At 39.3% G+C, this 125,070-nt stretch overlaps 8 protein-coding genes across 14 annotated transcripts; 3 read left to right on the plus strand and 5 right to left on the minus strand.

The window, feature by feature from the left end:
- Positions 1 to 12,309: 12,309 nt before the first annotated feature.
- Positions 12,310 to 25,755, minus strand: gata2a (GATA binding protein 2a). Of its 3 annotated transcripts, XM_079482700.1 has the most exons (7): positions 21,387 to 21,589; positions 20,706 to 21,165; positions 19,732 to 19,785; positions 19,023 to 19,595; positions 16,895 to 17,040; positions 14,285 to 14,410; positions 12,310 to 13,375 (listed from the first exon to the last, which is right to left on the minus strand). In XM_079482700.1, exons 2-7 carry the CDS (start codon positions 20,929 to 20,931, stop codon positions 13,070 to 13,072), a joined length of 1,431 nt encoding a protein of 476 aa, XP_079338826.1. In that variant the 5' UTR covers positions 20,932 to 21,165; positions 21,387 to 21,589; the 3' UTR covers positions 12,310 to 13,069. The 3 variants fall into 3 exon arrangements, with proteins under 3 accessions (XP_079338826.1, XP_079338827.1, XP_079338828.1); XM_079482701.1 differs by lacking the exons at positions 19,732 to 19,785; positions 21,387 to 21,589 and adding an exon at positions 25,326 to 25,755; XM_079482702.1 differs by lacking the exon at positions 19,732 to 19,785 and having other exon boundaries at positions 21,387 to 21,592.
- A 13,501-nt stretch (positions 25,756 to 39,256) lies between these two features.
- Positions 39,257 to 46,134, minus strand: rpn1 (ribophorin I). Its single transcript, XM_079482910.1, has 10 exons — positions 45,732 to 46,134; positions 44,757 to 44,821; positions 43,699 to 44,005; positions 43,410 to 43,619; positions 43,105 to 43,297; positions 42,917 to 43,016; positions 42,658 to 42,796; positions 40,674 to 40,793; positions 40,249 to 40,494; positions 39,257 to 40,165 (listed from the first exon to the last, which is right to left on the minus strand). Exons 1-10 carry the CDS (start codon positions 45,963 to 45,965, stop codon positions 39,983 to 39,985), a joined length of 1,797 nt encoding a protein of 598 aa, XP_079339036.1. The 5' UTR covers positions 45,966 to 46,134; the 3' UTR covers positions 39,257 to 39,982.
- Positions 46,135 to 49,296: 3,162 nt separating this feature from the next.
- Positions 49,297 to 64,120, minus strand: pbrm1 (polybromo 1). 2 transcript variants are annotated; one of them, XM_079483632.1, is made up of 30 exons: positions 64,009 to 64,120; positions 62,454 to 62,600; positions 62,277 to 62,374; positions 61,988 to 62,135; positions 61,621 to 61,770; positions 61,423 to 61,533; positions 61,063 to 61,131; positions 60,880 to 60,978; positions 60,707 to 60,792; positions 59,817 to 59,908; positions 59,499 to 59,715; positions 59,165 to 59,306; positions 58,775 to 58,869; positions 58,312 to 58,591; positions 57,879 to 57,984; positions 56,921 to 57,560; positions 56,597 to 56,808; positions 56,255 to 56,440; positions 55,136 to 55,293; positions 54,798 to 55,052; positions 54,568 to 54,713; positions 54,318 to 54,475; positions 52,762 to 52,945; positions 52,476 to 52,677; positions 52,008 to 52,209; positions 51,750 to 51,899; positions 51,190 to 51,315; positions 50,827 to 50,876; positions 50,015 to 50,222; positions 49,299 to 49,894 (listed from the first exon to the last, which is right to left on the minus strand). In XM_079483632.1, the coding sequence occupies exons 2-30, from the start codon at positions 62,589 to 62,591 to the stop codon at positions 49,731 to 49,733; spliced, it is 4,872 nt and encodes a 1,623-aa protein (XP_079339758.1). In that variant the 5' UTR covers positions 62,592 to 62,600; positions 64,009 to 64,120; the 3' UTR covers positions 49,299 to 49,730. The 2 variants fall into 2 exon arrangements, with proteins under 2 accessions (XP_079339759.1, XP_079339758.1); XM_079483633.1 differs by lacking the exon at positions 51,190 to 51,315 and having other exon boundaries at positions 49,297 to 49,894; positions 51,834 to 51,899.
- Positions 63,896 to 68,987, plus strand: gnl3 (G protein nucleolar 3). The gene is made up of 15 exons (XM_079483636.1): positions 63,896 to 64,215; positions 64,353 to 64,411; positions 64,733 to 64,873; positions 64,974 to 65,084; positions 65,164 to 65,244; positions 65,336 to 65,471; positions 65,557 to 65,660; positions 66,668 to 66,806; positions 66,962 to 67,049; positions 67,207 to 67,384; positions 67,561 to 67,703; positions 67,787 to 67,923; positions 68,090 to 68,241; positions 68,553 to 68,619; positions 68,704 to 68,987. The coding sequence occupies exons 1-15, from the start codon at positions 64,203 to 64,205 to the stop codon at positions 68,811 to 68,813; spliced, it is 1,659 nt and encodes a 552-aa protein (XP_079339762.1). The 5' UTR covers positions 63,896 to 64,202; the 3' UTR covers positions 68,814 to 68,987.
- glt8d1 (glycosyltransferase 8 domain containing 1) lies at positions 68,816 to 72,111 on the minus strand. Its single transcript, XM_079483637.1, has 10 exons — positions 71,902 to 72,111; positions 71,696 to 71,732; positions 71,517 to 71,615; positions 71,232 to 71,442; positions 70,729 to 70,837; positions 70,544 to 70,628; positions 70,289 to 70,401; positions 70,014 to 70,180; positions 69,753 to 69,865; positions 68,816 to 69,665 (listed from the first exon to the last, which is right to left on the minus strand). The coding sequence occupies exons 2-10, from the start codon at positions 71,709 to 71,711 to the stop codon at positions 69,484 to 69,486; spliced, it is 1,095 nt and encodes a 364-aa protein (XP_079339763.1). The 5' UTR covers positions 71,712 to 71,732; positions 71,902 to 72,111; the 3' UTR covers positions 68,816 to 69,483.
- Positions 71,296 to 73,569, plus strand: spcs1 (signal peptidase complex subunit 1). The gene is made up of 4 exons (XM_079483638.1): positions 71,296 to 72,455; positions 72,729 to 72,788; positions 72,874 to 72,960; positions 73,041 to 73,569. The coding sequence occupies exons 1-4, from the start codon at positions 72,420 to 72,422 to the stop codon at positions 73,164 to 73,166; spliced, it is 309 nt and encodes a 102-aa protein (XP_079339764.1). The 5' UTR covers positions 71,296 to 72,419; the 3' UTR covers positions 73,167 to 73,569.
- On the minus strand, positions 73,365 to 80,805 carry nek4 (NIMA-related kinase 4). 2 transcript variants are annotated; one of them, XM_079483635.1, is made up of 16 exons: positions 80,531 to 80,805; positions 79,245 to 79,511; positions 78,912 to 79,109; positions 78,033 to 78,140; positions 77,588 to 77,742; positions 77,340 to 77,478; positions 76,677 to 77,255; positions 76,236 to 76,289; positions 76,020 to 76,151; positions 75,608 to 75,742; positions 75,409 to 75,475; positions 74,943 to 75,034; positions 74,742 to 74,833; positions 74,399 to 74,616; positions 73,994 to 74,127; positions 73,365 to 73,819 (listed from the first exon to the last, which is right to left on the minus strand). In XM_079483635.1, exons 1-16 carry the CDS (start codon positions 80,615 to 80,617, stop codon positions 73,721 to 73,723), a joined length of 2,556 nt encoding a protein of 851 aa, XP_079339761.1. In that variant the 5' UTR covers positions 80,618 to 80,805; the 3' UTR covers positions 73,365 to 73,720. The 2 variants fall into 2 exon arrangements, with proteins under 2 accessions (XP_079339761.1, XP_079339760.1); XM_079483634.1 differs by having other exon boundaries at positions 73,682 to 73,819; positions 74,943 to 75,037.
- Positions 80,806 to 82,812: 2,007 nt separating this feature from the next.
- camk1b (calcium/calmodulin-dependent protein kinase Ib) lies at positions 82,813 to 119,303 on the plus strand. Of its 3 annotated transcripts, XR_013788077.1 has the most exons (13): positions 82,813 to 82,926; positions 89,268 to 89,378; positions 102,160 to 102,291; positions 105,645 to 105,719; positions 108,741 to 108,879; positions 109,742 to 109,868; positions 110,924 to 110,999; positions 111,242 to 111,354; positions 111,773 to 111,851; positions 113,745 to 113,832; positions 115,168 to 115,309; positions 115,451 to 116,744; positions 116,937 to 119,303. XR_013788077.1 is itself a non-coding variant. In XM_079482830.1 (12 exons), exons 2-12 carry the CDS (start codon positions 89,293 to 89,295, stop codon positions 115,558 to 115,560), a joined length of 1,167 nt encoding a protein of 388 aa, XP_079338956.1. In that variant the 5' UTR covers positions 82,813 to 82,926; positions 89,268 to 89,292; the 3' UTR covers positions 115,561 to 119,303. The 3 variants fall into 3 exon arrangements, 2 of the variants coding, with proteins under 2 accessions (XP_079338956.1, XP_079338955.1); XM_079482830.1 differs by having other exon boundaries at positions 115,451 to 119,303; XM_079482829.1 differs by lacking the exon at positions 82,813 to 82,926 and adding an exon at positions 85,191 to 85,331 and having other exon boundaries at positions 115,451 to 119,303.
- The last annotated feature ends 5,767 nt before the right edge of the window (positions 119,304 to 125,070 follow it).

The raw sequence follows: 125,070 nt of genomic DNA on the forward strand, positions 1-125,070 counted from the left end.
GAATGATGAATTTTCTACTTGATCTGGCACATACCTCGTGGGGATAGTGCAGACACTGAGACACAACAATGAGCAGAAGTGTGTAAAAACTTAGTTCAGTGTCGTCTGGAGAGCTTTTCACCTGTGTTGCCACACTCTTCTGCATGCCTGTAAGGGAAGAAAGTTTTGTAAATAAAGCCTTTTCTAAGCTTCATTGCTTCATAATGAAACCCAGTTGGTCAGTTCTCCACACACTTAGTCAAATTAGATCAACTTCTTCTTCTTTCTTCATGTCCACAGTGTACTTTCGGAGGTCTCCAACTTTTGCTCTTTAGGGTTGATCCCTGGCCCCCCTAAAACTCTCTGGGGGACCAACACCGGGACCTGTACCCTCCAACCCCCAGCATTGGCCGTGTGCCAGCCTGCCCTAGATTTACCCTCTCCTGTTACCTGACGGTGAAAGCACATGGGGTGCTGATGGGGATGGGCCGTCCAGACTTACGCTCCCCTGAGCCCTTTCTGGCATTAGCACTTGCCCTCGTTGCTCTGTCAATGGGGGTCTGGATGAATGTACCTGTTTGTGCACAGACAGTGGGGATGAATTTGTCAGACTTGGAAAAGAACAGGAAGGCCTGAATGTTGTCTGTCCCACGAGGATGCAGTGAATGCGACAGTGTCTCAGGTGAGACGTATGAATAGTGCTAAAGCTGATAGAAGTTACCTCTCACAGGTGAGAGTGGCCCAGATGCTAGCCTTACTTTTGGCTCTTTCAGGAGAAATGCAAATGCCTGCTAGCTTTGCTGCATCACGGTGCTTTCTTATGTAAGCATTAAAGCGGAGGTAACATGCTATTTCGTGCATTCTGACTTCTTTACACTGATAAACATGCTGCCTTCTCAAGCTTAACATGGTAAACTTGTTTGAAAAAGAGTTGAACTGAACAAGTTCTCACTGTTTGACGTAGTATTACTGTGGACAATTTATTCTGACAGGGTTCCTACAGGTTCCAACATGGATTCACGTTTTCGAAACAAGGGTTCTAAGTCTACTCGACTGATAGAAGTTGAGGTGTGTTTGTTTGCTCAGTGCATTTAAGTGATGGATGTTATATAAACGGAGGATATAACGCTGGATTTGGAGATCGTTTGAAACTGATACATGGCGCGGTCCCAGGTCTTATAGATGCGGGACATGAACCGCACTTCGTGAGTCAAACTAAGTACTACGTCTGTGTTTTGTTGGCAATCGGCGTGTATGTATATAATGTTAACAACACAAACTTATAGTGAATCAATGCAATGATGTATTGTGTACTCGTGCTGTAGTTCCATCCTCCCTGCCTGCCTCCAGCAGCATGTCTTTTTCTGGAATTAATCGTACAGCTGGATCTGACTTTTATAAATTTGATCTAATTAAATACTCTTCAAAGATACGACCTTGGCAATACTAGGGTATAGGTACTCAAAACTAATATGAGATTGGCAGAAACTGCATGTGTTCCCTCATCTTTAATAATTGGGACACTAACGCAAGTTACCTAACAAATGCAATGTATGAGTACTTTAATGTTAGCCCTCGTAAAAAAGGCTGGAAATATGGACATATCCCAGATGCGACGCCATTCAAAGCATAATCTGACTGGAATTCGTGACAGTTTTACGTGGCGGCTAATTTGCATAAATTAGCATGTTGTCATTGGTTCAACAACAACAAAATATAAAAAAATTATGAAAAGTGAAGCCCCACCCCTAAATCTAACAACACTTGTGTTAAAGCAGATCAAACGGAAATGCACAAATAAGATTGTTGAAATTTGCACGAATTGGCTACCTCAGACTTAGCATACTTTTGTATGCTACAAAAGTAGCATAGCATTTTTTTACTAAGAGAGGTAACATCTCTCTCAAAAACAATAATCATGCTTTAAATTAAGAAGCATTCATTTAGTTACAACAAATTAACAATGATCTCATTAGTGGAACTTTAGTTTAACCACATTTGTTGTAAAGCTAATGCACAATATAAACAAACTGTGTTATATATGGTTGTGCTATTAACTTTAATCAAACGTGAAAACAAATAATTATGGAAACTTTATATATTTCTCGCATGTTATCTTGAAAACACTTATTCTAACTCAATAGCAAACAAGTCCTTGAAACTTATATACGTTCCAAAACAAACATCAGTGTTGACTTTTGTTTGACAGTGAGTTTAAGTGAATTTAAAGACATAAATGTAACATGACAAACCAACAATCATGAGGTTTACAGTATATCCATAACATCCAAGAATCTGCAAAGCTGACAACATTGTGAGTGTACAGTGTGTAACAAAGATGTTTATGCAGCATCTCCAGAGGAGCATCTCAGTGTTCAGTCTCTGGCACATACAGTATACTCCAGTTGTCTAAATTTGTTTGCTTGATTTTGCTTACTGGTTTACCAAAATAGTGAGCTTTGTGATCTCTATATAGGCAGCTGTTTTTTGAACAAGAAAAAACTAAGTATATGATATTAAATATGATGTTCATGAGTCATCTGGTCAGGCTTGCTCTCTTACAGCTTCTGCATTGGCTTGCATGAGAGATTTTAATTCAGGCTTGAGTACAAGAGGATACAATACTCATGTCCCAGGTGAGAAGAACGACCCATTTTCTCATAAAGCACGACCACCACACCCTCCCGCTTTAGACTTTAGAAATGATTGTATTTTAGTTTTTCTGTTTTGTTCTGTTGAACACAAAATTAGATATTTTGAAGAATGTAGAAAAGCAAATAGTTCTAGGGCACCATTGACTACCGTTACATATTCCTACTAATCAATAAGGTTGGGAATCACTTCCAATGCGGAATTGGAATAAAAAGGTTAGCAATCAGAACGGACTCAAAAATAATAGCTATCCGATACATGAAATAAAAAAAATGAATCCTTCTTATTAAACCCCTTGGGCATATTTTCAGAAATATGCATGTCCTACCTTATGATCTGCTGATATCTCAATAAAAACCTTCATGAAAATTATCCATATTTTTACAATAGTAAGCTCAGTTTACCTATAGAATTTGCAGAAAAGCACAGGAACCACAAATAGAATCGGAATCGAATCGGAATCACTAAAATTAAAATGACACCCAACCCTAGTAGTCAATGATGTTCGGGAACAGAAAATTGCAAATATTTTTACAAATATCTTCCTTCGGGTCCAGTAGAACAAAGTCATTTTTACGTGTGTGGAGCAACTTGAATAAACAATAATAAATAAATTATAAATAATGACAGAATTTTCATTTTAGGAGAACTATCCCTTAAACTAAAGAGTTGTACCTTTGCTGTGGTATGTAACGTGAGAGATTTGTATCAAAGATGTACAAACCATGCCCTAAAGAAAACATCTGTCAGGACTCAAACCTGTTCTACCAACATCACTGAGTTTATCTAGGTTACCTAAAGCACTTTCAAAAATAGACAAGGACAAAATTGGTAAAATGCTGAAGGGAAGGACAATGACATCAGAATTATCACATTTGCCACTCGATCCTGCTAGATAGTGGACATTTCAATGCAGTCAGTATGAAATATTTTTCTTGACATTTTTCATCAATAATGATAATAGGATTGTAATTCATACTGACATGTATCATGGGAAATGTTACTTTAGCTGGCTTTCCGAAACATTCAAGAACTCTACACAGTACTCAAAAGGGCAACGTATTCCACTTAATTCAACCCACTATAAAAACCACAAGAAGCAATAAATGTGCCCCAAAACACGACTTTTCATGCGAAACATGCTTTCTCTATTCCTTATTATTGTTTTCAGTTCTCTATATACAACAGGTTTCTCTTTCTCACCCTCTCACTCTCCGTACAGTAAATTACAGTACATCTGTACTTCAAAAAAGCAGCCATGCACAGTGACGTGTAACAAGCAGTCATCTCTGGAACATCGAAAACAATATTCTTCTCTGCTTTTTAAACCATTTCAACAGATTTTGGGTTGTCTCTCAGACTTAATAATACAATACGAAGATTTCCAGCTAAAAGTTTTCACTTCCTGTTTTGTGTTTTCTGTGTGCACGTGTGTATGGTGTCCTAAGGTCAGCGGTACGGTGAGCTGGGGTTTTCTCGGTAGTGTGTTTTTTTGGTGAAAGCAAACTGTTCTTACAGTATAAATCGATGAGAGAAAAGTGAAAACTAAGATACACTATAAGGTGAGAGGTCAAACCTGCATCTGGTTTGATCCTGGAAAATGCTTCCTAGAAGCAATCACACTTTGACTGACCTAGACAGATGATCTTTGCTTCGGGGATTTTTGTTTCATAAATGAATCATCTACTGCCAATTTTAGTGACGCTTGCTAGATTCGCTATTACTGTTGCGTCATTTGTAATTTTAGGGGGTTGTTTAAAAAAGGTGTGGTATTTCCTTTAAAAGTGATCAGATTTTCATATAGCCACGGTTAAACTGGTGAATAAATCCCATTCCTGTACAGTGAAGTAGAAACACATAAGAACATCACAAATTTATGACCACCTTCTAGTTTCTTTAAGTTTGTATTTTTTACAGATTACATATATAATTAAATCTTAAAAGTATTAGGTTAACATTTTGATTCGGTTATACATTTTCTGTTGGTTGTATTTTGTTTTAACGTTCAAGTAGTGCTAAACTGAAAGTTATTCTGGACCAACATTGAACCAGCGTTGTCTACATTTTCCAAAGTGGTCTATAGACCGCTTCATTGGATGCACGTGTTGGCCCGAAGTTCCCCTCTGGTCTGTGTTTGGATATAGTATAAAAACTTGTTGCAGCTGAAACGATCTATAAAACTCTATCAATACCCTAGCAACCACCAAGAATACCCTAACAACCACATAGCACCACCCTGGTTCAACTCACATCTTCAAAATGTTCAAACTATTGTGCTCTCTGCCCTTTTCTTTTCTCCTTTTAAACAATGGCATTAAACATATGCAGGAAACTAGAATGAAATAACAGTAAATGGTAAAATGAGTGGCACAACAGTTTTCCCATAGCTTTCTCTGGCCCCAGTTTGAGGCACCAACTTCCTTTAGTTTGCAAATCAAGAGGCAGATATAGAAAGCGAGTGCATGAACTCATATGTGCGCGTATGCGCTCATGTGTATGAATGTGTTTCTTTCGGGTCTGAGACAATGGCAGAACGCATGCTGTAACTCCTGTACCCTCCTACTTACTTTTCTCAGGGTTTTTGACCGTGGTTACCGTTACCCCACCCCTTGCTTGACATTTCATTACCAGGGGACCATATTTCTATGAATTTGTGTCAGAGCCGAAAGAGGAAGTTTAGCTAATAATACCTAACAAATGCAATGTATGATTTGTGCATGTGTGTCTGCCTTGGGATGCCCCGAAAAGTCTGTGTGACTGTTTTAATGGCTCTTTTGCACTTGTTTGTCTATCTCCAGCATTCATAGCATTGAGTCTACAGACTCAACAAATGCAACGGAATCCAGGGTCATTACAATAATGTATATTTTGGTTGAAATTGGTTAAATCGAAATATATGCTTGCTGCTGTCACACAAGTGGATTCCACATCAAGGATGGGGATTATAAAAATTGACAGCCGTGTCAAAAGCAATTTTAAAACACAGACGCTCAAAACCACATGATCGCATTTTGATAAATATACACCAAAACAGAGGCAATGGATATCACATTTATATAAACTTAGCAAAACAAAGAAATTACTTGACATTTAAAGTGGCTAGACGAAGATTCCTTACCTCACCTAAGGATATGACTCGTGATTTCCTTGGAGGAGGAAAGAAACTGCGACAAATAAAAGAGGCCAAGAAAATGAGCAAGAACAAAAGGGAAAAGGGAGGGCATGGAGCATTTAGCTGCATGTTTGGACGAGGTTAAACGTCTGACCCCGCGCATTTCTAGAGACCCGCGGTTGAACTGCTCTCCTCGTTCCTCCAGGCTTTCATCTTTAGCTCCATAACTCGAGTCTGTGTGCGTTCGGCCCCCGCCACCTTTTGATTCCTTTAATTCAATTTAATACATAAACAAATACATGAAGGGAGTGAGGGAGGTCAGGAGAGGGAAGGATGAGAGGATGAAAAGAAGATGAGACTCGTCTCGATTGTAGCTCATAAAGCTCTCACGGCTAGGAGACGGGAGGCCACCGTGCTGTTTCTAAAGCCGTAGTCATAAGTCTTTCATTCGGCCAAACTATATTATCGTACGGATTGAAGATCCACTGGCTTTTTAGTCATAATTTAGCCACCTTTAATTTAGAAGTTAAATATTGTTATTATTCAAGAATACTTTTTGTGGATGTACATCTTACCTTGCCTCCATGTGTCACGTTTATCTTATTGGTATGTCGTCCCATGATGCTTTGCAGCCATATGTTTTCAAAGACAGTCTGTGTTTGAATTAGCACGCTAACATACTACTTTATTTCTTCAGTATGTGCTGTGCATGCTGTGGACAGTGTGGAGATGTTCTATTTGTGTGGAAAAAACAGATGACTTACTGTAGCTGCCAAAAATGTGATGGATACTTTGGGGAAGAACTGTGTGGAATATGGTATCCCACAATGCACTGCACTGGATTTGACCTTTCATTTCCATTTTGATGAATCAAGAAATCTTTTAAAGACATTTTTACACATCCTTTAATCGATCTTTTAAAATAATGACTGGACGGCATCTTGTGACAACAATGTAGATCTGTTCTCTGAAACATTTTGCATTGCATAATGCATACTGTCTCGCTTAGTATAACGTGTTCTCGGCAGCATGTCAATACACAAATCCAGTCGTTGGGTTACATTAACTGAGAAAATGTTTATATGTGACCTAACAATGGCTTAAAACAACCCAGTATTTTGGGTTAAAATAACCAAACATGGGTTGGGTTCTTCCCTTTATAATGCAAATATGGAAAATAACACACCTACACAAACACATATTATAATTTACATTATAAAAAAGGGGCTTGTATTGATATGCTCACTTCACAATTTGATAAAATACATGAGACAATATTATACATTTTTAACAAAACATAAAAGTGATTACACTCAACACAAAATGAATTTTTTTTAATATAATTTGTAACGATCAAGAATTGACAACATTTTAGTCTACACCAAGGGTTAATTGAACGTTATGTAAATTATACAAAATGGAATATATCCCTCATTGAAAAACAACATTAAAATTTGGAAAGTAAAGAAAACTAAATACCGAGAGAGAACTTCTTAAAGGTCCAGTGTATGAAATTTAGCGACATCTAGCGATGAATTGCAACCAACGGCTCACTCCAAACCAGTAAAAAAAACATTACGTCATTATATATGTCACATGTTTGCAGCTCAACCAATAGATTTCAACAGACATCATACATTTTTTTGCCATAGCACAATAAAATTAATACCTTTTGTAACACAATATATTGTTCAACAATACATAATTTCATCCCTGACAAAACCCCATGTAGGAACAGTGAGGACAGGGACACATATGGAACTACGCGAGAATGTCACGGTTCCTCAGCCTTCACGGCGAATAAAGCCACTCTTTTTCCCTCTCTTGTCTCTGTCGCGGACCGGTCCCATTATTATTTTGGGGAAGACAGTTAGTTCCCTCAGGAGGGCCCTGTTTGAGTGCGTTGGATGTTTCATGCTCTGGGAGCCCAGCCAAAGAGAACAACACACACACATACTCACACAAATACCTCCACACACAAACAGAAAAGCCCAGTGGCATCTGTAACTGGCAAACACACAGCAGGAATGCAGTCGAACAGTTACAGTCATGGACTATTGCTACAAACATGAGAAACATTTCATCTGTGAGGCTCTCTGTGTCGAATATTATAAATTTTGACCTAATTAGAGGTTTTTGATTATCTTTTCCTAAAAGGTTATGGTCAGGTTTCTGGGTGGCCAACATTTCAAACTTTGTATCACTTTTATTGAAAGTATATTAAAAGAATAAAAAATTAAATTATTGTTATTGTTATTGACCATCATGTTGTTCAAAACATGAATGCGACTTCTTCTATGAGACACAAAAGAAGATATTTTGAGAAATGTCTTAGTGATTTTGTGTTCATACAATTTAAGTCAATGGGGTCCAATATTGTTCTGCAGATGAAATTAAATCATTCAGATTTGGAATGACATAAGTGTGAGTCATTAGTTCTTGGATTAACTATTACAATTGTTTCATCAAAATAAAAGAAATGAGAGTTTGACATAATGCAATTGTTGACACACAATAAGAGTTTTCAGTTACAAACTGAATGTGGACAGCAGAGAATTTGATGAGAAATTATGCGTTCATATTACAATTTCTGACTTTGAATCCAGACAACTGACAAACCTAAGCACTATTTGTGACCCTGTTAAGATCTTGAGATCTGAAACTTGACATGCGAGACATCAGATATTACTCGTGTCTATTTCTCTGGAGAAGACATTGAGAAGCAGCAGATTCATGGCCTCAATTTGACAGTTCATCTCGTTATTGTCTAGGAAAAATAACTGGCATTCCAAAGAGAACTTCTTTGTGATTGTCTTATTTATGGAATTATATTTAAGCAATGAAAACAGATCAAGCGATGTCAGATTCAAACTCTTGTTGCCCACAGATGAATCACAGTTCAAAGTGTGAACTAAGGACTAGACCACGGCCCTGAAGTACTATAGGACTGATGATGTCCAACAAAAACTTGACGAATTAATGGAGTTGAGTAGAGTAGAGTAGAGTAGAGTAGAGTAGAGTAGAGTAGAGTAGAGTAGAGCAGAGCAGAGCAGAGCAGAGCAGAGCAGAGCAGGGCAGAGTAGAGTAGAGAACTGTACATTTGAGTAGAGCAGAGCAGAGCAGAGTAGAGAACTGTACATTTGAGTAGAGCAGAGCAGAGCAGAGTAGAGAACTGTACATTTGAGTAGAGCAGAGCAGAGCAGAGTAGAGAACTGTACATTTGAGTAGAGCAGAGCAGAGCAGAGCAGAGCAAAGTATAGAACTCTACAGTTGAGTGAGTAGAGTAGAGTAGAGTAGAGTAGAGTAGAGTAGAGTAGAGTAGAGTAGAGTAGAGCAGAGCAGAGCAGAGCAGAGCAGAGCAGAGCAAAGTATAGAACTCTACAGTTGAGTGAGTAGAGTAGAGTAGAGTAGAGTAGAGTAGAGTAGAGTAGAGTAGAGTAGAGTAGAGAACTGTACATTTGAGTAGAGCAGAGCAGAGCAGAGCAGAGCAAAGTATAGAACTCTACAGTTGAGTGAGTAGAGTAGAGTAGAGTAGAGTAGAGTAGAGTAGAGTAGAGTAGAGTAGAGTAGAGTAGAGTAGAGCAGAGCAGAGCAGAGCAGAGCAGAGCAAAGTATAGAACTCTACAGTTGAGTGAGTAGAGTAGAGTAGAGCAGAGCAGAGCAGAGCAGAGCAGAGCAGGGCAGAGTAGAGTAGAGAACTGTACATTTGAGTAGAGCAGAGCAGAGCAGAGTAGAGAACTGTACATTTGAGTAGAGCAGAGCAGAGCAGAGCAAAGTATAGAACTCTACAGTTGAGTGAGTAGAGTAGAGTAGAGTAGAGTAGAGCAGAGCAGAGCAGAGCAGAGCAGAGCAGAGCAAAGTATAGAACTCTACAGTTGAGTGAGTAGAGTAGAGTAGAGTAGAGTAGAGTAGAGTAGAGTAGAGTAGAGCAGAGCAGAGCAGAGCAGAGCAGAGCAGAGCAAAGTATAGAACTCTACAGTTGAGTGAGTAGAGTAGAGTAGAGTAGAGTAGAGTAGAGTAGAGTAGAGTAGAGTAGAGTAGAGTAGAGCAGAGCAGAGCAGAGCAGAGCAGAGCAGAGCAGAGCAGAGCAAAGTATAGAACTCTACAGTTGAGTGAGTAGAGTAGAGTAGAGTAGAGTAGAGTAGAGTAGAGTAGAGTAGAGTAGAGTAGAGTAGAGCAGAGCAGAGCAGAGCAGAGCAGAGCAAAGTATAGAACTCTACAGTTGAGTGAGTAGAGTAGAGTAGAGTAGAGTAGAGTAGAGTAGAGTAGAGTAGAGTAGAGTAGAGTAGAGTAGAGTAGAGTAGAGTAGAGTAGAGTAGATTAGAGTAGAGCAGAGCAGAGCAGAGCAAAGTATAGAACTCTACAGTTGAGTAAGTAGAGTAGAGTAGAGTAGAGTAGAGTAGAGTAGAGTAGAGCAGAGCAGAGCAGAGCAGAGCAGAGCAGAGCAGAGCAGAGCAAAGTATAGAACTCTACAGTTGAGTGAGTAGAGTAGAGTAGAGTAGAGTAGAGCAGAGCAGAGCAAAGTATAGAACTCTACAGTTGAGTGAGTAGAGTAGAGTAGAGTAGAGTAGAGTAGAGTAGAGTAGAGTAGAGTAGAGTAGAGTAGAGTAGAGTAGAGTAGAGTAGAGTAGAGTAGAGTAGAGTAGAGTAGAGTAGAGCAGAGCAGAGCAGAGCAGAGCAAAGTATAGAACTCTACAGTTGAGTGAGTAGAGTAGAGTAGAGTAGAGTAGAGTAGAGTAGAGTAGAGTAGAGTAGAGTAGAGTAGAGTAGAGTAGAGTAGAGTAGAGTAGAGTAGAGTAGAGTAGAGTAGAGTAGAGTAGAGTAGAGCAGAGCAGAGCAGAGCAAAGTATAGAACTCTACAGTTGAGTGATTAGAGTATAGTATAGTATAGTATAGTATAGTATAGTAGAGTAGAGTAGAGTAGAGTAGAGTAGAGTAGAGTAGAGTAGAGTAGAGTAGAGTAGAGTAGAGTAGAGTAGAGTAGAGTAGAGTAGAGTAGAGTAGAGCAGAGCAAAGTATAGAACTCTACAGTTGAGTGAGTAGAGTAGAGTAGAGTAGAGTAGAGTAGAGTAGAGTAGAGTAGAGTAGAGTAGAGTAGAGCAGAGCAGAGCAGAGCAGAGCAGAGCAGAGCAGAGCAGAGCAAAGTATAGAACTCTACAGTTGAGTGATTAGAGTATAGTATAGTAGAGTAGAGTAGAGTAGAGTAGAGTAGAGTAGAGTAGAGTAGAGTAGAGTAGAGTAGAGTAGAGTAGAGTAGAGTAGAGTAGAGTAGAGTAGAGTAGAGTAGAGTAGAGTAGAGTAGAGTAGAGCAGAGCAAAGTATAGAACTCTACAGTTGAGTGATTAGAGTAGAGTGGAGCGGAGCGGAGCGGAGCGGAGCGGAGCGGAGCGGAGCAAAGTATAGAACTCTACAGTTGAGTGATTAGAGTGGAGTGGAGTGGAGTGGAGTGGAGCGGAGCGGAATAGAATAGAATAGAAAACAAAGGAAGGGTATGTAATTGTTTGAAAGGGGGATGGGCACGGGCACTTGTGCAACAGTCAATGTTGACCTGCACTCTGCCTCTTCTCAGCATGGCCCTGACTGTTGTTGGGTCTCTCTCATTAACTGTTGGCCAGGCTGATGTTTTCCTCAGTCTCTGCGCAGGGTTAAATAGCTTGAAAATGAGACCGGGTTAAGAGCTGTTTCCTGCAAGCCTCAGCTGCGAGCACATCTGTGGGAGAAGGTTCCAAACTGCCCCCCACGTGTTTGTTCATGGACTGGACTGATTGCCTTTCCTTCCTCTTGTCCCTCTCTCTCTCTCGCTCTCTTTTCTCTCTCTATGTCTCTCTCTCTCGCACCAGACTGTTGCTTACTTTTCTTTTGGCTCCACAAAGACAAGCAAAAAGTGGGTTGGGGGGTTGAAGTCGAGGACACGTCCCCGTTAATTTAAAATATATCCTATTTGGTGGAGCCTGTGTTCAGTACCTGTTGTCTGAGTCAAACTAAAGCAGGTTTGAGTGCATTGTATGGCACAAATTCTCATCTCTACCCATTTTGAGTTGTAGAAAATAGGGACCCCAGCCATACTTCACCGCGGGCACTTAGTGTGTGCATCTGATATCGCTTACATTCGAGAGCTCAGCGACGTCTAGGTGAAATGAAATTTCATTTGACACTTAGTATATGGAACAGCAGCGTATCTGAGCGCTTGGTTGTGTTCCTGTTCCATCTCGTCCATGTTTTGGCATTTGTGTGTTTTTCCTCATATTAAACTACAGTAACTGCGGGGAAACACGATGCCCCGGAGTCGTGAACATATATGATCAAACCAGTCTGTGGCCACAGAGAAGTCTCCATTTAAGTGAGGAGCGACTGTACATTTACATTTACATTTATGCATTTGGCAGATGCTTTTATCCAAAGCAACTTGCATAGCATTGTATTATATTGCATTTGTTTCTGACTATGTGCAATCCTCTGGGATCAAACCCGTGACCTTGGTGTTGCTAGCATCATGCTCTAACCATTGAGCCACAGGAAAGCACATCTTGTAAATGCACACAAGGTTAACACAAGGACTCAAATATATATGACGAAGTATTAAAACTTTATTTCCTTTATTTGTGTAATGGAAAATGATAAAACCGTACAGCTCGGCAACATGGCCTTGGCTAGGATAGGTCAGTGTTTTTTCATCAATACCAATCAAATAATATTTATAATATAACAATGTGTTCTGAGGAAAGCCAAATAAGAGATTAAGAGTGAAAATAAATTATCATAATAACAATTATAACAATAACGATAATAACAATTAACCTTTATAAACATTTCTTTGTGTATGTCGTATCCGTAGAGTCCGCTCAGAGGGAATCACGTATTCCAGCATGTTAGGGGGATAGAGTTAGTGGTCCCTCTCTCCCTTCCCTCTCCTCCCTCTCTCTCTTATGTTTAGAGTCAATGTGAGTCCTTTGCAAGAGAGCCAAATGTAGTTCTGAGGCGGCTGTCTTCAATGAAACTGCCACACAGTGATTCTGCAGACACATTCTCTTTTTCAGGACAGTACCAAAGTGACTCAGTAAAATGAGAAGCTGAAAGCAAAGAAAGCTCTTTCTCTCTCCCTCTGCTCTGTGAGTGTTCTCAGCGTCCAGTGAGCCTGAAGAAGGAAAGGTGCTTACAAACCGTCTTCTATACAAGTCGACATGGTCGTCAATGTCATCACAGTCCTTCCAGAAACGAACCAACATGAACCCCCTCGCCTGTGGAAGATGTTGAAGGGAGGGGGTACATGGAGATGTTCGCCGCGGCGGAGGCCTCTGCTGAGGGAATGCACGTGAAGGTGGAACTTCAGTGAGGTTCGGCCCATGCGGGAGACCGGTTGGTATGATGGTGCGGGTGGCTGAACGACGGGTGGATGGGAGTCGGCGTGGGAAGCATGTGTCCGGAGTGGCTGAAAGGTGGCAGGTGGCCCATGTGTGGCATGTGGCTTGCCAGAGCGCTGGCGCTGCCAAACGGAGAGGTCTTGTCCTGCATGCTTGTCCTGCAGAGCTCCTCGAAACCGTCTCCGGATCGCTTACTCCTCTTGGACTTGCTTGACATCTTGCGGTTGCGTGTTTGGATGCCCTCTTTTTTCATGGTCAGTGGCCTGTTGACCTACAAAGAAAGGGGACAAGAATTTAAATTAATGAGGAGGACAACGTCAACAGATTACCAGGTCTTTCACGCCAAAATGAAGACGTTTCTACTTGATCTGAACCTTCAGATGACATATGTGTCAAAAGGTTTTGATTTTATCCAAATAAATAATGTTTTGATTTGAATAATTCCAGTTGATTTACACTTTAGAAGTTACTTTGTTTTTTGGGTTTTTATGCTGCAAACTCTGAAGAAATTAATCCTATACACATATTAAATTATTCTATTAAAATAACATTATGAATCATCGTCATTTTGCTGTTAAGAACCATCAAAATGTATGTAGTATTTTCTGATTTAAATATGACCCACAGAGATCCCTTAATACCAATACAATTACCATTATAAATTCGTTTTGTTTATGTAATAGTTGTTTAACTATATATCGCTATATATTTATTGGAAACGTTGATAGACAACAAAATAAAGTGCGTGTAGTCTAATGTAGACTGTATTATTTATTTATGGCTAAACGCAAACCAGCTCAGCTGTCACTCTTTCTCTTTTCTCCTTTGTTTCGCTCGTTTCATTAAGGTGAAATGTATTTATTTGTCGGCAAAAGACCTCGCCGCCAAGCTTAACATTAAAAGCCTAGTTTCAGACAATTCTGAATTTATATAACTGACGCCGTATCATGAATAGCATTCCCGCCCCGCCGACCCTCCTGGGAATAACGCCCTAAAACGCCCTCCTCTGAAACAAAGCTGGATTAATCTAAAGAGAAAAACGGTCAACGGGCTCTGCCTGACAGGGAGAGCCGGCTTTGCGTCCCCGGCCTCTCTCTTCCCTCTCTTAGATCGATACAAGCTGTCCGCCCACTTGACCACTTCGCTGTCACTTTCAGTGTTTGCGGTTGTTAATACTCACGTTGTGGAGTTTGTAGTAGAGCCCGCAGGCGTTGCACACCGGGTCGCCGTTCCCGTTGCGCCGCCAGAGAGTGGTCGTGGTCGTCTGGCAGTTCGCGCAGCAGGTGCCGGCCCGTCTCGCAGCAGACTGTGAAGACAAGAAAGACAGAATATTAATCATGTGTACCAAATTAAAACATCGTTTATTGGAATTGCACATGATTCGTGAACATGGTTTTCTTTTATACGTTTAAAAGCGTATTTTTGTGTGGGGGATATTATTGTGGAACGCGTAACCTTCATTCTGTCTCCACGCCGTGCATTACAGCTTTGGGTTGGAGCAAACGCATTTACGATAAGAATCTGATGGTGTGACTGATATTATGACTCAATGCTGCTATGTGTACTCTGCACCGGACAGCATTTCAAAACTACCCCTAAATAACATTAAAGTAAAAGCGTCCCGGACATATGAAATCTTTTACAGGGAGTTGCCTCCATGTGTGAGCTAATGAAATATATGCTGTGTGCGTTTGAACAATGCGAATGAAATTTTTCAATTTGTGGCTTCATCAAAACAACGAGTTGTTTCCGAGCTGTATCCCAAAAAAAATTCGATTTATAGTTTTGCAAATATATTAGACAGAGCATTCAATTATAACGTTTGGATACAGATGCCGGGCATCAAACGCCGTGGTGGGCGGAGGGACTGCAAAGCCGGGTCATCAATCCTCTGTTCTCTTTTTGTCCATTACGGATCAATTTTTCACACATAATGAGAAACATTTATCGGCGTGTTCAACGCGATTCCCCCGCAGCCCAACGCATACAGCAAATGCACTGAGCGCTGAATAAAAAATAAAATCATCGACGACAACGAAAACGCGCGCATTCCGATACTTCTGCTCGGTGCCAGTCGAGCATGACAAACAAGAGAGCAAAGAGTATAAATCCATTTATTTTCCAATCCCTGCCCCAGCCCCTTCACACATAGCGCTCTGATAATCGCTTTACAGTAGATGTCATTCGGGCCTGCCGGGCCAGAGAAAATTCAGCCGGGTTTGTTGAAGACGGAAACACCCGGGAGCCTGGCTTCCTTATCGGGCCCGGGCAGATATCCGGATAGGAAACAACTGGATGGCCTTTGAACAGGGCTCTGAAAACACTTCAGTCCAAAATGCAAAAGCATGGGCCAGCACACTGACTCCATGGAAAACCCTGTGGCCTTTTTTCACCACGAGAACACAAGAAAGAAAGAAAGAAAGAAAGAAAGAAAGAAAGAAAGAAAGAAAGAAAGAAAGAAAGAAAGAAAGAAAGAAAGAAAGAAAGAAAGAAAGAAAGAAAGAAAGAAAGAAAGAAAGAAAGAAAGAAAGAAAGAAAGAAATCTCCATAATTGGAAATTACCATCTAACTCTCTGTATTTTAATTCCTTGTGAAAGTCACTTTGTAATTATGTTGGCTATAACGCTCATGGTTGACATGCTGCGTATGTCTCTATTTCCACACTGAAAATAAGCTTCCCTTTGAGAGGGTCATATTTACACTCTGATGGTCACTTAACCAAGAGAAAATTAAATTATGACACATGGGTGAAAAGACAGTCCCACTCAATTAAATGGCCTGTTGTGTCTCCAGACTAATCTATATGATAATATTACATCACATTTTAAAAGACTGGGAGGAATGACTCAATAACAGAGCGAAAGAGACAGAGCTAGAGATATAGAATTTCATCCACTAAAAGATCAAATAAGATCATGTCAGAGGAAAAATGTGGAAAAATATCCTGCGTCTGTTATTTGAAAAGTCAGCTGTTTTTATGTAATCTCAACGCTGAAGAAATGCTCCATGAGATACACAATCCATTCCCTATAGCCCTGGGACACAGCATCGTATTATGAAAAGATAACAGGGTTATATTTAAATAAATGCACGCTGGACGGGCTGTCTATGAACCACATACAAATTAGACATTAATTAAGAAAATGTAAAAAGTTTGACTTTTCACACGTCTAAGTTTCTGAGTTCTCAATAGGAAAAACATCAAACAAAACAAACACTAGAATTTGAAACGTCGTTGTGCTTTTTTAGCAATCATCGCAATACAAATAAAAGCTTAGATAAAGCTAATTAAAACAAAAACAAAATCAAACCGACAAAAGACGTTTAAATATCGCATCTTATCGAGATGAAATGACAATCTAAAATGGAGCCAGATTCATAACCGAGCTCCACAAAGCAAACCAATGACATGTGGGAGTCCAAACACCCCTTGGAAAAAAAATGACGGCCAGATCAAACGGCAAGATCTAAACAGATGGGTTCGGGCAGCGTGGTGTTTCTCTATCAGTGTGGAGTGGTGATAATTACACCGACGTTGGCATTGGTATCAGTGACAGTATCAGAACTAGAAGCAATAATGATAGCGGTAACAATGGCAATAGTAGCTGTATTGTAACAGGCAGAGTAGGGGATCACCAGGGGGGGTGGGCCACAAACAATTCCAGGAAGAATATAGGGAAAATATAACTTTCCTGGAATTGTGTTCGGCCTCTCTGCTCCGAGCTCCCATTTAGTCCTCGTTCTCACGTGTAGGTGAAACAGAAGGAATTGCAGAGGTCTGTCTACTCACCAGTCTGCGCTTGGGCTTGATAAGGGGTCTGTTCTGGCCGTTCATCTTGTGGTACAGGCCGCACGCGTTGCAGAGGTAGTGGCCCGTCCCGTCCCGCCGCCACAGCGGGGTGGAGGTGGCTCCGCAGTTCACGCACTCGCGCCCCTCTGTGCAGAATTCAAGTGGAGGAAAAGCAAAGGGAAATTTATATAATTAAGAGGTTCACACTCCGTGCACGATACAGGAACACAGGGTCACAGTGAAAAGCAAACTCCTGAGTTAATGAACCAACGAGTAGCTTGGCAGTCATGGTGCTGGAATCTCACAATGTGAGATGCCAGGTTCAAAACGGTTAAAAAAAACAGAATTACATAATTTCCCATGCAATTTATAAACTTGTGGATGAAACCTTTTAAATTTGTTCAAGACATGAAGGTTTGTCACCCAAACATTTTGCTCTGTTTTGAGGCTACACCTTGACTATCTATGATTTTGAACCATCAACCTTGATGTCCAGGCTTGTCCTATACTCTGAAGTACCTTAACCCAGTTCTTTAATTCATGTGCTCTTCTGTCTGTCCCCTGAGCATCTCAATGTTATTCACATTATAATGTAAGACAGTCGCTGTCCCACCCTGACCAGAGAATGGAATCAGCCCTGGACAATGAGCGGCCTTTTATGTGTATGTGATGTGTTGTAATCCAGTCATTTTTAGTTGCTTCTCTTGTTCAGGGACGTTGTGGATAGAGGAATCATTCGCATTCTCAATGTACTGAAACTTGGTTTTGGGAGTGTTAGGTGAAAATGGCCTGTGACACAAACTCAAGGTGTGGCATTAATGGTTAGCGTAAACAAAAGTGAATCTACATTAAAAGTGTGTAATATGGACTCGTTTTAGAACCCCATTTAACACTTCTGAAACTCATGTTCGGATTATATTCAATCCTAGTGTATAGTGAAAAGGGTCTATCTCAAATTTATAAAATGACCATAGTTTAATGACCTTGTTTCAAGTTTATTTAGTCAAATCTGAAAATATGTGACTTGAGTAAAAGAAACACAAAACCGTTTTTAGATTACTAGACAAGTTTATGTATTTAAAACTCTGGGCAAAAATCCAGAATAATTCGCCATGCAAATCAACCGTCTTGGCATTTTCCAAAGCACACTGCCAATGCATGCTTAACATTACGTGGACAACGTATATTTCCCGCACAAGAAAAACATAATTGTGTAAATTCAGAGGTTTACTAAATAAATGTGGCGGCAGCAAAAATATTTCTTTATCGTCGCGTTGATCAGTGGAACAAGTCAAAGTCGTGCATAAATAAGAACACAAACAGCAGGGTCTTGTCGCCTGTGAAGGCCTGTCCCGCCAGGGTTTTGTTAGTATTGGGGTCGTGGGAGGGCGGAGGGGGGTGTGTGTCGTGATTTGTTCAGCTAAAGGTATACAGGATATGACTGGAGCCAGCGCGTCGTGACTCCTCGGCTTAAAGCGTGATAAAGGCTCAATTTAAAGAAAAACACGGCAAGAAGTGTAGAGCCTCAACTAAAAACTATCAAATAACCACAATTGTAAAATCAATCATGCTTAAATCTAAAAAAAAGTCAAACATTTTCTAATCCTTTGTGATGTATTAAGATATCATTATTTTCTAGATATCAAAGCGTATCGCGATTAAAAACTCGCTTTCACATTTTAAAATGTTTCTTCATTTTTAGTCGGATAATTTTCATTTAAACACCACTGATGCTGTAATATATAGACCTATATGTACGCAGCCTATATTTCTATTTAGGCTACATATACTTTTAATTATGTTGATATTTATTTAACTAAATCGGTGTCATAGACCATCAGTAGATCTGCTTAGGCCTTTTTACTTTATTGTTTTGTATATTTTAAGGGAAATAAAATGGGATTGTTTTATGTAGGCAACCACATAAAAAGTATTACTGAAAATTGAAAAAGGAGACGCAGTTAAATATAACTTTATATATAATGTTTTGTTTAAGCACTTTGAGAAGACAAAAAATATATAAAATCGTTATAAATTAGCCAGTGTATCTTGTATATTTTATACTGATGTAATGCTGTTCGTGTGAGGTTGAATTGCAGGTAAACACCCATGAGCTAATGAAACTCACCTGAGCACGATCGTGTCTTGCTTTTGCATCTGGGTGTGAAACTGGACGCTGATCCACTGAGGAGAGTTCCCGGGTGAAACAGACCGCTGCCGTAGTCGTGTGGCGCGGGCAGAGAATATGTCGGGTAGGTAGGGATGGGATGATGCGTGGACGGTGTCTGGGCGCTCATTGCCAGGCTGCCCCGAAGTGGACTACATCCCTCCATTTTCATCCCATCAGCGATAGACACTTGGTACTTAAGGGACTCCTTCTCGTCCATTCTTGCCGTGGTGGAGGTCGGGGAAGAGGGACCGGGATCCGGGGAGACGTCTTTCGGTGGGGTGGGGGGGAAATTGTAGAGGGGATGCGGACTGGAGTGGGTCCCAGACGTGAGAGAAGAGACGGGAGCCGTGTTGGAACTGCTGCTGCACGGGTAACCGGCGCTGGCGGGGTGCAGGCCGGGCTTGCTGAAGTGACTCACCGCCCAGGCGTTATGGTGGGCGGCAGAGAGCGCTGCTTTACCGCTGTCCAGCCAGGGAATACCGGGGCTGTGTATGAGGTGTGGTCGGCAGACCTGACTTCCCGTGAGACGAGCTGAGAAAAATAAAACAGAAACAACCATAAAGCTCAATGCACAACGAAAATGATCGAGGAAATGCGTTTCTTTCGATTCGCATTTTAATAATTAAAACAAGAAAATGTTTGTTTTATTGTAAATGTTAATTCTCACCTGTTGACTCGGTTACCGAACAATATAAACTCGACATTGAGATCGGAAAGAATCCTAAATAAAAATTACGCAACAGAGACAAAAAACACTTTTACTGATTCATCTCATGATCCCAGCAAAAAAACGAATTTCCTTCTTATCGACGTGTTTTTTTTTTCAAACAAAAACGCGATCCCTCTTCAAACAGTTTGCCCACAAAACCGACGCACGACGCACGTAAAACGAATAAATGTTGTAAAGTCTGTTCTTCTCACAAATAAGACACTTGAACTAAGAAGTTCATCAGGATTTTTTCGTTTTGATTTGGCATCCGGGAAGTGCCTTGATCTCTCTCTCTCGCTCTCTCTCTCCCTGACACGAACTTCCCTTTCCTCAAGTCATTCGCGGGACATTTTCTTTTTCTTCTCATCTTTACATTTCAACACATACGTCGTGGAGACATGACAGTTCGCAAAGTAGTGAAGAAATCGGATATCTAACATAAAGACAGTTTTTCTCATTCATTTGCCCAGCTAATAGTTGACGAGCAGACATAAATAAATAAAGAAGCTAGTTACATACATAGGCCTACCTCATTTTAAATAACAACACGCGTCTATTTACAAAAAAAGATATCGTTCATATTCTTCCTGCATGCATCGACCCGTAATAATCATGGGCCTTTAAAAGCCGCACTGCGTTTCGTCCCACATAGTGAAAGTTAAAAAAAAAAAACGAAATCGACTAACTTTACGAGCTTGACATAAAATTGGAATTTGTTTTGATCAACAAACTTACTAATATAATTTAGCCTATAACGTTAGCCTATATAATGCATAACATTAGCATTGCCAGGTGAAACCAAAATTAAATTATTCAGATTATTGCATTATATTACATTGGGCTATATTGTGTTGTTTTAATCTAAAAACATTTTGATAACATTTAATTTCGTACTTAATACAAGAGCAATGTGACACAAAGCATCATCGTACCGTGCGCTTGTCCGTAGGAGACCCTGGCTCGTGAGTTGGGGTAGTAGGGATTACCCTGCGAGTCCAAGTGGTTCAAGAACACATCCACCTCGTCCGGTGGCAGAAGAGGCGCCATGGGCTCCATGTAGTTGTGTGTAAGCCCGTGGTGATGGGAGTCTGGGTGCTGACCATTGAGTACCGCATGATGATGGGCCATCCACCGAGACTGATCGGCCGCAACCTCCATTTCTAAAGGGCCCGTTTTTTAGTTTTTCTCTTCTTCTAAAAGTCTGCTTACTGAAAACGACGCTGACAGGAGCAACACAGCCGTCCAGTAAAATATTAAAATATCTGTCGTTAGCCTAGGCTACAGTAAAAAAATGTGCTTCGGATTCACTTTCTGCACATGCCTTTATTTTTTGAGAAATAAAGGTCCTTGGCTTTAAACAATCCTCTGGTTTTCAACAATCCTCAGGATCACCTGCAAGAGAAAAACAATTGAATGAGTTCGAGTGTCAACCGTAGGCTACTGTAGAAAAGTGCAGATCTAACGAATGATGGCGAACATTATCGTAAATTCGTAAAAATAATCTCCGCACTTTTTCGGAAGGTTTTTAACTCTAAATTTCATCTACAACCTGTAAAATGAGTTGCGTGTTACCGTAAGCGACATCTAAGAAGTATCGCGAAGTAGCTACTCACAGCGCAAAGCAGCATTTCAGCACTTCGATCCTGTGTTTATTTAACGCCGTGTTAGTCCTTTACAAAGAATGTTAATCCTGTTGACATTCGTAATTTGCTTTGAATTGTCGGCTGCTCGATTGTTAAAAGTCTCTCTCGGAACCTCTGCGGCTGTCTGAAGCGAAGAGAAGAGATGTCTCATTAATGAATTGTGCCTGTGTACTGTCGGACCTGGCGCCAGTAGATTCCATATCTAACGTGCATGGGCGGAGTCACGGGCTGGCGGTGATCTCTCTGTTAACCAATAGCAGATCGTGCTTACTGCCATTGGCTCGGACCTGACGCTTGCCACTGCGGCCGTCGGCGTACAGTGCGTCACGTTCAGAGAGCTGAAAGACTCATCATTCAGCGGAGCAATTTATTGAGATATTTTACCTTTCTTAAAGCTTCACGTCGATGTCCGATAGTGTGCTCAAAGCAAAAGAGCCTGAAACTAATAATGTGAGGCTACAGGTTTATATTTAGAACGAGCCTGAACGATTTACACGTGTGTTATTAAATAATATAGCCTATGTGCTTTGCTTTTGTCGTGAAAATGAACAAATGCCAGACGTTGTTCTGTTGAAGCAGACTTCTTTTGTATTAAATTAATGTGTTATACTTGTGATAATGATTGATGATGATAATTGATTTGAAATAGAATGTGATTGGTGTAGCCTGCATAAGAACGACGTGTTGCGTGACCAGTAACATTTACTTAAAACAACAAAACATTTTACAGTGAAGTGTCACATGCAATATATAACTAATGCAAACAAACTCAATTCCACCTCTGGCATTAATTGGGGAGGAGTATTTTATGGTCTCTAAATTGGGGGCCATTGTTCTTGCGCGTCTAATTGTTTTAAATTAGTTGTCACCACATTCTTCTTGTGAAAACATTCTTTGTATTCTGTTTCGAGCGATCAAACGTCGCTTTACATATTAATAGCGGGCTTGTCTCTCGGTGGTGCCGACAGGTCGCATGGGCAGGTCCAAACAGAGCCAATTGGTGGCCATTAGGGCAGCTTGGTTGATTCTTGCGCGCTATTATCTCTCGGCAAAACAAGAATGCAGGCTTGCCCACCGCAGGCAGAAAGACTGACCGCCGCCGATTACCTTGATAAGCGTTAAGGTAAACTGTGGATTCAGGTTGGTCAGCCGAAGACCCTCATTCAGGGTTGGTTTTAAATGATGTCGGATTTAATTGCACATAGGTTGCCATGAAACAAATTGTTTAATGGAATGTTCCTAAATTGTGACATTTCAATCAATCGTTTGTACTGATTATTATTATGTTATTATTATGGTAGGGTGAGACGGTCTTATATACGTTATTTGGCCTAAAGCTCCATAGAGATGCTCTCTTGGATTGCAGCTAGTCACCTTTGGTAGCTCAACAGCCTATGCTTGTTGCAACGTTTTGTGTGTATTAATTATTCATTTAACCAGCTTGTCTGGTTGGATCAATCAAAGAGAGCACTGTTTTCAGAGCCACGGGACAGTCCTGATGATCTGGCTCTTTAGCAGGTTGTGGTTTAGGAATCACACTTGGCCGGGGTATACCCTCTATACGGATTGAGTTATATAACAACAACAAAAATAATAATAATTTGGTTAATTTTTTTTTTTATTATTTGAAACAGGAGGGGTTTAGTCAGAGTGCACTCCAGTGAAGCAATAATGATTGACATGCAATAATTGGAGCGCGAGCTCGGAGCCCCTACCGGCCGCCACTCCGACGCCGTGACTTGACGTCACTGGATCTCGGTAAAGGAAAAGAAAAAATCCATAGGCGACTTTGCAAGGTTGTACCAGTATGGCTGAAACGCATGGGGAACGCTTAACGACTCAGGCCAACAAATTGTTGATTTTGTTGCCACCATAGCTACTGTTGTATACAGCTGTCCATATTGTTTTGGGTGGGTAGCAATATCTGACCAGGCGACCTTCAGCGTAAATGAGCCCTGACAGCTTGAAGTCATTAAATATTGTTGTTTAATATGACGTTTGGTTTTGATGCGTAATCATGCATTTGCGCGCGAGGTAAATGCGCAATATCAGATATAAGTGGAATCTAATAAAAAAATGCATTTCCTCCAAAAAGGATCGTTTGCGGTTTTGTGGTGAGAAGGCTGTATTGTGTGTTTGGCTGGCTCCTCTGATCCAGCTCGTCACCAGTAATGCTAATGAAGGTTGTTTGGTTGAGCTCACCTGCAGGGCTGAATATCTTTAGAGAATACCTCACCTAAGTATCTGTGGTAATCCAGTTGGTTTCGATGTTAAAACAAAACAGACTGCCCTTATAGGGGCTCAGCGGTGTCACTTCACCCGGCTGAGGACTCTAACTCGGGTCGCCATGACTCCTCTACCTGACGACGACACTGACATCACGGTCGTGATGTCATATTACTTAGCATCGAATTAATAGCATCAGAAAAATAATGGAGTGCGATCGCTGAAGTCGGTGGAAACGGAAGCAATCATTCCGTTAATTAACAGGTGCCGTGAAATGGGTTTGTCCATTCGTTCCCTCGCTGGGTATTTATCATCCTCCGTGGGGTTAAAAGAGGGCAGGAGGGGCAGAGAGCAGCGCAGAGGGTTTGTGAAGATAAGCAGGCGCTGGGATATAGAGGGAATGACACAGACCAGCTGAAGCGGCATTGTCCTTTACTCACGGGTAATTAGATTGTGACAGGGCACTCGGGGGCAGACACAGGCAGGCAAAGTCACAAGCCCCCGGTCCTCTGCTGAAGCACGAATAACACGAATGGAAAGCGAAATGCATATCTTCATGTATTTCAACCAACAATTTGCCTTATTCGCCATCAAGCGATGTTTGTTCTTTATTTTTTTACATGCTGACCTAATCGGTAAAAGTCTTGTTCTGGGTGATGGCGTTAGTTGAGTCGAAAAATGATTCCGTGGCAGTCATAAATCTGAAGGGTGATGACAGGGCGTCCGCCCTCCTTTTGTGGCTGACAGCGCTTGGAGTCAATGATTTAAATAAACAGTACAGGTGGGCTATTGCAGGACTCCCTGGGGCATAACAGAGAGAGCTAATTCCTCAGCTCACCTCACACCTCGCATATAGAATCAATAGTGAGTGAAAATGTCGTGATTGTTTAAAGATGCAAGAAATGCTACAAGGAAACGAATGGAAATCTCATTTTCAGAACGCGCTTTTGTGATTGTAATATTTGCTTAAACTAGACCTAAATTTGCACGTTTAATTATATTATTCCATATAGTACAATGCATATTTCATAAACATTATTGTTTAATTTGTTTTTTTAATTTGCGATTTACTAATAAGTTTTAATGCTGTTTGCGTCAATGAATTTATTTTTTTCCGCTTAGATTTGCATTAAACTTTACAAAGATAAAAGGCATACAGTATCTGACACACCAATTTATATAATGATAAATATCATGCAAAAAATACGAATTAAATAATAGAAACGAGTGAATACGTTTTAAGCACTTGTATTAAAATCTCATTAACCACTGCCATACCGTAGTGACATTAAGAATAAAGCAGATTTAGTCACACAACGGATGCAATGCAACAACTGCAATAAAATAACAGTAACAATAACGAATTATTAATAACAATATAAATATCACTAATATCAATAATAATATTATAATCAATTGTTGGTAGCAATAGCCAAAAATAGCAACAATAATGCGTGGTTAATAATACCTGGTTATATTTTATTGGGTGATTATTTTTAAACCATTTTAAATATCAACAGAAGAGGATAAAATAAATTCAAATCAAAACGACCTCCTTAAAATGCCATCATGCTACTTCAGGCTAAAATAAATACCTTAGTAAAACGCGTGAATAATCTCCCCGCATTACTCGATTTATACACTAGCTGTGTCGAGCGATTGTCTACACAAAACGCATCTTACCAGCGTTTATGATTGGGCTTTCTCTTCTTGACATTTCGCACCACAGAGAAAAGTGTCCTGGAGCCAAGTCCGTGTGTCGTCTTTGAGGCAACAGTAGAGGTGATTCGTTGTGCTATGCGAAGCGTGATGCTCAGGGCGCAGTCCTCGCCTGCTCTCCAAATCCGCTCGAGCTGGCAATGCCAACCTTTCCAGACAGTCAGCGTCCCTTCACCAGTATGCTTTCGCTGAGCATCTGTCTTCAGTGACTTGCGGAGTGGTGTCTGATACTTCGTTCTCTCTCTCTCGCTCTCTCTCTCTCTCTCTGTCTCTCTCTCTCTCTCTCTCTCTGGAAACAGGGAAACTTGAGGCACAAAGTAGGGCTGCTGCAACGTAGTCGTGCGTCAGCCGAACTGGTCTTCCGGGTCGTGCTTTGATGGCTAAAAGCTGTGCTGAAGCTGCAGTGTGTGGTGTTCTCACTTATATTATTACGAAACAAGTCCCAGTCGTCAAAGGGGATACAAGAACAAGTAAAGCCAGTTCCCAAAACATTTGAACGTCCTAAACAATCATTTGAGACGATTAATAATCGTTAATAATAGGCCTAATAGCAATAATAATAATAATACAATAAGAAAAGTGTTCTTCTAATAATAATAATAATTGTTATTGTTAATTGTTAATAATTCTAAAAGCCAGACACAATATATCGGATGCGTACGACCAATGCTAGTTTGATCGTGATCACCGGGGATGCGTGTTTTTTGAATATGTAAATGTTTTACTTTAAATATAAGTCTTGGGGTCATACGCTTTTAGATTTCCCATCTTAATGAATTCTATTCCTGCCCGGTCTTGTCTTTAATATTGCAGTCGACCCTGCCTCCCCCTAACCCACGCAGTTTTAACTCTCTCACACATAACACCAACTTTTAAACATGCAAAGCCTTGGTAAATCTTTGGCACGAGACCGTGGGCTCGCGTGCAGCCGGCTCAGGCAGGGCAGGTGCAGCTCCAGCCTCTCGCACCCGGATTCCCCCAAGAGTGCACGCGCACAATGAGAGTGCGAGAGAAGTGAACTCTGACAGAATTAATTGCATTATATAGAATGATCAAAATAACAAAGTCCAATGCCCGCTATTGTTTTGCTTTCTTTTAAGAGACCACGAGCAGTGACGGATTTACACCAGCCAGAGATATCTAGCGGAGTGCTGAAATAGCAGGCCTATAGTTTGGCCATGGATTAGGAAATATGATAAAAATCTAAATTCTACAAATCCTTGGCTGTCCCGTTGTCCGGAGAAGGATAAGTGTTTGACTCAGTGACTGAGTCTCCGGCAAATGCTTCAAACTTTAGTTTAATAATTGTTTCATGGTGCGCCATGTCTATCAGTTTGTCTTTAAGTGCATCAGTTATCAGTCCTATCAATGTGTGATAAAGTCAAGACACGTACTTGTGTTCGCGTATCCTTTCATAGCCTTCTTAATCGTATTTAACCACTGACAAGAAATCGCTGACTCTACGAAATAAGTCATCTGGGCCTTGAGTGCTTCGGAGGTTTTATTTGCACCAAGACAATGATCGTTCTCATCCCTTTCATGTAACTTTAGTGCCGAGTCAAACAACTTATGGACAAACAGGGAAATAATAGCCAATAATAGTATATTTGCGCTCTCTGGAAAGTTTGCACCAATTGTCTTTTTCTTTTGTGTAATTTTACGACTTTATTGATGAGAAAAATAAGCTAAAGTTGTATTATTGTAATTATAATTATTAGTAGTAGAAGTGGTATTTTATTGAAATCACCGTCAGTGATCATTTATTAATGTTTTTATTGAGGCGTCTATTGTCATGTTAAGGCGTTAAGAGCAGTAGGTGCTGGGCTTACAGGAGCTTTACAATCGGACCAGCAGAAGATGCTCACTCATGATGCGGGTGAGATAAGGGTTTATCAGTCTCGAGCTTGCATCTCCAGCGCATTAAAAAACCCACTTTAGACTAATAAAGGCGACTGTTAAGCTCGTCTCCTCCTTTCCAGCAGTGCACACTGTGGCAGACACGGTGACATTTCCATTTCACGTTGTCCATCAAAGGCGCAGCAGAGCTGTCTGTAAGTCTGAGTTCTCACTCGGGTCGAAGTCAAACGTGTTCTTGAATCCGACTCGGCATCTTAATTTGTTATTAATGCGGAACCCTATAATAAAGACAGTAAGACACTCGTTTTTGAAAATGTAAAATGCATTATTCCATTTTCATTCTTATTATTTTGAAATTGGTTGATGATGCCATATTTTACTATTTGAAATTGTGTCTCACGTTATTCTCACCGTTTTATTACTTTTTTTGAAGTTATTATTTATATATGCATGCATCAGATGCCAGCCCTCTCTTTCCGATTATTACCGGGGGTAATATTTCATCGGCGTGAGGCAATCTTTGTTCTTTGTGAAGATAATAAATGGCCTAATCGTTATCAGCTTACCGCTGGAGGTGTCAGGACCGAGCGAGGCTGGAAACAGGGTCCAAAGTGGCGCTGAATAAATTGGTGTTCCTTATCTCTCTCCCCCAGATTATCGCCGGCTTTTCAATCCACCACAACAAATACATTCAATGCATCTAATGCATCATTTGAGGGGGAAGATCGCACGGGGTGATAGAGACAGATAGGCTACCCGAAGGAGAAATATTTACACATTTAACGTGTACGGGCCAATATTAGCTGGGGTTTATTGGATTGACCAGGGTACACACGCTTAACATATCAATGCATCCATTATCATTCATATTGTAGCTGTACTGTTGATGGGTATCTGTTTGATTATTCTGTCTTGTCATTAGATCAGTAACGTGTTGAATTAGTTGTGAAATTAGCTCGTTTCATCCAAACACTTGTTTTGCCTTCTTTATCAGCAGCATCGTCACCCATTTTTTCGGCACGTCTTATAATGGGAAATAAAATCAGCGCCGTTATCAATGAATTGAAAGGTTGAAAACGCAAAACCGTTTATAGGCAAATACAACTAAAACAGTAAGAAAGACGTTTTTTCTCAAATTACGTGAATATATAATCAAAATAGACCTTACTGAAAGTTGTATAAGAAAATATAGATTTTTGCATTGTTTCTTTTTGAAATATATAATATAATAGCCCAGTCCTTGCGTTAAATCACGATTGCTTCAGTTGAAATATACCTCACATCAGTAGGCCATTATACATTAGAGTAACCGTAACTATTTAGTGTTCAGTGGCCTAATTGAATATCAACCCGTCCATTAGGCTTCAAAACAGCGCTGATCTCCTTTCATCGCTAATGTCGAAAATGCAAACAAGATAACTGAATTAAAACTTGTGCCCTGAAAGTGTTTACGTCATAATGCATCACAGACATTTCAATCAAATTTGAAATATGATGACATATTTCCCGCGCTGACATATTACGCATTAAAAAGTGTTTAAAAGATATACTGAGCAATGTATTATTATTATTAGTAGTAGTAGTAGGGCTATATAATAGCATATCGTTTTTCTGTTGAATCAGGGATCTTTAATTTCAGAACTTCGTTTTATTAAATGACTTTTCAATGCAGATCACATGTTGTGTGCGATTTTCGGCCTCGTTTTACCACAAGGCTCAATCTGTGCGCAAAAAAAAAAGAATACATAAAATAAAATAATGCCCGCGCTCGAACTGAATTGTATTTTAGAAAAAAAGAAACAGGTTTCGATTTACAATCCAAGGGGGGAATGCTGCGCGTGTGAGTGACACTTATGACAAAAAGCGCCTTTTTCCAATATATACAAACTCCCCTTTTAATAAGACGGCATCTTCACCGTTCGCGCGCTCTCCGATGGTCTCCACGGCAACGCAGATAACCGAGCAGCCGTTTTCCATATCTGCACCCGAGTCCATTATACCGCGGGATTAGCTCGTTTCCCCAAAAGGTCAAACACAAAGTCATGGAACCTGGTATTTTCACCCTTCCTGCGAGTCCGTGCACATTCATGCGCATGTAACGTTCGCTCGTCTGTCGTTTCATTTAGTTAATTTCATCAGGATAATGGCTTTTGTTTGGGGGGGGGGTTATCTACATCATCAGGGCTCGGCAAGACAGCCGGTTTATGTTAGAAAAATATAAGTAGCACGCAGTGAACGGGATGAGTGTACAGCTCTGACGCGCCATATAACTCGTTACAGGCTCTAAAGGATTTTGCATTGTGATACAGTGACCTCTCGTGGTTCATGTGACTACTGCACATCCCCATGAAGGAATTAAAATGACCAACATGGAATGCCTCTGACCACAAACGGGAAGGCTTCACTTAGAAAACAGAACCATAATTGAGTGTACATTTTGTAAATCAAAAACAAAATGAAAGAGGGAGATTGCCAGACTCATTTCACGGCTGGAATGTCCCAGGTGGGAATCCCAATAGCTGCACAGGAAGTGTGCGGAGTTTTGGCAGGAAGAGGGAGACGGGAGGGGTGGTCCTGGGTGAGCAGGAGGAGGGGGGGTTTCCTGATATTCCTCTTAACTACCTCCAGCTCATAGATTCTCTTTCCCTCTCCAGACTCAATAATGCATGTCGAGCGCACTCTCGCCATAACTGCATTCCAAACTAAAACATCACATTTTCAAAATCACTCCCTGCGATCTCTGAGGTATCAACAGCTTTCGGGTGATCTACGTCCAGCTTTGACTTATTGAATTCTTGACATTTTTATTGCACTGTTTTTTACTTCTTCTGTCATGAATATTCAGAAACAATAAAGAGTGACACAGGAAACAGATGTGACAGGAGGTCACTTCCTGTCTATCAGACCTCAGTCTTCATCACGTGCGCTGGACGGCACACCTGGCCTCACCTCCACGCTCCGCTCTGACAGGTAGAGGGCGAATAGTTAATGCAGCAGGGCAGGATAGGAAAAATGCAGAGCGAAGAAAGTATGAAGGGAGGATGGGGAAAGATGTTTTGATGTGTCATGGGGAGGTGAGAAGGAAAAGTCTTTTTGTCTGTGCTGAGCAGAGCGGATTATCTGAGTTTCCTATCAGCGGTTGAGTAGGGGGAAAACGGCTGCCCTGGAAAACACAGGGTTAGACTTGCAACCAATGGGAAGTGACCTTGCCCTTCCAGCCATTTCAAGTTCGTGTGACTGTTGGGAACAATTTTGTTTGAAAAAGCGAGCTGAAGTTGATAACATTTCTATGAAGATATTAGGGATGTCCTCTAAAGAATTATAAAAAATAAATTATGTTTTCTTTTCATGCTACAAATGTTTCGGGGATTGAAATTAGGAGACCATTTACATTTTCTTATTATTGTCAGTTTTTCAGAATTTACATTTTATAGGCAATTGTTTAGGTAAAGTTATCAGTTTTGTTTCAGAATCAGGTCAAAATAACAGAAGAGATCAAATAATCAAAGAATGTTCACTTTTAAGAAATAAAACAATATAAATGTTTTTAGGATAAGCTAAAAAAAATAACCTGGATTTTTATCACAGTTGTCATGCTTGTCATGCTGTCAGTCTTTCACGTGGCTGTTGGATGAATTCATGCTCCTGAGGTTTGGACACTGGACTGGAATGATTACAATACATCTAGAAATGCTGAATGAACATTTGGAATGGTGTCTAAATTTTTTCCATGGCTTATAATGTCATTGAATTAAAAACTTTTATTGTCTCTGCATACAATTTCTATTCAAAATAGTTCTAGTTACCCAACAAGGTCCATCTCCACATTTACACAGCTAAATAAATGTGTGTTCAAGTTCATGCACACAGATGGTTATGGTTGTCAAGACATTTAAAAGCAAAGGATCGGATATGTATCTATATATCTGGGTGTGTGCGTCGTGTTCTGAACCGGTTGGACTATTGTAGGAGTATTTTGACAGGGAGTGGGGTTGAAACTACATTTGGAGTCATGCTGAGGCAAAGAATAACACACACGGTCATGAGAAAACATTAGACAGGGATCTGACACAGGCATGCTTCCTCCAGAGATGAATCGGAGGGGTTGACTCCTTCACTGAGCCCCGAGTCGAGGGGCTTTGATGGGATGCCATGTGGCAGAGATCAGGGGGTCTTAGCTGGAGCTTTGGACAGTTAGACAAACAGGTTTAGAATATGATCAACACAGATCCATTATTGTACTGGAGACTTTCTTTACGGTTATATCACAATGATCGTATATGTTATTTATTCACAGTAAATATACACAAGGTTGGGGTACTATTGTATATGGAGTGTAAAGTTTCAAAAGTATTCAGACTTTGTCACAAACTGTGTGTACTCTGCTCATTCACCTTGGCTTTTGAGGGATACAGACTTTTACATACATTTAAATTGTCTCTGTTGGTTACAAAAGTGCAAAACCATTTTACTTTCTTTTACCTTGTCGTGAACAGGGACCATCATTAGAAAAAACTTCTCTGCCGAACATCAGTAGACTCACACACACAGGCAGCATTAACATATACTTTTCTATCTCCCCCTTTCTTCCGCCTTCTTTCAGAAAGAATGTGTCTCTCGGCACCCGTTCCTGCGTTTGAAGTATCACCGTCAGAGTTTTCCTTCCATCTCACCGTCTCCCTCCCCTCCGCTGCCGTGTCTGTCTATCTGTCAGCCGGACTCATCTCCACCCCCTGCAGCTGCGAGCGGGTAACAGACCGGTCCTTTGTGTCCTTTCGCTCCTGCCGTGCCCCATCTTTTACCGCCGTGATCACACCTGCCACCTGCGCTTACCTTTCATCCTGCTCTTACTGAACCTCCGTCAGTGTGGAATGACCACTGGACCGGCCAGTGGCCGGACGCGTACTGTATCATTGAGCACTGCTGTAAACTAGAAGGTGGACTGAGATACGCTGGAGTGGAGAAAGGGATAGTTTATCACAAAATAAAGATTATGTAAATTTTATTCCAATGACCTCCGTTGTATGGACATATAACCTTCATGAAACCATTGTAATACACACAGACTTAAAGGACAGTTCACCCCAAAATTACAATTCTGTCTTCATTTAATCAACCTTGCGTTGTTCTTGGCCACCATTGACTACCATAGTAGGAAAAATGACAATGGTATTCAATAGTGCGCCAGAGCTGTTTGCATTCATGCATTCTTCAAAATATCTTCTTTTGTGTTCGACAGAACAAAGACATTTATAAAGCAGGTTTTCCTACTATGGTAGTCAACGGGGGTCTGGGCAAGATCTGTTTGATTGATGATGACAGAATTTCATTTTTGGGTGAACTGTTTCTTTAAGTATCTACAATAGCAAGACAATGTAAGCAACTCGTATCCAAAATACAGTTACAGTTGTTAGCATTAGTAGTATTGAAGAAAATGTTCTGCCAAGTTATACAGCTATAGCTATAGGATGTACATATAGGTTGTATACTTGGCTCATCCAGTCAGATACATTGGAATTATCAATTTTATACATTTAATTTAAAATCAATGCTTTCAAAGACGTTGAAGAGAAATACGGAGATTTAGAGGGATCCGCAGCTGGACTTCATCTTTCTATATTAAAGAAAAAAGCCAAGATGAAAGACAGATGAAAGTGTATTGGAGATAGAAGTTGTTCTGATGGGAGGATATGAGCCTCAGGCTCGGGGTCCATGTGTGGATGTTTAGTAGTCATACATTCACCTGTGAAGAGGAGGCTGACCGACTTCAGCCGGATGTCATGTTTAGTTCCTCTTATGGAAGACTTTGTTCTTGGGAAAAAGCTAAATAATAAAATTGTGTGCAGCTAGAAAATATGTAATTATGTCTTGCAGTTTGGATAAATTCACAGACTAAGTTGAAGGCATTCATCTTATTTCTGTAACATGACGTATATTTCCAAATAAACTAGATTCACATTATGAATAGCAGCACCCACACTACAGCTATGAAGATACAGAGGAACAATATTGCTGGCGTGACTTTCAAACAAATTAAACATTGACAGGCTATCAAAATCCATTTGAATTTAGTGCAAATAAAAACAAAACATTATCATCTATTGATATGGATGCTAATAGTCATACTTGCAAAGGAACTGACCGGCACTTTTTTACCCTGTCCAGTGGTTCTCAAAATCGGGGCCCCAACATGGATCCAGGGGGCCACGGTTTTTGTGCCACTTTATAAAATAAAGAATATTGCCATAAATGTTTAGCAATCAAACATCATAAAATGAAAACAACGACCCAAAGAATTCATATTCCGGCATTGTATAATTTATTGGTTTATGGTTGTAATAAACATTTAGGGGGGCTTGCAATAAAAAGTTTGAGAGCCACTGGTGTAAACCGTCCTTGTTATATAATGTGCCTAGGTGAACCCTTGTTTCACGCCCAAACTTTGATCAAATCATGTATTTAAGCACGGCTGTAATGCTGTTTCGACCAATCGGCACTCAGAAGTAAATGAATCTAAGTTGTTACTACATTAATAACACAGGTTGTCGTTCTTCGAGAAACACATCTATAAAAGTGCAGCGTTTTGGCCGCCCTGAATCATGTGCCACAATGTAACCTTTCAAAAATGGTCCTTTCATATAGTTTCACAGCTTGAGGTTTTCTGACAGGGCGTGTGCATGTGTGTGTGTGTCGTGGAGTGTGGACAGTGAGGGCGGTGTCTCTGTCACCGTAGTGATTTATGACCGTGCTCAGTTGCGAGCCGCACAGTGCAGGATATTGTTCTCTGACAGTGACGGGTCTCTCTGCAGGTTGTCAGGGTGTGTGTGTGTGAGTGTGTGGGGCTGCAGGTGAGCCCAGGCCGGCACAATCCATCAACGACGGGTCAGTACAGTCCGAAGGCCCGAGACCACCTCACACTCGCCGCTATTGTCGGCCCTCTATCGCTAATGAACACCGGCCAGGTTTGAGTCTTTGTTTGGTGCTGGAGCTTCTAATGCTTTTTCCTCGGGTCTAAGAAACATGCCATATAATGCTTCAGCCTGGAGAAAATGTGTGTGTGTTCCCTCAACCTCCACCTCCCCCTAAACCCTCACATACACCTCGTTCTCTACGTCTCAGCTTTCATAGTACACCACATCAGGATACAGTACTGCTGGTGAATTCCGGTTCAAACAGAATTGAAGCTCCGGTTTGGTAAACAGCTAAACCGCAGTTTTGGCAGGAGCTGACTGCAGGTTCAAGGGAAAGAGAGAGGGACATCACCTGTAACGAACTTTAGACGCACATGCTGAAAGATGAGACACGAACCTCAACACGCGTACACATGGGCTTAATATCAATTAATATGTGACATTTGGCCTGCTGTCAACATCAAGATGAGACTTAAAAGTGCTTTCGTAAAGATAACAAAATGGAAAATGCAAAGAAACTAATATTCTTTTCAGAGAATGCAAACCTGCACCTGCAAAAGTCACTAGCATGCTGTCAGTGGTTGCCAGGGTGTTGCTATGTGGTTGCTTATATATGTTTGCTTATTTCTGGGTGGATGTTTATTGGCTGAAGTCAAAAGAGCTTGGCACTAAATCACATACACTTAGCAACTAGCTGAAACGTGTTAAAGGCTAATTCACATTTAAGGAACACCAGCAAACTCATTCAATTTAAATTAGAAATTAGAAAAGTGTTTGTTGGGTCTCATTGGATCAATGTAAATAAGCCTTAACTGGACTCAACACGCGTCTCGACTGAAAATGCCTTTGTGTGTCATGCCTAAATGAAATTAAAAATACAAAAATACAAAAATAAATCCATGTATTTAACCAAGTAAATAAATACAAAGAAATAGTTTTTCTAAAAATATAAAAATGAATGAAAAATAGATATTTAAACTTATATTTTTATTTATTTATAAATGTTTATGCATTTATGTTAATCTGTGTGTTTTTCCACATTTATTTATTTCCACATTTCTGTGTCCATATGGTAATGAGGGTGCGTGTCTTGCTTCAGACATAACAGTCGAGCACAGAGCGCTGATGTAGACACAGACAATCTCTGCGGCCACCGTAGCATCTTGTGCTTTAACAAAATGACATGCAAGAAATGAGTGTGACCACATGAAACAATATTTTAGTATATTACAGCATTTACTATAGCAAACTGCAGCATACTAGTCTATATGCTATAGTAATGTATACTTTAGTGCCCTATGGTATTTACTATAGGAAGGTTTAAAAGCCCTTAAGGAAATCAACCATGATTTTATCATAGTATAAGTGTAGAAGGTTTGTATGACCACATTCCAATGGTTAACTTTGGTTACTGTAGCAACACCACGGTTAACTTGTGGTTACAATGGCTTAACTATAACACTAAATATACTATAGACGCCTTTACTGTTAGTTAACAGGGACATGTTTTTGTGGGCGGAGCTTAGGTGGAGGCAGAAAGATCCCCTGCCTGCATTACTAATGCTAGGTAGCACGTTTTGTTTGCTTGCTTTTTGATAATGACTAAAAAATCTGTTTACATTTTAACATGTAAGGTCACTCACTGGACCGCAATGGTTTTTGAAAAAGTTAAGTTCAACACCAGGAATCTGGCCGGCCTGTACTTAATGGATCCAGGGACGAACCGACGGGATTGCGTGGTTAAGTGGCCTGAAATCTACACCCGTCAGACAGAGAAACCAGCCGTGTATAGTAAAGATAAACTGAGAGCGTACACATCTGTAGATGCCTGTGTGTACTAACAGTGGCAAACGTTAGCAAATGCATTTACTTGAACACAAACCTGACATAAAATATCCTTCCCCAGTTTCACATTTTGGCATGCGTGAGATATTTTTAGACACATACCCCCATATCATAATCCACAGCAATAAAAAGACAGTAAGTGTTATGAAGTGAAACACTCCAGCTAATGTCGTGACGTAAGTGTGATGTTGGCAGTAAAGGGGTCTATAGTGTAAGCTATAGCAGTGCCAGCCAAACGTCTCACAGTTTTGGCAATAATACCTTATGCTTTTGTGGATGTTTGTATTTTTCGTTTACATTTTTACACATTTACCTGTTCATTCATATTGAGGCACAAAAGTAACAAACAACAGAATTTGGAAAGTTATAGATTGCATTTAAAGCAGGAAGGTTACATTCAGTCACATTGATGATGTTATGAAATACAGATATACAATGCACTGGAAATTTAGTGATGTTGGTCTTGACCTGTCCTGAAATCAAATACAAAATAACTTGAGGCCAATCCAGGACAAGACCCGGATCCTTTGAAAGAAAATGGTTTGGTTTTAAAACTAGATCTTGAGGGTCCAAAAATAGATATCATCTGGGAATTTTACTACAGTACTGTAGTGTGTATTTAAACAGTTAGTCTGGGATTCAATCTCTTAAAGCATGATATTGTTGTTGGTGCTGGTGGTCCAGTGAACTTTATGCCAACACGTTGTGCTGAAGCACTTAGGGCCCTCTCTCTCTTCCCATTTCTCTTCAACATTTCCTGTCTCTCCATCAACTGTCCTATCGATGTAAAAAAGGTAAAGAGACAAAAAAAAAGTGTGATACTGTCAGTATCATCCACCTTTAAGTCAATACTTTCTCAGTTCACTTGCTCTAGTCACCCACATGAAATAATACTACATGGCTTATCAACCTGGTTCCTGGATGGGCCGGCATCCTGAAGAGTTTATTTCTCTAATCAAACACACATAAATCTCATTCAGGATTCCTTTAAATTATTTACCATTCCATAGTATTTGCTAAAGTAAAATGACCACTATAGTTAAGCCATTGTAACCACAAATTCACTGTGGTTATGCTACAGTAACCAGAGTTAACCATTGTATTTGTAGAAGAACTGTGGTCAGTCAAACCTGCCAAAAAACATGGTTTCTTCACTTATACTCTGATAAAATCATGAGAGCATTTAAACCTTCCTATGATTAACTCTATAGTGCACTACAGTATATATTACTGTAATATCATATGCTGCAGTTTACTATAGTAAATGCTGTTATATTCAATATTATTGTTTCATGTGGTCACACTAATTTCTTTGATGTCATATTGTCAAAGCACAAAAAGATTTTATTTTTATTTATTTTTATTTTTATTGCCAGTGATGAATACAAAGAAGTTAACATTTACAGATAACATCAACATAAAAAAAATATTCAATAAAACAAAATATATAATAATAATGAAAAATAATAATACAGTACACACAGTAACTTAACAAAATATATAAAAAATAAGCACAGGTCTAAAGTTTTATGGGCTTTAGTGTTTTTAGAGTATGAGTATTGAGTTTCATTTTTAAAAACAATAAAGGAAGGCTTTTGATGAGAAAATTTGCATCGATGGATATGAAATTTAGCAAGTAACAGTAGAAGATATCCAAACAAAATATATTTAAACAACAGATGCAAATTTAAAAGCAAATTATGACCAACAAATTTACAAAAGTCAACCCAAAAACCTTGTAAACACTGACAATCCCAAAAGAGATGAAGAGCAGTTTTATAGGGGGCACCACAAAAAGAACAGCTATAAAAATCTATATCTTTTTAAACTTTTTTAAGGATGCTTTGGCTTGAAAAAATCTATGTAATCATTTAAATGATACTTCCCTTACTTTATTAGTTATTATATTTAAAATGCAATGTCCACATTTTTTCCAATCAACACTGTCAACAAAGTTTCCACAATATGATAGGACATGTCAAAGCACAAGATGTGCTCTGTGCTGGACTGCTATGTCTGAAGCAAGACACGCCCCCTCGTTACCATATGCACACTGAAATGTAGAAATTAATACATTTAGAAATAAATAAATGTGGAAATACATAAATATTAGCCTAAATGCATAGAATAAATATACAAAAGTTTAAATAGTTTTCATACATTTTAACATTTAATTTATGTATTTGTTTTTCATTTTACATTTCTTCATAGATTTATTTTTGTGTTTTTAATTTTGGATTGGAATTCTATAGCTGTGATGCGCAATTCCCCCAAACAAATTTAGTTTAATAGCAAAATAGTTAGTTTCATCTACAAATATTAACCTTACAAAAATGAACCATAGTTATACTACATGGTTACTGTAGTAAAACTGATACCCAGGATAAAGGTTTGTTCCAAAAGTGCATGTACAATTATTCGTCAAAAATTACCTTGTGTAATCAAATAGAATATGTGCACTTTGGTCGACCCAAAATAGTGCTAACAGATCCTATCAAGTTCTGTAACTATAAACATATGAGCTACACTGAAAAACACAGACGTGAAGCCATTCTAGTACTGTTTCTACTATTTGTATGTTATGTTAAGCATTCACATATGCCCTTCATTCTCACAAAAGCCATTTTGACAGCATTTAGTCTGTGAATGTGTGAGAATAAGCGTTTCCCACCCTCGGGCCCAAAGACTTACCACAAACACACAGAATGTGTGCCATTGTAAGGGTCTGGGCACTCTAAGCATCAGTGCTAACAGACATTGTCTTGGTTTCCCTCCAATGTGTATTTTCAGAATGATTATTGTGCAGCATATACAATATGGCTTCGTTATCATAGAGACGAGAACGCCTCTTGATATTTTGGCACAGGAAATGACCCTACGGTGACCGGTGGTGACCTCAGATTGGCTTCTGCCGGTTTGCTGGGTTTGCTGGGAATGGGATTTTGGACTGTATGAATGTTCTACATTAAAACACCTTTAAGAGGAAAAATATGGCTCTCGCTTTACATCAAAGCATTTTTTGGTAATGTTACTAATGGAAAACGTGTGTGATATTTGATCTTAGTTTGATTTAATATTAAGTTTAATATTAAGAACGTGAATTACCACAAAAGAAAGTGTATTGATTTGGATTTCTATATCTTAAGTGTTTGATTTTATATGGTTTTTAATAGGGCTTCATAATTGGTAGTGCGATAGCGCCCTCACTTGGTGATAACAAGCAAGCTCATCTTTATGAGCTTAATTTAGATTCATCTAAATCAACAAACAATGAAACTCAATAAACATATACAAAATATGTGCAATTTGCTTTATGAACAAAGGGACCTGCCGTCTCTATCACATTTGCCATCAGTATTAGCTAGTATTGGACATTATCTGACCACAAAAATAAAAGACAACAGGTCTGGTTTTACACACCTTGTTTATTAATGGATTGGAAATGTCATTTTACCCATAACATATAAAAATCAATCTCATTTTGCCATCCACCATTGAACCGAAGTACATTTACAAACATTCTAAATCATACAAAAATGTGTGAACTAAAAACCAAATAGAAAATTAGCATGAACAAATCTGAATCAGCGATGACCGTTTTATCTTTGTTTTAGGACAGGGAATCTTTTTTGGAAAATATAAGTGCAAAAACTGATTTCAATTCAAATCTGACTCCAGATATGCAAAATAAAAATGGAAATCAGAACTGCTTTGCTGGATTGTAAGAACGAAGACTGCATCTGACATTCAGCAACTTGAAAAACAAAATGAACGATTCTGCAGAACACAAAAACCCTCTTACGCAACAACACACATTCGGCAACACAACATGCACATCCTGCGCAATTCTTGTCCTGTTGAAAACCTTTTAAAATTTCATTCCTCAAAGGCACCGAAAATTGATGTTCACAGAATGGTTTTGTTTGTTTGTCTGATTTGCACTGAGCATGTGCGATCGTTTGGGAGGGCGATGTTTCGTGGCCTTCTTGAAAACATCTGAGGTCTGAATTACAGGGCGTCCAGCAGGCTGTCGATGCGGCTGACCAGATCTTTCCTCTTGCTCGACAGGGTTTTATCCAAGTCAATGTAGGCTTCCTTCTTCACCTTGCCGGCCACCAGCCGCTCGGCCTCCTGACAGGAACGGCACACCAGCTCTTTCAGCTGGCTGTCCAACTTCTGTATCTCTCCCACCTGTGAAACGACAGAAGACTTTAAGAAAACAAACATAAAAACAACTCAGCCGTTTGAAATGCACGTAAAAGACAACTCTTTACCTTTTCAGCCAGATCTGAGCCCTCTGCTTTGAGTTTGGCCTGCAGTCCTGTGATGTCATTGGTGAGGGTACGGTGATCCGCCTCAAGGGTCTTGCGGCCGCTGTTTAGAGCGCCGGTATCACGGGACTGCTTGTAACGATTTACAACTTCATCCATATGGCGATACAGACCCAGACGCTTGTTCACCAAAGTTAAGACCTGCTCGGTGATGGAGGCCACTTTCATACGCACCTCCGCTGCCGGATCCTGGCGGATGAAATAAATCAAGAGATTTGGCAAATAGCAAAACATGAGTTCTGGGTTGCATTTCCTGAAACCTTATTATCACCACCACTGTTAAGGTATAACTTAAGAATGATGTAGACTTTAGGTTTCTGGAAACCTTTTAACAATACTGTTTGCAACACACAGATCCCCAGATGTACCTTGGTGATAGAGAAGTCGAGGCGCACATAGATGATGACAGTGAAGAAGAGGATGTAGAAAGCCCCCACCACCAATAAGGGCTCTTGCAGCATCAGGATCTTATTGAAGGTGTAGTGAACCTAGAAATCACAAAAACAAGTAAGACACCGAAAGAAAAAACATTCTTCAGCCCATAAATGCCTTTATCGTGCAAACTTTCAGGACAACTGTGTGTTGGCTGTTAAACTGCCACAGGTCGAAAAAACAATGATGTAATAGGTTCATGTGACCTAAAGCGCCACCTGCTCTTTTCAGGCTTATTCATTTTCATATTTAAAGGAACAATTCACCCAAAAATCTAAGTTTTACCTTCATTTACTCACTCTCAAGTAATCCCAAATCTGTATACAGGGTTCCTACACATCGAATGGAATACTTTTCCAGACTCAAACATATTGACTTCCCAGAAGATTTATCAGCCCATAATTACCACCTGAAAAAGTTGTGGTTTTAAAAACCACGTATATTATTATAATATTTAGCAAAATAATTAGTAGACTGTAATACCTCATACAAATTGATGAACACCAAACAAAGACATGCAATGCACAACATTTTATCAGAATTAAGTGCAATGTTAATAATTTGTCAAATTAAATAACTGTAAACCTTCAACCTACAGCAACAGAAGGTTTGACGAAATAAATAAATTAATAAACATGAAAATATAATTTAAGTCCATTAACTTTTATACAAATTGAAATGCAATCAATCTTTTAAGAGCATTTGGGTTTGGAATGACAAATGTAAGCGCTATTCCTTTGACTTGTTGTGTAGCTACAGACACCAAATTACAAAAGTTGCAGACACTTGTTTTTTATAAAAAATAGTTTAAATGAATTCTTGTTCTTTGATTCTCTTTCTATAATATTGATGTGTTTGAAATATTTGCAAATAATATTGTTTTAATAGGCTAAATACAACCTATAAATGCACTCGAGTCAAAGCCATGCGGTTTAGGATGAACTAATGAAGGTCTGGTCATGTTTTTGTCTCGTTTGAGCATTTTGTAGTTTGCATTATTGGATATTACAAGCAGCCATTTAGTCAGGTTCATTATTTGAATGTTGACGAGGGTCAAGCACGCGCAAACTCCCGAGAGTTCTGGAAAGAGGGAGAAAGCAACACAGCCAGGGTTTTGCTTGTATTTTAAGACATGACATGTGAACGACCCCCTATGATAAAACATTCAATGTTTAGCTATTCCCTCTTTCACAATTAGCTGACCTTGAGCTTCCGGCCTCTTTCATTTGATTGGACAGTAATCCTGGGCTTCCTTCGTTTGATTGGCCAACTCATTCAGATAGCGCTGTTAGACAGCTGAGGCAGACCAGATCCGAGATCAGTTACTAAATACAGTTTTGTCCTATTAGGCAATTTTTTTCACGACTTATTGTGTACCATGGAAAAACTACCCGGACGTTAAGGACCTAAATGCAGGGTCCGGCCATGTGTTCATCACGTGTAGTCAAACAGTAGGGGGAGCCAATCATCCATCGCAGCAAACAGTCCACCAGCAGATTCGGAGTAACGCTGATCTTTTGGCAGTGCTCGAAACTTCAGAAAAATACATTTGTTATCATAAATTCTTACTTTTATATTTTAGAAAACGGAATAGGGCAAAAGTCTGGAAACTCATAGTTTTCTCCACGCTAATCCAGACCTGGACAATCCACACTTTTCCAAAACGTGTAGGAACCCAGTGTATACATTTCTTCGGTCTGTTAAACACTAAAGATGATATTTTGAAGAATGTAGGACAGCAAACAGTTCTGGGATACTTTTGACTAATTTTGTCTACAATCATTCTTCCAAATACCTTTCTCTGTGTTCATCAGAACAAATATACAGATTTTGAACACCTGGAGGTTATGTAAATGAAGACAGAATTTTTATTTTGGGTGAACTGTTCCTTTAAATGCCCTCTTGTAATTCTGAGCTCACCACGACATCCTGAATGTGCTGCTCCACAAGATTGTTTTTGGTGGCCACCAGCACAGGTCTGCCAAAAGTGTCCAGGTAAGTGTAATGTAGCTCATCCGGACTACGTTTTATGAAGTATGGCGTGTCCATGTGGATGTTTCTAGGTAGAACACCAAAACAGCGGTCAGTCTCTGAACATATTCATTATGAACTGCACGTCTTTTGAACCCCGTGTTACTCTTACATGCGAAGTTTAGAAAATTGACTTTAAGATGCTCACCTGGCTCCTTCTGGAAGGATCAGCTTGACAGTCAGTTGATCAATAACCTGATCGTCGTACACGTGATCGACCAGACGCATCTTCATGGCGTACTGGTCGCCTAAAGAAATAGAAACATGCACGATAACCTAATGAGCCTTTAAGTTGCGTTATGTCATTGATCTGTTACTTTCAATGATTATACGAACCAAGGTTGTAGAGGTACTCGTAGCTGGGAAGATTGTAACCAATGATGTAATGTGACTTCCAGCCACCAAACAGAGGGAAACGGGGACGGATTTCAACCTCCACAGAATCTTCGAGAACCTGAAGGTGGGAAGTGGAGATGTTTCCGATCTCGTCGCGGTAGTAGACGTCTTGAGCAGAGGCTGGGAGGATGGTCTGCAGGAAGACAGTACAGATGTTCATGCAACTGGTTGTGTGATAGTCACAGGGGTTGAACACACAGGCCAAAAGTACTCAACAATATATGCAAGGTGGAGAGTTTAGCCACCTTGATGGATTTGACAGAGGAGATGCCGCTATCAGACTGTCTCTGGTAGTCATAGCGAGAGAACGGACCCTTCAGGTAAGCACCGGTGTGTCTCAGGTCGATGGTTTCCTCCACAGCAATGTTACCCCAGTGAGAGACCTCAATGGTGCGGGTGATGCTGCTGATGGTCAGGAAGGGTGTGTTGTTCTCATAGTGGATCTTCATTGTGTCCTACAGAACAGAATGACATGGTTAGATGGATGTAAAACACTAGCGTACTTTGAATAAGTCTTTCATTTCGGTCAGTCACCTGGCTGAAAGGCGCAACATCTTTGAATGGACCGTATTCAATAACTTCATCGCTCTTTGTGGGGTTGCCCAGTTTAGTGTAGCTCTCCACGGTTTTGGAGGCCAGGCGGACACGGGTGGTCTGAGAGCGGGTGGGGTAGGGCGAGTACAGGTAGTGGTTTCCCTGGAAGACAACCAGCTGCCGTTCGGCCTGGGTGATGTGGCTGGGGAAAGGTTTCAGCAGGTGACTGTATACAGTCTCGATCTTCACCCGCAGCTTAGCGCCCGCAGCCAGGGGAGATGGCAACCGCGCCTCAAAGAATTTACCGCTGCAAAAAAGACACACAGAGGATGTTCATAGAGGGGGGGGTACGTGGACAGCACTTTCTATTCTGGAAATCTGACCAAATGCAGATGATTTGAGCACTTTCAAGCTGCACTTTGGGTGCTATGTAAATTAGATTGAATGATGTTTGTTACAGATTTTTTGTTGCACACTCTTAACTATAATTGCCAAAGTAAATACAGAACAACGTAGGGCTACAATATATACAAATTACGGAAATCTCGCAAATGCGCATATTTTGACATGCATATTGCAATGGTTTGATTGTTTTATGTACCGTCACAGAAAACCATGGCTGTTAACTTTCAGAAGTGGCAATGTTGCTTTCTTTTCCCAGTAAGAATAGGAAACATGAAAGCTTTACTATTTTAAAAGCATATTAATATTGTTAATAAAGCAAAAAGCAGCAAGAAACAGCTGATGGGCGTTGTTAGGCACAATGCGAAATGCACTAACCAACCGCTGCATCGCGGGGCTTATGATTTATATAAAACCGTTAAACCACATGTGTAGCAAGGCTAAGAAACACAGACGCTACAACAGTGGCACAGTGATACTCGCACAGTTACAAATCAGGTCTCTCATAACGGCTTAGAATGTGGCTCAACCAATCAGAATCGAGAAACCGAGCGTTTTATCAATTGATTTAACTAACTTTGAGTTTTATCATATTACAAATTATATTGCAAGTGACACCTATATTCGTGCTGCAGATGTCTTAAGAAAGCATATACCTTTGTCCACGGATGCTCGTCTCTTTCAGCTCCAGGGCTTCATCCTCCTCTTCCTCTCCTTTTACCTTGTAAGGACAGATGTTTATGATATAATCAATGTTTGAGCTCTAAAATGTGTTTATAATGCAAACAACAATAATAATAATAATAGGGTCAATTGTGCGCTCCATTTACATATTTACAACGCAATCATATTGGTGATACTGCTCCCTAACATTCACACATTTAAACACAAATTCTAATATTTTCTATTGCAAATACCAGTATACACCCCATCAAATGTCTAACATTAAAACCTTTTAATAAATATCTTTCTGCGGTGTGTTTTGGGACTTATGCAGAAGGAATGAATGATTTTCTACTGGTTCCCATCTACCAGACATCGTCCCACTATAGGCGAACCCAACACATTAAGAGCAATGTGTTACAGCTTCCATAATTAAATCCGTTGGAAGTCATGGGATCCTTTTTAACGTATTTCCACGTTTACCATTAAAGAGCAAGGACATTAATTCATTTTACTGTAAAACCCGAAGGACTAACGTAACACGGAAGTGAATCGCGACTCCAGCGCTTTACTTACGTGTCACGCAGGCACTGACAGAGCAAACCGGAAGTGCGCTGCACACCCACTGCTAATGCTAACAACTACACAAAACATTTCAACAAAACAACCCGTGCATTACTTAACACCCCACGGGAGGCGTTTTTAGAAACACGCGAGTACCACAACCACGCCATCTGGAGTAAACTCTACCCAGAAAGTGTGCGAATTGCCAAACCGTGACGTGACAGCCAGATTTAGCAAAGACGCAAAGTTACTCTCCCTATTGTCCACCTCTCAAGCGGACCCAACACATTTGTTCATGATTCAATAACGCGGACGGCGTGTTATTACAGCCACGAGCACTAAAGTGACGGCCATCATTCACACCCCTCGCGCTCGTTTCATTTAAAGTGGGTTTATTGACTCACGGTTGCACCGATGAACGCGATGTGAGGCGCGAGCTCGGGCTCCAGCGCCAGCGTGAAGGTCTGCGCGCTGGCGTGTCCGTGATTCGCGAGCTGGATCTCGGCGGTGATCTTCGCGAGGTGAGTGCTCAGATCCACAGCGCGCTTCACGTCCTCGTTCACCAGCCCTTCCGCGCGCACCGACGCGCTGACGAAGCACGAAAGAAGCAGAAAACTGACCGCTCCGGTGTTCCGCATCGTCTTCGCTTTAACGTGTTTTATTTCAAAGATGTGGCGTGTGATTTACGCGACGATTCACCGGCGGAGCGTGCAGCAGTGGGGCCTCGAGCTGCTGCTGCTGCTGAAGGATGACGCTTCATTCATTCCCTCGCGAGTGACGTCACTGTCATGGCGGACGTGAACGTTCAAGGAAAGCTTGGTTAAGTTTTGCATCAATAACAAAATGAAAGAAGTGACTTTCGAAATTTAAGCTTATGTTGTATATACCTGTGAATGTTGTGGTCAAGAAAGAGAAACCCTTTTGCATCTTTCTTTTCATTGCATTTACTCAAGATTATTTTGGAAAGATGTTGTATATTAATGATAGGAATTTGTATATTTGATGTGCTTTTTTATACAGAAAATGAGAATTTGAACTGTAAACCACAACATATTATACATGTATGCACACTTAAGTCACTTGCACTATTGTTTAGTCTAAATTATTATCTGTTCATAGCCACCTGTACATTCATGTTCATAGTCTATAGCCATCTGTATATATTATACAGTACACTAATGTTCGTAGTATATAGCCATCTGTATATATTATACAGTACACTAATGTTCGTAGTATATAGCCATCTGTATATATTATACTGTACACTATTGTTCATAGTATATAGCCATCTGTATATATTATACAGTACACTAATGTTCGTAGTATATAGCCATCCGTATATATTATACAGTACACTAATGTTCGTAGTATATAGCCATCCGTATATATTATACAGTACACTAATGTTCGTAGTATATAGCCATCCGTATATATTATACAGTACACTAATGTTCGTAGTATATAGCCATCCGTATATATTATACAGTACACTAATGTTCGTTGTATATAGCCATCTGTATATATTATACAGTACACTAATGTTCGTAGTATATAGCCATCCGTATATATTATACAGTACACTAATGTTCGTAGTATATAGCCATCCGTATATATTATACAGTACACTAATGTTCGTAGTATATAGCCATCCGTATATATTATACAGTACACTAATGTTCGTAGTATATAGCCATCCGTATATATTATACAGTACACTAATGTTCGTTGTATATAGCCATCCGTATATATTATACAGTACACTAATGTTCGTAGTATATAGCCATCTGTATATATTATACAGTACACTAATGTTCGTAGTATATAGCCATCTGTATATATTATACAGTACACTAATGTTCGTAGTATATAGCCATCTGTATATATTATACAGTACACTAATGTTCGTAGTATATAGCCATCTGTATATATTATACAGTACACTAATGTTCGTAGTATATAGCCATCTGTATATATTATACAGTACACTATTGTTCATAGTATATAGCCATCTGTATATATTATACTGTACACTATTGGTCATAGTACATACCTACTGTCATATTTTCATAAGAACATACTTACTGTATTATATTCTCTCATATTTTATTCTGTATTTATTCTAACTGTATATCCTGCACTTGCTAATTGCACTTCTGGTTAGACCTAAACTACATTTCGTTGTACTTGTATATGTGTAATGACAATAAAGTTGAATCTAATCTAATTTGTTTATTCTATCAGGAACATTCCATATACATGAGAAAAAGTGAGTTCAATGTAAACCACATTTTTCACATTTTATTAACGACTTCAGATTGTATATAAATCTCTTGGAACAAACAAAAAATGTTATATAGCACTGAAAATATTGGAACAAACAAAAAACAAAAAAGCACTGAAAATATGTAATGCTCTGAAAACATTTAAGTTTTCACAACTCCGTCCTGGTGGAACTTTCTTCCCAATGCGGTCCGGTCAACCACATCTCTCACGACCTTCAAAAAACAACATAAACACACCTCTTCTGTGAATACTTGACAGACAATTGAAAACAAAATGTACACTCCGCACTATCCCAAAATAAGAATTGATTGACCATCGTGCCGTTTCACACCTGTGCATCACAGTCCTTATCAATTTAGATCAAAAAGCCATAAACAAAAAGTCACATCTTTAATTCTTATCTTTTTTATTTTGTGGTAAAACAACTCATTTTTATTCTCATTGCTGAAGTCAACAAAATGTACAGTCTTTAAATAAATCTGCATTTTTTTAAATCGTTTCATTTGTCATCCCTGTAATTTAGCAACAGATTTCAGGAAAAGAATCGAATACAAATGTAGGGGAGAGTGGGGTAAGGTGAGACATTTTTTACTCATGTGGTCCTCAGGATGAAACAAAATGAGGCATAATGCAATGCAAGTATTTCATCTAATTTCAGAATGTTTCCTATATCAATCTAAATATGGCTTCTTATAAAAAAGTGCTCCTGTGGCTCAGTTTGCCCCATGATGGGGTAAGTTGATCCGTGCGGGTCAGGGGTAAATTGAACCATATTGGGATATACTGAGCATGCAACTGAAGACCATGTCCATGTTTTTAAAGATTTACCTTCTAGAAAAGTTATTCAATCATTATTTTCCGTTACAAATACTAATAGTTATTTTTTAAGTTTTTATTTTTAAAGTCAACTTTACACTTTCAATATCTTTCGGATTGCATTTCTGAAACCAACTAAACCTTGAGTTGATTATTGTTGATAATACATATTTGTAGACCTGGATACATTGCTTTGATGTACCAGCCATTACAGCTGATATGCACAAATTTTACTTTGACGAGCCAAAAACAGCTTTTAATGTCGGTTTATGCTGTCCAATTCTCCCATGTGCTTCACATTCTGGCAGAAATAACAGGCGGTTCCAAAATGTACGGTCAAATGACAACAAAGATGTTCAGTCGCTGACAAAAATCAACTCACCCCTGGCTCATCTTACCCCACTCTCCCCTATTACTCAGGAGCCAATAGCCTACATTTCAGATTCACTCTTTAATTTTCCCCAATGGAGGACATTTTCTCACAGACTGCACCTGAGGCAACATTTAAAAAACATAAACAAACTAATGATATATACACACTTTATATAAAAAATGCTAATTATAGGAAAATAGATGAGAAGACCTGTTCCAGGCCTCTTTCTACCATCCTGTCCTCGTGTATCATGTCTTCTTAGAATAGGGACCTGCAAACCCAGTATCCTTACAACACACACAGAGGAGAATCAATACTATCACACATATTTTCAGGGAAAGTTCAAAGTATTTAAAAAATGCTTTCATAAATAAAGTAAATACCTTTGAGATGCTGCTATTAATAGTATTAATAATGCTGAAAATCACTATTAACAAATGGTAACCATCTAGAAATTTCCAACGAGTTTTTTATCCAGATATACAAAAAACATGTTACTAATTGTCAATGTTAGTTTATTGAAACATTAGGCAGATGGTGTCCATTCAAAAACGACTTTTAACTAGTACAACTCGAACAATATGGAAAATAGGCTTGTTTTATCCAGATACAAGACAAGACCCAAAAACGGCCATTACTACATTCTCACATCTCACATATAACAATTCACAAACATTAAGGTCAACACTTTAAAAGTTGATCATTTTATGAAAATGTTTAAATCCGTCTAAGAACATTTAATAGCCAACATACAAAGTAAGACAATTCAAAGTGCTGTCAAGAAAAATGAAATCGCATAAACACTAACAAAGCCAACGGACTGTACGTAGCATTACAAAACTCTAAACGCAACGCTATTTCATCACAACATTGAACTCGTAAGAGCGACTCATTTTCAGCCGTGAGAATGAGAGGGAATGCTTCAAATGTTCTAGATGTTGTATGTCTGTTGAATGTTTATCGTGTCACGAAGCATCAGGTCCCGTAGCCGCCACAGAGCGTCGGCCATAGTCTTGTGGGCTCCTTTACTCTTCAGCCAATGAGAGGGGAGACGGCTCTCCTGCTCTTTTGTGAGACGCACATCTTTCCTGCGAACTGGGGTGACATACGCATTTACTATTACGATACAAATACATTACAGTAAATGTAATGTCATATTGAACCTGCATCGGAAGACCACCAACACATAACAAGAAAATATCGTCCCACGCTCACCAGATAGTGTTTGGTCCCATTTGCTCACAGTAGTGGAGTCGGCATTCAGACCTTCGATATACTTCAGATATGCCTCTGAATGTAGGAGGCGCTGTGGTTTGGGAGGAGGGGCTACAAATATGGGGGTGGAGGGTTGCTGGAAAGCTGGCTGCCCAACCTGACCCGGGTATGGTGGAGGGGCCTGATGGCCTGAGTTCATCACACCCATCTACAGAAAGAAACAAACTCTAGTAGAACTTATGATGGTTTATATCGTGATAATTGCCGATGCTTTTATCGTGGTATTATTACAATTTTGTATCGCATCTTTATTGTTGTTCTTAATGATGTTAAATACCAACTTAACTTTACAAAAAAAAGATCCAGATGATTTAAGAAGCTACAGGAACATTGAAATTATTACAAAAATAAAATTAAACAGTGATATCACATACATTGTAGTTTCCACTGTCTACTTAACAACAGTTGTACCTGGTCCAACTTAAAGGAATATTTCCTCCTTCGAAATGAAAAGTCTGTCATCATTTACTCACTATTTCTTATAACAGCATTGGGATTTTTATTGTTGGTATCACATTTCTTGCATGTTTGTTGTTTGATGCCATCTTGAATTTTATGGAATAACAACACCATGTCAGTATATTCTTTTGGCCCATATTGTACAGCCAAAACATCAATTCAACATATACAAATACAAGGCTCCTACTATTGCCACAGCACTGCCATTTTTGCCAGGACACGATACTTCTAGCACTCTAATATAAGGAACAAATGCAAAACTCTTAAAGGTAAGATTCCTTGTATTTCTTTACCTGATTCCCGTAAGTGTTTCCTGCAGAACCCGGAGTCATTCCATTCATACCTGTGACAGAGGTACCACAACACTTTCATATCTCTGTGTTCTGTTCATGTTGATCTACTGAGATAACCAGATATTTTTGAGAAGAGTTTTTGTGTCCATACAATAGATATCAATGGGGACCAATTTAATATTTCTCAAAATATCAAATTTTTTCCATAATTGAAAGAGTTATTTTCTGCTCGGGGCAGACTGCGCTCAGGTGAGCCTCTGAGCCTATGGTACAGGTAGCCCCTCTTGTTAGGTTTTGAGAGGCAGACAGGAAGCAACTGCGAGCGGGGGCTGCGGATCACCTGGCTGTGAAGTGGTTTCTTACCCAGATATGGCATGCCAGGCCTACCCCACAGAGGGTAGAGCGGTAAGGCAGGCACCCTCATGGGATGAGGAGGCATGTCGGCCTTGTTAATCATGCCACCAACAGGCCTGTAGCTACCCATCATGCCTTTGAAGAAAGAGGAGGAAGGTGGCGACAAGACATGTACATGCATCAGTATATCATGCAGCGAACTAGAAGAATAAACACATGCACTACATGTAAAACGAATGCCATATTAAGACTATTTGCGCAGATTTGTCATTCATGTTAAAATAATGAAACCCAGCACACATACTGAACTGTATATCCCCCGTTTCAACTGTCAATATGGCTCTTATAAACAACTCACAATTCAGTGGAAACAGGGTCACAAAGTTTCAGTACATGCAACAGTGACTCAATATCTATTCAGATAACAGATTTCTGGAATCTAGAGATCAACACTACCAAAGTTATGAAGTAAACGACAGACACAAGAAGATGAAAAGTGATGATGAGCGTGCTAGCAGTTAGGCTTCTTATTCCAGCTCTGTGTGTCCACCACACCTGAGAGGGGTTACCTGCCATAGGCGTCATGCAGTGGCTAAGCATCCCCATAGGGGTCGGGGGAGGCACCACCCCCATGAGCGCCCCTACTGTGGTACCTGCTCTCGGGTTCTGCTGATGTGCCCGTTCTCGTTCCTGCTGCTCTGCTACTTTAGCTGCCCGCTCTGGATTGACAAAATAAACAAAAAGAACGACTCATGGAGAATCTGGAGACTTTGAATCAGTTTGCATGTGAATAACTGGCACATTTGTAAAATGTTGTATAACTTCACCTTCATACTCGGCTTTCTTCGTGGCCTCCAGGCTTCTCCACTCTGTGCCCACCAGTCGACTGAGCTCGCCGAAAGAGAAGTCAGGGTGCTGGGCCTTGATGACGGCTCTCATCTCGCTGCTGAAGAGGATGTAGCCGCTCATGTTTATCTTCCTCTTTGACCCTTCCTTCTTTGACAGCCCCTTTATTGACTTCGGCGTGGACTGTGAAAAAATGAGACTATGTTCATTCGGTCATCATTTATTCACGCTCAGGTTGATCAAAACCTGCATATGACCTTTTTTTCTGTGGAGCACAAAAGAAGATATTTTAAGAAATGTCTTGGTGGTTTTGTGTCCATATAATGGAAGTAAATAGGGGCCAATTTGTTTGGTTACCAGCATTCTTCAAAATATCTTCTTTTGTGTTCTGCAGAAGGTCATGCAAGTTTTTCGTGACACAGAAAATAATTTCACGACAGACTGAAGACCTGCGGTGGGGCATAATGCAGCATGTCCATGTCGCCGCTCAGTGAAGTCTGAAGCTGCGGCATGTGACCGTCAGAGCCGTCTCCATCATCATCGCCCAGGTCCTCCAGCTCTTCGTCCGTCATATCAGCAAACTTGGCCTCCAGTTCCTCGATCTTCTTATCCAACAGTGGAGAAGGCTCCTTCTGAGGAACTATGAGCTTTCTGAAAGACATGTGATGTTATCATTCTACAAAATGAAGTGCACGAAGCATTTGTTTTTCACAGATCTTAAATGAATCAACTGACCTAAAGTAGTAGATTTCATCTTCAACAACTTTGGCAGACAGAGAGAAACGCTTCAGCCCTTTGAACTTCTTCATCTGCTTCTCGCTCTCGATGTAGCGGCTCTCGCAAAGCAGCACGTCCTCCTCAGGCATTTCAGTCGGCCGGCATGACAGAAAGTCTTTAAAAGAAGACACCGTGCACTTCCCTGAGGAAACAAAAACACAGTTCAGAGAGGATGGGATTTAGCCGACTACCCTATCTATTTATGCTTGAGCCTCACCTGTCCTATAAATCCCTCAGTGATGTCAGAACCTTATATGTCACATTCAATCGCTCCAGACATGACCAGATGTCTGCTATATCGGAACACAGGTCACTCACAGTAAAATCTATATATTTTCGAGGTTAATTTAAGTCCAGTGTTTGAAATTTGGCGGCATCTAGCAGTGAGGTTGTGAATTGCTACCGACGGCACTTTCGCTTTTTTGCTGAAGGAGATAACGTATTTACGAAATGTTCGTCCATGGCTACTCCTGCGGTGTATGTAGATAGAATTAGCTCCTTCTAAGCCAGTGGTTCTCAACCTTTTCATGCCCCCCCTGTAAACTCAAATAAAGAATTGGTGTCCCCCATCCTGAACATTGAGCATAGATACGATATTGTGTAAAATATGATAGATATGGTTTATATATATCTACAGTAGAAGCAAAGCAAAAAATACCTGTATATGACAAACTCATCTCAAGAGATCAGATTATAAATGTAATAACCCCGCTGATAAAAACAAAAGAAACCATCACAGAAACTAATGGTTTCTATTAAAACCATTGTGAACCATTAGCTTTTTCCATTAAAACCATAACAAAATTAAAGTGTTTTGGGTATTATTCCAAAAGGATTAATCCGCCAGATCACGAGAACGGTCCTCAGTTTATAATACAGACATGGTGTGGTGTCGAAAATAGTGTTTTACATCTTGAATAACTGTTAACAGCTTTACACAGCCGTCCAAGTTCATAAATATATGCAAAGGCACTTTTTTACACGCCACTCCCTTCACGCGCACTCTGCACTCATCGAGAGAGAAAGAGATTTGCGCTTATTCTGAAATTACAGTCTGAAAGACAAACATACTTATATGATCTACCTGTTTCTTAAGATGATGTAGAGGTTATTGCAGCTGCTTAACTATATTAAGCTTTTGTGCGCAGCCTAAAATTACACTGCGCAGGACCTACAACAAGTCTGCGCGGCCGCTCTGTGCATTCGCGATCGAGTTCCAAAGGTTGGGGTTTCGGAGAACTGTCACACCCCCTGTTTGAGAACAACTGTCCTTAGGTAATAAAAGCATAACACTTTATTATGTAAGCTCTTGACTCACTCCTGAAGACATAATTATGAATAAAATATTGCATTACTGTCACTAGATCCTCAAAAAAGCCAACACAGGACCTTTAATATTACAGCCAATGCCGTTATCTTTTTGTATAATGTAAGTTTAGAAATTATATTGTTTGACTGGCTTTGACTGTTCCAATATGGTGGACGACACATGTATACATATAAATGAGTTTTACCTCCTATACAAGTCATAGGGCAGGATTCCTCCAGGTTGCTGAGGAAAACTTCTTTCTTATAGAACATCTTGGTGGGTTCATGCTCGGTCTCCTCGGGGTGAATAAAGATAGGCCCGAAAAAATAGGCAGCTCCATCTCGCACCCACAGCTTTTCAATTCTATTTCAACACAAACCAGCTGGTATATCAGAAGACACTTAATAAAGCAATTCAGAAACATAAATACATCAGATAAGAATACAGCAACTAGCCTGCCCACACGGTTGCGCACAAGCCCATGAGATCGGATGTAGACGCAATCTCCCACTTTTATCCACATGTCATTGTAGCAGAGCTGCTCATAATACTGACAACCTGGTTCTCCATTACTGATCTCCATGGTAACATCCTCTCTCTCCTATAGAAACAGTGTGATGTTCAGATCACCATTAACAAACATTTTAGGTTCATAAAGAGCTTTGAGGTAAAGAAATGTGTTTACTTTATCTATGATAGAAGGTGCAGCCTTGCCATCTTCCGGCACCTCGGGAGGCTTCTCGCTCTCCACTTTGGGGGCGAACATCGAGGCCACGCGGACCACGGGTAACGGCACTTCACGGGGAACAAACTTGACAGAGCTCAGGGGCATCGTCCACATCTTGATCTTTTTGAAAGACTTGGTCTTTGCAGAGTAGCGAGACTCGCAAACAAAAATGTCTTCGGGTCTGAAGTTGTCAGGCTGAAGTTTGAAATACTCCTGAAATGTCACAAAACAGGCATGTTTTAAAACACAATAGTAAAACACAAAAATATGTTGTTTATCATGCTGACGGATTTTACCTTTACAAACATGACCACACATTTGCCCAAAATTTTACTGACGGGAATTTTGTTGTAGTAGTCGCTTTTGAAAACTTCCTTTTCCAGAAATTTGCGTGTGGCCAGATGAAATGTTTCGTTGGGTCTGTAGAACCAGCAGCCATAAAGCCACTTCTCTCCTAAAACAACGCAAAGTAGTAACGTTACTTTAACAGTTGTTTGTTTGCTAAATAATAAAAACATCTTTGTGTTAAATTATTTTCTAAATCAATATTTAGTAATATTATTCTTTATTTCTAACATTTTTCTAAAGGTTTTGGTACAGAAATGGATAAAACAATACATTCATATACGCATCAGAAATGAAAGTGAAAAGCCAGCAATATAAAATTAGTAATGCACTAATAAATTTAATTCCCCTATAGTAAAATAACATGTTTTTCTTATTTATGTACAGTTTTGTTTCTAATTCTATTTTTTTCTACAAAAATTTGCTTTGCAACAATGCAAAATACATTTGAATTGAATAATAATAAACAACAAAATATAGCTGCAAGCAGCAATTACAGGGTCATACCCTTTAACAGCATAAGGGGGACAACATCAGATGTTTAAAAACATAAGGAAAGGCACTTACGACTCTATAAGATTGCTTATAACTTTTTGACCACCAGGTGGTGCTGTCACCAGATTTTTATGGAGCAGATGTACCAGTGATGATACATACCATGTTAAGTGTCAAACCACTAAAGGATCCCGAAGATACAGCCACATGACCCTTTGACCCTTCATTGACCTTTGTCAGCATTTTCTCTAGATGCTACACACAAAATTTCATACAACATTTTCTAGAACATACGGTTCAGAAGTTGTGATGTATTGAAAATGTATTCAAATTTTGGACTGATGGTGACACTAGAGGGTTTTCATGTCCATGGTAATATGACTGTCCTCTATCTGTGTGCAAAATTTCATAACTTTCCAATGTACGGTTATATGGGCTGCCATAGACGCAATCTTGAAGGATAAAGAATAACAATGGATACAATAGATAATAAACTAATAAACCTAATTTACATCAGAAAGTAAAGGGCTTGAGATATAAAATGCCTCCAACAGTGACAAACATGAATGTGGTACCTGCATCATCCTGCCAGAGGCGCTCTATGCAGACGATGTGTGGCTGCAGGTTAGGTTCTGTGGGCTCCACATACACATAATCTCCCACATGGTACATGTTATCTTTAAAGCTGCAGCCCTGACTGAAGTTACGCTGAAGGACTCCCTGCCATCCACCACCAGCTGAATCCTCGCTCTTCTCAGCCTCTGCAGATCAATACAACATTACTATCGCCTGGTCGCTCTAAGAATGTACACACAGTAACAACCAACCAGCGTTAAGATGGAGGCTTTGTTATGTTCCTGTAGTTCACTTGGGAATACAGAGGGAACACAAAACTGATCAAATGTAAATGAAGGCACCTTTCTTCTCCTCCTCTCTCTTGAGTTTATCCTCTTCATACTCTTTAGGCAGCTTCTCTTTCTTCTCCTTCTCCACATCACTGTGCAGGTGTTTAGTGGTGTAGCTGAGGGTGGGCGACAGGAGAATCTCTCCGTTCTTGCACAGCTCATCTCTGATCCGGATGAAAAACTGCTGGAGCTCCACAGAATCCTCAAAGATCTCTGAATCCGTCCTACCAGGCAAAACAAACAGATATGAACGCATGATGTTATGTAAAACCAAATCTTTCAACCTTTTCAGATCTACGGGTAAAGTGTATACTTATCATAAAAACAAAGCATCACCTATGCAGACGTCTGGCTTTCTCCAAGACTTCAAACATGTGATCCTGGAACATGTCCAGTCGTCTATAACGTCCTTTATCCACGTTTGCTCTGATGATCTCAAAGTTCAACGGCGGCTTCTCTGGCATATTGGGATCGGCGGCGGGAATCTCCGCCAGCGAGTCGCTATAGCAACGCCCCTCATCGTCCTGGTGACCGAGCACAGACACGAAAAGATTGCGTACCAGTTCCTGAATAAGTCTCGCTACATCCGGAACATGGGCGTCTTCACCGCCATCCAGGTCTCTCCTGGTTTCCAAAAGCACTTTGTGAAGCACCAATGCATCTTTATAGATGAGAGATTCTGGCTCGTTGTAAGTACACGCGTTGTTGAACATCAACACTAAGTCTTCCACAAGCACGTCAACATCCTGGTACTTGTTGGCCAGCATGTGACCCTTAATCTTCTCCATGTCTATGGGTTTCTTGATGGCCACGTAGTAGTCGGGAAGCTCGGCACGGGATGGGAGACGGAGGAAGATGGTGCTAAGGCGACGTCCACGCTTGTCGGTGTAGTTCTTGACGGATTCGTAGAGTTCGTTGAGTTTCTGCTGCAAAGGCGTCAGGTACTTGGACTTTTTAGGAGAGACGCCGCTCTTCCCTGGAATGACATTGGAATAACATGAAACATGACTCAATAATAAAAAAAATTCAGATGTTAAAATGCTTTACCCCAAGTTTTGTACTGGCTGTCACATCGTAAGAATGAATGGTTTATGAATCTACAACAACTGGATAGTGCCAAATCAAGCTTAATTTGTGTAGTGTGAACTGGGCGTAATGTCACTTTGTGGTTCAGCCAATGGTATGAGTTGGTGGCAGGGCTATTTAAAATGTGTATGTATATGCAAAACCAGACTACAGACAAATTTAACGCAAACAGAGCAACATCTACATATAGGCTGCATGTGAAACGTACTAATTTTCATCTTGGGTGAAATGATGTCATCATCATCGGGCGGGGGTCCGAGTTCCCTGCGCTTTTCTCTCAAAATCTTCTCCAGAATGTTGGCGTCATTGTAAACCTAGAGTAAAACCAAGTTAATATTTAATGTCCTACTGTAATTATTTTGAGGCAAAGAAGTTACAGCCTGCTAACCGAATGTTGGCAACCGAATAATTGCGGTACCCATTCACTTCTATTGGATAGACAAAACCAACGTAAGTCAATGGGTACCGCTGTTGTTTGGTTCCCAACATTTTTCAAATCTTCTTTGTTCTGCTGAAGAAAAGACTCAAGTTTGAAATGACATGAGAGTCAATAAATATTCATACCAAGTTACACTATATCATCTAATGTAGATGCCTTGTAATAAATCTATAAATGCTCTCACTGACGGTTCAGATCTCACCTGTGATCCCTCTTCATTATAGTGCCGTGCGTTACGGAACATCAGCTTCATGTTCTCCATCATGGAGTCCTCGCTGGGGTACCTGTCAGAGCGGATGTTTTGGTCTATGGTCCTCAAGTCCATTGGCTCCAGTATGATCTTGTAGTAATCTGGGTAGTCTTTCTTTGATGGCTTGACCATGAAGAGATCACAGAGCCTTCGCCCTGTCCCCATCTCTCGAGCCTCCGCCACGGCAGCATATAGAGCCTTCATTCGGTTCTTCTTTGTGTTCTTCTTATGGCTGTGGCCAATGTAAAACAACGTAAGACCTTAGAGATAATACGGTGATCCTAATGCAACAGCAACTATCACAAATGATCAAAGAGCAGCACAGGAGAAGAGCCATGAAGCTTACCACAATACTGTAGATGTATGTCTGATGAATAATATCTGATTATTATAATAAACTCTTATTATTCTGTACCTTTTGCGTTTGGTTGTGCCCCCATCAGAAAGACTGGATGAGAGCATGCTGTCCCCATCTTCATCATATCTCCTCATGAGTTCTCTTCTCTTCATCTGACAAGACACACATGCACACACAGGAATCTCTATCTTCCACGTAATATTGCAATCAATACTATGAACGACGAATGATATTTCTATGGTATCGTGATAACAGTATTGCTACGAATGGTTTGATCGATCCTACTATAGACAATAAATTAATTTCACAAGTGGTTTTGTTTGGTGAACTATTTCTTCAACATTGGATTGCACAACGCTGTGTGAAGAATCTTTAAAACATCTTATGTTGCGCTTTACAAATAAACGTGTTTTTCAGTATTACATTCATTGTTTACATCTGTATCACCTGCAATATTTGCTGCAGCTTTAGCACACGCTTGTAGATCTGAGAGTTGGGCACGTTGTAGCGCTTCGCGTTCTCAAACATCGTGTTGATATCTGCTTCCATCTGTTCCACACTTTCAAACTCATTATTCCTCATCTTACTCCTGAAAAGCAGATGAAATTCTTTAGAAATGCATGCATCCCAAAACAAAACAATTTGAAAGGTTAATGCATAAGGCATCTGTGAAATTATAATGGGATCTAATGCGTTTCTAATGTCTTTTGTCCTGTCGCGTTGCGCCTGTCGCGCCCGGTGTAGACACGGTGTTAGTCTGCAATAGCTGCTGTTGCGATACCTTATCTGTTGGAGTGAGATCGGATTGGTGATTTGCTGAAAGTAGTCGGGGTAGTCTTTCCTGGAGGGCAGCTGAAAGAAGGGTTCGGCTAAGAGCTGCCCTTGACTATTCCGGCTGCCCCGTACTGCCTCATAAAGCTGGAAGATGGGATTGCTCATGTCCATGCTGGAGTGGATGCTCTCGGCTTCAGACTCGCCCTCATCGTAATGAACCAAGCCTTCAGGAGACATCGATACAGTAAACCCTGATATACAGCGTACAAGGCTTTTCGTTCTTTAATGCCAGTTCTGATATACAAAATCACATAGCATGAGATACCAGTTAGTGTGGCGTCTTCTTCACTCTCTGAACCGTACTGTAGAGCTGTAGTGATAGAAGAGAGACGATCTCCCTGTGCAAACCTCCTATTCCTGTGAACAAACACCAACACGCATAAAAATCATATTTTAAATGCATAATGTCAATGAATCAACACAGAATATATGACAGCAGAACAAAATCATGAATGTTTTTTAAAGGGGTCATATTGGATGGCTAAAACTAACATTATTATGTGACATTATATGACTCCTTTAAGGTCCACTGAAATTTTGTGGCATCTAGTGGTCAGGTGCTTTCGAAGCACTACGGTGGCTGACACAGAACTAAGATGTCACGTTTTTGCTTCTTTGCAGGAGATAACAGATTTAGGAAACACGTTTGTGCATTTAGGGCTACTACATGGTGAATTCGATGTAAAGGCTGAAGTATAGTTCCCTTCTACGCATACAGCATACAGTGAGCGTGACGCAAATTTCATCATCACAATAGTATGCGCGTACTGTACACGCACTGCTGGAATTTTGTTACCTCCGGTACAAAGTATGCGCAGGTCGTGCATGCACATTCCATTTCTTGCAGAATTAGTTTAACCACCGGTTGGCAATCGTGTCCTGAGCCCTGCAGGCCCGGAGAGGTATTGCAATGTCATAATGCGCATGCGTCAAAACCAGTGTGTATGCGTACGAGTGGAATGCATTATAATTTGCAAGGCTGTGCGTTCAGATGTACGTGTACCCTCACATGCACGTAAAAAAGATGTATGCCACAGGCTTAAGCGGTGTATGTAGATAGAAATAGCTCATAGTTAAACATAAGGCTTCGTTATGTAAGGTCTTTATATACCTATGAAGACATACAGTATATTAAACAGTGATGAAGAAACACACCTGATTCTGATGCTGGTTTTAACCGGTTCAGAATGTTCAAGTTCCATCTTCCTCTGTGCAAAGATCTTTTTGATAGTGCTTGCATCCTAAAAAAATGATTTTACATTTGAACTCACCACTCTTAACTTTCAACATGATTAATCAATAAATGACAAATCTCAAAAATACATTACTTTAAATACTTGGGATCCGGGTTCATTGTAGCATTTGGCATTTTTGGCTAACAGGTCAATGTGCTTTGCCATATGGTTTACGCTTTTGTAGTATCCCATCTATAGAAAGCAGACACAAACTTTAGTGTAAATTGTCAATAAACAGCAGTATTGGACAGGCGAATGTGAAGTGAGTAAAATGACCTGTATTCTCTGTGCAATGGTCTTCAGGTCTATTGGTTCCTTAATAATAGCATAATAATCTGGATATTGCTGATAACAAAGAAAAACACAAATAATTATTACGTACACACAAACAGTCCGGTCAATGAAGCTCAGTACCAGCAGGTCATGACTGAAGTGCCCTTGAGCAAGGCACCTTACTCATTACTGATTGCTCTGCAGTAATGTGCCACTGTAAAAAAATACTTGTAAGTCGCTTCGGATAAAAGCGTCAGCCAAATGAAAAATGTAAATATCTTGAACGCATTGTTCGGCACTTTAGATAATAGAATTGGCCCTATATTCACAAATCGAACACAATAAATAAATCGGTGAGCGTACCACTTTAGAGGGAAGTCTCTGGAAAAGCTCACTGATGACACGTCCATGTTCTGTGTATGTCAGCAGAGCATCCAGGAGCTGCGTGAGAACTTCCTTAAGGCTTGAGACGGACTGTAAAAACACACAAACCACGCTTCACACATGACCAAAGCGTGTCTTCTGAATTTATTTTGTGAGGTTTGAGGTCTGTGGTCTGACCTCCTCCTCGGTGCACCCTGCAGGGTTTTCGTGTGCATCTTCACCATCGTCATCGTCTTCATCATAGTCCCCCCGCTGCACAAACTCATTTTTGGTACGGATGTACAGATCCCACAGTTTACACGCCGCCTTGAACTCCGGAGCGTCCGGCTGCACGGGAAAACGCATTTAAGAAAAAAACAAACTAGTTGATTTTTGGTGTAAGCAAATTAATGTCAGATCTAAAACAGCCATATAAGAAATACAGACATCGCATATTTTTATTATGAGACACAATATATAAAGGAAATACAAAATAATGAGACATTTTAGAATCACATTTGGGAATACTGTACTAGTGAAACGTGTGTTTGCTTTAAAAACATACTTTGTAATACGTCTTGGCATTGTTGAAAAGGAGCTGAAAGTCGGCTGTGAGCTGCTCAACATCATCATACTCCTCCATCTTCAGCTTCTGCTGGATCTTCATCATGTCAATAGGTTGAGACACCACTTCATAATAATCCGGCTGATTCCTGCATGGAAGTCGGTGTGTTTGTGTTTAACAACATGACGTTAAAACAGATCAAACACTTTGTGAATCTATTGTTCACATATCTTTATAAAACGTAACAGCAATTGCTCTAAACACAAAAATCATGTTTTATTATACTAACCTTCTTTTTGGTGCTCGAATGAAAAGTTCACACAGCATTCTACCCTGATCGTCCTTATAGTCTCTGATAGTGTTGTACAGCTCATGACACACAGCAATCTGTTAGAAACACCCATTGACTATTTGAAAGAAACCTGTCAAATGCATAAATGTATTTATAGTGTCACTGTGAACTCACAGGGTCAACGGTGGGAATGTTTGTGATTCTTCTCCTCTTTCGGCTGGTTGAAGGTATCGACGGGGTCTGACTGTCCTCAAAATCTCCTCCACTCACACTGCTGGATGGAGACGTGGCTCTCCGTCGCTTCGAGCCCATCTCAAAGGCCTTTACAACACAGTCAAAAAGATTGGATTACTGACACAAAGAGTAAATATTCAGTAAAAAAAATATTAAATGTATTTAAAATGTATTTCTTCCCACCAGCTATTTTAGTAATGCAGAGAGGCCATTATTTTTAAGTAGGAATTTCTCTGGATTTGCACATTCTTGGGAACATTCGGGATAATGTAAGTACACAACTGCATGAGATATATAACACCGTGCAAGTGATCTTTGGATATTTCACTACAAAATTCTTCCATACTGTGGTTTTAATAAAATTTTGAGACCGTTCCAAAATAATTTGACTATTTATAGGTATGTGCTCAGGCAAAATTATCTCTTTTGTTTCATTCTGTGGACATCTGACAACATTTCCCTAAAATTCCCAATACAAATATCGTTTTATATTTTGCATTTATTTGCAAGAAAATGAAAACTGGACAGACTCGTCAAAAGCAACAAAAAACAATGTTTTCCGACCATGAGTTTTGCAAAGAAAACTTTTTTACTTTAATATAAGTAATGTAAATGTTTACATGTGTTATACAGAATGTAATATTTTGATGGAATAAACCCGATTCATGTGTCTTGACATGCTGTTAGTCGTTCACACTGCTGTTGGATGACTTTATTAAGATTTCATTTGTCCACAATAGTAGTGTCGTGAAAATCTTTACGAAATATTGTGATGTATCCCTAATATCTAGCAACTCACTGTGATATTAACTGTCACATTTACATTTAGTCATTTAGCAAAAGCGACTTACAAAGAGTTCGGGGAGCAATAAGCGATATGTCATACAAAGAGCAATAGTACAATAGATGCTAATACAAAGTTACTGATGGTACCTATTTGTACAGTTATTAATAAAAAGAAAGCACTGAGTGATTATTACCCAATAGATTATCAGAAGATTACTGGAAATCTGTAATCTAACAAAGCAGTAATACCATCTAAATTAACAGCTGAAGGGGTTTGTGACAACTGATATGCCATTGATGGGGAAGATGATCGATGTACAGAAACGAAGTGATAATCAATATAGACAGATGATGTCATTACAAACCCTTCTCACGTTTATAACGCAGTGATTCCAACACATGAGTGATGTCTGATACGAAAGAATGCATGAATGTTTAATCAGATGCGTCTGATATCATCTCATATATTGAGTCAGTCAGACAGTACTGACATTGGTGCACGTGCAGGGTTGCTTTTGGAGATGCTGATGATTGTGATGGGACAGTAACGTCAAGCATGATGACGCATGCATCAGCACACACGGATAAAAACAAAGACACACACACACACACACACTTATGCACGTACAGGGCCATGCGACGCTCTGCATGATGATGTGCGAGCTTTATTAGCAACACGAAAAGAGCGCGCGTGAACTGCGGGCCTTACCGTCAGAGTCTGATCTGAGAGCTGTCTGAGTCTGAGGACCGAGACGCATTCAACACTGAGGCTGACTGACTGAATTATTAAGAATGGGAAAAAATTAACCGTTTGCGGCGCTGAAAGCGGAAGCGGAAGTGAGGAAGAGGCCCACGTGCTGCGCGCTGTGCGACTGGGGCAAGAGGAGCGCGTGTTGGGCAGACATGAAGAGACCGAGTGAGTATAAGATCGTTTAATAACAGAAGCGTGTGTGTGATTTTATTATAATGCCCCGATAAACTAGTATAAACGGATATAGTGCCGTTAACGTGTGTAAATAAATGTTTATGAGCGTCACGTGTCTTGTTTTGTAGAGTTGAAGAAGGCGAGCAAACGCATCTCGTGCGCCAAACGCTTTAAAATACAGAAGAGGGTAAGAGATTATATTTACTATAAGTGTTATAAATACATCCAACACACGTTGTGTATGAAATGACAGCACCGGAGGAATGTTATTGGATTTAATGGTGAAAATGGGAATTGTGTTGGTTTTAATGTAAACTATAATGGTTTTTACTGGTAACTTAACATGGTGGGATGCTGTCACATGAGAACACCATTACATCCTACCAGGCAAAGGCCACAAAAACGCACCATTTAAAGACATTTTGTTATGGTGTTAATGCTAAACAGCTGAAAGCTATTGGGATATTGTTGTGTATGGGCAGTGTGTTAAGTTATTTTTCATTTGAAGGTTCGGGATCACAACCGTAAACTAAAGAAAGAGGCGAAGAAGAAAGGCATAAGTCGAAGGCCCAAAAAGGATGTTGGAGTACCAAACAGCGCTCCCTTTAAAGAGGAGGTGCTTCGAGAGGCCGAGCACAGAAAACAGGAGGTACGATCCTTAGAAATGGACGGTCACTTTGGATTTACATCTGCCAAATGCCATAAGCGAGATGTCTAATAGTAATAATGCAATGCTTTTGTTTTTAAAGCTTGAGGCACTTAAACAGCAAAACAAGGTAACAAAACAGCAAGACAAAGCGGCAAAGAGGAAAAAGGACAAGGAGGCAGCCAGCGAACCTGCAGCCAAGAAGGCTAAAAAGGTGAGAAAGGGGCCAATGTGTTAGTATTAATTGAACTCTCATGTTTGTTTCGTCTCTCACTTTATTGTTCATGTTGTAGGGAGAAAAAGTTAAAGAAGCAAAAGCAGCTGTAGCTAAACAGAAAAGCGCCAAATCATTCAGATGCGGCGAGTTGAACAAGGCAAGTCTATATATTTTAATGTTTATTGTGAAACATGTTTGTTTACTGTGATCTTGAGGCTGATCTTACATAACGTGAAATCCCCGTGCAGGTAATCGAAGCTTCTGATGTGATACTGGAGGTTCTGGATGCCAGGGACCCTCTGGGTTGCCGTTGCCCTCAGCTGGAGGAAACCGTCTTGAAACACGATGGAAAGAAAATACTCTTGTTCATAATGAACAAAATAGGTAAAGCCTCGGTGTTGCCTTTCACCTTCAGTTATCTGATCATAAATGTGGAAGCTAGTTATGAAAACACATTTCTGTTTCGCAGATCTTGTTCCTAAAGAGAATCTGGAGAAGTGGCTCAGTAGTCTTGAAGCCGAATGTCCAACTTTTGTCTTTAAAGCGTCAACACAACTGCAGGACAGAACTGTGGTATGTTCATTTGGTGTGACCTTTAAGATTTTGGTTGGCATGATGAAACTGCTTTTGCAGACCATTTCACTTGAAACTTCAGACATCTTGCCAAGTGAAACAGAGTCCATTAAAGCCAATCGTCGATCTTTAAAGATTCTCTCGGGAGGGGCTCGATACAGACAAGTTTGTTGCCATACACTTAAATAGTTACTATTACAAAGTCATGGAAATGACATTTCATGTGGCGTTTTCAAGGAGTCGACTGTGAATCACGCGAACGAGGCTGTCGTTCTCAGTTCTGGTTCAGATTTGTGTAATGCTCGCCCATGTTCCATTTGCAACAGACCGCGGTAGACCAATCACAGCAGACTAGACCATTTGACCAATCAGATCAGAGTAGGCTGACAGAAAGGAGGAGATTAGACTGTTGAATCGCCGAACGAATCATTTGCGAGTGAGCTAAGAAGTAACGTAACAACAACTGCCTATTATTAGAAACGAAAGTGTTTTTACACCGTGTACATAAACTTGTTGTTGGACACTCCAAAAACCAAAGTAGGACCATACATATCGCAAAATATTTAATCTTTTAAAATAAAACCGCTTCAAAGGGTTCTTTGATGCCATAGAAGAACCTTTTTTTGTATAAATGGTTCCATAAAGAACCTTCAACACCCAAAGAATCTTTCTGTTTCACCAAAGGTTATTTGTGGCGTAAAAGCTTCCCCAGATAATGAAAGGGTAAGAAAGAGATGGTCCATTAAATAACTGTTGACTAAATGGTTCTTTGTGGAAAACCAAAAATGGTTTTTCTATGGCATCGCTTTGAAGAACCCTTTAAGCACCTTTTTTTTAAGAGTGTAGCTAGAACAGCCTGTGATTTTGGTGCAATTTTAACTTTAGAAACAACATTTATGGTATAATTGATAATATTTTAAAGATGTCATTCCTTTCCAATTCTCAGTTCTATGCTTCAATTTCAAGATCAATGTTTTGATTGTATTATGTCATTTTCTGTTTTACAGCTACAGAAAAAACAGAGATTAAATGTTTTGGATCATAGTCGAGCAGCTACATGTTTTGGAGGCGATTCTCTTCTACAAACACTCAGTGACATTGCTAACACGAAAGACGACGAGAAAATGCTCAAAGTCGGTGTTGTTGGTAAGATTTGATTCAACCTGAATGGACTAGTGATCTTGTGTGTCTTAAATTATGAGTCTCGTATCTAATCATTGCTGAGAAAATAATCCAAATCCGACTCTGTTCGCTATGATCTTGTGCATTTCTTGACAAAACATATTTTTCTGTCTCCCCAGGGTTTCCTAATGTAGGAAAGAGCAGTGTCATCAACAGTTTAAAGGACATCAGAGCATGTCACGCTGGTGTACAGAGGGGTTTGACCAGGTATAGCTTTTCTGAAGCATGATGAAATGTTTCGATCTGACCACAATTTGATGTGTTCAGTCCAACACTGAGCTTCAGACCCCACAATGCATTTCAACCTCATGTACTATGAAGGCACCGAGACACCACCCCTAAATTCCAGTTTTCTTCTGCACAGATGTATGCAAGAGGTGCATATTACTAAGAAAGTGAAGATGATTGACAGCCCGGGGATAGTTGCGGCTCCTGGTAACCCGGGAGATGTGATGGCTTTGAGGAGTCTGGAAGTGGAGGAAAATGAGAAGAGTGCGCTGGAGGCAGTCAACACTTTACTCAAACAGTGCGATCCGCAGCATGTGAGGATACATTTTTTAATTCATGTCACATTTAAAAATAAATCATATGTGAACCAGACACATTTCCATACAATCTTCAAAAGATCATCTTTCATGATCTACGAACGAAAGAAACTGCATAGACAACTTGAATTTAAATTTAACTTTTCTTTCAAACCTTTTTGTCTCTCTTTCAGGTAATGCTACAGTATAATGTCCCAAACTACAGAAACTCATTGGAGTTCCTTACCACATTTGCCCAAAAGCGAGGATTTCTGCAGAAAGGTGGCATACCGAACACAGAGCTGGCAGCAACCACGTTCCTCAATGACTGGACAGGGTTTGTGTCATGTAATATTCATCATAACATATAAGCTGTGATGTTGAAATATCATTCCTGATGTGTGTGTGATGTCCTTACAGGGCTAAACTGAGTTACCACTGCAGAGTTCCAGAGCGACAGGATCTCCCCTCTTACCTCTCTGATGGTATAGTCAATGACTTGCGGTCAGGTCTGGATATGACCAAAGTGAAGAAGGGCAATGAGGATGTTATCAAACGTACGTCTCTAATACGATCTTCTCAAGATCCTCTCACGCTACACGACTCAAGCTTGTTGCCCTCATGTTGAAAATTTAATGTCAATATCATCCTTAAATACCTGATTTGCATGGTCCCTGCTCTTGTGTTGTTTATTTTTTTAAAACAAAATGTATATGTTCCTAGGTGTGCGGTTCCCCAATTTAGCCAGCAGTATCAGTTTTAACTCAAAGGGCCCGACCATTGGTGTGCTGAATGTTGGTACTACAGAGACGAGGAAGAAGACTTCGGTAACGACAGAAGTGGAAGACATTGACACGATCAGCAACTCAGAGAAGGTATTTTATATTTATTATCTCTGGAGAGATTTCTGTTATCGAAGACCATGAGAATGGAGGGGGTCTGCTATGTTAATGTACTATGTCAAGTCTTTGTAAAACGTCTCTGATACCATTCACAAACTATCAAAGACATTGACAGTTATCCAGTTACAACGGAAGAAACATTACTCCAATATGATTTTTTGTAGTAATCAACAGTATGATGTCCATACATGTCAGTGTGTTTTCAACCTAGAACATTTCTGTTATGTTTTATAATGTAGTGTGAGAAATGCTGGGATATTGATTGACACACTTTGTTTTTTTAGCCTGAGGCTGAAACCCCAGTTGCAACTTCCGTGACACAGATCCAGGAATCGACAAAGAAGAGAAAAGGTCTGTTGTTTTGTGAACTCCTATGCTTTCTCATTCCTAACCATCTTCTATTGTAAATCTTATCTTTTTTCACCTCTTCTGTAGGCACACCAGCTAAAAAAAGAGTGAAGTTTGTGCCCATCAACACTGACTTAACGTCAATGCAACAGAGCAACACTGATGATGCATATGATTTCTGTACAGATTTCGTGTAAAATGGCACCTCTGTGTGACAGATAAGTCAACTAAGATTCAGCAGCATCACTTTGTTGGACTGTTTATTGTGGGATGTGTATTTCTGTAATATCCCACCTAGATGTTTTTTCAATGTAATTAAATGTTGAAGATTTGTTTGACAAATAAAGAGTTCATACTGTACCATTGCATATAAAACTTACATTCAATTTTATTAAAGTTTCTGATTGAACATATTCTATCATATAAAATTTGGCACAGTTTCTCCTGAGCATCTAGAGGACAACACTGAGGATACACTACAGAGCTGATAATTATAAAGAGATGCATGCACTCGTAGAAATGTAAACAAACCTAAACATGTAACAAAAGTAGTTTCTCTTGATCAAGATGTATGAAGGTTTAGATCAAATTGAATGTGAAACTTTCAATCATGACAAAATGTGAATGTGACAGACAAAACTATTAGTGTGTGTTGTTGCAAGATGAGAAATGCTGAGGTAGTGCATTACTGTTGAATGTTGGACCCAGTCATGTGGGAATTATTAGCTTTGATCATGACTCCAAACACTTAAAAAGGGCACCATGGTTTGCATCAAGACATGTCCATCAAATACAAATCTCAGTCTCCAAAACCGTTGGGTAAGCTGGCATGGCAAGAGTTTTTAATGACCGTCGAATCTGAGTTCATTAATCCTCCGTGTGTCTCCGGATTGGATGGAATTTACCTGTTGGATCCGGAATGTACCACCTGTCCCAGATGTCAGAGAAAGTCGAGGTCCTGCCCCACGGTTTATAATGTCCATTCCAATGGAGAAGTTTGGCCGCTTTTACAAACTGAAGAGAGTACCGTTTCCCTGCTCCGGTTGCCCCTTCAAAACGATAGATTCAAATGATCGGATTAAAAACATTCACAGCCATTGCTCCTGTGAAGACCAGAGCATCGATAACTTGTTTACCAAGGTGTCGGACGTGCCACATGGGATCGATGCTGGAGTGATGCTTGTAGAAGACAATAAGCAAAGGCGGGGTTGATATGCTGTCTGCAAGAGTCTTGCTGTAAAGGTCTTCCCTAGAGGACAGAAAGCAACCACAGGGCCATTAACAGCCATGAGGAATAAAGAGGATTTTAACTGATATTAGCAACTGCAACAAAATCTATTCATGAGATTTTGCGGCTAGTAAGTCTAAGTATTAAAACTAGTAATCACAAAACTAACTTGACATTGCGCTCCATCCAGAACTCCAGCTGACTGGTGATATTTTGCTGTTTCCACTCGGTTAAATTGGCCAAAATGACTCCAGGATTGAAGGAGCAGGTGCTCGTTCTCATTCCAAGCTTCTTGATCGCCTCTTTTTTGAAGTCTAGAAAGCCAATATAGCTGTTCTGTAGAAGGTAAAGTATAGGCAAGACATGCATGTTATTGTGTATATGTTAAGATGTGCTATTCTTGTTAACTTGACTGAAGTTAAACCAGATGTAGAATAAACGCACCTGATTTCCAGCTCCTCGGATGAGGGTCTTGGATGACGTAGAATCACAATCTTCAGAGAAAGCTGCGGCGTATCCCGGCTTCAGACTGGTGTCAAAGAGCTCCTGAATATCCCCTGAGCATAGACAAAAAGTACATATTATACACCCAAATTTGCAAACAAAACCCACGGATGATTTATTTTCCAATAATTTGACACATTTGCTTTGGTTTATGTTTTTTATATGTTGAAGTAATCACAAATCTCTGCACTTTACCTTGTACAATTACATCATCATCCAGGTATATTGCCCTCTCCGCATCAGGCAAGAACATTGGCATGTAGAATTTGGCAAAGTTCAACTAAAAACACATCATCGCAAACACAAAAACATGATCACAATAAAGCATTCACAAACTAAGGCAGTGTTAATGCAATATGCACAGAAAAATGCATCATTACCGGTTTCACCGCATCCCCCTTCTGAGGGTCATAAGAAACCTTTCCCGCAAGGATCTTTGGATCGAACACGATAATTGTATGTTTTATATCAGTCTTACTCAACCACGTTCTGAAACAGGAAACAGATTTGATGATTATTCATAACAAATCAAGAAATGATCATAAGTATTCAGTACATTGGGTAAGTTACTTCAAAAGAGGAATGGATGACTCATTTTATTGGCAACATCGCATTCACTGTAAATTCACTTACATTAACTTGAATGACAAATGTACTTTTACCAAACATTTAACATTACACCTCAATAGATATTTTCATATGAATTTCAACAAAACGAACAAGATCTACAATGAATTTCTAACTTAGATTACAAAATGAATATCGTTTTATACAGCATTGCGGAAAGCATATAAAGTATGCAACACAAATGAATCATAAGCAACTGTAAAAACTTTTAAGACAAATTAATTTAGCTAATTTGAGCCATTCATGTGTAAGCTACCTAAGATGAACAACAGACTCATTTAGGGTCACAATGTTGAAAAGCACATTGGCTTTGGTGTTTTGGTAGATGCTGTTCATGGCGGTGACAGCAGCACCCAGTCTGTCCTCCGGAGCGGTGATGACCACCGGGATCTCCTCTCCTGACCTCCTGGTCTCCTGATTGGATAGAAAATCTGTCTCAAACGGAAGCAGCATTCCTGCCACTGTATCTGTAAACAAACGCAGAAATAACGGATCGTAACTAAACCCTTTTAAAAGCGTATTCACACGAACAGGCTTGTACCTGGATTCTCCTGTTTCAGGAAATCGTTCAGATTTAGCAGATTGCGATGCACAACGATTATAAAAGCGACCGCGAGCAGCACGAGTATGACCACGTTCACTAGAGTAGATGAGACAAGTGCAATATTAGTTTTGTGTTTTTAATATCGCTCTTATTTATTAAATTATGTGTATGTTCACCTCTCCGTAAGGTCATGGCACTTGGTCAGTCACAGTCCTAGACAGGAACAAGAAAACAACACGAGCAGCGTTTGTAAAGTGCAGGAAAAATATCAAATGTGTATTTAACTTACATGCACAAATCAATTTTGTTGTTCAAACAACTTCTAAAGGGAAAACGCATATAAGATACATAGAGAACAAAGATGTTAAACGACAATGCGTACAATTCCAGGTTTGTAAACCTTATCCGTTATAACGTTTTGATTCCCGTTAGCTCCTCTTCCAGAACGCCAACTCAACACCAAGTCCTGATACCTTCAGTGTGTGAGACAGGACAGCGAGCTTTCACTGATCTATACACTATATGCATAGAGCACAGCAGCTTGACGCACGCGTGCCGCGTCTATTCAATTGAGCTGCAGATCTAGCCATCAGACGTCTGTTAACACGCCCATGACCATAAATGGCACGAAGATGGCGTTTAGATTACTGCCTGATATAAAATAATATCTTTTCTATTTTTGTTCAATTGAAATTCTGTTCAAAAATATATCGCGTTAAAACACATTAAAGAAAATTCCAGGAGAATTTGCGTTTTATATAGTTAGCTGATCTGCGCATTTCAAGCCTTTTGAAGCGTATTGTGAAGGGTCCTGAGGAACTCTACGTACACATTTCAAACAGGAAATCACCGGTCTCCATTGAAAAGAAGCATCTAGCGGATTTACTGTACGACTTCACAATGCTTTCTATGTTTAATTCCATCCCGACTCATATGGTAAGATTTACGATTCGGATAAATGGCTCAAATCTGCATGAATGTGATTATACTGCGAGTTTAATAGTTTTGGGGGGTGCATATGTTAGCAGCTAACGCATTAGCAATACACCTGCACAAATACACATCGGTTTGTTTCCCCCCGTGTTGGAGTCGTAGCTATACGACTTAGTGCTTTTGCATCAAATATGTTCTCGACAGATGGTTACATTACAGAAGTCGATGCCTTTTTTTAGTGAGCGAATTTATGAAAGTGTATCTGCTTATTTGTAGGACTACAAAGGGCAGAAACTTGCAGAGCAAATTTTCCAAGGAGTAATTCTGGTGTCAGCGGTAAGTAATGACAGCAACACCTTCACCATCACAGCCATCAAAACATTAGGAGTCTCCTGACATGCCCCCTCTGTTCACCCTGCAGGTCATCGGCTTCATCTATGGCTTATTCATTCAGCAGTTTGGCTGGACCGTCTACATAATGTTAGCCGGATTTGCATTATCCTGTGTGGTATGTCTGCTTGATGCAATTTAGCAACATTGATATTTCTCTAAAATGGTCACTTATATTGTGGCTTTATGTTTCCTCAGCTCACACTTCCTCCCTGGCCAGTGTACAGGAAAAATCCCCTCACCTGGCAGCCCCCCCTTCCTGAGACATCGGGAGAGAGTCGTGAAAAACCTCAGGAGAACCTCAAGAAAAAGAAACACAAGTGATTTGCATGCATTGGCACAGCCAACCCTTATGGATATACATCAGAAATATACAATATCTATATCAAAATCCATAAAAAAAATTCTATTTACTGCTTGAACATGTAATAAATTTGTCTGCTCTGTGTTTGGTACATTTGTTTGTGGTGCTTATTTGTTTGACTCAAGCTGTGATGGTGCAAAAGAACAGTACACTACAATACCTCAAAATTGTATTTATTATATAAATCATTACTTATTGATTCACATTATTCATAATATAAATATACAGAAAACAATATATAAAAAAACGATTCAACTATTTTCAGTCTGTTTTGCAATTAAGATCAGGTTTGCTATCTACACAGCATAAATTCACTTTACTAACAGATACAAAGTGTATTTTTCCGAACTTGAAAGGTGCATAATAACATCAGCTTTCTGGCATAACTAGTGTTCAAGTCTGTTACAAATAGTGATTGTTGATATTGGCTTCAGTGAATAGTGTTTTTCTTGGTAAGAGCATGAAAAGTCAGCAGTAATGCCATATCAAAGATTTCAGAAGATTCCTCAGCATCTCAGTCTTTAAAAGTGACATCCTCAAAAAACTTCAGCTGTCGCACTTTTACAGCATACAGCTTGTATTTCTCTTCTCCCATTTGCTGTTGCAGTAGACGCTGAATAAAAAGACAGCATAAAGAATCATATTACAAGACAAAATAAATCACGATACACGTGAAAACTTCCACTATCAAGGTTACAAGAGATGTAAGTTGCAAAGGAAAATGCTCAATGATACCTGGAACAAAAATTTTGAAACTATACTACCATACAGACGTTGCCTGTCTTACCTCTCTCTTGTCCTCATCTTCTTCCTGCATTATATCGAGAACTCTGTCCAACAGCTTTACCCCGAGACCTTTCATCACTTCTGTACGCAGATGCTCGATCATTCTCCTGACCTTTGCTGGACCAGTGCTGTCATCTAAAAAACAAAATTTGAGCATTTGGGGTGACATTCTTTTAGTAAACGAACCACACTCCAAAAATTAAATGACTTAAATGTGCACAATTTTCCCTCATATCTATTTCCAAGAAATCAATAGTTATTGATAAAATAATTATGCAATCATGTGCCCATATGAGATGTCATATCACTAGCCTAATAAAGCCGTTTTATTTATTATGCAATTAGATAAGTTACTAAAATGTTCCTGCATAGTTGTCAGCTCAAAACTAAATAGTTGAATTGTTACCTAACGGAACGTCACTGATCTGGAAATGTCCACGTTCGTCTTTGGCTTTCCCATGAAGCATCAGGGTGTCCCTGTACTTCCTGTTCAGTCTGAACTCAGGCACCGGAGTAGAGTGGCATCTTGGCTCATCTGTCTCTAATGACAAATCTCTTGAATCCATGTGTAATGTCTCTGTCATCATTTGAACTAAGTCTTGCATCTCGCTGGTGTCGCGTTTTCTGAAATAAACAATAAGTAAGTGATGCAAGTTCCATGAACACAACCACTAGGTCCGTATCAGTCCTTTTTTACAAAGTTATTGGGATGTTCTTGTATATGTGTATAAATTATACATCGGTGTTACCGTTCTCTGTAGTCTCCTTCAGAGCGCTCGGTGGAGCTGGTAGAAGAGCTACAATCATCTTCATCAGACTGTCTACATAAGCTCTTCCTCTCCTGATACACAGAAATACGTTTGCTTTGTTACAATGTTTTGCATTATAAAGCTGTTTCAAACACTTATTAAATATATACTGCAGCTATAAAGAGAATGTGTTGTCCGTACCTTTTGTGTTTCCCTGGATGTGCTGGTACCTGTAGGTCTCGGGCAGTCTGGCTGGTCTGTCTGCTTTAAGTCTAATGAGGGGACATTAGACGCTGCTTCAAAGGAGAGAGGAATCATATACAACGAGACCGTACAACATTTGTCATCTGAATTCATGTATGCTGCACCATTGTGCTTTGATCACTGAGAACCGCTCTCAGACCCCTCATGCATTCTAATAGACACATGCAGAAACGTCCTGCTTTGATCCATCAAAACAAATCTTAAGGATCATTTAAAACAAAAGCGGAGCAGAACTAATTCTCTCTACATTCGCTGTCCCTGAATTTTGAAAAGTGGACTCAGATCTTGTTTTAGTATCATACTGTTGTTCTTGATTACATATAAATGTCATATTTTTAGGTCAATATATAAAAAACATTTGTTATAATGAATGTCTGAGAAAATATCACATCGCTCTCCCAACCTTGCTGTCTTGAGTTCTCTTGCAACTGCTTCAGTCTTCTCCTCTCCCTGGCAGACAGTGGACGATTCTGGAAGCAAAGTGGAATCTGTTGTAGTTTGTTAAATCTGACACATGACACAAGCTTTCCTGACACAACACAGTACAAACACAGTGATCAAATCAAATCTGTCTATATTCTTTACAGTCTCGGTCATGTCACCTGTTCTTCTGGGGGGTTATTGGCGGAAGATGAGGGACCAGTAGGTTTGGATTTATCTGTTTTCCTGTTCTGTTGACTGTTACCTGATGATCTGTCTTCAGGAAGATGTGGCAGAGGTCTGGGCACTGCTCTTACCTGAAGTTAAAGATCATAGGAATGATACCAGCAATAGGTGAATAACTTCTGCTTCATGTTCAGTCTTTGGCAGCTATATACTGTATGTGATTACATATAAAATAAAGAAAATAATAGTGATATTTAGGCTATTAAATGCGTTTAGCAGTTATGAAGCGGGGTGTTTTATAACGGCTTGGAATTCGGCTCAACGAATCAGAATCAAGGACCAGAACTGACATTGTAAAATACAGTGAACAAATAAATGGAAATAAATTCCATTGTCCACATCACTCACATTGTTCTCATCAAGGGTCTTGATTCTCTTCTGTCTGCGCTGACGTGAAACAGACGGCTCGGAGGACAAGTTCTGTAGAACCGGTTTGCTTTGATCTGGGACAGATGCAGTGGGCTCTGAATTGGACGGATCCTAAATGTTTTTAAAAAACAATGTGTTCATAGCTCAAGTAATATGCTTTGAATCATTTATTTGAAGTGATAATACGTCTTTTACCATCAAGATGACAGGAACAGATTTGAGAAGTTTCTCAGTGGAGTCCAGACTTCCCTGCAAGACATGAAACACTTTGGGTCTTATTTACCAACCATTCTACACACATTTTAACAATGAAATTATAAGGCCTATATATATTTATAATTCAAATAATTTCATCATTTAATCACCCTCATGTCATTCCAAACCTGCATAACTTTCTTCTGCAGAACACAAAAGAAGAGTGTTGGTCACTAAACAACACCAAACCCCATTGACTTCCATTGAATGGACACAAAACCACTGATACATTTCTCAAAATATCTTCTTGTGTGCTCCACAGAGGAAAGAGTCACATACAGGTTTCGATTAACAAGGTGAATAAATGATGACAGCATTTGTTTTTATTAGTCTTTTTTTAGGCAACCGACCAGAAGCCCTGACTGGTTCCTTCACAGTTACCTCACTCTCCTCCGTTGAACTTCCAACAGGAACGTCCCTTACAACACACATGCTGTAATGATCGCCAGCCGCTGTTGAACCTCTCCGGCTCTCAGCTTTGATCTCATGGTGAGGTATGTTCTGCGTGGCTGCCTCCTGCAGTAGTTTCATCGTGTCCTCCTTGAGGTCCATGCTAACATCAGGAGTCTTATTCTCCGTCAGACTATTGGCTCGGTCTGCAGGCTTGGGTGTGCTGGAGCTTTGTGATATCAATCCGTTCGCTGTCGTCTTCTCCTCCGCTCTTTCGACACCCAACACCTGTTTTGGAGGGTGTGTCTGAGGATGGGGATCTTCTTTCTCCACTCTCCTCTTGTTTATTGATGGTGGCTTGCTGGCGTGATGGCTGCAGGATTTTGGCTGAAGTGGTTTGGCTTTTTTGTGCTTCTGCTCCTGGACTTCAATGTCTATGTTACTTATGGTTGCTATAGATTGACCTGTTGAGTTAAGAACGTCCCGACTGGGAGATTTGGGGGGCAAGTGTGTGTTAGAAGGTGCATTTTCTATTGCGCCATTTTGTCGGTTCAAGTGGTTTTCTTTAATCTGTAAAATATGAACAACAAAACAGATCCATTTTCTGGAAAGTTTCTTTTTAGGATTTCAATATAATTTTCTGTATCATCTTACCTCACTTCCACATTTTTTTGACTCAGAGTTAAGACATTGTGGCTGAAGCTCATGGTGTGGTTTGGACGACAAATTTGAACCCGGCGCGGCGCTGTTCGCTTTGCTGTTTACCGCATTCTTCCGTGATTTGCCGGTTTTCCTGTCAGATCATTAAAAGGATCTTTGTAAACAAATCATTTTTTAATGCGCCGCTTTTTTGGAAATCTTTAGGACACATACACATGCAGGCACGTTATGAATGCACGTACTCTTTTGTGGCCTCCAGAAACATGGAGATCTGATGTTTGATGTACGGCTGTCTCAGGATGTGTTTGACATCCGGTCTGTCTTCTGGTTTCTTGCACAGCATGCGCTTGATCAGCTCGCCAAGCTGTGGGTCATACTTACTTGGCATCTGCGGTAACTGACCATTTATAAAAACATAAACACACTTGAGCTCACAGCATTGCATGATGAGCACATACAGATGGTAACATACAGATGAATGTACACCTTGACTAAATTGTTAAATGCTTTGCATGGATTAAAGCAACTGCCAAGTGCCAGCACTTAGAGGCTTTTGAATCTGAAGTCTTCAAATGCAAACAGACATACATAGCACTATATAAATTAATAAATCTTGTTAGATGTGATGACTGCAAATGTATATGATGTATATGTTCAATGAAAAGGCTGATAAATATGATCCAGTACCTTTCCTTCTACGATCCGATACACTAGTGAGTTCATGTCCTTTGCATTGAAGGCGTGTTTAAGAGTGGCCATCTCATACACACAACAGCCCAATGCCCACACGTCTGACTGCAAATATAAACACATTGGACTTTTCATCATACAGAAATGATCACAGTAAAAATCCTGAATAATCCCATTCACTTTATATATATTTCACACGTTAACACCACATTGCTACAATTCTCAATATCATATGACTTTTTAGCTTATATCTTTTTTATTTTAATTTATTCTATGTCTGTCCAACATGCGTTTTTCTTTGGTTCTTGTACATCTGCTTTGACAAAATGCTAATATGTATAGTTTCTTTACATTCAATTTATCTAACAGCCCCTAGAACCAAAGAATTTAAAGGAACAGTCAAACCCAAAATTCTGCCATCATTTAATCAAGTTGTTCCAAATCTGTATAAATGTCTTTATTCTGATGAACACAAAAGAAAGATATTTGATGATTTTAACCAAACAGTTCTTGGCCACCATTGACTACCAAAGTAGGAAAATGTGCTTTATAAATGTCTTTCTTCTGTTGAAGACAAAAGAAGATATTTTGAAGAATGTAGGACAGCAAACAGTTCTGGGGCACAATTGACTCCCATTGTCATTTTTCCTACTATGGTATTCAATGGTTGACAAGAACTGTTTGGTCACTGACACTGACACACTTCAAAATATCTTTCTCTGTGTTCACCGGAACAGATTAGAAACAACTTGAGGGTGACTAAATGATGCCCGAATTTTTAGTTTTGGGTGAACTGTCCCTTTAAGGTTCCTAAAGTCTACTACACCTTTAGTAAACTGTCACTAACTGTGATTGTAACTTGTGTCCATGTTGTACCTTGTAGTTGTATGGTTTGTTGGAGAAGAGCTCTGGACTCATGTAGTAAGGTGTGCCGATCAGAGTGCTGGCCATATCGTTCTGGCTCTCCAAAACACGGGCGATGCCCAGATCACCCACTTTGATTATGTTGGTCTTGGTCAAGAAGATATTTTGTGTTTTCAGGTCTCTGTGCAGGATGTGCTTCTCATGTAAATACTACAGATTAAAGGAAATTAACAAGATTTCAACTTTGTGTACGTGTAAACTTGAGTTCAAACTTAAAAGCAGTCTACTGTAAAAGTGTCCGACTACAACACATACATAGCCATGAACGACGGATGCATGGTTTACCTGAAGTGCCATGGCAATCTGGACAAACCACTCGACCACCTGTCTCTCAGGTAGCAGTTCTCCCTTCTGCTGTTTGAGTCTGTGGTACAGATCTCCTCCCTCACAGAAACCCATCACGATGTAGAGCTGACAATCCTCGCCTTCCCATGATTCTCGGTATGTGACAATGTTGGGGTGTTTGAGCTGAGAGAGGAGCTGGGCTTCCTGCTCTGCAGCCCTTCGTTCACGCTTGGATGATGTTCTCAGGTTCAGCTTCTTGATCACAAACTGTCAAAACCATATGAGATTTACTAAATACAGTATATGATATACGTATATTTTATTTACACCGAAGCATAAGATTCATTCATTTGATTGAATTATACTGAAAACTTAGGAAGATGATCTGGAATTTAAAACAGTATGACTATTATAACATACATTATTATCAATTATTAATAATATTTATTTAATTATTGAGCAAAATAAACAAATATATACACTACAGGTCAGAAGTTTTTGAACACTTCATCACTTTATTATTTAGAAAAATAGTAAACTCATCAAAGCTGTAGATTAACACAAACACAACTATGAGGAACAAAAACAAATCTGAACAAAACACTAAGCTTTGTAATTATAATTTAGCATCCCGGAAAATTTGGGGTTTCAAAATGCTTCCTAAAGAATATTAAAGGAGATAATATTTGCTCTTACTGGCTGCTCTTTTTCATTATTTTGTCAAAGTCATCCATTCAAAGATATTTTTTGTTTAAATAAAAGTTTATAATGAGTTTATATTTGCACACTTTTTGTCTATAAAACACATTTAAGCAACATTTCAGTCAAGTGTATAACATTATTATTCATTATTATTAAGGGATAACATATATGTATGTTTTTCATAATATTCGTAGTACTCTTCAGAGGTTTACAAATATGAAATTCCAGGTAATAAACGTCTTATTTAATAGATTACATTTGTATAACAGTATAACATAATAACATGACATTCAGCCATTAAACTATGATATATGTTGCAGACATACTTCTACATTTCATGCATACTGGGTTTTACAAGCTTGATATACGCAGTTCCATCACACCACATATAAGACCAACGAGGCTCTCCCTAAAACATGAATATTCATACTTAACAATCATCACACAAATAAAGATTTATTATTAACTTAGATTGCACACATGCACTCCTTATACGACAAAAAATTATGCATCAGTTCACTTTGGCCAGTTTGCATGAGCGTGCACACGTGTGCACATACCGTACAGAAGCGTTCATCCTTTACCTGTTTACGGTCTGATTTGTGTCTGACCAGGTTCACCTCCCCATAGCTTCCCTTCCCCACAACTCTCACGAATAAGTAATTTTCCATAATTCTCCGTTCAGCTCTCCGTGTCACATAGCGATCCGTTTCAGGCTCGTGCACAGATGTAAAAACACTTGCAAGCGCGTACTCCTCAATGCACAGACGGAGATTTGTCAGATTCAAACTTGTTCTGGGTGACACACTGCACAGGAAACAGACGGAGGCGAACACAGCTTCGTCGTCACCAGGCAACCGCCGACATTAACAGCACTGTTAACACTGCGCGCTCCGGGTTCATGTGTCGAGCTGTAAGCACAGCGCCCTCTAGAGGCTCAGCGACCCGGCGGCGTTCTTCACCCAAATCTGGATACATTTCTTTGTTCTGATGAACAGATGTTTGGAAGAATGCTTATGACCAAACAGATCTTGACGTATTGACTCCCATTAAAATTACGTTATTGGTCTGTTGAACACGAAAGAAGACATTTTGAAGAATGTACGGCAAACAGTTCTGGGGTACTATTGACTACCATTGTCATGTGGTGGCCAAGACCTTTTTGGCTACAAGCATTCATCCAAATATCCTTCTCTGTGTTCATCAACCTTTGAAATGAAAAAAGTAGGCTACACTAACCCTCTTCTCTCAACAGGAAGTGGTCTAGCGTTTGTTGGAACCAGTAACTTTGTATTAGCACCTATCGTACCATTGCTCTTTTATGACATATCGCTTATTGCTTTGTAAATCGCTTTGGATAAAAGCGTCTGCTAAATGTCATCAGAATAAAGAAATGTTTTAAATTTGGAACAACTCGAATGTGAGCAAATGATCAGTTTTGGATGAAGTATCCCTTTAATACGAATATTATAAACACATTTAATATACATTATCTGGATTTGGGAGTATTTCGTCTTGGTTTAAAATAATAAACATAACATGCTCATTTAATAATGAATTATAACTCCTTATTGTATTAAAAGCACACAATTACAAACCTTAAAATAGAAGATTATTTATTTTACTGCAGGACATTTAACTCAAATTGACATTTAGTCATTTAGCAGACGCTTTTATCCGAAGCGACTAACAAAGACTAACATAACAATAATCGATATGTCACGTTGCCAGCACCACCCGGTCCTGTAGATTCATCCTCTCCAGCATTAGGAAAATTAGACCTTTCCTATCAGAGCAATCTACGCAAGTCCTAGTCCAGGCTCTTGTCCAAACTGGACTATTGCAATGCGCTTCTGGCTGGACTTGCATACACAATCAAACCTCTCCAGATGAACCAGAATGCGGCGGCAAGAGTGGTCTTCAATGAACCGAAGAGAGCGGATGTTACTCCGCTCTTCATCAGGTTACACTGGCTCCCTGTTGCCGCCCGCATAAAGTTCAAAGCTATGCTCCTGGCCTACAAGACCAACACCGGATCTGCACCATCGTATCTCCACTCGCTAATGCAGATCTATGTTCATGCCAGATCACTGCGGTCTGCAAAGGAACAACGACTAGTGGTACCATCCCAAAAAGGAAATAAGTCACTCTCCCGTACCTTCACTGGATCTGTTCCACATTGGTGGAATGATCTACCAGCTGCTACAAGATCAGCAGACTCGGTTGCCATCTTTAAAAAACGCCTAAAAACGCATCTCTTCCGTCAACATGTAGCTGATTGATTTTAACCTATTGAATTATTCTTAGCTTTGTATACTGTGCGAGGCTTTAATGGACTAGTTTTGATGCACTTATGCACATGTTGTTATAATTGCTTCCAATGTTTCCTCATCTGTAAGTCGCTTTGGATATGCGTCAGCTAAATGACTAAATGTAAATGTCATAAAAGAGCAATAATACATTAGGTGCTAAAAATATAAATTGCAAACAATTCTGAAATAATTTAATAGCAAAACAATGTATATATTTGTAAACTGAATAAATGTACAATAATTTAGATTTTCAACCTAACCCCTTCCCATAATTAGTTTTGAACGGACCAGCCACAAGTTAAACACTTAACTATTTACACACCATTCCCTTGCCACATCAACTACGAAGCTTATAAACATTACGTAATTTCCAAGATCAAGTCAACTTAAAAATATCACGCAATGTCTGTTTGCTAAAATAATCCCCGCACACAGTCCTGAGCAAACACTAAAGTGAGAAAAAACAACAGCATTTCTCGCCCCGCCCCGTTACCTGCGAGTCAACGAGTTCTTTGATTCGATTGGCGCAGAGTTGCGGAGGTTCGGTGACGTCAGAGCGGCGCTTAGACTGGGAACACAGAGGAACCGCAGGAGCAGAGCGTTGCGAGCGACAGTAGCGCGAGCGCACCGCGATCACATCACTGCCTCCGCTCCTCTCCGACGCACAGGTACGACCGCGAACATCTCTCACTGTGTTTATATCGTCTCTGTATTTAGCACGAGCGTGATGTTGCTCAAGCGGGTTTTATGCGCATGCGATATACCGTATACATGTTGGAATCATTGATGTCACATATAGTATTAAAATGAAATATCTTATTTTAATACGGGTGCAAATTCATCAAATAACCCCGTTTCTTCATAGCACAGGCATGCTGGAATAATATTGTTGGTTCATTTGCACATGGGCTGGTTGTCTTCATAGTCAGTCCCACATTACTTTATGATGGGTTGTGCTCCACTCGCACGAAACACATGTATTCTGCGTTCTGTTGGAAATCTCTACCGAGGGTGGCTGTGGTTTACCGCACCGAAGGATAGGACGCCCTGAAGCGGATGGGTTTGTTGCCCCATGAAAACTTACTTCCAGGGGCAGCATAGCACCAGTCTCCGGTGGACCTTCGTGGCTGTCGGTTCCTGCGATTAGAAACGGAGGGCATTAAGGGCATTAAGGGTCAGGGAGGATTATGAACCTGTCATGATGGATCCTAACCGATGTTCGCGCAGAAGCTGTCAGTTTAGGAGCGGTTGCGTTTTGAACGCCAAGCACGAGTGTTTCTTTATATGTCAAGATAATACCAGCTTCACATTATAAAAGAAATCGATTTAAATCGTCTGCGTTCCCTTTAAAATATACGACTTAAACAAGAAACACGTTTAGACTAAACCTCTGTAATTGTTTTGGTTTCTTTTAATGTTCTCTTATCTCACCACAGCATCCTTTTAACCAGTCGATCAAGCTTTCACAGGTGTTCACTCTTCACTTTCATTCCGTCACCTTTCTGTTTTGCATACTTGTGTTATTTGTCTTATTTCGTTTTGCAGACAGAGGTCTTTTCTTGCCTCAGACCAAGCCGTGAAAGCCCCTGTCATCGTGGGATGTGGTTAGTAACAGCAGTTGTTTGCTCGGTTTATCTAGTAGACTAGAATAGATCCAGCTGTTATCAGCGGTCGCGAGCTGTGACTGTGCGAGGAGACACGATCATATCGTGGCTGGTTATAAGCATCATGTCCGCGTTGTTTCCGCAGTTTTTGAGCTCGTGTTAGTGCAGTCATTTGTGCAATTCTCTAGTCGTCCGTATAAGGAAGCAACATGAATCTAACATTAACTTTCATGTGCTTTCCCTTGGCATTCACTTCCTTTTAGAAACGTGTCAACCGAGCAGCTGTAAGGCAAAATAAAAGTTTGAGGACTGTAAAAGATATCATTGTCGATGAAAATAATCTGACAAAGTCCTTGTACTGTAATTCAGAGCTGAACTTTGATCAGCACGTTGTTGCAAGGATACATGTGGCATTTGCGTTTGTAAGCATCTTTCTTAAGAGTTTTACAAAGGTTAACATTCTGTCATTATTTAGTCACGCTTACGTTTTACAAACCCGTTTATTGTTATTTTTCTGTGGAACCTAAAACAAAAGTTCTTTACACAGCTGTTATCTATTCAGCGTCAATGGCAGCTCTATCCAATAGCGTCATGACAGCACTTCATGTAGGCCTATTCCAAGTCTGTTGATGCAAAAAACAAATGCTATTGATTTACTGACTTCACCACTTTCATATATGCAGAATGAATAATAACATTTAGAGAAGTCGCCTATTTCCCGAAAATAACTGAAATTGTCAACCTCTTCCTCTCTGAACACCAATGTCAATATTATAAGACTGCATTCAATAGAAATCAGCTTGCTTAAAATGATACATGCATTACCTTCTTATCATCAAATATGTTATGTCGAATTATTCGCCATTTTATTTATTTTGAATGGCCCAATATTGTGCAAAATATTTTTTTGGAGAAACCCCATTATCAAGTGCTGGCACAAGTCTACCCTGTTGAAATAAAATCTTGTATTGTTTAAAAAACGACTCTTTTACATTTTAAACCAGCATATGGCATATCATTTTTATTTTGGGGGTAAACCGCTCCTTTCAGGAACCACCGCAAATGACTCCTCAAGATGTACTATATATTCAAAAGTAATGCTATGGGATATGTTGGTTGGTTTGATCATACACTAAAGGTTGTATTGATAGTTGGTTCTGAAACGGCGTTAACAGTCGTGTATTTAAGCTCTTTTTGCATGGCCTGTAGCAGACACGTTTTCAGGGCGAGAAAGCACTCTCTATGGTGACCGTGATGAGTTTTTAAGCTCTCGACTTCCTGACTGAAATGTGTCGCAGTTAAAGTGCTCACCGTAAAAGGGGAAGTACAATTGGGGTTACAAACCACCATGACAATCTATCAACGCAATTTTGTGAACGTTCCGAGTGCAAATGTGACACTGTTCCGGCTGAAGGTCCTGGTGTCACTCTGTATCTTTCTGTCCTCCTCTGAGCAGCCATGGGAAACCAGTGAGTATCTCACTCAATACCTTCTGAATGCTGCATGATGATTTAGATGGTACTGGTGTAGAGTGTATGGATGTGTCTGTTTTCAATCCTGTAAATTCGCCTTTTCATTCTCCTTTGTATGTGGGTTAGTCTTCAGCTCTCCTCTATGATCTTTTCTATGACCGGTTCCACACTTACAGATCATCCGCTAGACCTGCATGCGTAGCGGTATACCTATGCCTAACAGGTCTTTGTTATGACTTGAGATGCCTATGTATACTCTTAAAACTTCTTGCCTGAGATATGGGATGCGTTTGAATCTTTGGTGTATGTTCACATTTTGCTTGCCTGGAGAGAAACGGATCAAGTTGAGTTCAGCTCGCGGAAGTGTGTGGATGCTCTGGTGATGTATTTAACACTAAATAGGGTTTGTAGATAAATGCGATTTAGTGTCTTTTACTTTCCTCTGCATGTAGATGTCAACTGCGTTCCTGCACTGTGACTCTTTCATGGATGTCAGTAGGTGTCTCGAGCCAGTGGAATACAGTTTTAAAGGGATAATTCGTCCAAAAATTAAATGAGTACCTGTGTATGACTCTTTCCTCTGTGGAACACAATAGAAGATATTTGGCGAAATGTCTCAGTGGTTTTGTGTCCATACAGTGGAAGTCAATGGGGGTCACAATGGTGTTTGGTTACCAACTTTCTTCAAAATATATATTTTTTTTGTGTTCTGGAGAAGAAAGAAAGTCAAACAGATTTAGAATTGCATGAGAGTGAAAAAAATTATGAAATCATTTTTATTTTTGAGTGAAAAATCCTTTTAATCCTCTATAGGGCACTCATTTAAATACTTACAAATTCGAAATTTCAACCTTGGACTGTTATTGGAGGTTCTAACATTTATGAAAGGCAAAAAGTGGACCACTGCTTTTATATGAAAACATTCACTGCAGAAAACAAGGTAACCGTTAGATCAATTTTTTCCGCTGAAAATCATGTACCAAGCCTACTTTACACCAGTTAAAGATGATTTAACCTTCAAACTTTTCTGGTATATTTTTTATTCAACAACCAAATGATAGATGTTCTTCCCAGCAACCCAGAAAAATGTTCTTAATAGCCACGAGTCTAACAGGTCTCAAGACAGACAGCTGTCTCATTCAAACAACATGCATATAATTTACACATTCATAGATGCTGTATCTACATACTGTATCTACATCGACAATTTTTTGCTAATAGCAACAAGTCAATGATCATGACAGAAAGACAGTACTGTACTGTATTTTAACTTTGAGCAGCGTGCAGCTGAAGAAGTTTAACCAGAGGAAATTATTTATGATTTATCGGCTATAATATATCGGCCTAAATTTTATTAATTGAATTACCGATAACATAAAAAATGAACCTTTATCGGCCGATACCGATATGGCCGATAATTTATCGTGCAGCCCTAATTCAGGTTTAAACATTTGGTTACGTTTTATTAACCAAATATTGACTTAAAATGTAAATTACCCCAACACGCAATTTTCACTTTCAGCTCAGTTTATAAACCTAAAAAAAGGCGCACAGGAGATGTACCCTATGAAATGTTGGTCATGTTGGTAGCTAATACGATTTCATTGTTTTGCAAAGTGCTCTCAAAGTAAAATGATCAATTTGTATAATGGGGAAGCAAATTGAATAGTGGTTAGCATTTATTAACCACAATATATTGCTTTAGTCCAGCCCAGTACATTAAATCAATAATTATTGAGTCAATTGTTATACCAGGCCAGCAAGTATAAGACCTAATACAGCATTTCCAGTACTCTCCAAATAAAAATCCTTCAGTCCGTGTGCCAACATTAGACTTCCAACTTGTCTGTTTCGTTTGTTTTTACAAGGGACTATTCTGTGGTACTGGACAGTATGTTTCAGAGCTCAAATTTTATCTTATGTTTCATAATTTGGGAAATGTATTAATTTAACTTTGAAGCGAACATTAAACGTTCAGATGCCGACTCTGATCAGTAACATGTCACTTACGGTTCAATTTTCCTGCCGCACTTACTTTGCACAACATCTGTTTTAGAGAAGAGGAAACGTGTTACGTCAGATTATGAAACACAAAGGTAAACCAGAACAAATGCCACAATTCCAACAGTTAACAGTATTTACACAAACTGACCAGATAACCCGAAATCCCACCGCAGCTGGTCATCAGCTTGCCATTTGGATCTAGACACACCGTAGATCATCGGGTTCCCATCACATTAATAAGCATTCAATAGCCTTCAGCTTGTGTTTTAGTTAGAAGAGATTAGTTAGAAACTTCTTTCATTCTAGGAAATCCTATGATCAACGCAGAAATATCATTTATGCGGCATATTTGGTCAGTAAGCATCACATTGCTTCAGTAATCACGTTCAGATTGGACTCACGACTTCTCTGCTGTGTGTGTGGGGAATTGTTGTGTCTATTTTGGGAATGCTGAGGCATCTCTTCATGCCAAGAGTTGCAACACCCCCCATGTACAAGTCTATTCTAGACAACAATCAAAAGGCTTGTTGGCGGCCTAAAATAACCACCTTAGCATCATCAGGAAACCAACAAAACGGTGCGTAATGCTTAATGTCACCCAACCCCAACCAGTAGTACTGGTTGACCTAAATATTGCATCAGTTTTTTCTCGAGTTCTAGTTCCTACTCAACCCGTAGCACGATCTCACTAGACTAGGATTTTGTGAGCTTTTCTGCAATCCCATTGATAGTCACTATTTTCATTTGCATATAGTTTAACTGTGTGCATCGCAAGCGGTCTCTGCCACTCGTAAAACGTCAGATCGCCAGCTCTCATTGAAAATTAATGACTTCTGGTTGCTGTCAATTGTACGCCCCTTCACAGTTACCACTGAAGAGGCAATGACTCATTTGTTATGTTATATCACAGGGCCACAGATCCATTGACAGCATAAACATTTGACAGAAAATCATTCAAATGGGATTTTTTATTAAGCAATTCCATATTTTGGATGTGAATGAGATAAATAGTGTTAAGAACCTGTGGTGGAAAAATATTGAAGATGTATACAAAAGGTGAGATGCAGGTTAATGTGTTAGAATCAGACAAATCGTGAGGTTTCACAAATAGGCCGTTTTCACATGACGTCACGCATCTTCCGTTGAAGCAGTGTATCGTTACTTCCGCCATCGCCTCAGATTGGAGTCCCTTGCACAGCTGCACAAATTCGGCTAGATGATGTACAACATCTTGCACACAAATTTTCACTTACGAAAAGATCAAAGCTATACAAAGGATACAAAATCTTCGTTGAACAGTACCTGTTTGATTATGAAGGTACGTGTTTTGTTTTCTGTTTGTGTTAGCGAAGGGGCTTGGATAAGTACTTAAATATGTGTTCTATCCGTTTTTTTCACTGTTGTTAAATTCCAGCGCGACGGCAAAACTGAAGTTCTTCTTCTTCTTGTTTGTTGCAGATGTTATGATGCACTGCTTTGCGAAAAGGCAGAATTAAAGTTACTTCATTGTGAAAAGGGCCTATTGCATAACACAAAGAGTTTAATATTCACAATCAATCTATCATATTTGTTTTTATATGCAAATAATGTGATATAACCAGCAAGAAATCCACATGTGGCATGCGGGCGAGTGATTGACAGCTAAGTTTACTATCTTTTGTCTCAATGAAATCTGAGCTGAATCAGCATCCTATGAAATTTCTGGATGAAAACAAACAGACAGTTTTGATATAATTTTTTAAAATTTGATTTCCACATTGCGAGATCAAGGTCCATGTGAATAGCTCTACGGATCAAAGGTTTTATGGATCCAGCTGAACGTTTTGTTTGAAAGTAGTTTCATATCATGCCGTATAAACAGTAGAATATATAACACAACACATAGACTTGATTGTAGTTACTGAATGTTTTTTTTCCTTTGTCTTCCAGTATCTCCATCGCTGACCGCAGCAAAATGCCATTGGGAGAGGATGGACACTCTTGGAAAAAGAAATCTTCCAACATCAAGGAAATCTATGACTTCAAGGAGGTTTTGGGAACGTAAGTGTTGGAACAATTTAAACCAGCACCAAAGCTACAGCTTCTGTTTATATTTTAGATCATTTCTTCCTGTCATTAATCACGCTTGTCTGCCTAAGTTTTGCCTCAGTTTCATGCTGAGGAACGTTTTGTGTCGGAATATGTGAGCGTGGTGCTTCCCTTAGACATTATGAAATGATGCGGTGGCTGAGGAAATGGAGCTTAGATAAGAAATGACTGCAATCTCATGTGTATTTGTCTAGTGGATGCTGTGCACAATGTGTACACTCAAAGTTAGTCAAGAAAATTCCCATGTCCACAACCGCTCATATGAGGCCTCTTTTCAAAACGAAACTGTCCAGGCCATCGCCTGTAGAGTGGATGTTAATAACACAAAGGATTGCTCTTCAGTCCTCTCAGAGGTTTGGCAATACATCTGAAGCGCTAACACATGCTTTAGTTCACTCAGAGACCGTTTAAAGACTGGGGGCATTCCTGGGGCTGATGTTTTGGCTTGGGTGGATTTTGGGCGTGTGAGAGTTGACCCTCGGTCACTGCACATACAGTCACAAGAGTCTGAATGTTCCTGGATTCTATGACTATTTACAAATGCCATCTCCTTGCACTGAAGAGTCTTAGAGAGATATTTTGAGAAATGTGTCAGTGGATTTGCGTTCATGCAATGGAAGTCAGTGTGGGTCAATGTTGTTCGGTCGCCAACATTCTTCAAAATAATTGTGTTTTGCAGAAGTAAGAAAGTCATACAGGTTTGAAATGACATGAGGGTGAATAAATAACAATATTGCTTATTCTGTAGCGTAAGTTCAAGCCTCTTAAAATGTATTTTTGTGGGACAAGCATTCTAGACAAGACTCACTTTCCCCAACGTCACGATTTCCATCGTAATTAAACTGTGTTCTTGAGGTGGGTTTTGTATGTCGCCTTGTTTGGGGCTAGATCAACAGCGCTCTACATCGTTCAACTCTGTGTTCATCGTGGGTTGGTTGTCTTGGCAACAGAAGAAGACACTTTCCATGTGGACTATAACTGTTGCTATGGAAACAAAGTTTTATTTTCTATTAATAATCCGGCGGGTAAATGTGTAAGCGTTAAGAGCCACAATGTTCAATCTAGTGGAAAAGATTTCGGGAAGATTTCGTTCAGCCGTGTTGGACTGCCGAAGTTCCTTACGCTTGTGTGGCAGAGGACACTCACTGGACTGAGTTCCATCACACAGTTCCTTAAAACCAAAACCAAATGAACACTTCAACATTTAATGATTATCTTTTAAAGCCTTATTGAAATCCAGAAGTTCAAGCGAGTTCGAGCTGGATGTGATGCTCTTACTTGCATTGTGCTATTGATTCACTGAGTGAGACAATTAGAGTCAGGAAGTGATTCATATCTTCTCTAGCTAAAATCTAAATCTGATCACTTCAGTATTAAATACAGTAGCTAATTCAACATATTCAGATGTTGTAGCCATCATTTTTATAGGAGTGGAGTCGCTGACGGAATACAATTTTTATTATGGCATGCATTTGTCATTTGTTTTCATTTGATGCAAAAGCAGGTTTTCAGCGGATGCACAGGGGACCAGAGGTGATTGGGTAAAACTGAGCTGGTAGTCATGGTTCCGGCGCTGCTTGCTTTCCAAGACAAGCATCAGTATTTCTCTCGCTCTTACTTAAAGGGTAACTCCGACGTAGGTAACCAAAAACACGAGCCACATGACCGTGCATCCGGTGTCAGGATCGCTCGACGCATGGATTCAGGGGAATGTCCTCTTAATAGAAGTCCGATCATTAATATTTGTAAATAAAAAAAATACTGACACCTGCAAACAGCAAATGTAATGTAACAATTAAAATGCTGTATAACAATTCAAATCATAAACAGAAGACCGAGTTACTAACTAAATTTGCCTTTCCATGCCAGAACTACTTCTCTCTTTAAATAATTTCTCAATTAAAACGTTGTTCATTCCAAAATATGAACCTGCTTGTGAAAACCCAGCAAATAAATGGGGTCACAAATTTTCACAGGGTCACAAATGTTTACATGTTGACCAATAATGCTAATGCCAAATGTAGATTAAAACGTTATGGTTAATAAAATATCACAAATCTGGTTGGAAGGTTGGAGACATATGGCAAACAGACTGACGGAGGCTACTAACGTCCACCACTCAAATCAATTTTCCAAGGTACCAAATATAAGCTTTTTTACTCAGATATACAATGAAATATGTTACAATACAAACAAAATACTCCTCAATTTTCTGTTTCATGTCAACTTTAACCTTAGCTGCATTCACATGTTCTTCAGAAAACATAGGTTCTAGTTCTGATGTCTTTGTGGTTTCTTTCTCCACATCTGTTATGTCCTCATGTCAGGAAAATTCAATTCCAGGCCTAAAGTGTTGTTTATATGTACGTCTCATATGGCCCTATACCTTGGACGACACCCTGTACAGCACTTCCATATGTTACGTTCGACATATAGTACATACAGTATGGTTACACACATATTTCAGGATGTAACAGACATTCTGTTTTATTCTTCAGTATTCCTGTATTTGATTCCTATGCAAACAGTGATGTTTATTGAGCTTGTATCCAGGAGCGACAGACTGTGTATTTAGCTTTTGGGTGGACGCTGTTTGTTCCATTCTGTTTAAACAGTTGCTGATGTACTCGTCATTGAAAAGTGTCGTGCCTCCTCACCCCAATCCTCATTTCTGATTGGCTCTCAAGACGTTCTTCCACAAACTAAGTTTATCAACAACATAATGACTTCCTTGAGTAAATGTTTGGCTAAGATTCTCCTGTGGACACTCTTTTACATAAAACATCATTAAGAGGACCGTGTAATCTTCCGTATGTACACATCACAAGGGACGCTAAGCAAATGTACAAAAGTCTTATGACGGGGGCTTTTTTCAACATAGTTTTAGAAAACAGTTTGAACTTATATTGTCTTTCCGTGTCACAGTCTGGACTTTTTGAGGTTAGTTTAACTTAACATCTGTCGTAAAATGAGGAATATTTGGTTGGTATTCTGTCTGATACTGACCCTAATGAAAATGCTTGAGCAGTATCCTATCGCTACGGTTACGTCTAGCCAATATTATTTACTCGTTAATCGCAGTAACACGTTTACATGACATGAGAACACCTCTTTGTTCTCATTTACATGAAAGTTTTTATTAATCTGATTATTTGCTATAATACACAGCACGAATGATGATCTCGGGAACAGTCGATGTGTGTTACTTGCTATAGTTCTAAGACTTATGAGATTAATCACATTATTTAGATCAGATTATTGGTTTTACATGAGGTAAAGTGTATCGCAATCCTATTAAAATCGCATTATGAGGGTGTGTGTAAACGTTGTCAATTACTTTTTATGTTTTTCTCATGAACTTTTTTATGTTAAACCAGAAAGAGTAGGGATCGCAGCTTTAACGATATGTGCTTTTCATTTTTTTCGTTAATTACTTTTTTATGTCTTAACCTGTTTTCCTCTAACTGTATCAAAACATTGCTTAGTTAAACAGAATATTAAATAAGCGAAGAAAAAACCGTAGGGTGGAAATTCATTTGATAGGATTGTAAAAGTGGTCTCTACTCTCAACATGGAGGGGTTGAAAAAATGCTAAGTGATGTCAGACCATAAGAAACGTCAGTTTAAGGACAGGCCAATTTATATAATTTGGAAGTTTGTCTTCTTTTCTCGCCTCGAGGCCATTTTCCTACCTATGTGATCATCTAATAATCTCCATCTGGATCCATTCTGTAATGTAGCGATGCCATAGAAGAATCATTTTTGGTTCCACAAAGAAGCACAGTTTTTTAAGAATGCAGCTTCATGTATTTGACTGTTTGCGTTTTTCTGTCTGTGTGTTAAACTGTTCCACAACGGCACACAAACCCCTCATGAGGTGACATTACAAAAAAAAACTCTTCCCAGCATGCTTTGCAGGGCTAATGTAGTGGGAGGTTTGGAAACACTGTAATAATCTAAAATCAATGCAGCGTATAGATCGCCTCTGCCCTGCACGGTTTTCGGTGACCCGCTGTACTCACTTTTACCTTCATTTCAGTGACTGACAGACAGGGACAAGATGGCGGTGGGTTTGATGGATTTCTGTCAGGTCAGATCTTTGTAGCTCGGTACATTTCTGGACAAGCAGGACTGCGGTTTTCCAGTATCACCGGCCAAAGCTAGGGATTTTCAGGAAGTCGAATGGTTTGTTTCCAATAACATGACTCACAAGCTGTGTCACGCCCCTGAAAGCTCCAGGGGACAGCATGAGATGGCCTGTTTATCTTAGGATCTAAATGCATGCAGTGTAGTGAGCTCAAATATTTTAATACGTGCATGTCCAGTCAACTTGCCAGTTTTTAACATCCAGTAAAAACTGATTGTTTCATTAAAGATGCAGTCTGTAACTTTTTTGGTTAAAAAATAAATAAAAGTGAACTTTTCAGCAAAGTACATAAAATCAGTGGTAAAAACCTAGACTCATAAAGGTGCTTAAAAGGTTCTTTACAGCGATGCCATATAAGAATCGGTTTCGGTTTCACAGAGAACCATTCAGTCAAAGGTTATTTAAAGAACCATCTCTTTCCTACTTCTTATAAGTTGAAGAACCTTTTTTCGCCACAAAAAACCTTTTGTGAAATATTAATGGAAACTTCACCCAAAAATAAAATTCTGGCATCCAAATCTGTATACATTTATAAGATATTTGGAAGAATGCTTATAACCAGACAGATCTTGACCCCCATTTGACTCCCATAGTAGAAAGAAATACAACGGTAGTCAAAAGTCCCCCAGATCTGTTTGCTGTCCTACATTCTTATTTTGTGTTTAACAGAACAAAAAAATATATAAAGTTATTTTTCCATCTATGGGGGCAAGATCTGTTTGGTCATAAGCATTATTCCAAATATCTTTCTCTGTGTTCATCAGACAACAAAGAGATTTATACAGATTCGGAACAACTCGAAGGTGAGTAAATGATGACAACATTTTCATTTTTGGGTGAAGTATCCCTTTAAGGTTCTTTAGATGTTAAAGGTTCTTAATGGAACCAAAAGAAAGAAACTTTTGAAGCACCTTTTTTAGGAGTGTTAGCAGTGACATAAGCGTCCCAAACTTCACTATCCTGACTAAAGATAGCACACTGGAAAAATGTGTTTATCTGATAAGAGATAAAAAAATAGGGCACTGGTTAAACATTACTGTGACATTACTTTATGTGTTACTTTCAAACACATGTGGCTTGTTATGGGAGTAACTGCAGATGTAAACCAGCCAAATTGATGACAGGAAATCTTAAGGGGTGAGAGATAGGAGAACAGGGGTTGGGAAAAGACCAAAAACCCAGGCTCATCCAGAGGACTACATGTATCGCACAGTATGTCGATGTAAAGCCCACTTGGCTATTGATGCTAACTTGAAAAAGTAATAACACCATTCAACAAGACAGTTTGAGGTATTATATCTGTTGCAAGTTCAAAATTGTGTCAAAATGTTATACCTTTACGGTGTGCTAAGATCTGTATATATCTATAGCTAGTGTATGTGTAAATTTGACCTGGCACAGAGGATGTTAAAACACAAAGTGTGTATTTGCAGGGATGCCCGGATAAAAAAAATATATCCTTCAGGCCCTTGATTTGATTATGAAGAACCCCCTCAGTATACTCTGCTGAACCAAAACCGCTGCTGTGTTGCCATAGCAACTTAATGGTTTCCCCGTAATTGATGTGGAGCACACTAGGGCATGTTGAATTTCCATTTACCCGTCATTAGTCGATGCAGCCACAGACGCTTGTGAGAGTTGGTATAACCAGAAGCGAGATCTAGTCGCCCTAGGTCACTTGCTCACTATTAAGATGTTGAGCAAAATTGTTATTTTCTGTAAAGAGAGAAAAAATGTCCTTTTGGATTATGTTATATTAAGTACATACATTTTGACTTCTTAAAAACAGATTGTACTGCTTTATAACTGGGTTTTAATTGTTTGTTATGCGCGAGTTGAGGTGTGAGCAGTGTGTGTGTGTTTATTGAGAGAGCAGGTGTCTCTTAACAGGCTGGTAAACACCATGAAGTGTCCCTGTGCATTTAAATCAATCACAAGTCCTTGATCACACCAACACTGTTGCACGCAGGTACATCCACAGACACACAAACACACACGCATGTCTGTTTTCCATTCGTTCACACACTCGGGTAGAATTCAGGAGCGTTTTCTGCAGCGATTACACCTGGATGGAAAGGTTAATCTCCCGATTGCAGCTGTCGATGCCCCTCTTACCCTCCCACACCCACATCCCCCCACCACCCCCTCTACACGCTAATCTGCTTCATCAAGCATTTCATCATCAGCCTCTCCCCCGCTCCTTCCATCAGGTGTGTTCATTGTGCACGAGCTGATGTGAGTACATTGATGCGGCCCTTTGGTACACCTGCCTTGACAACATAGATGCAAAATTCAACCTTTGTCAAATTAAATTGTTATATTAAGTACTGTGTATACTTTGAAAAGTTATAATTTTCCCATACTGACCTTTAATGGACTTGACAGTTCACGTTTATGTTGAAAAACCTTACAAATACGGTTCTATTAACATTTGGTAGACACTTATATCCAAAGCACATTCAGGGCACAGTGCATACCTTTTTTTCCCATGGTAGTTAAACTCACAACCTCTGTGTTCCAAGGATGCTGCCATAAATGTAAATTATATTTTGCAATCTCGCCAAATGGTTTTGGCCAAGAAAATGCCTTTGCATTTACATTTATTCATTTGGCAGACGCTTTTATCCAAAGCGACTTACACATAGTTTTTTTACAGTGGCACATTACTGCAGAGCAATCGGGGGTAAGGTGACTTGCTCAAGGGCACATCAGTCATGACCTGCTGGCACTAAGATTCGAATCGGCAACTTTCTGATTACAAACCCAACGCTCTAACCACTAGGCCACAGCTGACCCCTTTGGATTTAATTTGCATGTTATGCTGTTGTGACTGCAAATTGACCTCGGGGTCTGGAGGTCACCTAGGTGTGAGGGGACAGCTCTTGTTTTAGATGCATGAATATCTTGTAGCCACTGATCTGTGCATGTTGGTGTGTGACCCTGATCGACCACATTGTGTTTATGCAAAACATCACTTCTCTAAACCAGATGCCTAGCATAACTATTGACACCAACTCAATGGAAACATTCAAACTATATAGCTAGTTTACAGTAGTGGACATAATGTTTTGGAACAGCCTGGACCACAGACAGACAGACTAACTGAAGTGTATTCACAAAGTGAGCTCTATGGTAACCCAATAGACCCAATTGTGTTTTTTCAATGTCCATGGACACCATAGTCAATGCTACACTTTTAAAAATAAAGGTGCTTTAAAGGTTCTTCACAGCGATGCCATAGAAGAACCATTCAGTCAAAGGTTCTTTAAAGAACCATCTCTTTCTGGTTTTTTGACCATCTGAAGAACGTTTTTTTAGCCACAAAGAACCTTTTGTGAAACCTTTGGAAGCACTTTTTTTTAAGAGTGTATATTCTATAAAAAATATATTTTTGGATAATGCCACGATCAGACAAGACGTTCTGTTCCATTGGCTTCCATTCATACATATGCACACCCCTTTCTTCATGCAGCATTCATAGAGCGCCTAAAATAGGAAAACAGGTGGATGGAAACATGACCGTGTCAGTCTGACCTGTTGCACATGGTTGACAACTGATTTTGTTTATTTTCGGGAAAGTTACATAATGCAGTTCTGTGTGGATGCAGAAGGACCTGAACTGTGTTTGGGCTGCACATTGCCTCAGGAAGTGAGATGTCATGTGGCGTCTGTCTCTTGAGAGATGAATTATTAAATTGTTTGTGGTATCTAATTAGATTGGATTAATAGTTTTCTGAAGAATGTCACACCCCCCGTGTCATTTGTTTGACTGGTGCCGTTTATTCAGTGCTCTAATTTGAATTGAATGACTTGAGTTACAAAGACTCTTATTTGTGCTGTCCTTCTACGCATGTAAAAATGAAATGTAATGTATTGTCAACCGGAAGAGTCTCTCTCCCCACTGTTCCTGACCACAGAGAAACCACATTTTCTCTAAGGGTTATATCAGCGGCCAAACCCGGCAGAACCCACTGCAACAAACCCAAGAGACAGCTAGAACAGAAAACTATTAGGAATGGAGAATATGAAGGATGGGGTTGCATACGGCTTGTTATCTGAATCTGAATCACGTCTCTTGTTTTGAGTTTCGCTCGTGTTGAAGGAACAGGGCCAGCAGAGGAAATGCGAGCGTGACCGATGATCACGACATAGATTATGTTTAACAGTAATTCACATTAAATTAAAGGATTGTGATTGCTCATGACTCCAGATCATGTTTTGGAGTCTGTCTCCTCCCACCAGCACCCGGGATGTAGAGTTAAATCAGGAAGCGGCAGCAGACAGGCCTTTGGTAATAAAGTCCACTTCCTCCTCCTCTACCAGATGGCCGCTGTCGTCTGTCTGTGACCGGAGCGGAATGTGCCCCACTTTGCTATCTAACATCCCACAATGCCCTGCTCTGAACTCTCACTCGAGTCTTTCTCAACATTTTTTTTAAACTTTTGTTTATGCTTAGGTTTACAGATCTGAACAAACTTAGAGCTCTATGTATTAAACAGTGTAACTCAGTTTGTGTGGATTATTGAGTAGAGATGTGTTAATAGTTATATCATAAGAAAATGAACTACAGATTTGAAGAATCCATGAATGTATTTATATATATATTTCACATTTTAAGAAATATTATAAAGAATCATTTTAAGAAATATAATAAAAAGAAGGAAGTTTTTTGAGGCAGTATGCGGTCGTCTGTTAAACAACCAGCGGCCAACTTTCATATTTGTTTTATTCTCATTTTAAAATATTTTGTAGTGATGCACCAATACTCAATATCTGCTGATAGTGATTCTGAAAATTGTATCAGTTTGACACCGATTATTGGCCGATGTATTTGTCTTACTCCGATTATTGGCCGATGTATTTGTCTTACTCCGATTATTGGCCGATGTATCGGTCTGACAACAATTATTGGCCGATGTATTGGTGCATCTCTAATATGTTGTATTCCTGAAAAAAACTTCTGAAGAAAGTTATTTTGTTCCCAAGATTATAACTAAAAAATGAAGCAAAATCCAAATTCTCAAAACAAAAGCTGTCATAATATCCTCTTAAAGTTATGATAGCCTCACAGTTGTCTTAAATCTCAAAAGGTTTTGTACATGAACATATTTGGTTTTATCGTATTCTATTGAGCCAGAATTGAAATCTTATATTTTGTTTTAGGAACAATTTTACGAATCCGGCCCCTAAACATCTTAGCAACTGCATAGCAATACCCTGGCAACCACCTGTTAGACCATAAGCAGTACCGAGAGCAACTATTTTAAAGCGCGAGGTCAGTGGAAGCGGGACTATGCAGTAAAATAGCAGCAGGTGGATCTCTACAGCAGCCTAAAGTTATTTCAGATCTGAAGCGTCTGTACAGACCAAACAGAAGCAACGTGCAGAAGCAGGACAAGATAACAAATATTATTGCCGGGAGTGTGACAGAATCCCGCTGAACCAGGTGGTAATGACATCCGTCCCGCACGTAGGTCCTTGGAACAGTCAGCCGTCTTTTTAAAGGTACAATGTCAAAAATATGTCGCGCCCGAGCAATAATGTCGACTAGTTTGTCCAACCCCAAGTACATACTTTGTGAATTTAAATAGCCGGTTACGATCGAGAAGCCAGCCACACTGCAGGGCTGCGTCTCAAAACTTTACAAATTTCAGACACTGACATACTTTTATTCGAGGAAACATTTGATCGTAGATGTCTTTAACAAGCTGTCGGCGAACACATCAATTTAACGTTAAAAAATACTGTTTTTATCCTAGGACCGCATTAATCCTTTAAGACGACTAAATCATTGTCTTAATGACAGTATGCACCAGACTTTTTTTTCAGATGATTTGAAAACTTGAACTTGATTTTTATTCTCTTCTTATATTCTCTATTCATACCTATATATATATGTTTTAGGAAGGTTTGCTTAAAGTCATACCTCATCCAAAAATGAAAATTCTGTCACCATTTGCTCGCCCTCATGTCATTTCATTCCTGTATAAAGTACTTTGTTCTGATGAACCCAGAGAAAGACATTTCGAAGAACGTTAGCAATTTTCAATTTAGTGACATCATTGACTGCCATAGTAGGAAAAATGAAATGCCAGTCAAAGGAGCCCCAGAACGGTTTGTGTTCCTAAATACATCACTTTTTTTTCATCAGAACAACAAAATATACAATATTTGTTTTCCTACTATTGTAGTGGACGATGTCATAGAACTGAAAAATTGCTAACATTCTTACAAATATTTTCTTTGTGTTTAACTGTTTAACAGGTTTGAAACAACCCAAGGGTGTGTAAATGATGACAGAATTCTTATTTTTGGGTGAACTATCCATTTAAAGTGGAGGTAACAAGAGTCCTAGTTTTATCAAGCTAACAAGTTTTTTTCTATAGAAACAAAACTGAATTGAATATATCAGTGTGCTTCATGTATAACTGTGGCTCTAGTTTGGCATGGCTGTTTTATGATTGAGTGCAGTGTACACCCGCAGGGATGATGGGATACGTTCTATAACGGTGTCCTCATAGGCTCAGCGTGACCGATTTAGACTACAATCTCCTCGTGTCCTCTGGTCATGCACGGAGGACACAGGCACAGAGGATTAACTATGTATTACATCAGTAAGTCCTTCATAGTGTACCTGCACTGAAACCTTTAGGAACGGTCTGTCTGGCCGGATCTGTGCCGTTGGAAGCACATCCTGCTCAATAATGAGTTTACTCTCCCTCTCATCTTCATTACATTCTCAAATATTGAACAAGGCGATTTGTTTATGCTGCAGGATCTCTCATTTAAAGGTTTTTTGGTGTTATTATAGCTGGTAAAATGAACCTTTGTTTAGATAGTTAAGATCATGTCAAGGGTCTGTTTAATAAATGATCCGCTCTATTGACAGTTTAACACTGATCGAGTATTTTTAGTACTGTAGATTGCTTCAAACAAGCTTTGCAGTAATGAAGAGGAAAGATCATGCAAATTGCAATGAACAGAATTACATTTAGTACAGAAATGCGGGTGAAGTTTAAACAGTCCCAGGTTGGTGATTATATAAAAGAATTGATTTACACACAGAATAGTGGTGTGACGGATGGTCTACATATCTCCTCTAAACTTGAAGTCTATTGTCACTGTCCTTCCGAAACCTTGTATGTCCAAATTCGCTACTTTTCAGGACTTTTCCTTTTGAACGATTAAACAGAGTGTTGTCAAAGTTAACAAGCACTTTTTAATACTTTGTAGTGGTTCGATTTTTGCCAGTCCCATTGACAAACATAAAAGGCGACTAATAATAATGATTTATGACAAAAAATTCAAATCGTGAAATATAGAGATACAAGGTTTTGGAACGACTTTGACAATATCTAACCGTAATCGTTTTTCTAGGAAATATAAACATTGCATATGTTGAACGTTTACCGGTTGAATGTGTGCAAAATTCATACTATACATTTGCTATTTAAACAACGTGGTGGTGCAGGATGTGAAAATGAAAACTGCGTCGGGCTGAAACTAGCACATTGCACTGAGTATAATTGGGACCTTTGAAGCTTTGTTTTCGGTATTTACACAAATTCCTGGAAAACTTGTTATTTGAGCTGTACAGTTGTCTTAATAAATGTTGTTCAGGACAGTGGATCTTCGCGTAAGTTGTCACCGGTGTATTTCCAGCTGAATTTGTTTCTATGTCAACATCTTTCTCGGATGTCCTTACTGTGTTTTTCTGCCTTTAAATGGTCATGACAGAAGTTGGGATATTGGATTTAACTGTGCATGTGTTTTTTTTACTCCCGAAATTTTATGACTGTAGAATGGATGATGTAAAATGTTTACGACTCATTCATATGATGGTACAAATCACTGAGGTTGATTCTCATAAAATCAGACAGGAACAGTTATTTTCTGGAGAAGTCCTCAAGATCTTCTGGAGAACTCTCGCTCTTTGCGGTTGGAGAAAGCTCTGTTACCACCCCCTTCCTGTTTTTCTATCTTTTCACTGACCCTTTAGCTGTGTGTATGTGATCTGTATCTTAAGTATTTCCATGGATGTCCACAGCAATCATTGATGCCACATTAAAACACAAGATCAAGAACACACCTACAGATCCCGGTAAACCATTATAGTTATAGTAACACCGTAAGCAGCTATTACAGTAGACCCCTAAGCGATAGTTCACAGGCAAAACAACATTCCTTCATGTTTGCTCACCCTCAAGGCATCCTGACTGAAATATCCCTTTAAAGGAGTCAATTTTTGGCAAAACATATCTTTGCGTGTCCTGGCATGATGCAGCACTGAAAATGAAATCTTTTGGATGGATGAGACTGTGTTCGGGGCTTCCCAGTGTGATAGTAAGTGGAAGGAAACTCCATATTGCCGGTCTCTTCAAGTTGTACTTGGCTTTTGCACATTGTTGAGACGTGTCTAAGAACATGGCGACACTCGAGCCATCATCCACCTTTACTGTAAACTGTCAATCATTATCACGGTAAACTAACATCCCAGAGAAGTTGAGTGAAGTTGATAGTGCCAAGAATTTCAGAAATTCACACACACTGTGAATTCTGATTGTCTATTCTGGTCTCATGTTACAGCGGGGCTTTCTCCGAGGTGATGCTCGCGGAGGAAAAGAGAACGAGGAGACTCGTGGCCATAAAGTGTATTCCCAAAAAAGCTCTGGAGGGGAAAGAGAACAGCATCGAGAATGAGATCGCCGTGCTACACAAGTGAGTCATTTAACCAGCTAAACCAGTTCATCACACAAACACTTACATACACAATATCAACATCTCCCGGCTGTGCATTTACCAATCTGACGTTTAAAGCGTTGGAATCATAAAGTTTAGGTGGAATGACTGTAGCCCGAACAGCCGGTGCTATTTTTAGTGTCTGGGTTGCCCGGGTTACCGCAGCCGAAGAGACCCAGCGTTCACTGAGAGATCTGAGCAGACGTGTGAATGAGGAAAGTCACATTTCTTAACAATGCAGCTGTCGCCGCAGGATAGGCTTGCGATAGAAGTCATAGTGCATCATGAAAAAAACACATACAGCACGCTGCATTTTATTTGAATTCCGTTTCTCACAGCAAAATATAGACAGATACCTGGGCAAATTTCATAGCAGCATTGCCTAAATCCTGCAAATCACAGAATGCACAGTGGTGATATGTCAAATATAGATGGTTTCAAAGCAACAACATAATCAAACGTGTGTTTGTGGACTGCTCTTAACCTCCGGTACACATTCACAAACAATAGAGCGCCTATAGATTATTTCTAATGACAAGCAAAATAAACCGTGAAGAACTGTTGCTTGGCTAAACTTGTCTCTCCAATATTTTGAATTATGCGTCAAAACTACTGTACCCATTCGACAAATTTATTCAATCAGATTAACATGCACAAAAATTCAACAAATTGTTCATTTAATACAATTATTATACAGTAAAATAATAATACAAATGAATCTTAAAGTAAATTTGATAAAATATGAAAAGATTATTTTAATATAAATAAATTATTAGACACTAGCACTGGGGCTGGTGCGCAATATTTTTTTGAGGGGGCGCAACAAAACATTTGACATGTGATGTTATCTTATCTTCACTGCTCAGCTAAACAAAGGTTTGGGAACACTTCCGCATAGGCGCAATTCTCACTCTTAACTAGTTGTTATTATCATGCATGTTATTGGGATAATGGCTGTTTATAAGTACATATAAAGCACTTATTCTGCATGTCCATACTCTACAACACTAATCCTACCCAATAACTAAACCTAACAACTACCTTACTAACTATTAATAAGCAACAAATTAAGTGTTTATTGGGGGAAAGTCGTAGTTAATGGTTTGTTAATAGTGAGAATTGTCCCCTATACTGAAGTGTTTATTAACAGTAATAAGTTGCTGGTCTAAATGAAAAAAAGATGGCAGTATACTTTTTTATTCATTATAGTAAACTGTAGAACTGTGAAATTCCTGGATGCTATAGTGTTTTTAAGCCGCACCATAGATAAAACAACAACTATAGTTAGTACTACTGAAAACGTTTATAAAATCTACTTATAGCTATAAATTATAATCTTCATAATGTTCCCTACCGGGGTCTGGGTGAGTAAAGGATTATCAGGGAAACGGCTGAGAATTGTCCAATCACATTTGAAATAATGCTCCTAATGAATGCGAACACAACTACCCGGCTAATACAGTGTGAATAAATCTGTTTCATTAAAAATTATTTAGCAATTTATAATATATGTTGAACTCATGTTTAACAGTCTTCGTCTCTGGATAATTTGCGACTGCGCCCCCTATTGACCAGCAGCCACTGGACACAATCCAAACCCAGACTGGAAGTTAACGGCAGTCCAGACGTCCGATAAAACAGTCTATTTATTTAGTAGTAGAAATTATTCAGGAAAGACCCCAAGTAATGGCTCTCGTCCCGCCTATACCTCACTACAGTATTTTACCCAATTTTTGAGTTATGTTTATATGCGTGGGGTGTGACCGTGTTTGATTCAAAACAGTTCACACGTTCATGTCAGAAGACAGCTGCCTATTTATACTGTAGTGAGCAAAGCAGCTCACTAGATTTTGGAAGAGCTTCAAAGTCTGCATACATTTTGCCAAAGTATTTAACAATAAGTTTGAAGAACACCAAAAGTTGCACGCGTTCATGTACGACAGAGATGACACAACATGACTGTGCTGTCACAATAGCGACTGAACATGTCAGTGTTGCGGAGCAGCTGGGATTATGTCACGGTGAATCCTGAAGGAAAGACGCACTCGCTGACCTCGCCATGTAGCCTTCACCATCAAGAAATTCTCGTTTGCTTAATGTCGTGCCATCGCTGACTGCCCACATCTGCGTGGGGCCGGGTGGCATGTCGTTCGGAGGGAGGCAAGGACGAAGCAACACGCTCGCTTGAAAGAGGAGTGGGCAGATGTGTCGCTGACAGGAGAGAAAGCAGGAGAGCCAACGTAGCGATGAGTCATTTAGGTGCCTCCGTCGTGTCATGTTGCCAGCGGAGGTCTGTGGGCTTTCACCGCTCGGCTCAATTAGATCCCACACATCTGACACACACACACGCGTGGCTCTCCGCTAGTCAATGGAAATCTGTTGACCGCTGCAGGGGAAGAGGCGGCAGAGGCTGAGGGGTTGTGGAGGAAGACATGGAACGTTGTACAAGTTCTTTCTTTCGTGCTGGATTCATATAAGACCACCCCCTTGTTTGCTTTAGTCGGAGCATACGGCTTTTTCATAATTGGACGTGAATGAAATCGAGGCCACGTGGGAGGGAAATAAATGTTGTTTTGTGTGTCAGGAGTGGATTGTGAGGGTTCCTACGTGGTGTTCACTGCAGTAATGGGGGGGGGGTTCTGTAGGAGTTCACTTGACATGAGACACGTCATTTGAAGCACCTTGAAACATAGTCACGATAGTATGAAGGTTTGTCTCTGTATATAAATGTAGAATAAATACTATGATTTTAAGAACGGTTGGTTATTCTATGGGGAACCATATATGCTATAAGTATATCAAATCAAATTTTGAATAATTTCCTGTAAGAATGAATGAAATGGATAGAATAAAAGTCGGTTTACAATAAGTTTAGAGTCAGAACTCCCAGGAGTCATTGCACTCAAACCCGGTTTGATATTTACTTTGCATCTCATTGCATTCCAGATCTGCCCTCTTGATAAATATTTATGAAGCTTCTCTAGATCTTTAACGTTGCGGCAGAGATTAGTCCAGACCAGAAGAGATCTGTTGTGGGATCAGCTCTCAGAAAGACAGAATTGACAGAAGCTGCTTGGTTTGTGCTTGGAATTTTTTCGCATAATAAACACCAATTTTGTAACTCTTTACAAAACTCTTTTGTATTTGTGTATTATTCTAGTGTGTGAGTTTCAGGCCTTAACATGAAACATAACTCAACGATGGCACATTTCCAGGTCATACTGTTGTGGGAAGATGTTGTTTTCAGCTGGTGGTTTCTAATGCACCAATGAGGACGTGTCTTGTTTCTGATATAATTATATTTTATATGTGTTTCTCTTTATTCCTTTTAGGATTAAACATGCCAACATAGTTTCCCTGGAGGACATATTCGAAAGCAAATCCCATCTCTACCTTGTCATGCAACTGTAAGTGTTATCAACCCTTATGAAATAACCATTGTTGTGTTATAGTACATGCATTATATGCACATGAAAACCCAGCAAGTTTTTGTCATTTACTGTTTTCTGCATCATTTACACAATGTAAATAACATTCTTTGAAAATATAGCCTTGATATATTTATTAACTAAGGCCGTGTCATAGATAGTAACCAAACGTTGATGTTTCTAGCCTGGATTTCATAGAAAGGGCAAAATAAAGTATTTGTGTTTTGTTTTTTATTAGCATTTGTGTAACCAGTTATACTACAAATGGATGTGGGTTAAAACCCAAACTATGGTTTAAGGTTAATTTAGTTTACTAAAATGTAAACTTTGAAAGCGTTTTTGTTTATTGGAATCAAGTAAAATATTGACTTAAAATTATTGGGAAAAAATGTAAATGTTGCGTCAGAAATAAACTGAAATAAGTTTAAGCACAGAAATTATAATAATAAACGAAACTAAAACTAATTACTACATCATAAAAATTGCAACATATAAAAAACGAATAATACATCACCAAATATACATAACAAAGTTGCCACAAATTAAACTAAAATTAGAACTATAATAACTCTGCTATGGTTAATATATTTTTATTATAGTACATTTTTAAGTTTTATTTGTGATAAAACCATAATTGTTTTTTAGAAAGGAGCATACAGCACCAACCTCCAAACAATTCAGCTGCTTTTCTAGCACCTTATCTGAAACTCTTCTTATTTCTTTAACTGCAAAGTTAGTGAAGAAACTTTTACACTTTTAAATCAATTTGAACCTTCTTGGGAAAAAAGCAAATATTTGGATTATGGACATTTTCACCAAAACCCTGAACTTTGGTGTGTAAATCTTTAGCTTTAGTATTATAGACATTAATTTTTAAAAAATGGTACAAAAATAGTACACTGTAGAAATAACACTCTTAAAAATAGCAATATTCTGGCTGGTAAATAGCATTTTTCGTTTTTTTGTTTTGCTATTTTTCAACTAACCGATGTACAATCTATTTCTGTAACATTTTTACAGTGTTTTGAAAATATGTGAGCACCCAATAAACAAGACCATGAAATTCTGTAAAATTACTGTTATTCCTTACAGTGTAAATTTGTTAATAATGAACATTATTTTTCGATTAAAAAATAAAAATATGTTAAAATTGCAAAAACAACGCAAGTTTTAAACAACCACCCTTAAAACAATGTCTTAGCACCCCAGCAACCACCCAGACGCTCACATTGTGGCTTGGAGTTTTCCACTGGGAAGCGGCGCTTACATGATTGACACAAAAATAGGGCACTTCCCCTTTAAGTACATACTACGGCACCGTTCACATACTTTCTGGCCTCTTAACAACCTCCTTATCTGAACTATCCAAATTAACCATCCCGTTTCAGAGCCAAGCCAAGGTAATGAAGCACTTCCTCTAAACGTAAGATCTGCTGATAGAGAGCAAAATAACCATATATGGTTGAATACTAGCAGGGAGGAAACAGCTTTAATGTATGACGGACCGGTTAAAAAACCAGACGAACGCCACAGGGGACACGCCACAACACCAGAGGCTATCATGTGTCTGTTACAGCCCCCATAGAGGTACAGAGGAACATGTAATGCAGTACCGCGTGTGTGTGTGTGTGTGTTACCCCCTTCTGTCTCGCTCGACCACTCATTGTGTCAACCTCTTTAATGACTTATGTGCACAAGGGCCTTGCTATTTTCTCTTCCGCTGAGAAATCAAGGAAAAGGCTAAACAACCTCACCGCACACACAGGCGCTGGAAGCCCACTGAGTTAAGCTGGGGAAAATATGCTCACACCTGCGTCTTCACATCTACTGTTCGAAATGTCAGTAGAGAGATATGGCGATGGAGTTAGAGATATTTCTGAAAGAGACAGATTATAACATATTGTAAGTGACAAAAGATGGAGAGAAACGCAGCACAGCTATGTTAACAGAGAGATCAGGAAAGACGGAATGAGACAAAAAATGGGAGAGATGGTCATTGTGGTTTTTCCGGTGAGCCTGTCAGGACTCAGCGAGAGATCAGTTCTGCATGCAATGTTAGTGTGTCTGTGTGTGTGTGTGTGTGTGTGTGTGTGTGTGTGTGTGTTCGCACCCACACGCTTAATGCTTCAAATGCCACAGACTATGAAAACCCACCCTCATTGCTCCATGTCCCACACATGAAGAGACAAAAACAGTCACTGATCGGATGAACTTGTGCTTTTCGGAATCACAAGTGGGGTTTAATGTAGATGGTCACCCAGCCTTAGTCCTTCAAACAACAACAAAAACTCGTATTTATTACAATAATACTTATGACTATGAATAATATACTTTAATTGAAAAACCTACAGTTCCTCCAGCCTCCAGCAGAGGTTTTTTTTCCAGTCAAATTTCATTAATGCACCTTGCATAGAGAAAATCTTGCAATAATACCATAAAAAATCATAATTGTCAATTAATCTCGATATTGTAATTTTAATACGGTGCTATGTTTTAGGTGAGAAATCGACAAAAAAACGTATGATTTAAAATACACTCCAATATCTCCATGAAAAAACAAAAAAAAAAATTCTAAACTTTCCAAAAGCTCACAGAAGACAACATAGTGAAGGAATCGTCAGTAGCATGTACGAAAAAGTAAGTGACTGCTTCAGTAAAGGCTTTATTAGCATTATATGATGTCAGTTATAAAAATGCATGCCCTTTGGTTTAAAGATAGTGGACAAATAATGGACAAAAAAGTGATGCACTAATCTATATGACCTTCAGCATTTGGATGCTCATGATCGTATAATGCAAAGACTTCAACATCTAGCTTTGTCTCAGATTGAGATTGGAATCAGCAATTTTTCAATGACCACTATCTGGTGGATACGATGGGTACAGCATCACCATGTGTTTCTGTCGGGATCCTGCTGTGTGTCCGTCTGTCAAACAGAGAGAGTTTGTGAATGTGCGTCGGTGTGTGTGAACAGCATGTTTCTGTTTTTCCATTGGCAGGGTGTCCGGTGGAGAGCTCTTCGACAGGATTGTGGAAAAAGGATTTTACACCGAGAAAGATGCCAGTAAGCTCATTCAACAGATCTTGGATGCTGTGATATACCTGCATGACATGGGCATCGTGCACAGAGATCTGAAGGTAAGACGTGAAAGGGGTTAGTAGGTGTGACGGCGCAGAACCAAAAAGTGTCACTTTGTGCTAAATCTGTTCTGAAAGTTTCACATAGTCTTAAAAGAGAGTCTTCGATGTTAATATTACAGAGTTTGTGTCTCCAGAGACCAGGAAGATAGTTCTGGGTAAATGGTTCAATCAATAGCATTAGGCCTATTTTTTACTTTAAATGGATTTGTTGAGTACTGCATGTTGTGTTAAAAAGATAGTTCACCCAAAAATAGAAATAGGAAAGATATCTATTCACCCTTATGTCATTCAAAACCTTTATGTGACTCTCTTTTTCTGTGTAAAGAAGATATATTGAGAAATGTCTCTGGTTTATTCTTACAATGGAAGTCAAAGATGGTCCATGTTGTTTGGTTCCCAACGTTCTTCAAAATATCATCATTTGTGTTCTGCGGAAGAAAAAGTCATATACAGGCTTGTATTAACATAGTGATGAATAAATAACCTAAATGATGTTTTCAGGGATATTTCACCCCAAAAATTCTGTCATTTACTCACCGTCATGTTGTTCCAAACCTGTATACATTTATCTGTTCTGCTGAACACAAAGGACGATATTTTGGAAGAATGCACCAAACAGATCCCATTCCCCATTTACTGCCATAGAAGGGACAAAAAAACTTATGGGAGTCAACTGGAGACGAGATTTGTTTGCTTACTGACATTCTTTCAAATAGCTTCCTTTGTGTTCAGAAGAACAAATGCATTTCTCTTTAATGTATATTATATACAATTAAACATACAGTATATATATATATATATTTGGAGACAACAATCCAACTGTGTGTCGTTTGTGTGTTCACCGTGTCTTCTCGTGTAGCCGGAGAACCTGCTGTACTACAGTATGGATGAAGACTCCAAAATCATGATCAGTGATTTCGGTCTCTCTAAGATCGAGGGTTCAGACAGTGTTATGAGCACAGCGTGTGGTACACCTGGTTACGTAGGTAAATACACACATCCATGCACAAACACATTCCGATGCATAAGTTGCAAGTTTCACTTGTCGCACATTTCCCCCAGTCCTCTGCCAGATATGTCACGTGTTTTTACAGGGATACTGTTTCTAACAATATCTTGGTTTTCCTCACTTTTCTAACATTAGTGTGATGATGTATGAGTGTGTGAAAAGACGCTCATTTTTGTAAACTGGTAGTCCCATTTCTCATGTAAGACTCGTGGTCTTTAGGCTGGTTTAAACTGGTTCTGTGAAGGAATAGGAGGAATGTGCTGTAAAATATGCCTACAAATGTTCAAGCAGTACCATAAACTCCTGTCACATGGATGTCCCTATTTCCCCTCAACATCGGAATGAACAGAAAATCACAAGAATCCCTGTAATGTATTTAAAGCCGCAGAAAGAAAGACAATTTCAAAAGGAATTTGACTTTTTCTGAATTGACTTTTTTAGGTATTTTTATTTCATCCGGTGAACAATATCGATCCTGAATTTAAAATAAAAATATTGTTTCCATTTGCATGTATATGCAGAACATGAAAACGATTGAAACAGGTGAAAATACAGACACTCTGTATTTTTTCAGACGTCAAATACTGCAAAGAAAACAAGTTCATATTTACTTTTAAGCGATTACTTGGGATATTACAAACTACATGGCAAAATTTGTAGTCCGTAATGTAATCCCTTAGATTACACATCTTTTTGATTACATTTGTTTACAACTGTCTGTTTTATAGAGTGTTCACACCAAACGCGGTGTATCCAGTGTATTTAGGAAAGGCAGACATTTTTTTTGTGTTGTGTTCATGTGTCTTGCTGTCAGTCTTTCACGTTGCTGTTGGATGACTTAATGTCAGTCCTGAAGTTAGATTTAGCTGAACTTCAACAAACACTGGACTGGAAAGACCACAAAACATCTAGAAATGCTTAATTGTTTTTAATCTTAATGCATAATTTTTTCTGTGGCTGTATTTACAATAGATTGTACATTGAGTGACACGAAGAACACAAGGTTTGATGATGTATTGGTTTGATTTTCAGCTCCTGAAGTTCTTGCACAGAAGCCGTACAGTAAAGCTGTGGACTGCTGGTCGATCGGGGTCATCGCATACATCCTGTAAGTCCATGTTTACAGGTGTAAACCTCTGTTCTTTCATATCTGTTAACGTCCTAAACTAAAACCTGTAGTTTTGCTTCGCATTAGCGGCAGAAAGGTTGCGGGTTTGATTCCCAGGGAACACGCATTTTGATGAAATGTACATGGAATGCTCTTTGGATGAAAGCATCTGCCAAATGCATAAATTATAATGTAAATGAACTCAAGCAGACACAATAACTGTCTTGTCTGTCTGCTCACAGTTTATGTGGATATCCACCGTTTTACGATGAGAATGATGCCAAGCTCTTCGAGCAGATCCTGAAGGCGGAGTACGAGTTTGATTCACCGTACTGGGATGATATCTCCGATTCAGGTGAGTTTACCATCATAACCCAGATCATTGTGGCTTTTTTTCTTTTATAAATCTCCAAAAATTGTAATGCTTGTTTTTTTTTGTTAGGCATAAAGCTTGCCTGATCTTTTACCAAACTGCGGTATAAAGATAACCATAACAATGCAAAATAAATCTTATTTGAAGTTGCTGTATCTAAAATGTATGCCACAATAGGACCATATTCATACATTCTTGCGATATCTAAATACTTATATATGCAACTACTGGATATTTAGACACTAATATTGAAACTATGACACTGTCTGGTATTTTCAGAAAATGTAAACAAAGTTGTTTTCTTTATTTTTCCATCTTGCTCTCTCTGTTGAACCTTGTCTTTGTTTCTCTGTGACTCTATGGAAAGAATTATGTCATGTTCTGAATCTTTTTTTTTCAGCCAAAGACTTCATTGTGCATTTAATGGAAAAAGATCCCAGTCTGCGTTACACATGCGAACAGGCTCTTCAGCACCCTTGGTATGAGTTCAACACGAACACAGACTGGTCTTTATCTATTATACTGTAAATCTCACAATAGAGTTGAAAAAGTACAGTCTCTGAAACATTATTGCTGTGTGCTTTACAAGCACCGGGTGTTTTGGTTTTACTACTTTAACGCCGAGGACACACTTAACAACTAGCTGAAACAGACTAAGACTGGACACAACACACTTACAGTGAGTTTTTCTTGCGACTGGAACCGATTCTAGCAACTGCGTCACATATTTAACAACTCTTCAGTCACGACTGGATATTCTGCCGAAGCATAAAATCGATCGATGTACCAAAACAGATCAGCAAGCTCAGCATTATATTACATTTTGTAAGTAGGCTAATAAAACCTCAGGGTGAAGCAAACACGATGTTCACACGTTTATTTTTCCAATAAAGTTATGCGCTTTTAGTTTTAGACTTCAGTGATGCATAATAAAGGTTAAATAAGTTTTTAATGAAAAAAAGAGTTAAGAGAGTAATTTATCATCCGTGAAAGTAAAAAACATAGCATTTACCTACATAATGCAGTATGCAAGGCCCAAACTGCACCCCAAACACAACTGAGATCAAATAAAGCGGCGTCTTATGCCTCTAAAGTAAAGTTCCACCTTAAAGCTGAATGTAATCAAAATAGTCATCACAAAAATACAAAGCGTTGTAAAATGCCTTTTAATAAACTCGATTGCATATCCTACCTGGCTGCAGCCCTGCGCCGTGAGGAGCTCATTTCTCCACAGCTGGCCTCAGCAGACCCCAATTTAACCCAGACATTAAGAAAAGATTGATTTTACTCAACAAAGCATGTGAAACTAAATATAATGCTCATATTCCGACTCACTCAAGTCTGTATGTATGTTCTCTATTCCTATGGGCAGTCTGCTTTGTTTAGGTTTTTCTTTTGCTCTGTGCGAGCGTGAAATGCTTTTGTTCTGTAACGTATCCTTTTACCAGCACACTGCATATTTTCGATTAAGAAACTAAGACTATGAGGATATGGCTTATTTTAAGAAATCTTACGGGAATTATTTTAATGAAAATTATACCTTATATATCCAGCGTTGTTTCAGTTGCATTCGTTTGGCACAGTTGCTCAGTTGAATTGTTGTATGTTGGCTTATTTTGGTTTCGTTTAGACTCCTCTGTGTTCTGTTGTCATTTGTATTGAAGCTCCGTAAATATGCTAAACGATTAGCTTTTATTTATTTTCATTTGACAATTTATATTTAACTTAAGATGGATGTGTAGCTTAACCTTTTTTTAATAATACAATATCAAATATTAAAGGCATTTAATAAAATCTTTAGTGAGGATGACTCGCAACGACTGGATCTTAAACTCTAAGACTAGAATCATGAGACTCTACACACTGAACGATTTTATCTGCGATTCTAAACAACGACTGGGCACAACTGCAATAGACTACACATGATTATTGCTAATGATCAACTTCAATTCACAATCGTAGTAAAGTCTTTAAGTGTGTTCCCAGCTTAAAAGGCAATCAGACTTTGTGTCGTGAGTTCATTTTCTAGCCTTTCAAACATCCGTCCAAGGATCCAAGTGAACACACACTATTTCAGTTCCAGATGATCTGAAATGTATGATTCTCCTCATACAGGAATATTCTGTGCTTTAGTCATTGTTTTTTTTTATTGCTTACCTAATGTAGATCCAAATCCATTTGACTTTCTACAATGAAACACAAAAAGAGAGGATTTTAATACTAACTATCGTACACCAACAGGGCATAAAATACTAAATAATACTCAATGAGCATGAGTAAACTATGATAGTAAATAAGAACGGAATGTTCAGTTTTGTTTAAACAGCATTTTTTATTGCTTGCTCACATACAGTATCTGTTTTATACTTAAGGATCGCCGGAGACACAGCGTTGGACAAGAACATTCATGAATCTGTCAGCGCTCAGATCAAGAAGAACTTCGCCAAAAGCAAGTGGAAGGTAAATATCTGAACATGAGGTCACATCAGTGAGTGTGTTTCCTTAAATGAATACCTGCATGACCTTCTTTCTTCCACAGAACACAAAAGAAGATATTTTGAAGAATGTCGGTAGCCGAACAATGGCGGTACCCATTGACTTGCATTGGTTTTGTGTCCATACAATAGAAGTTACCAACATTCTTCAAAATATCTTCTTTTGTGTTCTGTGGAAGAAAGAAAGTCAAACAGGTTTGAAATGACAAGAAATAAGTAAATGAATGAAAAGAACATAACTGTCAATATGGGATGAACCATCACTTTAAGAAAATTGATGACGGCTAATTGTTGTTTCAAAATCTTTTGAGCTGCTACATGCTCCCTACATAGGCAGCGATTTTCTAAGGCTGGATCATAAATATTACAAATATTACATGACATAAAAACATAGACACTCTACTTCTATGCCAATTCGAGTGCATAATATCTGAAAAAAGGTTGCTACCTTTGTTATCACACAAACACAGGATAAAACCGGTCATTTTAAAATATGCTCACTTTTTTTATACAATTTGTAGGTAAGTATATTTGTAGATTGCAATGCATTTCTGTTTCGTCAGACACATTGCATGAATTTTCTCCACTTAGCCCATGGCAAAGCATTCTGGGATTGCCTGCTTTAAGCAACATGCAATGATCCCTTAGGGCTTAGGCCATGATCACATGTGACTTCTTTTTTTGACAAGAAAAATACAGTAAAAAACTTTTTTTGTAATAAAAAGCTTGCAGAGCTGGTTACAAAAAGCAGCCGGCAATGTTTTGAGGTAGCATTTTTGCAATAAGGCAGCTCAGAGAGACAGGCTTCATTGGCAGCGTAATGTAAGTCGATTTGAATTATCATTCAATCTTTGCAATAACCAATTACTGTACAACTACAAAAACTACAGAACTCATTTCTCGCTAGAAATGCAATCAAAAGTTATTGAAAGTGTATTTATACAAAACTTTCCTGCAAGGGGCGTTTCGGCCGTAATTTTCATTTAGAACTTGAGCTTTCTCCACCAATCACCTTCCTAGCATGTTGTCATGGCAACAACCGGTCTCTTTCATTGGTTAGTAGTAAAAAAGGTGCCGGACGAAGTTTTTTTTTTTAGAAAAATGTAACTTTTCAACCTCTAAAGACGCTCTGAGCTGCAGAAGAAAACCATAAAAACGGCCCTAGGATTATAATGAAAAACAGACACTAGCAGCACTTTAAAAAAAGTCAAATGTGAACACGGCCTTTGAATGAGAGCCGTCATGTAAGTAGCGAATGTTATCTGATATCAACAGCCTTTAATCTTTTTCTCGTACACAGCAAGCATTTAATGCGACAGCCGTAGTTCGTCACATGCGCAGACTGCAGTTGGGCACCAGTCAGGAGGGTCAGACACAGTCCACTCTGCCCAGTCCCTGTCACGGACATCTACTGATGCCAGGAGGAGATGAAGAAGAGAGCTGTCAGTATTTAAACATTTCTTAAAATATCTATATGTATATTTTCTAATTATATTGAATAAGCAACCTAAAATAATTTGGCTCATTTTTTAAGTTATGTTCTTGATAGAGTTTGTGAAAGGATGTCTCTCTGTTTCTCTCAGCCCTGCGGAAGGAGAATTGTGGTTGTTCTGAGGGGGTCACTGAGGGGGTCGCTGAAGAGAACGACATAAAGAACTGCACCTACCAGGTCCATCCCACCAGTCGGGTCTGAGTGTCGATCATCCCGCAGTAACTAATGACATACTGTCCTGTTTTTCCACTGGAGTCCTGCCACACCCCCCAGTATGGCCGGGAATACTGAGTAGCTCCAGGATCCTTTCCACTAGGAGGCGCTGCAGTGTAAAGAACCCAGGTGGGAATGGGGTCACTACTATTCCAATGGAGGAATTCTGTTTAATGAGAGGAGAGTTCAAAAAGAAGAGACAAAGAAGATTGCTACTGGTGCATCATGGGTAATGTGTGAATTTGCGGGACCTGGAAAGAGATTGGACCGTGTTTAACTCAGTTTAAAACATAATATATTTGAATTTCCTGAACTTAAAGTGCACAAAAGTCTATTTCTGATTTCATTTTAAAATGTCCACTTTTGATGGGTTTGTGACCTTCAGATGTGGTTAAATTTAATATAAGATTATGATCTTCACAAGTCATCCGCATGTTAACTACATTACCACATCTCATGTTCCCCGTGCATACATAGAGCTTTGATCATTATGTTTCCGGCCTTTTTTACATTGCGATACATCAGTTCCTCTCGACGGGTCAGAAATTCATGATCAGTATGTTTCAGCATGTCTTGCACATCAAATACTCTCTGTTGTGCCTTCTTGGATTCTTGTTTTTCCACTTTTTCACCTACAGCTCTTTAAGCTATGCACGGTCTGCGGGGGCTTTATACATGGTTTCATACGTGCTGCCATCATTAATACTACACAGCTTTTGTTTTAACTTCTCGTTTTAAAAACCCTTTCTATCACAACATTGTAACTACTCAGGGGACGAATAGAATCAGAAAATTTAGATTTATTGAATGGTTGGGGTTTACAAGACGCAAGAAGCTGCATGAAACTTCAGTACACATAATAACACCGCTACGGTCTACATCAGGGGTTTTCAAACTGGGGTCTGGGGGGTCTATAGGGGGTCCCCAGAAAATCTCTGAGACAAAGAGAACATTTAAAAATTCTACTGAACATTATTACGTTTCATTAAGAAGTGTTTACCTCTTCTTTCTTGCTACATGCACACTTTCCAGAATATTTGTTTTTTTATCTTTAAAGTGAGTTTATCACTACAGTTCCCTCCGTTTCACCCACTGGGGTTTGTAAAGTAGTTTTTGCAAAGACGTTACAGTATAAATACATTTGAATTGAAATTCGCTAGTTTCACAAGATGGCGCCAGTGAGCTTTTGGGACGCCAGAGTCGGCAGACTAATTTCCAGTCTTATTACACTGTATGGGAAAAGTGGGATTTGTGGCTGGCAAATATGGGTGTTTAAAAAAAAAAAGAAAGCGATGTAAAGAGGATCTGTCATATCTCTGATATATTACTAAGCACTTCGATAGTGTTATCTGACCGGAAATTAGTCTGCCGACCCTGGCATTGCAAAAGCTCACCTGCATCCGTGCAACTAGCCCATTTGTTCTGTTCAGAGTTATACATCCATAATTTCTCTATTTTAGCCAATCATTTAATATCTTAATTTTTTTAATAATTCAACACGGCTTAAATATCCCTTTATTAAAAAAAAAATTATATATAGATGAATATGTATTTTAGGAGGGGGTCCTCAAAAAAGATTCAACAGATTTGGGATCCCTTGCATGGTAAAGTTTGAAAACCCTTGGTCTAAATGATAGATTTACATTCTGAACTTTGGAATCTGTATTACGGTGACCTCCTTTAAAGGAAATGAATGCGTGACTTGACTCAAGTTTTACGGTTTTGTTTGTTTCAATTCACTGCCAGAATTGTTTATTGTTTAAAAAAACATTCGATGGAAAATACCCAAGTCAAATAATAGGAAGCCCCAGATGTTTGCGACGAGTTTTTTCTCCACATGTGTGATGAATGACTGTGTGTTCTCCATGTGTTTTGATAATGCATTGGAAGACCATCAACGTTCATGATACTCATCGAGACTTGCTATTTTTTTTATTTGAAAAACAAATACATTTTAAACAAATTTTATATCTTCATTTGAAATCAAGTGATATAAAAGGAACACAAACTACATTATGGATTTGTTGACGTTCATGCAGACAAGTTTCAGTCTCAAATATTTCAATTGATGATGTCATTTATTCATAACTAGTGCAGATGAAACTCTTTGTTCTGAAGCAGACTGGTTCTCATAAGACACACTGAGATCCTTTCTGGAAAAAGACGACCAAATGTTATGGTTCGTTGAAATTATTTAATCTATCTGCTTTTACAAATGTTAGATGTGGTGAAGACTAAAATGAAACAAAAGTACAGAATATTTTCTCATGTTATGTGTGGCAATCCCTGTAGTGTTGGTTGTACAATGGATTCGTGTATTGATCAAAATGCCTTTGTGGGTTGATGGGTCAGAGAATGAATTCAGTGAATGATTTGTTGCCTTTAACTGCTTTACTGTGGCGTTAAAAAAAATATTCAACTTATTCTGCGCAGTTTAAGAAGATGGCGATGTAAATTTTCACGTGTTTTAAAGTGATGTTGTGTACGGATTGTAGTTGCGATGCTTTGAAAAAGAGGACTTTCTGTTCATTTATCTGAGCAAAACAATATCTGTTTCTCTAAAGGGGTAATGTGTTTAAATCGTGATAACTTGGTCTTGTCTCTCTCGACTCAGAATGACCTTTGAGTTAACAAAATAACTCTAGTATAAAGTGCTCCCCATGCTCACAAATGAATAATTGTAAAACTTCGTATGCTGTGGGTCGGAAGTGTTTCTCTCAATGAATACTGTATGTTGCTGTATGTATCTCAGCATGTTGTGATTTTTGTACTGTATATACAGTATAGGATTATTGTAAATACACAGATAAACATTTATTTACAAATATATGCTATTGTTAAATGTAAAACTGAGAAAAGTTTACCTGCTATATTTAACTGCTAATGCAAATCCTTAATAGTGTAATCAAAGTTGCTTACAGTTTATTTTATTTTTTACCATCAAACCCTTTGAACAAGTTAACAAAATATAGTAACATACTATGTGTGTGCAGTAAACTGCACATTTTGATATCCTGGTGTTCACACAAACAGATATTTTCCATATACAGTATAATGCATATTACAGAAAGGGTAGTATGTCATTCCAAACATTATCGTCTGCATTTTTTCACCTTTTCCTTACATGGGCATAGCTACCTCTTAATCTTATAACGGCTTGCTACATTCTTCATTCGGAAGAGGCTTGGGAATGAGCATTGTGCGAAAATTTACCAACGTCAACCAACTCAGGACCGCAACAATATTTGGATTTCGATTTTATGTTAGAAATGTTTCTTTGGCCTTGGTAATACCCAATATGCAAATTTCAAGGGCTTGACTCTTTAACTAATGTCTTGCCGATTTGTCTTACAATTCAATTTATAATTATTATGAACATTTGTTTTACGTAAAGACGTGTTTCCAAAACATAATTTGAAGCCAAAATGGTACTTGACATTTCCCTTTTTAAATGAAAATGTTTAAATTGTTGTCTCTGATTTGATCTTCGCTGAATATTGACAGTATGTTGTATATGTATAAGTTTAGATATGTACATACTGTGTTAAGCCTTTTTGTAAGACTTGTATGAGCTGTTTTAACCCTTTACTTGTATGGATGCAATGCATCATAGGTATTTACTGGATGTTATTCGTAATGAAGTACTGCTCTATATTGACGCCAATGATTTGTACTTTTAAAACATTTGTAACTGTAAAGTGCATTAAACTTTTCCTGTCTATGCACTGCGACTCTGCATTTTGTCCTGACATGTTGGGAGAGAGAGTTGAATAAGTATAAGTAAATAATTGCAGGTTTAGGGTGATGCTCAGCTATGTTCGTGGTGAAGGGGGTTTGGGGATATTTCCTGAATTCTACAGTACAACCTAAAGTGTTTTAGGCCCCTTTAGGTCAAAATTTGGATTAAATGAAGTTCTACATGTATGGGAGAAGCCTACACATGCAGTCCTGTCAATCATCATGGAGATTGTTTATAAGTATCAGTCTGGCCGCCGCCCCAGCGTCGATTCTTCTGGCATCCCTCCTCCTCCCCATCTCCTCCTGCTTTGTTCTTATTCTTCCTCTGTGCAGTTCTGGGGGGATGGGTAAACTTGGAGCTTGAGTCGAGCCTCAGGCTATCAAGCTTTTCAGGCAAAACATTTGACAAAAACTAGACTGTAAATTATCAATATATAGACCAGTCATCCTTAACAGGCGGACCGCCAGACATAGCCTAATAAGCCATTTAAAACTTTTGACTATTTTAGTTTGTTTCAATTGAGCCGCTTGTCCTCACAACTGAGAATCACAACACACGCACTCTCGGGAACATTTATGTTCTTGATCTTTAGCCGCTATATCTTTATTTGATAAAATGCAGCGAATATTAAAGCATTTGTATCCGCAAGTCTGTTTACTGTTTGCTATATGTCTCCAACCTTTCAATAAGATTTGACATTTCACAAAGACATTTCTCAAAATATCTTCTTTTGTGATCCGCAGAAGAAAGAGTCAAATACAGGTTTGGAATGACATTTGGAATGACATAATATCTGTTTTCCTGAGACGTCCACTTCTAGAACATGTTTGTACCGAGACAAGCCTGAGAGAAGTTGTGACCTGTGTGGAAACTCTCAGCCTCCTTTTTTCTCTGTTGATATTTGATATAAAACAATGTCATTAAGGTAAAATTCTGTCGTCATCATCACCCTTTTCTTATTCTAAATCTGTATGATTTATTTTCCCTGTGGAACACAAATAGAAATGATAGGTAAAATGCCACAGGTTTCCTTCACACACAGCAATAAAAGTGAATGTGGACTGGGTGCTTTAGATCTTAAAAATGAATGTCACACTCTCACATACTGCCATTTACAATACCTTGCATTAAGAACGGCCCAAACGCATTTGAAACTCAAAATGATCCTTGTACTTGTATGTTGAAATAAATAAATGGAAGAACATAGGTTTGGTAACTTACATTCTGCCAGGCGTCTTCCATTTGTGTTTATTAATAGTGTTCAGAGATTTATTTTATGATTTGTGAAAAAAACTTTATCAAGACGAATAGGGGCATCTAACACTTTTTCCTAGCAGTGGACGTCACAGTCTGCACTTGTGAACTATGCTTCGGTATTTGACCTTTAACCTTTGACCTCTTCATTAGTTGTTAGACTTTCAAAAGCAGCTGAATTGGACCAGGATTCCCAGACTGTCAATCTGTTGAGATGATAGGGTCAGGACCTAACTGAAAGCACAGATGAGAAAGCTCTCGCACAAGATTGAGAAAGTGAACCGCTGACTGACATCACAGTTGTGCGCTGTGTGACATGGTCCACTGGTCAATGCAGGTGGTTTAGATCACCTGTAAGGACGACTAACAACTGTTTATTAAGTGATGCCATAACAATCACCATAGAAACCACTCAGCCAGCACATCCTAACAACTGCTTCCAAAGACACTTAAGTTACCAAGTAACCACCCGTATAGCAGCATCCTAGTTACCATGTGAAATGAATTTTCTTTCATCATTTATTCGGCCTCATCTCATGTCAAATTTTTGTTTTACTTTGTTACCTATCCCTTTAAAGTGGGGTTTTGTCACGCCAACATCTAACTTTGTCTTCACAAACTTCCCTTTTCCATTTAATGGCATGTTATATACAGGTACAGTGCTATATTCAGATACATTTTACTGCAGGTGTTCAGCTACAGAACAAAGGAGTGTGTATGTCTGGATGCTTTTCATGGTCTTCTGTCCTCACTGTGTGTATCAAACAGCACCGCACACACACACACACTCTGGTTTCCATGTTTTTTGGGGACATTACATAGATTTTATATCAGGCTTATGATATATTCCATCCCCAAAACCTAAACCTAATAATCACACAAAGCCTTCTCTTTTTAAGTTTTTAATAAATATCAATCTGTGTGATTTATAAGCTGTTTTCCCTCAGGGGGACCTACAAATTGTCCCCACAAGGTTAACATTGCTATCTTTGTGGGGACATTAGGTACACATACACACACACACACACACTTACCTGTCAACAGCAGCACATTGTGTGTGTGTCAGTCATCGAGAGTCTGTGTGTCTAGCTCATCTATCAGCAGAGAGGTGAAAGTGGTCGAACACAGAGAGCGGAGACCTCCGGCGAGAGGTTACACCTCACATGAGACTGAAAACTTCAATGAGACCTTATTACTGTGTCTCTGTTCCTATAAAAAAAAGAAGAGGAAAGAAATCCATAGAGGTCAGCGGGAGATATCACCGATGGAGTCTCACGCATACTTTCTGAAATCTACAGAAGTGTTAATAAGGAATAAGTAACTTTTTAGAGACCCTGTTTGTTTACGGGTCATGAAACACAAATAATTTCACAAGTTCAAATACAATGTGGTAGTTTTGGAAGTTTATATTAACGTAAAGGTTCAATGTGTATCTTTTGCAGGATCTATTAAGAGAAATGGAATATAATATAGGCTACATAACTATGTGTTCAGAGGTGTATAAAGACCTTACATAATGAAGCGTTATGTTCTTATTAGCTTAGAATGAGTTATTTATATCTACATAGACAGCGGGTCTCCTTACATGGAATTCACCATGTTGTTTCTATAGTGGCCCTAAATGGACAAACTGCTCTACAGAGCGAGTTTCGTAAATACGGTATCTCCTTTGGCAAAGGAGGGGAAACCTGACGACATCTTAGTCCTGTGTCAGCCACCGTAGTGCTTCAAAAGGGAGGGGGTGAGCCGTTGGTTGCAATTCGCAACCTCACCACTAGATGCCACTAAATTTCAGACACTGGAAGTTCAAAGCACATGAATGTTCCTTTACCTCGATGGACAAACCACGCATCTTCAATTCTTTGTTTTGCTCTTCAGAAAAAACAGTCAGACTCGTTGTGTAGAAACTGTAGTGAATGTCCCTTCATCCAAATGTAGTAATTACAGACTATTTCACTCTGAAAACAAAGTATGCGTTCAAAATATCCTGTTTTCCATCCACTAAACGCCTTCACTTCTGCACATCCAGCAACTTCCGTGGAAGCACTCATTGTCTGTTAACAGTCTCATTAATCTCAACAGGAGTTGTTTGACTGACCGCAGGGCCCCCCAGAAGCACACGGTATGAAATCTTCCATCTTTGTTCAAGAAGTTTATATTTTGACTGAAGACAGGGAAGGTAGAGATGGATGTATCTCACGAAATGAAGCAATGTTCATCGATCTGTCATTCTTCGTCCATCCATCCATGTTGACGTTGATATTTGTTTGTGGTGTGCGGTGTATTTTGGATAACGGCACGGATTTTCTTCTTCTGTGGTTTTCGTTATGTCCCGGTGGAGCCATGAGTTTGAGTTTTATATGCCAGCAAGCACTTTCTTAATGCACAGGCCGGTCAACAGTCTGCGTCTGTCTGCTTCTGCAAACCATTTAACTTCCGTGCCCAATACCTCAATACCTTCTGAAGAGACCAACATAGCTGCTTAGCAGCGTGTCTCATGTTCTGGATGCTGATGCCGATGAAGTTATGAATGAATAACTTTTCCGCACTTCTCACCACTTCTTTTTCCAGAGTTGTTCTCCTGAACAATAGATCAAAGGGGATTTCTGAGGGAATGTGGTTCCAGGGCACTCTAAAGTCATATAAACATGGCACAGTCTACACGGACCGCAAGATGAATCTTCCATTGAGTTAACATGAATTACATAAAGCAGCCAAAGCCACTGAGACACTAACGTTTAGATAGCAGGTCCCTTAAGACTTTTCTTTTTGGAAAACGCTTGAAGCTGTTAACACCAGTGTTGCCAAATAAGCAACTTTCTTATTAGATTTAACACGTTTTCAGATCCTTTGACCATTATAGCGCTTCTTTGGACGAATGCAAATATGACATGTGATAGCGTCCTTAAAGTGATAACGTTATGCTAAATAGGAAAATGCAACGAATGAAGCTAAAGTTTGGAACATTTCTTTTAAAACTGATTTGAAAGCTTTTAAATGAAGGGACTTTCAAATGAATCTGTGAATCACTGGCTTACTGAAACAAACAAACAAACCATTGAGAAATTGAATTCAGAAATATACTGTATGAGAGAAAGAGGCCGTTTCTCAATATGTGTTCTTCAGCGGTCTTCTCGCTCTACGTCATCAATAACCTCAACGTCCAGTTCCAATACTCAAGAACAGAGAACACATGAAAGCACCCGGTGTGTTCTTGATATCAAGGTTGCATTGAATGCAGATTTGCACGTACTGAACCCGCTTGAAGTCCCCAAAGTAATTGTGGCACGTCCATCCAAGTTCGTTCTTCTGAGGCTGGAAGAACAGTTGATCCCTTCAACGGTAAAGAAACAGAAAAACAATTCAACAGAATGAAAAAAAGGTTTGTGGAATACATGTAAAGTTAAAGAGAAAAATATAAAATGGTCCCATCTCTCAAACAGGCCAAGAGCCGTTTTCCACAGGACATGAGCAACAATTTATAATCCATTCAGCCGCTGTGAATTCACACAGACCACATACACAATCACTGTAGTGTAGTTTAAACCAAGAGGTGAACAGAAGTCAGGCAGACAGAATGTGTGTTTGGATATCAGTAGCAGAAAGAAAAGCTCTTTCAGGCAATAGTTAAATGTTATGAGTTGCTGTGCATTATGGAAGAGCTTAAAGCTGCAATCTGTAACCTTTTTTTGGGGGGGGGTAAAATAGGACAAAAATCTGATGTCCGCTAACAGTAAGCTTATGATAATGATTTATAGGTTGGGCTGTGATTTTGTTTGTGATTTCAGTTTGATGATATTGATGACAAAGATAAGTAGGCCTATGAAAAGAAACATGCGATGTTGTGTCAAACTAAAATTCCTATTAAACGGCGAAAGTTGTGTATTGCAGTTTTAAAGGAGCGGTTCACCAGAAAATGAAAATTACACCACAATATACACACTTTTATGCCATCCTATGACGTTCTTCAGCTGAAAACATTTAGAGTTATATTAAAACTCTTCTGGATATCCTGGTAAGGTCACTGAATGGGGTCCAAGATTTTAAGCTCCAAAATACTACTGCAAAAACATTATAAAAGTGATCCACACAACTCTGGTTTGTTGTGAAGAGAAATGAAACAATTGTGAGAGCAAGCAATTCATATTTTGGGATTGTTTAGCAAACGTCTTGTATAAATGTGCACTGACAATAACAGACAGTGCAAGTTTAAATATGGCGGCACAGAATTTTATCGGTTATCGTGTGACGATGTTATCATATACATTATGATAAAACACACAAATGATTTACCTTTTTTTAAGTACTCCAAAGTGAAATCAATAAAAACACTGAGTATACTATACTCTTAAAAATAAAGGTGCTTAAAAGGTTCTACAGCAATGCCATATAAGAAAAAGTGTTCAGTCAAAGTTTCATCTGAAGAACCTTTTTTTTGCCACGAAGAGCCTTTTGTGAAACAGAAAAGATTCTTCAGATGTTAAAAGTTCTTTATGGACCCAAAA

Source organism: Barbatula barbatula, assembly GCF_947034865.1.
Source record: "Barbatula barbatula genome assembly, chromosome: 20".
Taxonomy (NCBI): domain Eukaryota; kingdom Metazoa; phylum Chordata; class Actinopteri; order Cypriniformes; family Nemacheilidae; genus Barbatula; species Barbatula barbatula.

Excerpts from the sequence above, each read along its gene's own strand:
- gata2a (XM_079482700.1), bottom strand. The coding sequence starts at position 20,931 with ATGGAGGTTGCGGCCGATCAGTCTCGGTGGATGGCCCATCATCATGCG. Across the intron at positions 19,596-19,731 it reads TTCGGTAACCGAGTCAACAG|CTCGTCTCACGGGAAGTCAG; the intron begins GTGAGAATTAAC and ends TATTTTTCTCAG. Across the intron at positions 17,041-19,022 it reads CAAGACACGATCGTGCTCAG|AGGGGCGCGAGTGCGTGAAC; the intron begins GTGAGTTTCATT and ends AATTCTGCACAG.
- rpn1 (XM_079482910.1), bottom strand. The coding sequence starts at position 45,965 with ATGCGGAACACCGGAGCGGTCAGTTTTCTGCTTCTTTCGTGCTTCGTC. Across the intron at positions 43,620-43,698 it reads ATGTTGCGCCTTTCAGCCAG|GACACAATGAAGATCCACTA; the intron begins GTGACTGACCGA and ends TCTGTTCTGTAG. Across the intron at positions 40,166-40,248 it reads GCTCAGATCTGGCTGAAAAG|GTGGGAGAGATACAGAAGTT; the intron begins GTAAAGAGTTGT and ends GTCGTTTCACAG.
- pbrm1 (XM_079483632.1), bottom strand. The coding sequence starts at position 62,591 with ATGGGCTCGAAGCGACGGAGAGCCACGTCTCCATCCAGCAGTGTGAGT. Across the intron at positions 59,716-59,816 it reads AGAAGACGCCACACTAACTG|GCTTGGTTCATTACGATGAG; the intron begins GTATCTCATGCT and ends TGTCTCCTGAAG. Across the intron at positions 50,877-51,189 it reads GCCTGGCATGCCATATCTGG|GTATGAATGGAATGACTCCG; the intron begins GTAAGAAACCAC and ends CCTCTGTCACAG.
- gnl3 (XM_079483636.1), top strand. Across the intron at positions 64,412-64,732 it reads GCTTTAAAATACAGAAGAGG|GTTCGGGATCACAACCGTAA; the intron begins GTAAGAGATTAT and ends TTTCATTTGAAG. Across the intron at positions 67,924-68,089 it reads CAATGAGGATGTTATCAAAC|GTGTGCGGTTCCCCAATTTA; the intron begins GTACGTCTCTAA and ends ATATGTTCCTAG.
- glt8d1 (XM_079483637.1), bottom strand. Across the intron at positions 69,866-70,013 it reads TGGATGGAGCGCAATGTCAA|GGAAGACCTTTACAGCAAGA; the intron begins GTTAGTTTTGTG and ends TCTGTCCTCTAG. Across the intron at positions 69,666-69,752 it reads GTGGCACGTCCGACACCTTG|GGGCAACCGGAGCAGGGAAA; the intron begins GTAAACAAGTTA and ends ATCGTTTTGAAG.
- spcs1 (XM_079483638.1), top strand. The coding sequence starts at position 72,420 with ATGCTTTCTATGTTTAATTCCATCCCGACTCATATG. Across the intron at positions 72,456-72,728 it reads ATTCCATCCCGACTCATATG|GACTACAAAGGGCAGAAACT; the intron begins GTAAGATTTACG and ends GCTTATTTGTAG. Across the intron at positions 72,789-72,873 it reads GAGTAATTCTGGTGTCAGCG|GTCATCGGCTTCATCTATGG; the intron begins GTAAGTAATGAC and ends TTCACCCTGCAG.
- nek4 (XM_079483634.1), bottom strand. The coding sequence starts at position 80,617 with ATGGAAAATTACTTATTCGTGAGAGTTGTGGGGAAGGGAAGCTATGGG. Across the intron at positions 78,141-78,911 it reads ACAAACCATACAACTACAAG|TCAGACGTGTGGGCATTGGG; the intron begins GTACAACATGGA and ends TTATATTTGCAG. Across the intron at positions 76,290-76,676 it reads GTTCAACGGAGGAGAGTGAG|GGAAGTCTGGACTCCACTGA; the intron begins GTAACTGTGAAG and ends CATGTCTTGCAG.
- camk1b (XM_079482829.1), top strand. Across the intron at positions 102,292-105,644 it reads GAGATCGCCGTGCTACACAA|GATTAAACATGCCAACATAG; the intron begins GTGAGTCATTTA and ends TATTCCTTTTAG. Across the intron at positions 115,310-115,450 it reads AGGAGATGAAGAAGAGAGCT|CCCTGCGGAAGGAGAATTGT; the intron begins GTCAGTATTTAA and ends TGTTTCTCTCAG.